We start from the raw sequence: 144,179 nt of genomic DNA on the forward strand, positions 1-144,179 counted from the left end.
GTCTGTGGACAGGAGTCTTTTATACAGGTGACCATGTAAGACAGCTGTCTTTAATGCAGGTACCAAGTTGATTTGGAGCGTGTAACTGGTCTGGAGGAGGCTGAACTCTTAATGGTTGGTAGGGGATCAAATACTTATTTCTCTGTGCACAATGCAAATAAATATATATAATTTTGACTATGTGATTTTTGTAATTTTTTTTTTATATAATCTATCTCTCACTGGTAAAATTAACCTAGCCTAAAAATTCTAGACTGTTCATGTCTTTGACAGTGGGCAAACTTACAAAATCAGCAAGGGATCAAATACTTATTTCCTCCACTGTATATTAAAAAAGTTTGTTAGTGAGCGACAGGGATAGTAAATTAGTTAGGGATAGTATCAGACTAGCTTGTTAGAGTGTACGTGGTGTAAGGTTAGGTACTGTCAGGGTTAGTTAAAAATAATTTAGCATTAGGGTATTAGGTAGGGCTAATTAGGGTTAGAGGTTCAGGGAGTTAAAAACTATTACAATGACAAAGCGAGTGTTCACTGCTGAAGAGGCGTACGCCTTATTCTGTGCAGAGTCAGAGTCTGACAGTGGAGATCAGGTGACATTTTTGATGTAGTCATCCTCAAGTGACACATCTAGTGATGAATCCCCCCGTAGACGTTCTAGGGCTAGTGTGCAAGCACAACCAAATTCAGATGCCCCTGAGTTTATTTCCCCTCATAATTATATGCCCCAGGTGCCTGAATTTACTGCCACCCCAGGCACTACTGGATTCAGAGAGATAGATTTTTTTAAATTATTTTTCTCTGATGAATTAATTTGTCTTATGGTACAGCAGACAAATATTTATGCGGCACAATTTATTGCCCGCAATCCCAACAGTTACTATGCCAGGCCCCAAAAATGGACCCCTACCAATGCAAATGAAATACTGAAATTTTGGGGCCTGCTACTTAACATGGGCATTACAAAAAAGCCCTCTATTCGCTCCAATTGGAGCACTGATATGCTACACCATTGCCCACTTTACCGCCTCACCATGCCTAGGGCTCGTTTCGAGATCCTGCTACGGTTCCTGCATTACAACAATAATGAGGAATGCCCACCCACAAATGACCCCAGTTTTGACAGACTGTTCAAAATTAGACCTGTAGTGAACCACTATTTAAAGAGATTTACACCCCACAAAAATGCATTGCAGTGGACGAATCCTTGGTGCATTTCAAGGGCAGGCTACACTTCCGCCAGTACCTGCCCAACAAAAGGTCTAGGTATGGCGTCAAGCTGTATAAAGTGTGTGAAAGTGCGTCTGGATACACTTTTAAATTCAGAATCTATGAGGGAAAAGATTCTGCAATAGAGCCCCCAGACTGTCCCCCTGTCCTAGGAATAAGTGGGAAGATAGTATGGGATTTGCTGCACCCCTTACTGGACCAGGGATACCATCTATTTATTGATAACTTTTATAATAGTGTCCCCCTTTTGAAGTGCCTTGCTGCTAGAGGAACCGCAGCATACGGCACAATTAGGAGAAACCAAAAGGGTCTCCCCAAGGACTTTGTAGATCATACAGTGCGCCAAGGGGAAAGCAAGGCTGTTTGCAGTGACAATTTGCTGCTGGTCAAATACAAGGACAAGCGTGATGTCCTTGTATTGACCACTCTCCATGCAGATCGATCCAGCCCTGTCCCAGTGCGAGGAACCACAGAGCAGACTATCAAACCTGTGTGTATCCAGGACTACAACCAGTTCAGGGGAGGGGTGGATCTTTCAGACCAGGTTCTGCAACCCTACAATGCCCTCCGAAAATACCTGACACATATGGCACTATATAATTCCTTTGTTCTGTATAAAAGTGCAGGCCATAGGGGGACTTTTCTTGATTTTCAAGAAAAAATTATTAAAACTTTGATTTTTGGAGACCAGGAAGGGGAGAGCGACAGTGGAAGCAGCAGTGCTTCTGGAATAGTGGGCTCAAGAATTGTTCATGGGCAGCATTTCCCTGCTGTACTTCCCCCCACTGAAAAGAAAAGGGGGCCCCAAAGAAGGTGTCGAGTGTGCTCGATGAGGGGCATTAGGAAAGACATCACTCACTACTGTGAGACCTGCCCCTCTAAACCGGGCCTCTGCATTCGAGAGTGCTTTCGAATATACCACACCTCTGTTGATTTTAATTAAGTCACTTTTCTTCCTGCCTTCTCCTATCGCCTGGGTATTTACTTTCTAAAATTTATTTTATTTCCCATTTTGTCCCAATTGACATTTAAAAAAACAAAACAACTACCAAATAAAACTAAAAATTCCCATTATACCCCTAGATGAATACCTTGAAAGTTTCAATTTTATTCAAGGAGGCATTTTATGAATTTTCTAAATGTTCTGGCACCCGTGTTGCATAAAATCTTACGAGTAAGAAGTGGGCCCTAAAAACCTCCTGGTACTCCTTCAATTCTGAGTTCTGATGTGCAATCCTGACATCCCAGTACAACCACTAACTAGAACTAAAAATTTCCATTATACCCCTAGATGAATATCTTGAAGCACAGGAGAAAAGGCACACTAAATATTAAGGCCTCAAATTTTGTAGGGTCTAAATACTCACTACACACCTAGATAAAAAGCATAAGGGTTATAGCTTTCAAAATGTGACCCTATGTTGTCCTGAAATGGCATATCTTTTTTTTTTTTTTTTTCAAAATGTGAGATGACCTGTAATGACTATGTCCTGGCGCACAAAGCTCAATTTGTTTTACTGTATCGTGAAATGGGCATATTTTTTTTATTTGGAGGTTCTCTAATAATCGAGCTGTTCCATATCAATACACCATGGGCTTTACTACAGTTTTATTCGGGTTTTTACTGGATCTCTTACACCCGACAATACTTCTGGCAATACTGACATTATTTTGGGGACAAGTTATCCTTTACTGTTCCTATAGATGGTTTTGGACACTGTCCCTTTATATATTCTGTAGGTGATTGGTTGTTGTACGCATAACTGTTCCTACCTTGCCGGGCAGGTGTCTGTTATGGTGTACCGCGTCGCTTGGTACGTTCGTCCTTTATATAGGGATTGATGAGGCTAAAAAGACGTTGTATGACCAGTCACTATAAAAAATAAGATGTCATCATAGCCCTACAGGTGTTTTTATCTCGTGAACAAACTCCAGTTTGCCACATAGTTGGATACGTTTTCCTCAATTTTTTTATAAATATATTGCCTTTCACTCCAGAACAGTTGATTTTTCCCACTACAATTTATTATATATCAGACTAGAATGCTGTTCACAACGGCATCAGAATGACACAAATGTGGGACAATTGCTTTCTTAGCAAGACATAGTCAAACAGTCAAATGCATATTTCAGGACATGCCTCCTTTATGAGAACATAGTGGTCAGCATGCTCACTACACTCCTGAATAGCTTAAGGTGTGTAGTTTTAAGAATGGGTCATTTCTTTGGGGTTTCTATCATTCTGTCAGTTCAAAGCCTCTCCAAATGTGCATTGGGGCCTAAAACATTTTCAAGCAAAATTGGTGCCCTGAAAGCTACCAGGTACTCTGTTCCTTTTGGGCCCTGCCGTGTGTCCAGGCAGCGCATTAGGGCCACAATGGGGGTATTTTTGAAAACAGGAGAAACAGGGTGATAGATTTTGTGGTGTGATTCTTCATTTTCATGTTCACTTTACAAAGAAATCGGTCTACAAACTGATACTTTTATGAAAAAAGTGAAATTTTATTTATTTTCACCTGCTATGCATTAAATTTAGTAAAAAACTGTGGGGTCAAAATACTTACTATACCCCTAGATAAATACCTTAGGGGGTCTAGTTTTCTAAATGGGGTCGTTTATGGGGAGTTTCTATCGTTCTGGCAGCTCAAAGCCTTTCCAAATGTACAGTGGGGCCTAAAACATTTTCAAGCAAAATATGAGTCCTGAAAGCCTCCGGGTGCTCCCTTCCTTTTGGACCCTGCCGTGTGTCCAGGCAAGGGATTAGGGCCACAATGTGGGTATTTTTGAAAACGAGAGAAACAGGGTGATAGATTTTGTGATGTGATTCTTCATTTTCATGTTCGCTTTACAAAGAAATCGGTCTTCAAACTGATACTTTTATGAAAAAAGTGACACTTTTTTTTTAGTTCACCTGTTATGTATTCAATTTAGCAAAAAACTGTGGAGTCAAAATAATTACTATACCCCTAGATTAATACCTTATGGGGTCTAGTTTTCTAAATGGGGTCATTTGTGGGGTTTTCCATCATTCTGAGACCTATGAGCCTCTGAAAACCTGGCTTGGTGCAGGAAAGCAAAATGTACTTCAAAATTTATAAAATGATTATTCAATTTGTAAGTCCTCTAAATTGCTGAAAATTTATTTTATTTTTTCAAAAGTGCTGCCAAAATAGAGTAAAGAGATGGAAATATATATTTAACAAAAAAAATTGTACAGTATGTGTGTACATATGTGACATATTGCAGTTAAAAATAGGGGAAATGTTAATTTTTACAAAATTTCTTCAATTTTTCTATTTTTTAATTAATCTCCGCAAATTGTATCAGTCTACTTTTACCACTAAAATAAAGTACAACATGTGACGAAAAAACAATGTCAGAATTACTTGGATATTCAAAACTTTCGCAGAGTTATTCTCTGATAAAGTCGGACATACCAGATTTGACAAATCAGGCTTGGTCATTAAGGTCCAAACTAGCTTTGTCATTAAGGGGTTAAGGCTGCAATAAGTCAGGAAAGAAAAATATGCAGTTGTGCAGCCCGAGGGGAACATTTCTTCTGTTTCAAGAGGCGAATTATCAAGGCACTAAAATTAGGGAACCAGGAAGGGCCAAAACATATCTGCTGGAAGCAAAGGCGCCCGTATTATACCAGGACAACACTTAACAGTAAAATTCCCCAAACTGCAAATGTGCAGAGTGTGGACCAAAAGGGGGATAAGAAAGGACATTTATCAGTGTGACACCGGCCTGTGCAGAAAGGATTGTGTCACAGCTTAACACACATCTATGGATTATTTTATAATTTTTTTACCTTATTATTATACCACCTGACTATGTCCCTGATGTACTCTGAGACTCCAAACAAAACTACTACCAAGCAAAATCCACCCTCCAAAAATCAAATGGCACTCCCTCCCTTCTGAACCCTACAGTGTGTCCAAACAGTAGTTTACTTCCACATATATGGCATCGCCATACCCAGGAGAACCCTTTTAACAATTTTTGGTGTGTGTCCCCAGTGGCACAAGCTGGGCACGACATATTTGCCACTGAAATGGCATATCTATGGAAAAATTTAAATTTTTACTTTGCACCTTCCACAGCGCAATCATTTATGGAAAAGATCTGTGGGGTGAAAATGCTCACTACACCCCTTAATAAATCCCTTGAGGTGTGCAGTTTCCAAAATGGGGTCACTTCTCAGGTGTTTCTTTTATTATTTCACATCAGAGCTCTGCAATTGTGAACCAATACTGTCTAAGTTGCCAACCTAGGCCTCAATTTTACATGGTTCTCTTTCACTCCTGAGCCTGGTCGAATGTCCAGGCAAAAGATTAGTGCCTCATGTAGGCTGATTCTAAAACCGGGAAACACAGCATAATAATTAGAGAGCTGTCTTGTTATGGTGGCACAAGCTGGGCACCACATATTGACATATCTATTGAACAAAATCCAATTTTCACTCTGCAACATCGAGGGTACACCAATTTCTGCCAAACACCTGCGGGGTTAATATGCTCACTACACACCTAGGTGAATACCTAGAGGGGTGTTGTTTCCAAAAGGGGTCACTTCTTGGGGGGATCCACTGATTTGGTCCCACAGGAACTTTGCAAATGCGACATAGCGCCCAGAAACCAAAGGCAGCAAAATCTGTACTGAAAAAGCAAATGGCGCTCCTTCCCTTCTGAGCCCTATTCTGTGACCAAACAGCAGTTTATGACCACGTGTGGGGTATTGCCGTACTCAGGAGAAATTGCTTTACAAGTGTTGGGGGTTCTTTTTTTTCTTTATTTGTTTAGAAAATTAAAAATTTTGAGCTAAATTTACGTCTTATTGAAGAAAAATGATTTTTTTTATTTTCTCTGCCCAATTCTAATAAAATCTATGAAACACCTGTGGGGTCAAAATGCTCACCACACCCCTAGATGGATTCTTCAAGGGGTGTGGTTTCCTAAATGGAGTCACTTTTTTGGCGTTTTCACTGTTTTTGTCCCTCAGGGGCTTTGCAAATGTGACATGGCCTCCGCAAACCATTCCTGCTAAATTTGAGCTTCAAAAGCCAAATGGCGCTCTTTCCCTTCTAAGCCCTGCCATGTGTCCAAACAGCCGTTTATTACCACATATGGGGTATTGTTTTACTGGGGAGAAATTGCTTTACAAATTTTGCAGTGCTTTTTCTCCTTTAATCCTTGTGGAAATTAGAAAAAATTAGCTAAACCTACATTTTCTTTGAAAGAATGTAGATTTTAATTTTCACGGCCTATTTCCAATAATTTCTGCAAAAACCCTGCGTGGTCAAAATGCTCATTTTACCCCTAGTTAATTTCCTCAAGGGCTGTAGTTTCCAAAATGTGGTCACTTTTGGGGGATTTCCACTGTTTTGGCACCGCAAGAGCACTGTTTTGAATACTTTGAGGAGTGAAGTTTTTAAAATGGGGTGACTTTTGGGGGATTTCCACTGTTTTGGCACCGCAAGAGCCCTGTTTTGAATACTTTGAGGGGTGAAGTTTTTAAAATGGGGTGACTTATTGGGGGTTTGTAATAAATAAGGGCACATTTAGACGTAGCCGAATTGCTGTTGAATTCCGCTGCGGACAGTCCGCAGTGGAATTCTGCAGCAGTCGTTTTTTACATTTCTTTCTATACATTTTTAGGAAACTTAGTTCAGACGTTGCAGAAAATAACTGTGCGGAAATTAGCCTGCGGTGCAGATTTTTCCCTCCGCAGCATGCTCATTACATTGTGGAGAAGAAGTGGAATTTCACTGCCGATTTCAGCTTTTGCAATGCAAACACTTAAATCTGTGGCAAGTCCGCTGTGATTTCTGCAACGTCTCAATTACATGTCAAATATGCAAATGTTGGTGCAGATTCGTTGCGTAATTGCCCCGAATCTGCACCAACATTTGCAGCGGGAAAATTCTGCCACGTCTGAACATGGCCTAAGGCCCTAAAATCGACTTGATTTTATCTACCAGTTTGTAATGGGTGTAGCTGAAACACCTGAACTTAACAATTAGGCCTCATTTACACGAGCGTGTGCGTTTTGCGCTCGTAAAAAACGCAGCGTTTTGCGTGCGCAAAAGGCACTTGACAGCTCCGTGTGTCATCCGTGTATGATGTGCGGCTGCGTGATTTTCGCGCAGCCGCCATCATAGAGATGAGGCTAGCCGACGTCAGTCACTGTCCATGGTGCTGAAAGAGTTAACTGATCGGCAGTAACTCTTTCAGCACCCTCGACAGTGCATTCCGATCACCATATCGAGTAACCTGTTTAAAAAAAAAGAGGTTCGTACTTACCTAGAACTTCCCGGCCGTTGCCTTGGTGACGCGTCCTTGGTGACGCGTCCTTGGGGACGCGCCTCTCTTGACATCTGGCCCCACCTCCCTGGATGACGCGGCAGTCCATGTGACCGCTGCAGCCTGTGCTTGGCTTGTGATTGGCTGCAGCTGTCACTTGGACTGAATTGTCATCCCGGGAGGTCAGACTGGAGGAAGAAGCCGGGAGTTATCGGTAAGTCAGAACTTTTTTTTTTTTTTACACGTTCACGTATATTGGAATCGGAAGTCACTGTCCAGGGTGCTGAACCAGTTTAACTCTTTCAGCACCCTGCACAGTGACTGTCTCCTGCCGGGTTCGGTCAAAACGAGTTCGGCCGAACCCGGTAAAGTTCGGTTCGGTCATCTGTAAGACACTCCGTTCGGATGTTTGTAAACAGAAAAGCACGTGGTGCTTTTCTGTTTACATTCAGTTTGACAGCTCTTGCGCGAATCACGCAGTTCGCACGGAAGTGCTTCCGTGCGACCTTCGTGGTTTTCACGCACCCATTGACTTCAATGGGTGCGTGATGCACGAAAAACGCAGATTTATAGAACATGTCGTGAGTTTTTTTCAGCGCACTCACGCTGAGCAAAACTCACGGACTGTCTGCATGCCCCCATAGAGTAATATAGGTGCGTCGCACACGCGTATATTACGCTAGTGTAAATGAAGCCTTAGGCTGCTTTACGGTGTATCATAATAGAATAAAATAATGCTTGTGTTAGTGGTATGTCTGCATCTTGGGTATATTTGAAAAGATATTAAGAGGGATTTAAGATGGATTCATGTTATATGTTAAAGCATACCTAAATTTTCAGGTGACTTCTTTATAGAATAAGTGTGTACATGCGCAGTAACACTATTTCTTTTCCAATATATGACTTATATTCTACATTTGTTAGCTGTTTTCTCCTCTGCAAGCTCAATCTCTAATTCTCAGTTGTCTCTGAGCTAGTGGGCGGAGCCTAATGGCTATCATGTCTTCTATACACTGCACACATAGAGATAAGAGCAGAATTCTCCTATTCTATCTATCACATATTCAGAAGCTGCAGCAGCATGGAGATTATATAGCTGTAATGAGCAGTGTAGATTAGAATCCAGCACTGGGGTGACATAAAAATCTTACCAGCAGCCTGTATCTTTCTCACTCTGCTCTTGCTTGCTCCCCTGCTCCCCCTCCCCTTTCTATAGACATTTATGCAGCGTGTCTGTTGCTGACTCACTCTCACTCTCTCTGCTCCCTCCTCTTGCTTCCTTCTCCATAGACGTGTATAGGCAGACAGTGGAGTGCCAGTGCAGACCTTCTGTTCTGCAGCCATCAATTCTGTTCTGTAAACAAGGATGGACTTTGCTTGAAAGCAGGGGGTGGACAGCCGTTTACAGGAAGGAAAAAACAACTTGTGGTAGTAACTTCACACTGAATTTGCATGGATAAAACAATTAATTTTAACAGTAAGTAAATGACAAAGTTAATATATCAGGTATACTATTAGATTAGCATAAGTTGTTTGAAAAGTTAATGTCCATTTAATAGTTTTAAGTTTGGTTGCAATGATAAGGCAAAATGTCAAATAAAATAAGTAAGACAATTTGAAGTAAACTCTGACTATGGCTTACAACCCTTTTTTTTTTTTACCTGTGTGAATAAGTGCACTGGCTTACTTATGTGCTGGGGAGCTTCTTCTGCTTATTAAAAAAATTTACAGCACAAACTCATGATCAGCATCACATGAACTATAAGATTCTGCCCATAAATAATGTAGCATGAATTATCAGACAGGTTCACAGAAGCTACATTTACTTTGTGCAGCTTCCACCTATTGTATTTTTTAGCCTGTTTCAATGGGGATGCCAAGAAACCGCTTGCATTCCTGTTTGAGTGACCGCCATTCAGTGCATTTAGCTACATGAAGTTCATTAGAAGTTCTATCACCTACACAAGACTTTTTCACTATGCTGCACAGGGTTGTTTTAGGTCTTACCCCATTTGGCAACAAGAAATATAGGAAGATTGCACAAGAAATCATACAACTTTAGTATAAAAATGAGCAAAGGCAAGCAGAAATTTGCAGGAACAAGAAGGATAGTAAGCTATTGCAATATCTGGAACCATAAGATATAGTATGTTTATGGAGAGATTTTGTAAAGGATCTGCCAGGCACAGCTTCTTTATCTACGCCCATAGGTAATCAGTCTGCACCTGCTTCTAGGTCTGTGAGACTGACTCCATCTTCCACCACTCAGGATGGCAGGCTTAGGAGTGGGAGAGCCTATCGCAGCCTGGCCAGACGGAGCTAGCTCCTGCCCTCTGTCTATTTATACCTGCCTTTCCTGTTCCTCCTTGCTTGTGAATCTTCTCTGTTGGTTTCCTGGCCCTGCTGCAGCTTCTTGTACTATTTGTCCCTGCTTCGTATTGACCCTGGCTTGTTGAGTACTCTCCTGCTCTACGTTTGGTACCTCGTGCTCTCCTGGTTTGACTCGGCTTGTTCACTACTCTCCTGCTCTGCGTTTGGCACCTCGTACTCTCCTGGTTTTACTCGGCTCGTTTACTACTCTTGTTGCTCACGGTGTTGCCGTGGGCAACTGCCCCGTTTCCCTTAGGTTCTGTGTTCCCTTGTCTGTTTGTCTGTCGTTCACTTATTGAGTGTAGGGACCGTCGCCCAATTGTACCCCGTCGCCTGGGCGGGTCGTTGCAAGTAGGCAGGGACTGAGTGGCGGGTAGATTAGGGCTCACTTGTCTGTTTCCCTACCCCCATCATTACATATTCACAAGCCTATATACCTAGTCTACCCTGGTCCCTGACACTACTATGGACCCCCTTGAGACCCTGGCTCAGCAAATGCAGGGTCTCTCCCTACAGGTCCAGGCCCTGCCTCAGAGGGTCAACCAGCCTGATGCTACCATAGTAGTGCCCCTCACCTCTTGAACCCCACCTCAAGTTGCCTGACCGGTTCTCAGGGGACCGGAAGACTTTTCTCTCCTTTCGGGAGAGTTGTAGGCTCTATTTTCGCTTAAAGCCCCACTCCTCAGGTTCTGAGAGCCAGCGGGTGGGTATAATTATGTCCCGGCTCCTGGAGGGGCCCCAAGAATGGGCCTTCTCCTTGGCTCCTGAAGCCCCTGAACTTTCCTCCATTGATCTTTTTTTTTTCTGCTCTCGGACTCATTTATGACGAGACTGACAAGACTGCCTTTGCCGAGAGTCAGCTGGTGACCTTACGTCAGGGTAAGAGACCTGTTGAGGAGTATTGTTCTGACTTTAGGAAGTGGTGCGTAGCTTCTCGGTGGAATGACCCTGCCTTAAGGTGCCAGTTTAGGTTGGGCCTGTCGAACGCCCTGAAAGACCTGCTAGTTAGCTACCCCTCTTCTGACTCCCTAGACCAGGCTATGGCTTTAGCGGTACGACTTGACCGACGTCTCAGGGAACGACGACTTGAACGTCTTGGTGTTTTCTCCTCTGACTCCCCCATGATGCCTCCCGAGGTTCCGTTGCTTCGTTCTTCCACGGAAGACTCGGAGGTACCTATGCAACTCGGGGCCTCCGTGTCCCCCCAACAACGTAGAGAGTTCCGCAGTAAGAATGGTCTCTGCTTCTACTGTGGGGATGACAAGCATCAAGTGAACAACTGTCCTGGGCGTAAGAATAAGCAGCCGGAGGAACTTCCGCGCCTAAGTGATCATCGGGGAGGTCACTTGGGCGCACAGGTATTTCCCGTAAATATGAAACGTAATAAAATCTTGCTTCCCTTTCAGGTCTCCTTTGGTGGTAGGTGCCTTCGTGGATTCAGGGTCTTCTGCTAATATCATGTCTGTGGAATTTGCTATGTCTCTAGCTATGCCTTTGATTGATTTGCCTAAACCTGTCCCGGTAGTGGGTATCGACTCCACTCCTCTTGCTAATGGTTATTTTACACAGCATACCCCTGTTTTTGAACTCCTTGTTGGCTCCATGCATTTGGAGCAGTGCTCTGTACTGGTGATGCAGGGATTATCGTCCGATTTGGTTTTAGGCCTTCCCTGGTTGCAGTTGCATAATCCCACGTTTGACTGGAATACTGGGGATCTTAACAAATGGGGTAATGAATGCTTGACGTCATGTTTTTCTGTTAATTCTATTTCTCCCCCTGAGGAGGTGAACACGCTACCTGAGTGTGTTCAGGACTTCGCTGATGTTTTCTCTAAGGAGGCCTCCGAAGTGTTACCCCCTCATAGAGAATACGATTGCGCTATCGATTTAGTACCAGGAGCTAAGCTCCCTAAGGGTAGGATATTTAATCTCTCTTGTCCCGAACGTGAAGCCATGAGAGAGTATATCCAGGAATGCCTGGCCAAGGGTTACATTCGCCCCTCTACTTCTCCGGTAGGTGCTGGCTTCTTCTTCGTTGGGAAGAAGGATGGTGGTCTTAGGCCATGCATTGACTACCGAAACTTGAATAAGGTCACTGTGAGGAACCAGTATCCCCTTCCTTTGATTCCTGATCTCTTTAATCAGGTTCAGGGGGCCCGATGTTTCTCTAAGTTTGATCTACGGGGGGCTTATAACCTTATCCGCATCAAAGAGGGGGATGAGTGGAAGACTGCGTTTAACACGCCCGAAGGTCATTTCGAATACCTCGTCATGCCCTTTGGGTTGTGTAATGCTCCCGCGGTCTTCCAGAATTTCATAAATGAGATTTTAAGAGACTACCTGGGGGTATTTCTTGTAGTGTACCTTGATGACATACTTGTGTTTTCCAAGGACTGGTCCTCCCACATTGAGCATGTCAGGAAGGTGCTCCAGGTCCTTCGGGAAAACAAACTGTTTGCGAAGACCGAAAAATGTGTGTTTGGGGTGCAGGAGATACCATTTTTGGGTCAAATCCTCACTCCTCATGAATTCCGCATGGACCCCGCCAAGGTCCAGGCTGTGGCGGAATGGGTCCAACCTGCTTCCCTGAAGGCATTACAGTGCTTCCTGGGGTTCGCTAATTATTACAGGAGATTTATTGCTAACTTCTCGGTCATCGCTAAGCCTCTTACGGATCTCACTCGCAAAGGTGCTGATCTCCTCCACTGGCCTCCTGAGGCTGTCCAGGCTTTTGAGGTCCTTAAGAAGTGCTTTATCTCGGCCCCGGTGCTGGTTCAGCCCAACCAAATGGAGCCGTTTATCGTGGAGGTTGACGCGTCCGAGGTGGGAGTTGGGGCTGTCTTGTCCCAGGGTACCAGGTCCCTCACCCATCTCCGTCCCTGTGCCTACTTCTCCAGGAAGTTTTCGCCCACTGAGAGTAACTATGATATTGGCAACCGCGAACTCTTAGCCATTAAATGGGCATTTGAAGAGTGGCGCCACTTCCTGGAGGGGGCTAGGCACCAAGTAACGGTCCTTACCGACCACAAGAATCTGGTTTTCCTAGAATCTGCCCGGAGGCTAAACCCGAGACAAGCTCGATGGGCGTTATTTTTTACCAGATTCAACTTTTTGGTTAACTATAGGGCTGGGTCTAAAAATATTAAGGCTGATGCACTGTCGCGTAGCTTCATGGCCAGCCCTCCTTTGGAGGAAGATCCTGCTTGTATTTTGCCTCCAAGTATAATCATTTCCTCTATTGATTCTGATTTAGTCTCTGAGATTGCGGCTGATCAAGGGTCAGCTCCCGGGAACCTTCCTGAGAACAAGCTGTTTGTTCCCCTGCAATTCCGGCTAAGGGTACTTAGGGAAAATCATGACTACGCACTATCTGGTCATCCAGGCATCCTGGATACCAAGCACCTCATTGCCAGAAACTATTGGTGGCCTGGGTTGCCTAAAGACGTTAAGGCCTACGTCGCCGCTTGTGAAGTTTGTGCTAGGTCCAAGACTCCCAGGTCCCGACCAGCAGGGTTACTACGTTCTTTGCCCATTCCCCAGAGACCTTGGACCCATATCTCCATTGATTTTATCACCGATTTGCCTCCATCTCAAGGCAAGTCGGTGGTGTGGGTTGTAGTAGACCGCTTCAGTAAGATGTGCCACTTTGTGCCCCTCAAGAAACTACCCAATGCTAAGACGTTAGCTACCTTGTTTGTCAAACACATCCTGCGTCTCCATGGGGTCCCTGTCAATATTGTTTCTGACAGAGGGGTACAATTTGTTTCATTGTTTTGGAGAGCCTTCTGTAAAAAGTTGGAGATTGATCTGTCCTTCTCCTCTGCCTTCCATCCTGAAACTAATGGCCAAACTGAGAGGACTAATCAGTCTCTAGAACAATATTTAAGGTGTTTTATCTCTGACTGTCAATATGATTGGGTCTTATTCATTCCCTTCGCCGAATTTTCCCATAATAACCGGGTCAGTAACTCGTCAGGGGTCTCCCTCTTTTTCTGTAATTTTGGGTTTAATCCGCGGTTTTCCTCCGTTTCACCTGGTAGTTCCAACAATCCCGAGGTAGAGGTCGTTCATCGGGAACTGTGCACAGTCTGGGCCCAGGTTCAGAAGAACCTAGAGGCGTCCCAGAGCATACAAAAAACTCAGGCAGATAGAAGACGTTCTGCTAACCCCTTGTTTATGGTCGGGGATCTGGTGTGGCTATCGGCAAAAAATTTGCGCCTGAAAGTCCCGTCCAAGAAGTTTGCTCCCCGGTTTATAGGGCCATACAAGGTCATTGAAGTCCTCAATCCTGTCTCCTTCCGATTGGAGTTGCCCCCATCTTTTCGAGTACACGACGTGTTTCATGCCTCCCTCCTTAAACGCTGCTCCCTGTCCTTGGCTCCCTCTAGGAAATTTCCGGTCCCTGTTCTCACCCCTGAGGGGGTAGAATTCGAGGTGGCAAAGATTGTGGACAGCAGGATGGTCCAAGGCTCCCTCCAGTACCTGGTCCATTGGAGAGGATACGGGCCTGAGGAGAGTACGTGGGTACCCGCCCGGGATGTTCACGCTGGGATATTGGTCAGGAGTAGAGATGAGCGAACTTATCAAAAGTTCGGTTCGGCTAGTTCGCCGAATTTCACAAAAAAGTTCGGTTCGGACCGAACTAGTTCTGACCGAACCTGTCACTTACGTGCGCCGAGCATGCTACTGTCCAGGGTGCTGATAGAGTTAATGGGCTGCACTAACTCTTTCAGCAACCTTCACAGTACATGCTCGGCGCGCGGAAAATACCATTTAAATGTAATAAAAAAATAAAAATTATACGTTCGTACTTACTTTCCTCCTGTCCGGCCTCCAGCGATGACGTTTCATCCCTTTCGCCGCTGCAGCCAATCACAGGCTGTAGTGGCGGTCACGTACGTCAGGATGACGCTTCATCCCACGTGACCGCCTCTGCAGCCAATCACAGGCTGCAGCGGCGACATGAATGAAACGTCATCGCTGGAGGCCGGACAGGAGGAAAGTAAGTATGAACGTATTATTATTATTTTTTGGCATGTATGTATGTTGGCATGTATGTATGTATGTATATCTGTGCATGTATGTTTGCATGTATGTTGGCATGTATGTATATATGTGCATGGTTGTATGTATATTTGCATGTATGTATGTATGTATGTATGTATGTATGTTTGCATGTATGTATTTTTGCATGTATGTTGTCATGTATGTATGTATGTATGTTGTCATGTATGTATATATGTGCATGTGTGTATGTATATTTGTATGTATGTATGTTTGCATGTATGTTTGCATGAATGTATGTTTGCATGTATGTATGCATGTTTGTATGTATATTTGCATGTGTGTATATATATATATGTATGTATGTATGTTGTCATGTATGTATGTATGTATATATGTGCATGTATGTTGGCATGTATGTGCATGTGTGTATGTATGTATGTATATTTGCATGTATGTATGTTGTCATGTATGTATGTATATATGTGCATGTATGTTTGCATGTATGTTGGCATGTATGTATACATGTGCATGTTTGTATGTATATTTGCATGTATATATGTTTGCATGTGTGTATGTATGTTTGCATGTATGTATGTTTGCATGTATGTATGTTGTCATGTATGTTTGTATGTATGTTGTCATGTATGTATGTATATATGTGCATGTATGTATGTTTGCATGTTTTTATTTTTGCATGTATGTTTGCATGTATGTTTATATATATATATGTGCATGTATTTATGTTTGCATGTATATTTGTGCATGCTTGTATATATGTATTATGTATCTTTGCATGTTTGTTTGTATGTATGTTTTCATGTGTGTGTGTGTATGCATGTATGTATGATAGTTTGCATGTATATATGTGTGTATGTTTGCATGTATGTATATTTGCATGTATATATGTGCATGCTTGTATATATGTATGTATGTATGTTTGTATATATGTATGTATATTTGTATATATGTATGTATGTATGGCCATGTATGATACTGTCTGCTGGCGCCCTGTATCTAAGTCAACTTCACGGCAGGCTTCTATACATGGTATAACAGTCAGTATCACACATTAAACTGAATCTAAGCCTACGACATGTTTTATTTCATTATTTTATTTTTTTACAGGTTTGGTGTTTGGACTACGTCGGTTTCGAGGACTACTTCGATGACGTTTTTTTTTCTACAATAAAATGGTTAATGAGGGTTGTGTTGGGGGTGCTTTATTTCAATAAAATATTTTATCTATATCTTTGTCTTTTTCTTTTCAAATTTTATTATTACCACTTTAGTAATGGCCGCTGTCTGAGTGACAACATCCATTACTAATGCGAGGCTTAGTGTTAGCCGGTGCAGAGGCTAACACTAACCACCATTATTACCCCGGTACCCAAAACCACCAGGGGTGCCGGGAAGAGCCAGGTACGATCCAGTACCCGACCATCTGTTGTGATGGTCGGGCTCTGGGGCGGCCGCAGGCTGGTATTATGAGGCTGGGAAGGGCCAAAAACAGTGGACCTTCCCACCCTTGTAATGCTAGGCTGCTGCTGCTGTGTTGTATCTGGCTGGTTATAAAAGTGGGGGGGACCCCACGTCATTTTTTTAAATTATTTATTTATTTACATTTTTTTTTTTTAAAAAGACATGGGGTTCCACCCAATTTATCATAACCAGCCACATACAACACAGTGTTATTAGCCTGGGAATGGACAAAACCAGTGGCCCTTCCCACCCATGTAATGCCAGACTGCTGCGGCCTTGTATATGGCTGGTTATTAAAAATGTGGGGGACCCGTCTATTGCTAAATTTGTTAAATTCCAAAAAAAAAACGACGTGGGGGTCCCCCCCATTTTTATAACCAGCCCGATACAACACAGCAGCAGCAGCCTAGCATTACAAGGGTGGGAAGGTCCACTGATTTTGGCCCTTCCCAGCCTCATAATACCAGCCTACGGCCGCCCCAGTACCCGACCATCACAACAGATGGTCGGGTACTGGATCGTACCAAGCTCTTCCCGGCACCCCTGGTGGTGGTGGGTACCGGGGTAATAATGGGTGGTTAGTGCTAGCCTCTGCACCGGCTAACACTAAGTACCGCCTTAATAATGGACGCTGTCAATCAGCCAACTGCCATTATCTAGGCACTAATAAAGTTTGAAAAAAAAACACAAAGACAATTCTTTTTTATTGAAATAAGAAATCCCCAACAAAACCCTCGTTAACCATTTTATTAAAATTTGAAAAAACGCAGATCTACGCAGTAGTCCAACGAATCGTAGATGTAGTCCAATCGGTACATCAAAATCTGCAACAACATAAAAAAACAGTTATCAATGTGAACAATACCAATACTTCTACTCTCCTACACACACATATATACACGCACACACACACAAACAACCATACACAGACACACATATATACACAAACACAACAAGATATACACACACACATAAACAGACAAACACATATACACGAACTCACACATATCCAAACACACACACACACACACACACACAGTTATACACACATACACGAACACATATACACAAACACATATACAAACAAAAACACACATACCCAAACACACATATACACAAACACATATACACAAACACACCCATATATACACACAAACACACACCCATATACACACATATACACATATACAAAAACACACACAAACATCTACACACAAACATATACACAAATACACCCATATATACACAAACATATACACAAAACACATATACACAAACACACCCATATATACACACACACATATAAAAACAAAAACAGACAAAGTCACATACCCAAACACACATATATACACAAACACACATACACAAACACAGTTTCTTTTAAATGCTGCTGGGGAACCCGCTCGATCCACTATATAAGGCTGCGCTACAGTGCAGCATTTAAAAGAAACAGGATCCTGACCTGTCCATAGAGTTTAAGGCAGCACAGAGTATTTCAGGAGATGAGCGTGCAGATTCAGTGCTGCTGCGAACTCTGCTCTTACCATTACGTAGCTCTCAGTCTGTTACCTCTCCTCCACTCCTGTCCTCCAGAACACCTTCACATGATTGGCAAGTCACCACGTAATGGTAAGAGCAGAGTTCACAGCAGCACAGAGTATTTCAGGAGATGAGCGTGCGGATCTTGTGCGGGGTGGTGACTTGCCAATCATGTGAAGGTGTTATTGAGGACAGGAGTGGAGGAGAGGTAACAGACTGAGCTACGTAATGGTAAGAGCAGAGTTCACAGCAGCACTGAATCTGCACGCTCCTCTCCTGAAATACTCTGTGCTGCTGTGAACTCTGTTCTTACCATTACGTAGCTCAGTCTGTTACATCTCCTCCACTCCTGTCCTCTATAACACGTTCACATGATTGGCAAGTCACCACCACGCACAAGATCCGCACGCTCATCTCCTGAAATACTCTGTGCTGCTGTGAACTCTGCTCTTACCATTACGTGGTGACTTGGCAATCATGTGAAGGTGTTCTTGAGGACAGGAGTGGAGGAGAGATAACAGACTGAGAGCTACGTAATGGTAAGAGCAGAGTTCACAACAGCACTGAATCTGCACGCTCATCTCCTGAAATACTCTGTGCTGCCTTAAACTCTGTGGACAGGTCAGGATCCTGTTTCTTTTAAATGCTGCACTGTAGCGTAGCCTTATATAGTGGATCGAGCGGGTTCCCTAGCAGCATTTAAAAGAAACAGGATCCTGACCTGTCCACAGAGTTTAAGGCAGCACAGAGTATTTCAGGAGATGAGCACGGGCAGCCGTTCGTTTTTCCGAGCCGTGCTCCCATCATGCACACGACCGTAAAAACACCCGTTATTGCGGGTCGTAATTACGACCCGCAATAACGGGCTCATAGACTTCTGTTACCCACGGGTACCTTTCCGTATTCTCACGGGAAGGTGCCCGTGCCGTTAAAAAAATAGAACATGTTCTATTTTTCTATTTTACGGGCCGTGCTGCTATAATTATAATGACAGCACGGTTCGCAAAAGCGGCCGGCTGCCCGTGGCCGGCCGGCCGTGCTCGTAGTTACGAGTCGTAATTACGAGCACGGCCCGTAAAATAAAAAAATAGAACATGTTCTATCTTTTTAACGGCACGGGCACCTTCCCGTGAGAAAACGGGAAGGTACCCGTGGCTAACAGAAGTCTATGGGCCCGCTATTTCGGGTCGTAATTACGACCCGTGATAACGGGTGTTTTTATGGTCGACTCGTGTGCATGAGGCCCCGTAATGACGGGTGGCTACATGTGTGCACCCATCATTACGGCAGCGTTGCTAGGTGACGTCAGTAAGGGTATGTGCACACACACTAATTACGTCCGTAATTGACGGACGTATTTCGGCCGCAAGTACCGGACCGAACACCCTGCAGGGAGCCGGGCTCCTAGCATCATATTTATGTACGATGCTAGGAGTCCCTGCCTCTCCGTGGAACTACTGTCCCGTACTGAAAACATGATTACAGTACGGGACAGTTGTCCTGCAGAGAGGCAGGGACTCCTAGCATCGTACATAAGTATGATGCTAGGAGCCCGGCTCCCTGCACTGTGTTCGGTCCGGTACTTGCGGCCGAAATACGTCCGTCATTTACGGACGTAATTAGTGTGTGTGCACATACACTAAATAGTCACTGTTCAGGGTGCTGAAAGAGTTAACTGATCGGCAGTAACTGTTTCAGTACCCTGGACAGTGACTACCGATCACAGTACCTGTAAAAAAAAAGACGTTCATACTTACCGAGAACTTTCTGCTTCCTCCAGTCCGGTCTCCTGGCCGTTGCCTTGGTGACGCGTCCCTCTCGACATCCGGCCCGACATTCCTTGATGACGATGCAGCCTTGTGAGCGCTGCAGCCAATCACAGGCTGCCGCGGCCTCTGCAGCCAATCACAGGCTGCAGAGGCCTCTGCAGCCAATCACAGGCTGCCGCGTCAGAAAAGGTCGGACTGGAGGAAGAAGAGGGACTCGTTAACAAGACAACGACCGGGTACGTATGAAATGCTTTTTATTTTATTTTTAATCAGCAGCCTCTTTTCTCTATCAGTGATTGATAGAGATAAGTGGCTGCCGATTTGTATAATGTTTTTGACCGGGTTCGGTCAAAACGGGTTCGGCCGAACCCGGTGAAGTTCGGATTCGCTGCGAACCGAACTTTACCGGAAGTTCGGACCGAAACCGGGTTCGGTTGTCCCGGTTCGCTCATCTCTAGTCAGGAGGTTCCACCTTCGTTTCCCCAATAAACCAGGTCCACTTAGAAAGGGTCCGGTGGCCCCTCATAAAAGGGGGGGTACTGTAAAGGATCTGCCAGGCACAGCTTCTTTATCTACGCCCATAGGTAATCAGTCTGCACCTGCTTCTAGGTCTGTGAGACTGACTCCATCTTCCACCACTCAGGATGGCAGGCTTAGGAGTGGGAGAGCCTATCGCAGCCTGGCCAGACGGAGCTAGCTCCCGCCCTCTGTCTATTTATACCTGCCTTTCCTGTTCCTCCTTGCTTGTGAATCTTCTCTGTTGGTTTCCTGGCCCTGCTGCAGCTTCTTGTACTATTTGTCCCTGCTTCGTATTGACCCTGGCTTGTTGACCACTCTCCTGCTCTGCGTTTGGTACCTCGTGCTCTCCTGGTTTGACTCGGCTTGTTTACTACTCTCCTGCTCTGCGTTTGGCACCTCGTACTCTCCTGGTTTTACTCGGCTCGTTTACTACTCTTGTTGCTCACGGTGTTGCCGTGGGCAACTGCCCCATTTCCCTTAGGTTCAGTGTTCCCTTGTCTGTTTGTCTGTCGTTCACTTATTGAGTGTATGGACCGTCGCCCAGTTGTACCCCGTCGCCTGGGCGGCTCGTTGCAAGTAGGCAGGGACTGAGTGGCGGGTAGATTAGGGCTCACTTGTCTGTTTCCCTACCCCCATCATTACAGATGTTTCATACTTTATTCTTGTTATTACTCCACCACTATGTGCATTTCCATTTATGTAAATTATGATTCATGGAAAGGCAAGGACAATTCAGTCGCATTTACTGATCCTGCTTTTACCCCTGTCAATATTCAAACAATCAGTTCTTTAGTATCTTGGGTATTGGCATCCTGTAGAGCAGAATTCTATTCTTGAGGTGTTTGCTGTAAATCAACCTAGTCCTGTTAATTTTTTTTATGTACATGTTTATGAGGGATATGATGAATTGATTCATTATCTCACAATACATCTGAACAGCCGTGTTGCCTTTTTAGACCCCCACAGAGCTCAGAGCATTTTAATGCAATGCATCTGTTACATTTGTTCCAGAGAAGAAATACATTAAAAATGTTCTTCTCTTTTGCAAAACAACCATCATTTTGTCATCAAGTTTGGTGTGATCACTTGGTAAAAGAAGCAGAACACCTACAGTCAAGGGAACACATTTTTTTGTCTGTCTTTTAATATAAATTTCTTTATATCTAATATAGACAGGGCTGGATTCAGGCTTAGTATTGCCATGGGCCTGGAGAGTGGCTATAACTATACTGTATGAATAATAACATCATTATTGGAATCTACATTGTAGGATGTTCTTTTTAGTTATTTTCCAAGGACCAGCTCAGTGGCAAACACAGAAGACATGGGGTCCCATAGCAAAGATTAAACTGGGCCGCTAATTATGGTTGGAGGTTTTGAAACCTAGGACAAAATGGCCTCTTTTTGGATAACCCTTTTCTAAATTCCCCACTCTCTTGTTTGCTGTCAATGTAGTTCCTCTTGAGAACGAAGTCCTATATAGGTTCTCATAACCTAATAACAAAGGGGACAAGACTATTCGGGACTGGCCCCTTAGCAGCTTCCTGGGTTGCGTCTATAGGATGTACACTCTGGGACCAGCCCTAGTAGCCATAACTGTTTTGTAGCAATCATATGGCCTAAGGGTGAAGTCAAACAGTGAAAATTGTATTAATAGAAAGAGTATAGGCACAGGTAATCTTTTTGGTGGCTGACCACATTGCACAGCAAATAGCCACAAGTTGATAAAGAATAATAAAAGAGTAACAAAATTGCCTTTTGTTACTGTCATCTATTCACAGACACATATTATTTATTGGGCCTGAATATCTATCTGCTCAGATGATACCACTGCCAAAACAAAGGCTGCTTTTACTATCTCAAATATCCTTCTCATCTGCCTATATTATCATATAATATCAAATGTCTTTATAATTGTAGAGAGTTTGTAAAGAACAAGCCTGCACTTAATTGGTAAATAGTAAAGATAATATTGGGAGCATTTTACTAGTCCCATGTAAAACTTACTGTATACATAGTTGGCCTAATGGATAGTACAGTAGTATGGATCATTTTATGGAACCACATATCTATGAGTCTTGGTTAGAATATTTGAGTGTTTGTATGTTCGTGGCCTTCCCCCCAGTGGACTCCAAATTCTAATTAATCACCTTCAGTTCATATATAAATGTGCTTTGTGACCATCAAATTTTATTGCTCACGTAGGGAGGTACAATAGAAGTTCACCTGTCGGGTTTAAAAAATTTATACTGGCAGCTTAACTCTGAAGGTCAATGCAAGATGGAAAATATTGAGAGCAGCCAGACAGGGACATCAAGTCCTTCTCCTCTGCATTACATGTACTGAATGCCAAGTGTTATTCATTGTGTCAGTGATCTCTATTAATTATTGGCATGTAATACAGAGTCCATGTTCTCTTTACATTAACAAGGAAAAGCAGTTGTGATTTTACTATTTTACCAATACATATTTGGAATATTTTAATCAAAAGTACGAGTTGAAAAGTAATGTCTTCAATTCTATTGAATTTTGCAGTTATGTGGATCATCACTATATTTTCTTTGCACTATATTTTACTTTGTCATTCCTCTTAATTGAAATGAACCTGCCATACAAATTTGAGAATCTAATTAGTTTCCTGGTATCGTAAGTAATTCCAGATGCAATAATTGACTGTGCAAAAAAAATCTGATTATTTTTACATTCCAACCTTAGCTCAGTACAGTCAGTAATGCTGGTTATCACATGTATTTATTATTATGTCCTGTTGCTTATATGGCATTAACATATTCTGCAGTGCTGTACAGAGATTCCCATTATTCACATCAGTCCCTGTCCCCTATCTAGGGCCAATTTCCTAGGAAGCCAAATAACCTAATAGTATGATTTTGGAGTGTGAGAGGAATCTGGAGGAAACCCACGCATACACATGGAGAAGATACACGCTCCATTGCAATATTGCTCTTGATCAGACTCGAACCTAGGATACTAGTGCTACAAGGAAACACCACTGGCTACCACTGAACCAACAGAAAAAAACTATTTTTTTCAGGATATACAGGACCCACGAATGAAAATCCTGCAAATATTCGGTCACTCTCTTTTTATGCAGCATATACATTTATTTTTCAGCTATGCTATTAAATAAGTTATATACTTTAAACTACTTAAACAGGGGCGTAACTAGGAAAGACTGGGCCCCATAGCACACTTTTGACTGGGGCCCCCCCTCCCCCGGGTGTCACACAACCCCCCCCCCCTTGAAGATAGCGCCTTTTTTACAAACCCCCCCCTTTTGATAACGCCATACAGCCCCCCTGTAGATAACGCCATACAGCCCCCTTTGTAGATATCTACAGAGGGGGCTGTATGGCGCTATCTACAGAGGGGGCTGTATGGCGTTATCTACGGGGGGGCTGTATGGCGTTATCTACGGGGGGGCTGTATGGCGTTATCTACAGGGGGACTGTATGGCGTTCCCTACAGGGGGGGTGTATGGCGTTCCCTACAGGGGGGGTGTATGGCGTTCCCTACAGGGGGGGCTGTATGGCACTATCTACAGGGGGGGGCTGTATGGCGCTTTCTACAGGGGGGCTGTATGGCGCTATCTACAGGGGGGCTGTGTGGCGCTATCTAAAGGGGGGCTGTATGGCGCTATGTACAGGGGGACTGTATGGCGCTATCTACAGAGGGGGCTGTATGGCGTTATCTACTGGGGAGGGCTGTATGGCGTTCCCTACAGAGGGGGCTGTCTGGCGTTATCTACAGGGGGGGCTGTCTGGCGTTATCTACAGGGGGGACTGTATGGCGTTACCTACAGGGAGTCTGTATGGTGTTCCCTACAGGGGGGGTCTGTAGGGAACGCCATACAGCCCCCCCCTGTAGGGAACGCCATACAGCCCCCCCTGCCCTGTAGGGAACGCAATACAGCGTCCCCCCCCTGTAGGGAATGCCATACAGCGTCCCCCCCATAGGGAACGCCATACAGCATTCCCCCCCCCCCGTAGGGAATGCCATAAAGCCCCCCCCCACCCTGTAGGGAACGCCATACAGCCCCCCTGTAGGGAAAGCCATACAGCCCCCCCCCTGTAGGGAACGCCATAAAGCCCCCTCCCTGTAGGGAACGCCATACAGCCCCCCCCCTGTAGGGAACGCCATACAGCGTCCCCCCTCCCAAAAAATGTGACCCACAGTGTGTCCTAATAAAAGACATGTATCCCCTATCCACAGGAGAGGGGATACATGTGTGATCGCTGGCAGCGATAAGGAGAGCGGGGGACTGAAAGTCCCCTGAAGTTCTCCATGACTAACCTCTGACTTCCGGCGTCTGCGCAGCTCACTAAAAATGAAAGGAGCGCTGGTCACGCATGCGCACAAGCGGGACCGGCGCTCCATTAATTTCTCCGGAGCTGCCGACACAGACCCCGGAAGTCCGAGGTTTGTGATGGAGAACTTCAGGGGACTTTCAGTCCCCCGTTCTCCTTATCTCTGCCAGCGATCACACATGTATCCCCTCTCCTGTGGAGAGGGGATACATGTCTTTTGTTTACTGGCAGAGCGGGGAGATACCTCCCTGCTCTGACGTACTGTTCAGTGGCGTCCCGCTGTAGCAGCCATAGCGGCAGCTAGCGGAGCCTCCGGCCATGGTGGGGGCCCGTGCCAGCGGGTGAAACGGGCACCTCATGCCGCGGGCCCCGTAGCAGCCGCTACTGCTGCTACGGCGGTAGTTACGCCACTGTACTTAAAGATTTGTTAAACATTCAAGGAGAAATTAACACAAAACTTGTGTTATCATTCTTGTTGCTAGGTCTAGGGTACCCAAGGTAATACACAACCAGGAAGGGCAGCAGCTTAGGAGTCTTCTGCCTACCACAGATAAGTGGTCTAGCTGGAGCATTCTCGTATGCTGTTTGCTCCTGTCCAATCTCTATGATGACATCTTCAGCTCCCTGTCAGAATAGGAGGGAACAAAACTATTGAACAATTTTCTAAGACCATCTCTATAACAATAACGGAGCTTGGCTATAGGTGAAGTACCTACGCATCATCAGGGAAGGCCACTAAACTACAGGTCACCAGGAAATGTCATTAAATCACTGGGTCACCAAGGAATGCCAACAGTATGCAATGGGAATATCTCCTGGTGTTTTGGGATATCACAGAAAGGTTGAAGGGAACACAGTGGGCATTTTACTGGCAGTATAGTGTATACCTATTGGTGATCTTACCACCTGTGATACACATGCAAGCACACATCGATCAGTGATTTGTCAGTTTATTTTGAAGGCTATGAAAACCTTTGGTGACATTTTTTAATGTAATGTATGTGTTTTCTATACTAATAATTTTTCTAATATAGTTGTATTAATAATATTGCTTTGTTTTAGTACTGCAGCTTCTATGTATCCACTATACATAGAAGCTGCAGAACGCCGCTGTAAGACTAATCTGTTAGTCAACTGGACTGTTGGCTCGTCTAACAGCGGCTCCCGTGTGCCTCTGACACAAAATATAACCTTAATACTGATTCTAAGTTACCTAAGATTTGATAAGTGTTAGGGCTAGATTGTGTGTCAGAGGCACACAGGAGCTGCTGTTAGCCGAGCTGTCAGTCCAGCTGACTGATGGACTCGGCTAAAGCACTAAAACGAAACAACATTTTTAATAAAACTATATTCAATAAAATAATAATTATGCAAAAACACATACATTAGAAAAGAAAAAAAAACATCAAAGGTTTTCATAGTCTTTAAAGTGATTTCATTCAAAATAACAACCTTCACAGACCAGAAAACGGCCATCTGAAATGGCTAAGGTATGGCCAGCTAACGTCTTGTGTGTACTTAACAGGTTAAACGTTTTTATCACACCATATTTTCCTTTCAATCCTGCTCTCCTTGAAATCCAGATATTTCTGGCATAAATCCACACTCATTTTTTAAGCTGTCTTTTTCCATTTGCTTCACAGAAAAGCCTCTGCGTCAGAATTATGGCAGGATCAATCGTGATTGTATTATCCTAAAGGCCTGGTTTTCATGGGCATGTTGGCTTATTGGCAATCAGAAACTAATTTTCTCTGACACATCACGTTGCGTTTAATGCAAGAGAGACCTATTTATGGCATCTGATTGCCATAATATAAATTGCAATATGTAATAATACAAAGCATTGACTGAAAGAACAACAATAATGTTTCAGACAGCTTTATCACCCCTCACATGAGTCTCTTTCCTTTCTAGTGCTTGTTTTATACAATAGGAGACTGGGATTGTGGATTTCATGTTCACACCCTATGTATGTACTCGTGAAACTAAATATAAATTATTTCAAGTATATGTTTGAATGACTAATATTTCATATATGTACTAATTATTAACAATAGCTGAATCTTGTACATATTAAAAATGTGTCATAACATAATCAATTGATTTAAAAAGATTTTCTGAGCGATAACAATGATGGCCTAGCCTCAGGAGAGATCATCAATGTGTGAGCAGTGGGGGACAAAAATCATCAAAAAGAAGAAATCGTAGAATGGGCTAGCTTCAAAATACTTAGATAGGTCAGGTAAAACCAATGTTAGTCTTTCCATCATACCTCTACTCAAATCAAACTTTTTGTTAATTTAATGGGGTTGTCTCATGAAGACAACCCCTTTTTAGATGGAAGCCTGTGAGATCAACAACTGATCGCTAAGTTGCCAGATTTTCTAACCCCTTGGAAATCTGCTGTTATTGCCAGGGGAAGAGGTATCTGGCAATACATCTGTAGCGTTACATTCCGGCTATTCAGATGGCCGACCATAGGATGCATGGATGAGCTGGGACTGTTAGAGCAGGAGCTGCTCTTACAAAGCGTCTCTCTATTCTAGCTCATACAGGGAGGATCTGAGCAGGAACCCCTCTATGACATATGGACCTATGGACAGGGGATGTCTTTTTTAAAATATGGTTTGGATTGGAATAAACCTCCCCCTATGACTATGGCCTTATTTCCCTTGTTAAATGGTATGTACACTGTCACGGGGCACGTGGGAAATGAAACTGTCACGGGGCCTGCAGAGGATGGTGTGAACCTACTGTGTCACCAAAGGATTTCACTTGGGGCTAAACCAGGGAGAGTAGTCTAAGGGAACCCCAAGTATTCACCCTTTAAGCCCTATATAGGGATCTGGACTTCACTGCTGGGGAATCCCAGTTTGCTACCCCAGAGTAGTCTTTTTTTTAAACAGCCAATGCAAACAGGCGCAGTACAAAAATATGAGACAGAATGCAAGGTGAGTTATAGCAAAAGTCAGGGCAGGCGCAGACGGCACTCACGATGGTAGAGCAAAAGGTCAGGGCACACAGTTGCGGTTCGTCATGGGTTGCAAGCAAGAGGTCAGGGGAGGCGGCAGGCAAGGATAGTCAAAGGTACAGGCAGAGGTCAATCACAGAAAATCCAACAAAATATAACATAGGGAAACACTGGATTAGCTAGGATGAACCTAAATGCTACGGTAAGGTGTAACAGAAAAGGAGGTCCCTTTATACCAAAGAAAGCTGGGTAGCAAATAGGGCATAGGCTGGGCCTTTAAGACTGCAAGGGTCAGCGCGCACTAAGAAGAGCAGACGGAGAGCGGCGATGATAGAGGCCACAAGCAGACCTGACATAGGGAGATACGCAGCACCGAACAGAAACCAGGAAACTCCATGAAGTGGCATACGGCGGCGAGGAGCGGTAGCAGCGGCCATTTATTACACTTTTGCTAAATTTTATTGCTCCAATAAAATAAAAATACATTTTAAAAATGAAGCAACTTTCGCAAATAGACGTGATTAAAAATAACAATAATAATAATTATAAAAATAAAATTAATAATACCAAATGGCGCCTTTCGTAATAGATCATTATAATACTCTTTAGTTTTGCATAGCATACATGACCATTTATACCTTACATGCAAATACAGAACTAAATATTAAGAAATTCAGGCTTGAGTGATCATATAATTTATCAGACACTGTTTAGAACTGCAAAATATCATTACATACTATAATGCCTTGCAGATAGTGCGACAGATGTGTATTAAACAGAAGGAGGTGTTAATTAGACCATATAATTTCTAAATACTATGACATGGGTTTATTTTCCCCCTGTCAGTTTCTTGACAATCTATTGATGATTCCACCCAGTCTGGCTGAAATAGAAATGGGGGAAGGGAAAAAAGCATATGGCATATCATGAATGCTTCTATAGGTAAGCAGTATCCAGCTGAGGATATTAATCAGGGAGATGAATTCATCTTATAAGAATGGAGGGAAACACAGCAGGTAAGAAAAAACATTAAACCAATTGGATCTATGCTGCTAATATCAGCAATAGAAAGTACACAAAATATGAGTTTGCACTTGTTGAATGTATGGTTGTTCCCCTTAAACAGATGTCTGAACAAACATAGCAATATTGTTCCTTGGCAGTCATTTATTGGCCAAAACCAGCCACTGGGATTTTGTCAAATCATATTGAAAATCTATTCTTTAGGGATTCTAACAATATAATTGGGGTCTTAGTTTGGGATCCATGGGCAATACATTCTCTTTTGGTGCCCAAGGCATGGGTTTCAGAATGTGCCCCCACCCTCGGCACCTGGCTTTATGTATGATAGCTGTTGGATGAACAAATGTTCAGACCATAGCTATCAGCCCTTATTCATTCAGTAATATGCACGTTTGGCTCTGCTGAATATGCATGTTATGTTGTAAGGCTAAGTTCACACTACAGCTGGGTTCACACACCCTATATACGGACGTAATTCGGGCGTTTTAACCTTGAATTTCGTCCGAAAATACGGCTACAAAGTGCTGGCAAACATCTGCCCATTCATTTGAATGGGTTTTATGATGTACTGTGCCGATGGTCATTTTTTTTACGCGCCGCTGTCAAAAGACGGCGCGTAAAAAAGACGCCCGCGTCAAAGAAGTGCATGTCACTTCTTGGGGCGTAATTGGAGCTGTTTTCCATTGACTCCATCGAAAAACAGCTCCAATTACGTCCGTAATGGACGCTGCGAAAAACGCCTGCACATGCCATTACGTCTGAAATTCAGGAGCTGTTTTCTCCTGAAAACAGCTCCGTAATTTCAGCCGTAACGACCGTGCACGTGTGAACCCAGCCTACCTCTGTCTACACAATATTAGGCGGGTGGCTTTCATTCTATGGCTGATCGGTGTATGTATGTATGGCTGTTTCATACAGCATTATAAGTCGCTTAGACACATCCAATTGTCTGTAGAAAGAAATTTAAATGCAACGCTCTTTTTGTTTTGTTTCGTTTTTGCTCCTTTCCTTCAATGGTGCCTCAGGGGGCCGTCTATTCCACCTACCCCACATGACAATTTCTATACCTTATATACAATTACAGCCCTACAGAATCCATTAAGAGATCCAGACTTGAGTGATCATATACTGTTTAGATGTATAAATATCATTGCATACTATAATGCATTGCGGATGTGTAGCAACTATCTATTCTTTATGAAAGGAAATTTCACGTAGAATTCTCTGAAGTGTTTGGTTCAGCTTCAAAATATGCCCAATGGAATAAATATTGACAAAGCAATGTACATATAATTTGATAAAACACAAACATTCTTATTCAGAGAAATCATTATGCTTATTTTGTAAAGCAGACAGTAGTCAAAGAATCAATACCGCCCATGTACAGTGAATACTCCATTGATGCTGTCAGCTGACTGCACAGTCAATTCTGCTGGGAATATGCATCAAAACGCTGCCATCCTCCTCAGGACAAATGGCAAACATTTACATCTATGTCAAATGACATCAGCAGCGGGGGTATAAATCATGTTCGTCTTGCTCTTTTATTCAGAGTAAGTGTTTTGTGAAGGTTTCTAGATCATTGGTGTGACACATTGGCAACTCGACACAGCAAAAATCCGGTAAAGTAACTCTTTGGTTTCATAGTTAATGTAACATAAATCCTGAAAACCGCATTTTCAAGCAGTCCAAACACATTTTCTCTTAAATCTCCCCACAAACATGATGTCCTCCAGAAATGTACTTGATGCTACGTTTTAATAGTTTGCTGTGTTTTCTCTCTCCATGGAAAGTGTAATCAATACAGGCAATAAATTAGCTCCTGGAGCTGCATCATAAACTCAGGATATGAAAAATCCAGCCATGTCATTTCTGGGACCATTTATGAATATTTATGTGTATTGCAGTGATACAATGAGTTATTGGGTTGTGTCTTAACCCACAGTATCTAAATAGAGCAATAAATAATTCTGATTATTTCATGTCCAATGAATCAGAATAAATTGGGCAGGGAATTATTTGTGTATAAAACAATACTATGTGCTGGAAACCACAACTACATAAAATGCCAAGGACCAAGATGAAACTCTGTACCGCTAATAGGTCACTGTTCATTGTGCATATCATAGTGAGACATTTCTGCAGCTAAATGTGAAAGAAATATGTGTACAATACAACTGGTTAATTCTGTGGAATAAAGGGGTTGTCCCAATTATACAACTTGTTTTCATATCACCTAGTAGGGAATGAAGTTGTCATAGAGGAGGGGTGCTCGCTTAGGTTAGACAGTGGTGCAAAATGCAATGCTGCTCTGTAGGACTCAATATGACCATGCAAATGTGAGGGTATGTTCACACAGATTATTTTCGGCCATTTTTCGGGCTGTAAACGGCCAATAAATCTGAAGAAGAATGCCTCCAAACATATTGATTTCAATAGGAAAAACGGCGTTCCGTTCCAACAGGGCGTTTTTTTACTAGGCCATTTTGAAAAACGGCCGTATTAAAAAGCGCCCGCAAAATAGAAGTGCATGTCACTTCTTGAGCCGTTTTTGGAGCCGTTTTTCATTGACTATAGAAAAACAGCTCCAAAACGCTGCGAAAAACGCGAGTTTGAATAAAAAACTTCTGAAAATCAGGAGCTGTTTTCTTTTGAAAACAGCTCCATATTTTCATATGTTTTTTAATTTTGCGTGTGCATATACCCTTATACTACAGCCATCTGTTTGTCTTCCCCCAACAATAATAGTGGATAACCAGGGCGGGAGTTTTCAGAAAGGGGGTTGTCCAGAAGGACCACCCCCTTAATATGTAATAAGGATTATTATTGAATTCATACGGATGCTATATATGTATTATGATTTGGACATGAAGAAAGATAAGATGGTTAATTCCCTTCTCTTATCTTGTATAGATTATGCAAATCAGTCTGGTTATCTGCAAGTATCAAACCTGAAAAATTCAACGGGCAAGGGTTTCCAAAAACTGGCGCTTCTTTTACAGTAATCAAGAGTATCATAAAAGTAGCCTCAGGCTCTTGTACGGATGTGTAATACTGCAAGTATGGACTGCTGTGAAGTCAACACTGTATATCCACAAAGACATCATATAGTGGCAGACTGAATGCACGTGGGTCCTTAATACGTAACCAAAGCCACTCCATGTGCTGCCATACAGAGTCTGTGGACACAGCATTGGACCTGAGCTCAGTCATCTTAGTCATCTCTTAGGTCATCATGTGCTCTTGGCTCTGAGATTATGCATTCTAGACTTTATTGCCAGTGCCACCTGTTATTATACTAGATGAAAAAGGGTGTCTAGAGAGAGAGAGAAAGTGTTAAGATCAACTGAGGACAAATAATGTTATCTTCACTACTAGAGAAAACTTGAGTTTACTGTCTATGCTAACATCATATACAGAATTGTACTGTGTATGTTTAGCCATAAGTGCTTATTAAACTTTTTTATACAATACTACAGTATACATCTACATGACATGCAAGAAACTAAGAGTTTCAAACTAGGTGTGTTATAGCACAGTTAGGGGTTCATTCGTATATTTTCACAGATCGTAAGGGAAAGATATTTGTTAGCTCTAAAACTAATTGTGCATATGCTTATGGGTGAGGTACCATGGTGACACCTGGTGTTGAATAAGGCATAATACATAATGCACAATTTTTCTAAAAAGAAAAAAGAGAATTTTAAAAAAAATATGAAAATTGATAATACAACATGTGGGTAGAAAGCATTTCTTGTGTGAATAGAATATAAAACATTCATAAATTTTATCAAATAATAATGTTAAATGAACATCACATATGAGACGATTTACATATAAGGCTGTGTTCACATCAGCGTTACCCTTTCGTTGAGGGGTTCCGTCTGAGGTTTACATCGGGGGAACACCTCAACAGAAAGGCAAATTAAAACCTTAGCGTCCATTTGCATCACCATTTATCTCCAGGTGATCGTAAAAGTTGCTAAAGGTTTCCGTTTGTCACCGTTGGGACAGGGTTCCGTTGTTTTGATGGAATCAGTAGTGCAGTAGACTCCAGTCGAATCCATAGTTGAAAGCCCTGACATCACTGTCCATATATGGACAGTGACATCAAGGGCTGCACTGGGCTCAGCACTTAAAGTAGCGCTGTGTCGTCCGGGGATTCCTCTTGTGAGGGCCAGGATCAGTTTTTAACGGCCGTCACATGGATTGATTCCTAAAAAACTGATACATTCAGTTCTGTGGGGGTCGTCGGGCGGTGACATGTCATATTTTTTTACGGCCAGTATTCACGGGCCATTGAAAAACCGACCGTGTGAATACAGAATAGAACTGCATTGTTCTGAAAATGGCCATGTGACAGCCGTAAAAAAAAAAAAGGCCATCACACGGCTGTCGTGTGAATGTAGCCTAAGGGTCAAAACTGTAGGATTTTGTCAAGAGGACAAGCCCACAAAATGAATTACAGTGATTTTTAAGGAAAAGTGCTGTACCTACTGCACAAAGTGCAGATTTACAGTGACAAAGTAGTCGATTACAAAGAATAGACATCACAGTAACACAATGGCGGTCAAATGTGCAGGGTGCCCAGAGACAAGAAGGCTTATATTTGCAGGGTGCACATTGTGAGGGACATTTTTACAGGCTGCACACAGTGAAGAGTAACATTTATAGACTCACAGTGGAAGGGTAGTCAAGGTTGTATCGTGTTGACAGTATGACACATAGTTGGGTTTTATATCTGCAGGGAGCACATAGAGTTTTGTCACATTTTTAATTTTCACACTTTGGAGTGTAACATTTGCAAGGCTCCCAGTTAGGCACTTCATACACAACAATGACATTGTGGAAGTTATATTTGCAGAGAGACATGATGTTTAGTTAGATATAACTAAACACATTCTGTATTGTACTGTACTATACATTTTGTTGTACATTGATCTCTCTGCTCCTGCGTGTGTATGCACATTGTGTGAAAATCTAGTCAGCAATTTCCGGTCCCTGTGATAGTAGACTGGGCTGTAATAATAACAACCAGTGGAGCAGCGGTAACACAATCTGGGATCCATGTTGAAGGGTAAGAACAGGGCAGTTTCTAGGAAATGTGGCCAACAGGGCGAACATCAAAAAGGAGCCCCCTCCTCAAAAATAAAATAATGCCTACAACATTAATAATAAGGGCAGAGCAAGCACCTATGTATAAAATAGAGAATGAAATCACATACATAATTATAGGCATGAGTGGTGCTTTTTTCTAATCCTAAACAATCATTTTAATTTTTTTTATTAAAGAAGTAGATGGAACTAGGAAATACTTATTCTTACTGTGCAATTGTAGACCAGTTTAGTAGTAAGCTGAGGCTGCAGTGTAGACAGATCCGGCATGAGTAGGAGGCGGGAGTCCTCTCCTCACTGTCTCCTCTCCAGCCGTTGATTCCGCCTCCACCTCTAGTCTAAAAGGCAGAGAGGAGAAAGGGGACAGAACAGGACAAAGGCAACGTTACCACAGCGGGTCACTGACAGTTGCATTGTATAGCTAAACACTGCGCGACGCCATCTCTGTTAGTGACTCCAGGGGTGCACCTAGTCTTTCTGCCACTGAGGCGAACAGTGAAGCAGCACCCCCACACGCCCTATAGGATGGATAGCAAAGAAAAAACAACATAATTTTTATGTTCACATGTTATGGAAATCTGTTTAATATATAGGATTTATAAAAATCGTGATTACATGCTGCATAAAATCTGCAGTGTATACATCCATGTAAATGACATACCTATCTACCTGCACTAACTATATTACACTTATTAATTGTAGACCTATTTGTTCACATTCAGAATCTTAGGCATGAATATTCACTCTGTGCACTGGAAAAAGCACAGTAATAAATATGGTTCCAGAACCAAGCTCAGTACATAAATACAGTACCAGAACCAAGCTCAGTACATAAATACAGTATCATAACTAAGCACAGTACATAAATACAGCACCAGAACAAAGCTCAGCAAATAAATACAGCACCCGAACCAAGCTCAGTACATAAAGACACCACCAGAACAAAGCTCAGTAAATATATATAGTACCAGAACCAAGCTAGGTACATAAATACAGTACCCGAACAAAGCTCAGTACATAAACACAGCACCAGAACTAAGCTCAGTACGTACATACAACACCAGAAACAAGCTCAGTACATAAAGACAGCACCAGAACAAAGCTCAGTAAATATATATAGTACCAGAACCAAGCTAGGTACATAAATACAGCACCAGAACAAAACTCAGTAAATAAATACAGCACCAGAACCAAGCTCAGTAGATAAATACAGCACCAGAACAAAGTTCAGTGTAGCATCCATGGCCGCGGGCCGTTGGGTTTACTCACCCCCCGACGCCCGCAGCCATGGATCCGTGAGCGCTGGCCCCCATCTCCTTCCTAGGAGACGCCAGTGCTCACTTCCGCTCCGTTCTGCTGTGTCCCGTAGGGTGCGCGCGCACGCTCGTGCCCGGCCTTAAAGGGCCAGCGCACGCACATAGGAAATCGTCATCATCATCAACTGCCTTGATTTCCTGGTCTATAAGAAGGCCCCAAGCCTTCTGATCCTTGCCTGAGCGTTGTTAGTTTTCCCAGTCTGTCTTGCAAATGGTCCCTTAGTGTTTCCCATTCCAGTTGTTACCCGTGCCTTGTTCCCTGTTCCTGTTTCCCGTGCTGCGCCTTTAATATCAAGTCGTGCCACGTCCTGTGTCATCCGCCACGTCCGTAGGAATCCGCCACGTCCTGTGTCATCTGCCACGTCCGGAGGAATCCGCCATGTCTGGTGCAACCTGCGGCACCTGTGTCATCCGCCACGTTTGGCGTTATCTGCTGCAACCATCTACATCAGTGCCAGAGCTGCGGCCACCGTCTGGACTATCCAGATACCCTTGTGCGGGACATTGTATTTCTGGGGTCCCTGTTGTTTGGCCAGCTGCCTCCCCGCTACAGCAGTACGGCCTAGTGGGTTGACTAACCCGCTTCATGACACTCAGTACATAAATACAGCACCGGAATAAAGCTCAGTACATATTTATAGCACCAGAACAAAGCTCAGTACATATTTACAGCACCAGCACAAATACAGCTACCTACAGGGATCATTTGCAAATTCAATTTAACCCCTGTCATATAGGTTTATACGGTGTAAAACTACAGCTTCAAATATGGGCATAACAATGGTAATGATATGCTGGTAGTTGCTGTTTCACAAAAAAGAATGATACCACCCATAATCTCGCTGCAGATCATACAGTGAATACATTACTGATCAGTCAGAGGGAGAATAAAAATTTACATTTAGTGACTTACAGGTTACATCTTCACAGATTCCCTTCATTCTTTTTGTCTTTTCTTCTCCATCTGGTTCAGACTTCCATGATGACTTCTTCCAGACACGACCCATTTCTTCAGAGTTTGCTGCTCAGATGTATTTTGCTCCTCACTTTTCAAACATTTCTGCACCTATGAACAAAGATAAAATTCTCATGGTGCCACACGCGCCACCTGCATCATTAAAAGGTGCTGAATGGCAGGGCAAGGAACTGATGTTTCCTACCCTGCCAGCTCTAGCTAATCATTCAATTGTATCTGCATTCTATAGACCCAGATACAATTGTAGTTCTGAAGGGGATGGCAGCTGTTCTAGACCCCCCCCCCCAAGCTTTTCCAACCATCAGTGCTCCGGCTGTGGTTAAGATGGTGGGTTTCATCCCATAACCTCCAACCAACATAAAAAGTATGTGTCTGATGTGTCTAAAACGCAGCGAAAACCGCGAGTGGCTTAAAAAATGTCTGAAAATCAGGAGCTGTTTTCCCTTGAAAACAGCTCCGTATTTTCAGATGTTTTTGAGTTTGCATGTGAACATACCCTCAGCCTTCAGAGTCAGGGTATGTTCACACGCTTAACAAAAAACGTCTGAAAATACGGAGCTGATTTCAGAGAAAACAGCCTCTGATTTTCAGGCGTTTTTGAAGCTGAAAATGAAACTTCTTTTAATTTGGAGCTTCTTTTGAGGCTTCTTTCCGCGTCAAAAAATGTGTAAAAATAAAACTCTGTGTGAACTGGCCCTTAAACGTCATATGAAATGAATGGACCCTGTTTGAATGTGCTTCCTTATTTATTTTACATGCCTTGAAACTGCTTGGGTCTAAATTAGCTCATAATACGTGGTTAATCTGTTTATTCTCCTCGACCTTCATCTCTCGAGCCTCTGACAGAGCAAAGTACTGTCTATACTGCCCTCATGGCAGCCCTGAAAATGCCATTTCTTTCTTGTCCAACGGAAGGTGACATGGGAATACTCACGAGATTATTAGTACCGATAGGCAGGGGTGGGAACCGGCCGGTTTGCCCCGGTTCTCCCGAACTGGTTGTTAAAATGACAGCTGGTTCGCAGAAGCGGGTGAAGCGGGAAGCTGGAACTGGTCCGATCCCCTGCACTTAATTGTATCCACGTCCTTAGTGTGTGGATACAATTGAGTTGACTAGCGCTGCCCTGGCGAGGCACATGACGCCTCGCCATTCGGCGCTATAGTGATGATGCAGTCCGCGCGATGGTGATGACGTCATCGCACTGCTGCATCGTTCCGATGGAAGAGGACTGACGTCACTGGAGGATGGCGCGGCAACGGGATAGGTAAGAAAATTAGTTTTTTTTCCTTCTACTGTGGGCACTACATAGGGGACTATACAGGGAACGAGAACTACAGAAGACTATATAGGGAACTAACTACAGGGGACTATATAGGGGCCCTTATCTACAGGTAATGCCTCAGGGGGCCCTATCTACAGGGTAATGTCACATAGGGCCCCTGTGGCGTTTCCTGTAGATAGAGCCCCTTGTGGCATTTCCTGTAGATAGAGGCCCCTGTGGCATTCCCTGTAGATAGAGCGCTCTGTGCCCCTGTAGCAGTCCCTGTAGATAGGGCCCCATGTGGCGTTTCCTGTAGATAGGGCCCTATCTGGCATTCCCTGTAGATAGGGCCCCATTTACAGGAAACGCCACATGGGCTCTATCTACAGGGACCGCGACAGTGGCACAGGGGTCTCTATCTACAGGGAACGCCACAGCGGTCTCTATCTACAGGGAACGCCACATGGGTCTCTTTCTACAGGGAACGCCACAGGGGTCTCCATCTAAAGGGAACCCCACAGGTGTCTCTATCTACAGAGAACACCACAGGGGGCTCTATCTACAGGGAATACCACAGGGGGCTCTATCTACAGGGAACACCACAGGTGGCTCTATCTACAGAGAACGCCACAGGTGGCTCTATCTACAGGGAACGCCACAGGGGGCACTGTACAGTGTTTGACACAATTTTATTCAGAGGCACAGTGTATGTTACTACTAGATTCAGGGGCACAGTGTGTAGCGCTATTATATTCGGTGACACAGTGTATGATACTATTATATTTTGGGGCATAGCGTGTGGTACCATAAGAATTTGCTCTTTGTTTATAGGTGCAGAAATGTTGAAAATATGAGCTTCCGAAGACATCTGAGCAGAAAATTTACCCATTTCCGCAGAAATGGGTCATGGCCAGGAGGCATTATAAAGTTCTGGACCAGATGGAAATGTAAAGAGAACGATTAGAATCTGAGAAGTCATCACCGGTGAGTCACTAAATGTAAATGTTTATTCTCCCTGTGACTGCTCAGTACTGTAGTCACTGTGTGATCTGCAGCGAGATCATGTGTGTATCGTTCTTTTTTGTGAAACAGCAACTCCCAGCATATCTTTACCATCGTTCTGGCTATACTGGGTGCTGTAGTTTTATGGCGTACAAATTTATATGGCAGGGGTTAAACAAAATTTGCAAATTATACAGTACATATATACAGCACCACAACAAAGCTTAGTACATATATACAGCGCCAGAACAATGCTCAGTACATATATACAACACCAGAACAAAGCTCAGAATATATATACAACTCCAGAACTAAGCTCTGCATATAAATACAGCACCAGAACAAAGCTTAGTACATATATATAACACCACAACAAAGCTTAGTACATATATACAGCACCAGAACAAAGCATAGTACATAAATACAGCCCCAGAACCAAGCTCAGTACATATATACAGCACCAGAACAAAGCTCAGTACATATATACAGCCTCAGAACATAGCTCAGTACATATATATCAGAACAAACCAAGCTCAAAGCATATATATATATATATATATGTATATATATATATATATATATAACACATGTACAGAGCTTTGTTCTGGTGCTGTATATATGTACTGAGCTTGGTTCTGGTGTTGTATATATGTATTGAGCTTCGTTCTGGTGCTGTATATATGTACTAAGCTTGGTTCTGGTGCTGAATATTTGTACTGAGATTTGTTCTGGTGCTGTATATTTGTACTGAGCTTTGTTCTGGTGCTGTATATATGTGCTGAGCTTTGTTCTGGTGCTGTATATATGTACTGAGCTTCGTTCTGGTGCTGTATATATGTACTAAGCTTGGTTCTGGTGCAGTATACATGTACTGAGCTTGCTCCTGGCACCGTAATTGTGCATTAGCCGGGAGAGTTTTCGCAGCTTACTACGCACGACACACTGTCCTCCACCCTTCTCATGTGCACAGCCTAACTAAATGGGCTGAGCACGCTTAGAATATTGAATGTGCGCATATAGGCCTATACGTAATGGATGAGTTTAATATAATGTGTGGGTAGGTCTGTACGCTTATGTAATTATATAAATATCATTTAGTGAGAAACTAGACATGGACCGCACATCCACTATATACTTTGATCTATCGCGGCTAGGCAAAATTTATAAACATGAACATGAGAATCTTTGTTAACATTTTGATCAAATTGTATACAAGCCCACTTGCCACTTCACGGCGACCTCTTTAAAGTGGATCCCTACTCTATCGGTTGCAGCACCGCATCGCGGTCACCGTCACTGCAGCGACGCTCCTGCAGAGGGAGCAATGTAATATAATACAGAGAATATAAGCAAATGGACTATCATCACATAACTTTAAAAATGTATACGTCGTTGTATACCCCAAACGTGTGCGCAAAACAAGATGTAAACTTAGCCTAAGAGCTCATTCATACTTTTGTATTTCTCTATTTGTCGCAGATATGGTAAAAAAAAATGCAAGACAAAATAGCGCAGCATGCTGAGCTACCTTATACAGTAAAACAACGTTCACCATGAAGGAAACCCATCGGAACCCATTAAAACCAGTGGGTTCTGTTGGGCGCCGTTCCTGTCTGTCATGAGACGGATCTAGCGTTACTGATATTTTCGTTATTTTGCTAATATGACAGAGCAAAACAATGGTAAGACCGAATGAACAAAATACAAAAGTTATGACCATGGCAGGACCTGAAACAAGCAGTCATGTAAGAAAACTTACCAATGCAGACGAGGAGTAACCTATTTAGGATTGTGTGGTGCAAATGTACGTCATTTAGTCCTGGTCTTTAAGGCGGGATTCACACGACCGGGTCGTTCCCGAGCCCGAGTGTCGGCCGGTAAAATCGGCCATTTTGCCCGGCCGGTTTGCATAAAGTTATGCATCCGTGCCGGGCCGGGCAGATCCGGACAGTGACATCAGCGGCAGCTCCTGAAGGGGAATCCCCATGTGTTCGGGGATTCCGCTTCAGGAGTTTCCCCTGATGTCACTGCCCAGATATGGACAGAGACATCAAGCGCTCTGTCCAGGAGCGGAATCCCCGAAAACACGGGGATTCCGCTCCTTCAAGGAGCTAAAGTGCGGCTAGCACATAGCAGAGCGGGGAGATACCTCCCCGCTCTGCTATAGTGGCGTCGCTACAGTAGTAGCAGCCGCAGCAGCAGCAGCTGCTGCTGCTACTACTACTAGCGGCGCCATGGAAGGTGTCGCCGAGCCAGGGTGCTTTTAACAAGCAGGGGAAGGGAGCCAGCGCAGCGCTCCCTTCCACCTGCTGTACACCCCGGCCCTGCAACACAGTGTACAGCGATGCCATTCGTCAGAATGGCATCAACTCCTCCTCCTCACATGCACTCTGCGCTGTGAGGAGGAGGAGATAGAGCGCAAGCGCCGGGAAACCCGGCCATCACTCGGAACACATTCCGGTGATGGCCGTGTAATACCCGGCCCCATAGACTTGTATGGGAGCCGGGCGGCCGGGTGCCCGGGCAAAGATAGAGCATGTCCTATTTTTTGACGGCCGGATTTTCCGGCCGTCAAAAAATCGGTCGTGTGAATAGCCCCATTAGGGGTCTATCATTCCTAATGCAGCCGGGTGCCGGCCGATTTATGAACGGCCGGCACCCGGCCGGGAAACCCTGCCGTGTGAATGAGGCCTAAGCCTGTACCACAGTATATGTACAGATGATACATACAGATAAATAGAGATCTCAGTATTGTATGATCTGTCATACGGATGTAAAATAAAGATCCTTTTAAGGAATTCTACAGATGTTATATGACATCCCATGCATGACATTCATGGGGGCCGGTTTTTCATCAACCTCTGGTGTCAAGCTGGGATTAATGACATTCCCAAGTAAATGCTGCCAGCCAGACAAGAAATCTGTCTTTTGTTAATGCTGCATGAAATTGGAGTGAATGTGATCCATTCCACTTTTAGCTAAAGATGGGGCTCACAATACAACAGAAGTTAGGGCTTATTTAGACGAATGTGATATACGTCCGTGCAACGCGCATGATTTTCACGCGCCTTGCACGGACCTGTTAGTTAATGGGGCCGTTCAGACAGTCCGTGATTTTTACGCAGCGTCTGTCCGCTGCGTATAACTCACGACATGTCCTATATTTGCCCGTTTTTGGCACATTACGCACCCATTGAAGTCAATGGGTGCGTAAAAATCACGCGCAGCACACGGAAGCACTTCCGCGTGACGCGCGTGATTCGCGCAACAGCAGTAAAAAGTATGAATCAAAACAGAAAAGCACCACGTGCTTTTCTGTTTACAAACATACAAACAGAGTGTCATAATGATGGCGGCTGCACGAAAATCACGCAGCCACGCATCATATGGTGATGACACACGGAGCTGTTAAGTACCTTTTGCGCACGCAAAACGCTGTGTTTTTTGCGCGCGCAAGATGCACACGCTCGTGTAAATCCGGCCTTATATGAACTTTCTATGCGTTGTCTGAATAGCTGGCTGTGGGCTCCATCCTGCTCTGGGTTCTCAGACCTTGACTCAGCGTTTAAGTGGTCAGTCCTCCCCTGAAGAAAATCTGTGTATGAGAGGTTTTCCCATTGAATTATTAGCTAAAAGAAGAGAATCCTAAATAGCGGACACTGCTCACAACATAACATAAACACTGTCAAAAGTTGGTCTACCACAGTAGCTCTAAAAATCCATAAGCGATCCTCAGCAATGCTTTTATCAACATAATCCTAATACTTCAAGTTATATAATTAATATTTTTTTTTTACAGGCTTAAATATTCAAGTTCAATGACTTTTTATTCCATTCTTTGCATTTCCCTCATTAGTCAAGAAGAAAATTGTCGAAGGCATCACAATGCTCTGAAAGTAAAAGCTCAGGCTCTGTGTCCTGGGCCATGGTTCTCCTAAATCTCCAATGTTTTTATTCCTGCTCGCATCATTCAGAGCACGGCAGTTTGAAGCTATGGATAATATACTGCCTAATTACCCATCCATTTCTTCCTGTGGTGCAGGGGCGTAGCTAGGGGGGGGCAAGCGGGGCATGTGCCCCGGGCGCAGTTCGGAGGGGGGCGCCAGCGCCCCCTCCTCCTGCACTATAATTGTACCTGTGTCGCAAGGACACAGGTACAATTAGAAGCAATGAATGACCGGGCAAGTTCCGTGCCCGGCCATTCAGCGCCTCTCCGCGAATGAAGCGACTGGTACCTTTTGTACCAGTGACGCTTCCGTCGATGAAAGGCGCTGACTGACTGGCAGGGAAAGTCATCCTGCCCAGCCAATCAGCGCCTTTCATAGACGCCGCGTTCAACCCCCTGGAGACCTGCGCAGAAGAGAGCAGGTCTCCATGGCTGCCGGACGGCGTGGGAGCGGGAATAAGGTGAGTTTGAAATGTTTTTGTTTTTTTTTAATTGTAATAGAAGTGTGCGGCTGTATCTGCGGAGGGTGTCTATCTACAGGGGGACGCTATATACAGGGCTGGGCTATATACAGGGCTGGGCTATATACAGGGCGACTATATCTACAGGGCTGGGCTATATACAGGGCGACTATATCTACAGGGCTGGGCTATATACAGGGGGACTATATCTACAGGGGGGCTATATACAGGGGGACTATATCTGCTGGGCTATATACAGGGGGACTATATCCACAGGGGGGCTATATACAGGGGGACTATATCTACAGGGGAGCTATATACTGGAGTGGGCTGTCTATAGAGCACCATATACAGGGGTGGGCTATATAGTATATAGCCCCCTGTAGATATAGCCCACCCCTGTATATGGTGCTCCATAGATAGCCCACCCCAGTATATAGCCCCCCTGTAGATATAGTCGCCCTGTAGATATAGCCCCCTGTAGATATAGCCCCCTGTAGATATATTCCCCCTGTATATAGCCCACCCCTGTATATAGCCCCCCTATGTATAGCCCACCCCTGTAGATATAGCCCCCCTGTGTATAGCCCCCCTCTGTAGATATAGCCCCCCTGTGTATAGCCCACCCCTGTATATAGCCCCCCTCTGTAGATATAACCCCCCTGTGTATAGCCCACCCCTGTAGATATAGTCCCCCTGTAGATATAGTCCCCCTGTAGATATAGTCCCCCTGTAGATATAGCCCACCCCTGTATATAGTCCCCCTGTAGATATAGCCCACCCCTGTATATAGTATCCCACAAATAGCTCCCCCTATAGTGCTCCACAGAAAGCCCACCCCTGTATATAGCCCCCTTGTACATATAGTCCACCCCTGTATATAGTGCTCCACAGATAGCCCACCCTTGTATATATTATATACAGGGGTGGGCTATCTGTGGAGCACTATATACAGGGGTGGACTATCTAGTGGAGCACTATATACAGGGGTGGACTATATGTACAAGGGGGGGCTATATACAGGGGTGGGCTATCTGTGAAACACTATACAGGGGTGGACTATATGTGGAGCACTATATACAGGGGTGGGCAATATCTACAGGGGGGCTACATACATGGTTGGGCTATCTGTAGAGCTCTATATACAGGGGTGGGCAATATCTACAGGGGGCTATATACAGGGGTGGGCTATCTGTAGAGCACTATAGGGGGAGTTATTTGTGGGACACTATATACAGGGGTGGTCTATATGGGGGCACTATCTACAGGGGCTCTATGGCAGGCACTATCTACAGGGGACACAGTGTGTATGTGTGGGACACGGTGTATGGTGCTATTATAATTAGAGGTGCAGTGTATAGCGCTATTATATTTAGGGGCGTAGTGTGCGGTATAATGATAACTTTATATTTATTTATAGGTGCAGAAATGTTGGAAAAGTGAGAAGCTGAAGACATGTGAGCGGCAAACTGCAGAAATGGTCTGTGACCGGGAGAATTCATCATAGAGGTCTGGACCAAATGGAGAAAAAGAACTAGAATCTGAGACGTCACCGGTGAGTCACTTAATGTAAATGTTTATTCTGCCTCTAATCAGCACTGTAGTCACTGTATGATCTGCAGCGAGATGATGGGTGATATGATTATGATAGGATTTATTTTTTGTGAAACGGCATCTCCCAGCATATCCTTACCATTGTTCGGGCTATGCTGGGAGCTGTAGTTTTACGCCGTACAAACCTATACGGCAGGGGTTGCACAGCTGTATTTGTTCTGGGGCTGTATATATGTACCGTGCTTGGTTCTGGTGTTGTGTATAGAACCATATTGCTTGTGAAATGTACAAATAATTTTATGCTCGCGTTACATAAAAAGAAATGACACGTCGATTGGTAGAGAAAACAAACACGGCGAGGGGGAAGGAGATGTCGGGAAAGAGGTTGGGGGGGAGGGCGCCAAACTGAATCTTTGCCCCGGGTGCTGGAGAACCTAGCTACGCCTCTGCTGTGGTGACTACTGGTGACTGACACCAAGATTAGAAGACATAGCAGGAGATGTACAGGAGAGGATGTGTAGTCCATATGTAAAGTGCTTAATTATAAAACTTCAATAATGTACATGTCACCAATATATAACCTATTCATCGCTTCCTGGGCTCTTATTTTCGGCTTTGCGTACTTGCATTGCTCATGACAGTTATTTACAGCACAGTTGACATCACAAGTGTATGTGCAGACATGGAGCATTTGTATTCTGCACCGAAAAATTTGGCACAAATGACATTTCAATAAATATGAATGGGATTTCACATGTAGTGTATAAAATCGGCATTAACTTCAGGGCATGATGCAGATTTCACCCTATGCAATGGAATGCATGCTGATTTTGGCTGCAGATTTACTGTGGATTTTCTCTGGATTCATGTTGAAAATACGCATCTGCACCAGAGAAACTGTGCTACGTGTGAGCATACAACATTCTTTGTTTTTCAACTTGTTCATTAAAAAAATAAATACTAGTTACCTTATAGGCTGCAAATTAAAGTAAAGGTTGTGGATTGTCTGACACAGTCATATTGGTTACTGATACCACTGATACCAGAGCTTGTATTATGCTTTTTTTTGTTGTCATAGATTCTGAGACTTGCCCACTTCTCCTCCTTCACTGCCCTCTAATAGACCAGCGCTGTTGACGTCAGAGCTGGTCCATTGTTACTGACACTTCAGAGGGCAGTGAAGGAGAAGGGGTTAGTCTCAAACATGCATCCATGATGGATGGAAGCAAACGGGGACCAAGAACGATCTCATTCTACTATCGTTCGTATATTTTTTTTAGTGGGGACTGGCGTGGTACACTTTAAGGTGGGAGCCTGCACCACAAATGACTGAGCTTACAAGAGAAATACTGCACACAGTTACTACTCATAAGGAAGAGTAGAACATTCAATATATGATTCATTACTATAGACAGCAGCATAAGTAAAAAAACAAAAAAAAACAATGGTTGATTAATCTTTAACATTGTATATCTTTGAATATAAAGTGATCTGTTGTTTTATAGTTTGATATGTATAATTTATATTTTCATATATCTACTATTAGTATTATACATAGCACAAAAATACAGTATGTTAGATGTGTCCAAAGTTACAGAATGTACAAAAATGTACAAAGGCTACTACAAACTCTCAGTGTGAAAAACTCATAATAACCTTTTAAACCTTTTAAACCTTTGTATACTCAAGAGACTACGCTTCTATTGTATAATCGCTACTTTGATGTAACACCAAGAAATTGCCATGACAACATAGAATGCATTACATACTGTAAAGCTATCAATATATATGTGTGAAATGTATCTTCTCTGATATAACTTCATATCTGCAAGGATATCTAGAAGAACGTTTTATATAACACCTTCATTTGTGCCTTATATTGTCTGAGGTTGGTATAAACAGACATGCAAGTAATGGAATTTCCACCTATTAAATGTGTATATGACTAAAAAAAAAAAATAGGGCTACTCCTGTTTCCAGCATGGAAGTGAAAGAGAATCTGTACCCAGGATAGACCCCAGGAATAACTTTAGGCTGTAAGAAAAACAAAAACTGACCCAGATGCCATATTAACATAAAGAAATGGAATGTAAATTTGGGAAGGAAGATGATGCTAATTTACAAGATAGAGAAAAAAAAGCATATAACTATACTCTGCCCAACCTTATACCCTCCACTCGCCTCAATATACACCGATAAGTCATTAAATTAAAACCACCTTCCTAATATTGTGTAGATCCCCCTCATGCTGCCAAAACAGCTCCGACATATCGAGGCATGGACTCCACAGGACCTCTAAAGATGTCCTGTGGTATCTGGCACCAAGATGTTAGTATCCGATTCTTTAAGTTCTGTAAGTTACATAGTTACATCGTTAGTACGGTTTAAACAAGACACATGTCCATCAAGTTCAACCACGGGATAGGAAAAGGGATGGGAGAAATTTCTACACATTGACATATGAGCTGATATTTTTTAATTCTAGGAAATTATCTAAGCCTTTTTTAAAGCCATCTACTGTCCCTGCTGTGACCAGCTCCTGCGGTAGACTATTCCATAGATTCACAGTTCTCACAGTAAAGAAGGCTTGTCACCTCTGCAGATTGAACCTTTTTTTCTCCAGACGGAGGGAGTGCCCCCTTGTTTTTTGAGGGGGTTTTACATGGAACAGGATTTCACCATATTTTTTGTATGTGCCATTAATATATTTATATAAGCTAATCATGTCCCCCCTTAGCCGTCTCTTTTCAAAACTAAATAGGTTTAATTATTTTAATCTTTCCTCATAACTTAGATTCTACATGCCCTTTATTAGTTTTGATGCTCTTCTTTGTATTTTTTCCAACTCCAGGGCATACTTTCTATGAACTGGAGCCCAAAACTGAACTGGATATTCTAGATGAGACCACACTAATGCTTTTTAAAGTGGTAATATTGTCAGGGTTCCTTTCCCAGTTATTTCACACAGAATAACCATCTCTGTAAATTAGAAACTGAGGGCATGCGTGGAAGAAATATACCAGACAGGAAGTAAAACTAAACTTTATTGAACAAAGAGTTAGAAATCTTCTCTGTAGGAAGGTGGGACGTGCTTAAGCCCCATTGGCTCTATTCAGCTGTGAGTTCATCTGTACACTCCTCTTGCATTCCAGGGGCGGTGTCTTCCATAAGCGTGTTCCTTATGCAGACTCCATCTTGTTACATACATTCATGTTCTTTGTGGAATATACTAATATATATATATTATGTAAGGATAATATTTTTGCAAACAATATACATGCTAATGATCCCTGACAATCCCCCCTAAAAATATTATTACTCTATCGCTCTATTCCTGAGTCTTGCCTAGCAACCTACTACTGACCACTCGAACCAGGCGGGTAGGGGTTTTGGATTTCTTCACCAGCTTGAGACGAGCTACTCCTTATGAGCAACCCCCCTTTGTACCTGGACTTCCAAGGTTTCAGAATGTTTTATTGGATTGTACTTTTGAACTTTGACCTGCTGCTGCGTTTTCGCGGTTTTTTGTGTAATTATCCAGTCTGAACTGGCGCTATATAAACTTGTCTCTTTTCTCCTGTAAACTCATGCCTGATGAAAGCGCCGGTTCGGTGCTGAAACGCGTTGCAATTAAAACAGTTTTTTACAAAACTATTCACCCGATCTCAGGAATCTTATCTGTCCACAACAACTAGCAGCGCCGTATAGATCCTTATTTTTATCTGCAATCCTCGTACCCAAGCGGTCTCCTTTGGCGACCGGCCCGGATCTGGCAGCAGCTACCCCGTGGACCCCAGTGCTCAACTCTTCTAACCCACACGGTGAGCATTTATATTTCTTCACCTTCTTACCTCATCTTCCTTGATCCATACCAAGTGGCGCCGTGGCTTTTTCTCTCCTCATTCTGATCTAGTTCGGATTGCATCTGCCCTGCAAAGCTGATACTCCGACATCAGGAGCACCGCACCTATCACCACCGGGGTTTTTTCCGGTTTTGTGACCGGTGACAAGCCGGCTCCTGCACTGGCAGCCTGACCTTGGATCTACTACCTTGGAACTACCTCCCTAATTACAACGACCCTCTAGGAACGGACCTGATCCACCACTCCTACGTCGTTTGGCGACATTGTGTTCACATCTACAACCACCCTCCACGATGTTGGATTTCACCAACGAAAGGAACCGACTGCGGGAACGCCTCATCCTCGAGTCCATTGGGACTGATACCTTGCAAGGACATTCTCACATAGTGAGTAACACCTCATCCATTGAGGAAACCCTAAAAATGACGGACCTATACCTTTCTCTTGAGGACCTCCTTAAGAAAGAGGCTTTACAGAATATTGACTGTCAGTTTTTATTGTTATATATCTCTGCCAATATCACCCCCAGAGGGTTAAGGTTATCCATCACTAACCCCTACCCTGCTGACACAACTTTCAGCAACGATTGGAAGTCTCACATAGATGCATGCCATTTAGGCTTTCTTGAAAGACTGCTCATTAAACGTACATCGCTTAGCAATGCTTTACTGTCAGACATCTCTATCACTAAAGAACAATTACTACACTACAGCGATCATTGTGATTTCCTCAAACTAGAGGAATCCACTAGCAGAAGACTTATCTCTTATGAAAAAGACCTCATTCTGAGAAAAGTTAAAAAATTTAAAAGGGACCAACTAGATTATGCCATTGACCCTGCTGGTGATTGGAAAACGAACACCATTCCTTCCCTAGACACCAAAAAAACCATCATATCTGAGCATGACACTGCTTCAAATAGAAACATGTCGATCAAACCCATTCACATTACCCCACGGGATAGGGTCATGAATTACAGCAGATCTTTCAGGAATAGTACCAAATCTAGACCTAACAGAACCAATGAAATCACAAGAATTGGGGAATCAATTATGAATACCGCATCTTTGGTCACTGAAAATGTGTGTCTTAATACAGCCGCAATACCCACTTTAAATCAGTCCCCCCAACCTAACATACCTTCTCGGGTTAGCCAATACAGCCCCAGAATACCGATGAATGCTTTCAAATCCTCTGATCTAGCAATCCATCTATCCCGGTTACCCCTTGTATCCGAACCAATGGAGGTACCCCCAACTATTGACCCTTTACACGCATCATTGATCAATGAGTCTATAGACGAGGAGGATGGTAACCCTTTTCCATCCCTTCTTGAGCTTTCGATCCATGACACCCCATATTTCTCTAATCCAACCTCCCCTGTTGACCATTTCTTCAGTCATAACACCACCCAGGGACTCATCAATCCTAACACTGATTTAGCCACGTCAGTTCTGGATATTACATATGCAGCGACGTCTTTTTTAGGCCTCCCTTCCCAGCTAGTCAGACCTCCATTAACTCCCACTGTTGTGAGCAAGGACGTATTAATTCCATACATCATGAGCCCCAAAGCTCAAACCATCACCAGTTTCTTTCCCAAAATCCAAAAAATTTCCACCAAAAGGAAACTAGGTACAGACCCAGAGGACGAAGAGGAGGTAAAAAACGCCACAAAACACCATCAATCTCTCACCAAAAAGAGGAACCTGGTCCAGCAACAATAAAAATATTTAATTTGTCGCTACACTCTCTAAACACACATGAACGCAGCCTTTTGAATAAAGGTCTTTCATTTTGTCCCACATCCTCAGCTAACAATTTTGAGCTTTTTATGGACCTCAACAGGTTCACAAGGAAGCTCACCCTCACCAGACATTTTGCCATGACCAAATCCACTACCATACCCAGCACTGACACAGAACCATCTGATAACCCTGCTACACCTAGGGCCATCCCAGTAGAAGTTCGACCAAAATCTAATTTTTATCCAACCCACCACCAAGGCCCCATGATCGAAACCTTTTCGTCCCTGGTAAGCAATGAGTTCAGAACTCTTGATTTACCATCCATTTACTCTGACAATTTAACTATACATGAAAGGAAGGCCATGAAGAGTCTCCAAAAAAACAATGATATCGTAATCCGCCCAGCTGATAAGGGAGGGGGAATAGTCATCCTAGACAGAGAAAAGTACTTAAGAGAAACTATCAGGATTCTGAGTGACACCACGTTTTATAATAAATTGTCCACAAACCCGCTACCTTTGTACATACTTAAGTATCAAAACCTAATTGAAACAGCAGCCTCATCAGGTTTAATCAATAAAAAAGAAAAAAGGTTCCTCTCTGTCACTTTTCCGAACATGCCTTTCATTTACCATTTACCCAAAATTCACAAGTCACTAACAGATCCCCCAGGACGTCCCATTATTTCGGGAATAGACTCACTCACTAGCAATCTCTCACATTTCATAGATCTTCATCTCCAACCACTCGTTCTCACCCTACCCTCCCACCTTAAGGACTCCACACAATTAATCAGAGACTTAAACGATCTAAAACTTGACCCTTCAATAGCCCCAGTCTGTTTTCTGACAGCAGACGTAACCACACTTTATAGCAACATCCCTCATGATAAAGGCATAAAAGTAGCCCATGCATTTCTATCCCAAATTAACAACATGTCCAAACCGCAGGTCGATTTTTTAGCGAATTGCATCGACTTTATTCTTAAACATAACATCTTTAGTTTTGACAGCAACTTCTACCACCAAATAAAGGGATGTGCAATGGGCAGCCGTTTTGCACCTTCCTACGCAAATCTGTATATGGGGTCATTCGAAAAAACATATATCTATGGCGAACACCCCTATAGAAACAATATTCTACTTTACAAAAGATACATCGATGATCTGCTTCTAGTGTGGAAGGGCACTGAGGAGGAAGCTGTGCGTTTCATCGATATTCTCAATAAAAACGATTATGACCTAGCATTCACATATACCTTTTCCCCAACATCCATAGACTACTTAGACTTGACTATTAATTACGACATTGTCAGCAAAGAATTTATAACTAAAACACACTTTAAACTAGTCGATGTCAATAGCTATATTGACTTCAGAAGCGCCCATCACCGTCCCTGGCTGAAAAACGTACCTTTTGGGCAATTCCGTAGGATTAGAAAAAACTGCAGTACTGACAATGACTTTGACAAAGAATGCGCGGTCCTTGAAAAAAGGTTCAAAGATAAAGGTTTCCCAAAAAATCTCATAAAAGGTGCACGATTAAAAGCTTCTAAGCTTACTCATATATCTTGCCTCAATCCCTCAAGTAAGATCCCAAAATTGGGTACAATTAGTCCCAATCTCAATTTCATTACCACCTACAACAGGGGCAACAAAACAATCAGGAACATACTTTCGAAACATTGGCACATTCTCAGAACTGATCCGTATTTAAAGGACGCATTACTATGTAAACCTAATATTACTTTCCGACGGTCCCTATCCCTTAAAAACATATTGGCCCCCAGTAGAATAAATAAACATCCTATAACCAACACAGACTTTCTTTCTAGTATAAAAGGGTCATATAAATGCGGACACTCACGTTGCTTTTGCTGCAAGTCCAATAGCCACAGAAAATTGGATTACACATCCACAGTCACCAATGAAACCTTCAGCATACAGTCTCTCCTGAATTGTGGCAGTTCTTATGTCATCTATTTATTAGAATGTCCGTGTCATTTGCAATATATTGGTAGAACCACTCAGTGTCTGAGAACCAGAATTAATAACCATCGGTTCAATATAAACAACGGATACCTTAAACATAGTGTTTCTAGACATTTTTTCCATATGCATAACTGCGAATTCAATAAAATCACTATCACTCCAATAGAGCACATCAGCAGTGACGTCCCAAATAGATTCAACAAATTGAAACAGAGAGAAAACTATTGGATTTTTAAAATGAACACCCTTCACCCTTTGGGTCTAAATGATATCACAGAATCATCTTTAGATTAATCAATCCGACTATCCTTCAGACCTCCCCAATATTGCAGTATCCAGACACTTCCAAATCCCAATTGGTCCACTACTACACCTATCCGAGGGCATTTCACGTGTCGTTTGCTACATTAACTAATGTTCCAGTTCTCCTGCTATATATAACACATGATGTCAAACATACGAACGCTGCTACTCTCACCTGCTATTGTTGATGTATGGCCCTTTTCAAATACCCACAAGTGATAGACCTGTCTATTAATCTAAGTTTCTGTCACACATCTATATCTGACAATCATCTTTTACTCACCCTCCGTCCGATGCTCATATTCCGTCCCGGCCCGTCAGCCTCCGCCGGTCCTGCCTGAGCATCCCATCCTTCTCTCGCGTATTGCGTTCCACTTTGCGTTCCACTTCTTTTTGGAGCGCGTCGGCTTCCGTTACCCTTCTGGTTCCCGTGGCGACATGTAAACAAAACATAACATACAGTACTACTTCCCAACAATACACACAACCCTTAGTCAAACAACGTTTACCCACCCCATTTTCCCGATGTCACCATTCACAATTTTCCTGTCAATAAAATTAATAAAACTATGATATTAATTCACACATTTTACGTTTTAAACTTGCTACGCTCCAAAAAACAAAAAACAAAAAACATTCTTTTGTAGAGTACACAGCCTTTTTATTATCTATATCTTTTATTTGTCCTCCATGTATTTATATTATGATATGTTTTATTGGATTGTACTTTTGAACTTTGACCTGCTGCTGCGTTTTCGCGGTTTTTTGTGTAATTATCCAGTCTGAACTGGCGCTATATAAACTTGTCTCTTTTCTCCTGTAAACTCATGCCTGATGAAAGCGCCGGTTCGGTGCTGAAACGCGTTGCAATTAAAACAGTTTTTTACAAAACTATTCACCCGATCTCAGGAATCTTATCTGTCCACAACAACTAGCAGCGCCGTATAGATCCTTATTTTTATCTGCAATCCTCAAACTTTATTGAACAAAGAGTTAGAAATCTTCTCTGTAGGAAGGTGGGACGTGCTTAAGCCCCATTGGCTCTATTCAGCTGTGAGTTCATCTGTACACTCCTCTTGCATTCCAGGGGCGGTGTCTTCCATAAGCGTGTTCCTTATGCAGACTCCATCTTGTTACATACATTCATGTTCTTTGTGGAATATACTAATATATATATATTATGTAAGGATAATATTTTTGCAAACAATATACATGCTAATGATCCCTGACAATCCCCCCTAAAAATATTATTACTCTATCGCTCTATTCCTGAGTCTTGCCTAGCAACCTACTACTGACCACTCGAACCAGGCGGGTAGGGGTTTTGGATTTCTTCACCAGCTTGAGACGAGCTACTCCTTATGAGTAACCCCCCTTTGTACCTGGACTTCCAAGGTTTCAGAATGGTCCTAACTTTCCCTATTCTCCTCAGGATACAGGATGGTTGTCTTTAAAGGGACTGTCGGTGTCACCTCGTCTATTTGTGTAAACATAGTGGGCACAGTTTAGGTGGGCCCTAGTTGGTCGGCTAACCCTTGTAAAGCATCTTGGGTATAATTTACAAACTGCTGCTGGTTGTAATATATATATAATTAATCCAGTCTACATTTTTATCAACAGTAATAATTGGGATAAGAGACTCAAATTCAAACTGGTATGTAGCTACATGTGTATTAGAAGAATTATACCAAAAGGTGGTCACCCCATCAGCCTGGGTGATTGCTACATGTCCCCCCTCAGCACTCGGTGCAATAACACGAAAAAGGATAAGGATGTATATGGTGATAGTCATTCTTTGGAATAGACCCTCTTGCAGTGCGAGGCGTGGAACCATATCCATGTCGGCCTTCCTTCCAGCTTAACTGCAGTGGGCGAGATCAGGAGGACCTGGTATGGACCCTCAAATCTGGCTTCTAAGCCCCTTGCATTCTTTACTGTTAAACCTACTAATATTGGCAATAATCCAAACTTCTCCTCCACGGCACTTGTATTGGTCATAATTGTCGCACTGTCACTTACTGTTCTAATGGGACTTTTACCCCTGCAGACATAACAGGTTATGGGCAGCATCTTCCTCAAACCTAAAGACACCCAGGTAACATAACCAACGGGCTCTCATTGCTGCCATGTACTTCTTACATATGAGCGACAACAACCAGTGACCTTTACCTCACACCTCCACATAAAACTCCTCAGATTGTAATTTGCAGCACTGTGGCTTATTTACACACATTATTATTATAAACCTCGAACAATATAAACAATAGGGCCTCAATTAATAATATAATGCTATCACCAATCTCATGCTATCACCCCTCAGGTTTTGGGTCTCATCAGTTCATTGCAAGTCCTGTACAGCATCCTCATCTTCTTCTTCTGTCTTCTGCTCTTCACTGACTGTCGCCCTCAGGGTAACCTACACAATTGTGGAGTCAGACTGCACAGTGGTGTCCAATGGGGGATTTATTATTACCCTCCTCCTGGTCACTTACTTATTAAAACACTTGATACTGCTGACGGATTCACTCAGGTCTTTGGTCTTTACTTTACTTTGCTGATGTCATCAGGACTTGGTATGGTCCTTCTCATCTGTCAGACACCGTTTCTTTTAGTATACGTCACCGGGCTGTACATAGCACCTCATGCTGTGAGCCTGGGGTGAGTTCCCACGTAGACGGTGTAGTGGAGTTTTATTGTGACTACCACAAACCCTCCGCATCTGTCCTCTTCCTCCGGCATGTTACTTGTCTGCACAGCTGCTTAGAATTGTGACACTGCCGTCAGTTCATGACAAACGCGTTGTACTGGCTCAGGCTGCGCCTGCCGCATCTCAGTGATGGAGTTCATCATGTTAAAAGTCTTCTAGTTCATGTTTAATGGCACTTGCCGGGGACCCCCAACCCTTGTCAATTGTTAAAATAAATGCTAATCTGGTGATAACACCATCCGCATACACTATAAAAGTTGTTCTAAGTACATGCAATAATAATGTCAGGCCCTTAAACTACATCAAACACCTTTATGTAAGAAAAACTAATCTGTTCCACTGGACAGGGCACCTAGAATATGTGCAGTTACTGGGTACATTGTATTTGCTCTTGGTGTTACACTTTTTAGCAGGATTTATATCTTATTATGAGCTGATTACCTGGAACAGCTCCTACTCACAGAAATATTCATACAGATACCATACGTTTTATCTGACAAGTGTCTCAAACCAATTTTTTCCTACTCTGGTTTGTTCTACCTGGGAAGGCCTCTCAAGGTCTGTTCTCTTTGTGTGAGGCGGGTATGATAAGGTTGGCACCGGTCTGCCGGGACTGTTCTGTAGGCAAATGAAACAGCTCTAACAGAATTTACCAGCATCAGCTGTAAAGCCTGGGACATACCAATTAGATCTTACCACATCCATCCTTGCAGTCTTGGGGCATATGTGAGGTCATACACCATCAATACAAGTGCCATCAAGAGTGCCTTGGGTCCTACCGGTTTACCTTCCTTTATCCATCCACATTCTGTTAGAATCTGGTTCTCACGCCTTCCGCTCCCAGTTGGATACTTCCTGTGGAGAACAAGCTTTTCATCGCAAGATCAGTAACTGATCTTAATCAGATAATTGAGTTGAAGAAAAACATTAACAATGACAGATTTATGTTAAACGTTCACACTGGGCAGTAACTAAAACTGATACATACAAACTGATTCTTCTTCTCTTTATATATATCTATACATACACATATACACTTCACAGAATTCTCTGCTCTAAAATTTTCCTTTCACAACAAAAATATTTTCAAAAGGGAATCTACTTGCACTGAGAAGTTATCATTTACACAAACATTATACTGACGCATGCCTCCAATAGTCCAATGCTTAGGCTGGTCCAGAACTTTACATAAAACTTAACCTCAGTATTCAATATTCCCACAACACTTTTTGAATATCATTATTAAACAAACTAACTTTGGAATAACATCTGGAGAACTGCTGATATCTTATCATTGTACAAACACTAGTTCAATATTTGGAATAAGCACTGTTCCCCTGTCACTACACACAACGTCTGCAGTGGGGAAGATACCGGCCGGGCTTCAGGCTTCCCTAGAACAGGTATACACATACGAGCACCTTTTCATACACTTCTGGCTGCACATACCCGTGTTGTCAGTTCTGTCTTCTCTTGCTCTCTCAATTGGCTTACCCGATGATCCAATAAAGTTCCTACTACCAATGGGCCCATAATTGTGGGCGATGCCAAAAGCGTACCTAGAGTCAGTGTAAATGTCGGTCGTCTTGCCTTCTGCCAGGTTACAGCCTCAGCGAGCACCTCCAGCTCTGCTCCTTGACATAAACAAGAAGGTGAGAGTGGTTTCTGGATGATTTACCTTGTGCCTCGTATCCTGTCTTGTACATACTGTATGAAGTATTAATGAGGTTTTAATGAGTTATTTACAAGTTTCTGACCACTTATAAAATGTGTTCAAAGTGCTGTCCATTGTGTTGGATTGTCAATGCAACCCTCTTCTCCCACTCTTCACACACTGATAGCAACACCGCAGAAGAAATGCTAGCACAGGCTTCCAGTATTCGTAGTTTCAGTTGCTGCACATCTCGTATCTTCACAGCATAGACAATTGCCTTCAGATGACCCCAAAGATAAAAGTCTAAGGGGGTCCGATCGGGAGGCATTTCTTCTGCGGTGTTGCTATCAGTGTGTGAAGAATGGGAGAAGAGGGTTGCATTGACAATCCAACACAATGGGCAGCACTTTGAACACATTTTATAAGTGGTCAGAAACTTGTAAATAACTCATGAAAGAATAAAGTAACATTAAAACCAAGCACCCCATTGTTTTTCTTGTGAAATTCTCGATAAGTTTGATGTGTCACATGACCCTCTTCCCATTGAAAAAACTAAAGTTGGATACAAAATGTCCGACTTCAAAATGGCCGCCATGGTCAACACCCAGCTTGAAAAGTTTTCTCCCTCCCATATACTAATGTGCCACAAACAGGAAGTTAATATCACCAACCATTCACATTTTATTTAGGTGTATCCATATAAATGACCCACCCTGTATATTAGTCATCACATTCTACAGGAGGGGGTCACACACTCACTCCTCACAGCTTCTGTTCTCACAATCTTAACAATTTCAATGCCGGCAAAAATTCTCCCATACAATTAACCTCCAAGAGTCACACATCTATACAACAACTCAAGATAACGTACGTCTCTGCAATCATTCATCACACTATTGTATAGGAATTATCTACGTTCAAAACATCAAACACATAATTTGTAACAGTGTCCAATCTGTCGGCCACTATTTCTATATTATGATGACGTGACTTTTCACCAGTATACAGCCTCCTAGTTGTAGCTTGTGGACCCCTGGGACGGAATCTGAGTCTGGAATAGAAGAAAACACTGCACCATGTGTTACTGTCAACTCTTTATTGAGGGAAATGACAAAATTAACAAGGCTATCATTTCATACTGATTTGGTTGGGCCGGGCGTAACCTCATCGGGGGGGTGGGGGCGGCCTTTCCCACAGGAAACACATTGCTCAGCTGTGAGGGGGTTTTGCTGCCCACAATGAGGACACACCCAACATGAGGGACCATCGCCACTATAGGGTGGTGGCTGGTCCTGTGGTTTATAATACATATAACATAATACAATGCCTTTCTTATTCCTAACTTCCCTTTGTTCTCTCGAATACCTTTTGCCCAGTCTCCGGCTTGTAGCCACCCTCCCCTATGCATCCCGCACACTTCCATCAATTTCCTCATTTTACTCACATACTGTTTCCCTTCCCTTCACTTCACCAAATCATACGAATAGGATCGTCCGGGTACGGGTGATCCTGATGATTTGACTATGGACCGTAAACCATCCATTCTAACCTTCTATATCCTTCACGTAATTTATGTAACACCTTCTGGTCTGCAATCCTCTAGTGACCGATTCACCGTGGTCTGGCCAGAATATAACAACTTTTGGTCTGCAACCCTCTGGTCTGGCCAAAATATAACAACTTTTGGTTTGCAACCCTCTGGTCTGGCTAAAATATAACAACTTTTGGTCTGCAACCCTTTGGTCTGGCCAAAATATTACCCACGACTTATCACACATCTTATCGTGCCCGCGTGCCCCTGTATAAGACAGGTTATATTTTCTATCTAGTCCCTAATTACCCAGAGGATGGTTAGTCGGCACGACTAATTTCTTACGGGTTTGTGACCACACAGCGGGGATGTCTCTCCTGTCGCCTGAGCTAATCCAGCCAACCGACTAGGGTTCTACAGATTCCCACAAGACCGTCCACTAACACAGATGTGTCTAAAATTTTAAAAATCAACTGACTTACCGTGTTACTGTGGAGGTGATCAGGCTCCTTCAGTGGGCAGTCCCGGGTCATCTGCTTCACCCTGTGATTGTCGGTTGTCCGGATTCCGAGATCCCCTCGAGTGTAGCCTCACGCTGGACGCCAATTGTCAGTGTTCCTTTCCCTGTTATTTCACACCGAATAACCATCTCTGTAAATTGGAAACTGAGGGCATGAAAGGAAGAAATACACCAGACAGAGTAGTGTTGGTACAGATCCTCCCTCAGTGAAGTAGGAAGTACAACTAAACTTTTAAGATTTCCCATTTATTATTTGTATGATTATTTGACATTAGTTGTTCCCAGTGTATGTCCTTAATTGCAGCCCTCATCCTGGGGAAATCGGCCTTCTTAAAATGAAGTGTTTTTGCCTTCTAAGCCTGTGTTTGTTTTTTACAGTATAGGTAAAATGTAACTATATTGTGATCACTGTTACCGAGGTTTTCACGAATATTGACATTCCCAACAAGCTCTGCATTATTACAAATTACCAAGTTGCTGGGTAGGGCATCCATGGATCAGACTTGTTTTTGCAGCACAGCCCACAAATGCTCGATCAGAGTGAGATCTGGGGAATTTGGAGGCAACGTCAACACGTTGAACTCTTAGTTGTTCCTCAAACAATTACTAAACAATTTTTGCAGTGTGGCAGGACATTATCCTGATAAAAGAGACTTCTGCCATTATACAATATCTTTGACATGAAGGGGGTGTACTTGGCTGCAACAATGTTTAGGTAGGTTGTAGGTGTCAATGTAATGAACACATGAATGCCAGGACCCAAGGTTTCCCAGCAGAACATTGCCCAGAGCATTACACATACACTACGTGATTCATCGGATCAAGCTACTTTCTTCCATTGCTCCATCGTTCTGTTCTGGAGGGAGCTTACATGCTTATTGTAGGTGCTTTTAGTAGTGGACAGGGCTCAGCATAGGCACACTGACTGGTCTGCGGCTACGCATCACCAAACACAGCAAGCTGTGATGTACTGTGTGTGCTGGCACCTTTCTATCATAGCCAGCAATAACTTTCTCAGCAACTTCTACTACTGTAGCTCTTCTGTGAGATTGGAGTAGAATATACCTTGGGCACCCATGACCTTGTCGCCGGATCAGCGGTTGTCTTTCCTTGGACCACTTCTGGTAGGTACTCACTAATACATAACGGGAACACCCCACAAGACCTGCATTTTGGAGATGCTCAGAACCAGCCATCTGGCATAACAATTTGGCCCTTGTCAAAGTGTGGATTGATGGGACCCATGGCAAATTGTGGATAGGAGGAGCTATCTTCATGTAAATCCCGTCATTGCCTCTTTAATTTACCGGTTTACAGTCATCCCCCTGTTGCCACCATCAAATATTGAATTTGCTGTAAAATTTAATTTTAAATGAAACTGAAGTGGATAGATGGATGGATGGATAGATAGATAGATAGATAGATAGATAGATAGATAGATAGATAGATAGATAGATAGATAGATAGATAGATAGATAGATAGATAGATAGATAGATAGATAAATGATTATTTGTTAAACTGTTATATTTCTCACACAGACTCTTTTCCTAAGTGGAAGAAGCTTGCTTTTTTTCTGATAGAAAGATGTAATTTTCTGCATCTCAAAAGTACAGACAAGTTGAAAATAAAATGTTTTTTTCCCCATGCATAGCAGACATGGAGTGTATACTGCCAGCGGTGACTGAAAAATATAAAAATAATAATTGAAATGTAATATGGTCCAGCTTTCAATCTGTGTAGTTCTGAGAACAATATCAGCTAATGCTAATGGAAGAAGAAAACATAACAACTTAGAACTGTGCATAAACCGAACTTATTGGCCTATTAGTACTAGCCAGAACCTCCCAGCTTGTATTATGCAAATCTTTTCTTATAATAATGTAATCTTTACATAAGTATGTATAATGCTCATACAGTGAAACCTCTTTCAGCCGACCACCCAAAATTGTATGGAAAAATTGTCTTCTTGGAGGGTGGTCCTGTAACGCACCTGCAGGTACAGCTGTGGATCCACCAGGTTGCAATGGATTGGTTCAGGCTAAAGCTAGGAACAGAGTCTAAGGAACTTCCCAGTCTTCACCCTTAAAACCATGTACAGGGATCTGGACTTTGCTGCGGGTAACTTCCCAGGTTGCTACCCCAGGGTAGTCTCCATTTGCAATGCCTGATGATGAGAAGATGACCCAAGAATGAAGGACTGAATTAGAAGGCAAAATCGTAGTCAGACAGGCAGAGGTCAGGGTAGGCGGAAAACAAAGGACAGGGTCAAATAAAATGCAAAGTCAAAAAGCATACTACTATGGGGAAGATGTCTAAAAACTTCCTAATGGAGCTTTTTCTCAGAACCAGAGTGATGGCGGAGGAACCCTTAATTATCCGAGGAAAGCTGGGTAAAATGGTGGGAGCGTACAGAGCAACGGAGCCTGACAGGTCCTTTCAAAGAAGATATACAATATAGATAGAAATGGTGGAACTGAACATCTGTCACAGAAAATCTATCCTAAATAAAGGGGTGGACATAATAATATTGAAAAAGCTTTGGGGTATTAGGGGTGTTGCTTTCCTCTCTAACGCCTGATATGGTAATTCTATCTAGACCAGGGGTCTCAAACTCGGCCGGGTAAGCGGGCCACATATAGAAAAAATGGGAAGTTGACGGGCCGCATTACTTTCAAATTTGATACAATACAAAATTATTCTTAATCAATTAGTTATTTGATCTACTATAACACTATATTACTATAATAATAATAATAATAATAATAATAATACATTACTATAATAATACCGCTATGTTTAAAATTTTAGATATTTCTCCACGTTTTTATTTCAACAATCCAGTTTTCCAGTTTAAGTGTCGCTAAATGCAGTCTGGCCGCTCAGTTGGCAGTGTTTGGTAGACACACATGTCATGATTAGGCAGCCCCTTTCAGATAGTGCCACAGAGCTCTTTGTAGATAATGCCACAGTGCCCTCTGTAGATAATGCCACAATGCCCTCTGTAGATACTGCCACAGTGCCCTCTGTGGATGTTGCCACAGTGCCCTCTGTAGATGCTGCCACAGTGCCCTCTGTAGATGCTGCCACAGAGTGCTCTGTAGATGCTGCCACAGTGCCCTCTGCAGATGCTGCCACAGTGCCCTCTGCAGATGCTGCCACAGTGTCCTCTGTAGATGCTGCCACAGTGCCCTCCGTAGATGCTGCCACAGTGAACTCCGTAGATGCTGCCACAGTGCCCTCCGTAGATGCTGCCACTGTGCCCTCCACAGATGCTGCCACAGTGCTATCCGCAGATGCTGCCAAAGTGCCCTCCGCAGATGCTGCCACAGTGCCCTCTGCAGATAATGCCACACACACCCCAAGTAGATAGCTCCATTGGGGCTCCCTCTAGGAGTGGAATCCCCAGCCAGAGCATTGCCGACGCTTTGGCTGGGGATTCCTCTACTGTTGGAGCCTCTGACGTGACTGTCCATACACAGTGACATCAGGGGATCCTCCTGGACCTGAATGTAATATCAGGGGCAACCCAGAGCTGGAGTCCCGGAGCAGAGCACTAGTATAGGCTCTGAAACTCTGGGGAAGCCATTAACATCAGTGTCCATATATGAACTGTGAAGTCAGGGGCTTGCCCAGAGCTGGAGTCTCGGAGCAGAGCAGCTTCTAGCACTCTGACTGGGATTCCAGCTCTGCTCCTGACATCACTGTCCATATATGGACATGGATGTCAGGGGCAACCCCAGAGCTGGAGTCCCGGGCAGAGCGCTAGTAGGCTCTTCCTGGGACTCCAGCTGTGCTCCTGACATCACTGGGACTCCTGCTCTGGGGAAGCCCCTGACATTTCTGTCGATGTATGGACAGCGATGTCAGAGGCTTCCCCAGTGTCACAGAGCAGAGCCTATAGTAGCGCTCTGTCCAGGACTCCAGCTCTGGGGAAGCCCCAGACATTGCTGTCCATATGTGAACAGCGATGTCAGAAGATTCCACAGAGTCCCGGAGCAGAGCCCCAGACATTGTGAATCCACACATAGACACCGATGTCAGGGAATTCCACAGAGTCCCGGAGCAGAGCCGATACTAGCGCTCTGCCCGGGACTACGCTCTGTGGAAGACCCTGACACACTGTCCATATATGGACAGTGATGTCAGTGAATTCCACAGAGTCTCGGAGCAGAGCCTATACTAGCGCTCTGCCTGGGACTCCGCTCTGTGGAAGACCCTGACACACTGTCCATATATGGACAGTGATGTCAGTGAATTCCACAGAGTCCCGGAGCAGAGCCTATACTAGCGCTCTGCACCAGGACTCCGCTCTGGGGAAGACCCTGACACACTGTCCATATATGGACAGCGATGTCAGGGAATTCCACAGAGTCCCGGAGCAGAGCCTATACTAGCGCTCTGCACAGGACTCCAGCTCCGGAGAAGCCCCTGACACACTGTCCATATGTGGACAGCGATGTCAGGGAATTCCAGACTTCCGGAGCAGAGTCTGTACTAGCGGCTCTGTGTCCCGGGGGCCGCAGATGACAGCCCCAGGGGCCGCATGCGGCCCGCGGGCCGCGTGCTTGCGACCCCTGATCTAGACCGTCTGCATCGTACTCCACGTCTAAAAATAATTTAGTGTCCCATTTACCTGCAGCAGCTAAAATGTTAATCCCACTTCATTGGCTTCAAAAAGAACCACCAACTTTTCAAGAATGGCTTAACAAAGCCCAAGAAACTTGCAGATTGGAAGAGCTTTCCCATTGGGAATCTCATTCTCACCCCACCTTTTTACAAATCTGGAAACCCTGGACACAGTGGTGGAGTGCTCAGACCGCGATTGCCTAGCAATTTTCTCATCTTTTTTAGAATTTGTGGAATATAATTGTACATTTTGTTTATTATATACTGATAATGTATGAAACTGTAATGACTTTCATATTTTTGCTCCTTTTTATTCCTTTTTGTGAAATATTTGTTACAAATCTCATGGCTAATAATATTTGGCATCCTGTACTTCACCACCTTTCTCCCCCCCCCCCCGTACTCCCCCCCCCCCCCGCCGTACTTCCCTTTCTCCAGTTACCTCATCTCTCATGTTTAAAACATACTGTATGCTGACACATTCATAATACCGTCTTTCTCTTACATCAGGGAAGGGAAGAGAAGAAAAGAGAGAGATCCTTCAAAAATAATCCCATTTCGATGGTATATCATAATTCATTGTTAGCCTAGTAGACAGTAGAAGCACTATTTTCCCTTTTTAAGGTGTCTGTATGCCCCTTTACATATAGGGCCCCTATGCAGCTTCACAAGTTTCAGTTCTGGTATGAATGCCTTTTCCTTCAGCATTTTTCAAAAACATGCTGTATGTGTTTCTGTATACTTGAAATAGGCAGAATCGTCATAATTTGTATCTCTCATAGCATCCCCTTTATTTTCAACAAATTTTATTGAGATTTTACAACAAAATAGAGAAATGTAAATCATGAACACAAAAGAAAAGTATGCATCATACAGTGACTAATATATCAATGAGCCAGAATATATATCAAACATTCATGGCATAAGTGATAAGAGCAAACAAAAATCAAATAGCATCCCCTTTCAACTGCCTTTATACAGGACAAAGTCATGTGTACTACAATATTTCTTTAAAAAGATATGTGACCATCTTCTGCACTCCAGAACATTCCATAATAATTAAAACAATTTAATGTGCAATGGATATGGGGTAGTATTATTTTGGATTATTTGATCAAATTGTAGGAACACTTTTACCACAATACAATCTATCTATCCCCATAAAATAGTCTCAGATTCTCAGACTATTCTCAACTATAACAAGAAATCATTGAAACTCACCAATGGTGTAACTTGAACCCCCTGAGTCCCAATACCTCATCAGTAGCATGGCCTCCTAACTCCCGCATACGATTTATAGTATTGTTGCATTTCTATCTGACAGAGGGGATTCTGGGTCTTTCAGGAACCAGGGCACGGATGTGACTGCAAACTCGACATCTCCTATAGTTACGCCTCTGAAACACATGAAGTGGTTGCTTATACTAATATAGATCAACATACATGTTTAACAGGTTGCAGTAGAAAGAAGCAACGTGGGTTAAATGGACCTTTGTTTATTCTGAATGTATGGACTATATTAGGTATTTCGACTCCTTTCGGATCCTTGTTTTCTTCCCCTGCACCTGTATAGGCTTTGGGTAGCTCTGTCATTGACTGTAGCTAGTCAAGATAATACTGTGCCGTATTTGCTACACATTTTTTTCCTGTAAAAATTTTTTGTTATTTATACTGGTTTTTTTGTCTTTACTTTATGGTCAATGCATCAGTAATGTAATTCCATTAGGATAAAATATCATGTACTATTTCAGTGCTAGTCTGAACAGAGCATAATTTGGATGATGGAAAATGATCATTTGTGGCCGATGCAAATTGATTCTATCTGTTGTTTTTATCTGCCATATTTTTTATCTCTAATTATGGTGAACAAAAATAGGCATATGCATGAGGTTTGCATCTGGGTGCACACAGATAGCAGAGGTCCCCTGTAAAAGTCTGTGGACCCCTAGTCCTACAACAGCTGATCATACAGCACCTATCTCAAGTCTTTCTAGTAGCTTAGTCCCATACTAAAAATAATGAAAATAAAGAAATAAAATAAATGTGCTTCTTGCTGTCTATAAGGCTGGATTCACACGAACATGTTCGGTCCGTAAAGGACGGTACGTATTTCGGCCGCAAGTCCCGGACCGAACACACTGCAGGGAGCCGGGCTCCTAGCATCATAGTACGACGCTAGGAGTCCCTGCCTCTCCGTGGAACTACTGTCCCGTACTGAAAACATGATTACAGCACGGGACAGTTGTCCCGCAGCGAGGCAGGGACTCCTAGCGTCGTACATAACTATGATGCTAGGAGCCCGGCTCCCTGCACTGTGTTCGGTCCGGGACTTGCGGCCGAAATACGTTCCTTCCTTTACGGACCAAACATGTGAATCCAGCCTTAGATTTATGCAAAAAGCACATTTGTTTTCTTTTTTTTCTGTGTCTGTGGGCCCCCTTATCTACATCTATCTATATCTTCCTCTTCATCCAACATTTTAAAAACATATGAAAGTACATGGAGGAGATTTGTTAAAACTGGTGAAAAGAAGCCAATATGATTCTTTGTTTCATTATTAAAAGTGCCTCTGAAAAATGAGAGCTGAAATTTGACTTCTATGGACAACTAATCCCCTTTTCCTTTACACCAGTTCTAATCAATTTACCCTTGTGTGTCTGCATGCCCCTTCTGTATGGCGCCATTTTCACCAAGGCACTGGAGGTTTAGTGTCTAGGGGGGTGCTCTGTGGGAAAAGTGGTGGGGGCATGGGCGCTTGTAAAAAAAAAAAACAGTAGAAAACATTTTGCAATTTTATTTTGAGGGCTACTTTAGGTATGGCATTATTTTTTAAGACACCTTTGGTGGCACTGTGTGTGACAGTATTTTGGGGGGCGCTGTGCATTGTAGTATTTTTAGCAGTATGGAACTTTGTTCTCGGGTCAAATATCCAGGGAGTGAACTCTGCCAGCAGAAGACGTCATGGTTGTCTGGGCCGGATGGAACAGCAAGCAACTACAATCAAAGAAGACGTCACCTGTGACTCATTGAATGTCATTGTAACACTGCATACGACTGCATCAGACCAGTAATGTGTACACTTATATAGTCTGTACCTGTTACAATATGGTGGTCATATTCAGTTTTAGCATGGTGGTGCTATTGGTCATTGTTTTTTTTGTTTTTTTTTATTAAGTCACGGTATGATGGTATTATTCTGTCACTAAATGGTGGTAATATTTGGTCATTAAATGGTGGCCTTAATCAGTCACTGTATGGCGGTGTTATTTAGTCACTGCATGGTAGTGTTATTGGCCATGATATGGTGGTATTTTTCATTTGTCACTGTATGGAAGTATTAATCAGTCAGTATGTGATGGTAATATGTTTTTCTTGTATAGTGGTATAATACAGTCACTGTATGAATTTTTAATTAGTGTTATACTTTTATATGTAAATTACTGTTTGTGAAGGAACAATTATTTGGTGTTGGGGCTAATACAGGACAAACATCTATAGACACAGATTCCGGTACAGCATTGTGCGAACTGTATTCCCCAACACAGGACATGACTTATCAGGCATACAGCCACTCTACTGAACACCAAAACTCATCTGGCCTTGTTCAACGCCACCGTTCTAGGATAAAAAGTGGAGGAGAATGTTTAGTAAATCGGCTTTCAACAGGAAGGCGATTCCCTCAAACGATTACGTTTGTGTCAGCAAAATTGTCAAATATGATATCTTTTAATGTAGTAATTGCAAGACCTCTATTGTCTAAATTTGGGTGAATTTATTGTCTAGGGCAGCATGAGCTATAAACATGGCCCTGTCCCACTGACACATTAGAAGACACCAGTATTATAAATGGTAGGTGGGGGCCAGTGTTACAGGATTTTTCATTGGGGTCCCAGGGGCTATAAGTTACGGCCCTGAAAGGGATATTAGATTGTGGGTTCCAATAAGCAGAAGTATTACTGTAAGTGCATTCATCTTGCCAATTCTGGGAACACTATATACACAATAGATAATAATATTCATACAGTGATACCGACTGCATCTCTAAATAAATAAATATGTTTTAGCTGGAAATATCCATAAACTGCATTGGTTATCACAGGCTACAAGAACTGGTAACAAAGTGTTAAAATAAGACCACAAAAAAGCATTACTTACATTCTCATTGATTCTGCTGATTTTTACTTAGACTTGTAATACTTTGTTTCGTGAAGTGCCTTCCTATCACAGCAAGGCTAAATAGGAAGATTTATCTTTCAGACACTTCATAAATACCATCCGCACAGTCAAATAAGAGGAGGAAATACAATGGACTAGCATCACAGCTAAGGTAATAGGTTAATAGATATAAACAAACTAAGGTATCATTCATCACAATAGTGCGGCTACATTCTCCCTAACAGATTCCTGACTGCAAAATTAATCAAAGTAACCATTTTGTATTAGCGTTATTATTATTCATTATTTATAAATGACACAGTTTTTCACATCCTTGTACAAAGCACAGCACAATTTATACATGGCTAAAGAGAAGTACAATGGTGATTCATATATGAACTTACAAATAGCAATACATGTGTGATAAATATCATTAGCACTAAAAAGATTATACTGCAAAAAAATCAAATAATGCTGTGATATAATGCTGTTATATCAGAACTACTTACTTAGCACACTTTAAAGAATTAATTAAAAAGAATTGAAATTAACTGAGTGACCATAATACACTGTTGGATGGTGCCCTGTGTGGCACCTTCTGTTGGCAATTCTCTAATGGTGTACTCTCACATAGCAAACAAACCATACAGACAGGTGGCATCCTTCAATAGAGAGATTGATACATTCCCAAGACCGGACTAGTTGAAGCAGACTTGCCATCTGACTGTTGACACTTGGTCATGGCAGGCTTCAAAGTAGGAAAAAATGCTTATTTTTTTCCACAACATACAATACTAAGAAACTGACTGATCTAGTTTTCCCACCATTAGTGTTCTTGGAGAATAAGGTAAGGTGACCCTGATTCTCTTTAATAAGCAAAAACGGATTAAATTGAGCTGAATTTAGGCTACAATTTAGTAGCTAGTACCTATTACAACTTTTTCACTTCTTAGTAACTACTCCAGTTGTCATACATAAACCCTTGGCGATAGACAAAGAATCGTCTTCCTGCACTGATCCCTGTTGCAGTGGAATTTCTAGGTCTTCCTTCCACTGGGTCAAAGATCCTAGCACTATATCTAAATACCCTGGCCATCGCAGAAGGGCATGCTGGTGCCTCCCCTCGGCCTCCACATACACCGGGCCCTGTCTGATGAGAAAGATTAAAGCTATGAAAGAAATGATCTGTGCAGGATAATGCTCACATTCCGCTAACTGGCAGTGGAGAGAAGCAGTGTAGGAGCGTGGAGCAAGTGTTCTTTACACATAATGGATAATGTATTATGTTATACTCATTAAACCTTGTACCATTATATGCTGTACAATGGTTGATTCTATATGTAATGTATGGTACTATTAAACATAACAGTGCCAGCCAATCCCATGGGCATCAGTCCCTATGCCCACAGTAACAGAAAACACCGTCACAGCATGGTCTTCAGGTTGCACAAGTGCTACTGATTTATAAAATATTCTTGACCATCTCTAATTCTTAGGAAGGTGCTGATCAGTACTGGCGATCCCAGGTGCTGTTTAGCAGTGAGGGTAACATTTGCCAACTTGCATATGCAGTACTGACAAATACAACCCTCACCATGCTGCTCCCTAGACTAGCACACAGCTCGGTAAACCAGTCTTCATACATGATCCTTAATATGGTATTATAATATAATATACTGTATATGACTGTGTGTATTAAAACTTTTTGTCATGTGACCATCAAACTTTTAATAAACAAAAATATAAGTGAAAAAGCATGAAGCCGTCAGACGCTTCTTCAGTATATAGTAAGCTCAATTACGCACAGATAATTAAAAAAGAATTTTGCGGGTAAAACTGCTTACTGTTAAATGATGTTTGTTAAATATGTAGGTGTTACTCCATAAAGAGAATGAACACAGACATAAACAAGACAGACCAATTATCAGAAGCGTTCATGCAATACCTACAGACAAATATCTTTCGCACATAACTCCATTTTCTTTTATATGCTCTGCTGAACATGTTATTTCATTACAGGTGCCATTCATTCTTTCCACACCAGCAGCCATAAGTACTCAGCACTGTTACTCATCACTTGTCTTTCCTGGGTAATATTGGTTGTTTAATAACTGCTGAAATTCTGATTTGTTTTTTATTTATTTAAAAAAAATTTTTTTTTTTTTGGGGGGGGGGCACCTCCAGAATATGTTAGCTGGTGTATATAGATGTCTCTTATTGCCTAATACCTCTGCAGCCCAAATGTCAAGTGGCTCCCTGTTCTGTTGTAAAGCTTGTGAGGTCACTGATGAGATTCTACCTAACCTTTCCCTTTAAGTTCTCAGTATCAAAGTGATTAAATGAATACTTAGGCCCTGTTCACAGGGGGTGTAGTTGACGTGTATTTTGGAGAGTTTTATGTGCCGAAATAGACATCAAAAACGCTTCATTAAGCTTCCCATTGAAATCAATGGGAAAGCGCACAGTTAGTACATCAGCACATTATTTTTTACACAAGCCTATTTAAAAAAACGCGTTGTGTAAAAAGAAGCATCAGGTCAATTCTTTGATGTGTAAAATGCACTAAAAATGCCTGTACTTTAAAAAGCACGTTACAAGAAACATATTTGACACGTTTACATGTCAGGTTTTTTTAGCGCCGTGTGAACATGTCCTTATAATACAATTCTTCCGTTACCACATTTTACAATTCCCTTGTGCATGGGCACTGTATTATCAGTGATATCTATGTAAGAATCTGTGCCTTTAAGACCCTATATGCATCGGCATTAGCTGATACCATTTTTTTTTTCCAATTAAAAAAATGAAATACCATTTGAAATAGGGACAAAATGCAAATTTAAACAAACATTTTAATCACACAACTATTACCTTAATTCCGTTCTATCCACTACTTGTATACTTTTCTTCAATTTTTTCACAAGTCAGCATCTCACATTCAGTCAAGCCCCTAATCTGCACTTGTGCTACGCTGTTTCCATAACTGCCATTCACTTCTATGCTACGCTGTTTTTTACTTACAGGGTCAGAAATTACAAGTGGCAGCGGGAACAAAGAAAGGCAGAATGGGGTTTAGGGGCCCCATTCTAGAGATAGGGGCGGGTCTCAGAGGTGGGACCCGCATCTATCTAACATTTATAGCATATCCTGTGGATATGCCATAAATGTCTCTGATGGGAAAACCCCTTTAACACCGATATTTTGCACCAATAAAGTAGCACACGGCGTTAATAATAGTGGCAACGTTTACGTCTGCTCTTAGTCACACAGATCTTTCTAGACACTTCTAGACACCAAAGCTGTCGAAAAAGGCATATAAAGTGTCTAAAACATAAATTTGCTGCATGCCATGTACAACACTTATTTTGGTGCAGTTTGTGCCAGAATTCTGACACATTTTGTTGAGGAAATCGATACAAAATCTAACAGGAAAGAGATTTCTTTTATGTAAAGAGATCTTTTTAATATTCAATCACATGTTAAGCGATGGGATAAAATCTGAAAAAAATCTAAACAATCTATTTCAACTAAAAGATTTATGCCATAAAATAGGCTAGAGCAGGGGTCTCATGCACGCGGCCCGCGGGCCGCATGCGGCCCCTGAGGTGGTCATCTGCGGCCCGCGGGACACAGAGCCGCTAGTATCAGCTCTGCTCCTGTACTCTGTGAAATCCCTGTCCATGAATGGACACGCGATGTCAGGGTCTTCCCCAGAGCGGAGTCCCAAACAGAGCGCTAGCATAGGCTCTGCTCCGACTGTGGAATTTCCTGACATCGCTGTCCATATATGGACAGTTTTGTCAGGGTCTTCCCCAGAGCGGAGTCCCGGGCAAAGCGCTAGTATCGGCTTTGCTCCGGGACTCTGTGGAATACCCTGACATCGCTGTCCATGAATGGACACGCGATGTTTGGGGCTTCCCCATCACCTGAGTCCCGGGCAGAGCGCTAGTATAGGCTCTGCTCCGGTACTCTGTGGAATACCCTGACATCGCTGTCCATGAATGGACATGTGATGTCTGGGGCTTCCCCAGAGCCTGAGTCCCGGGCAGAGCGCTAGTATCAGCTCTGCTCCAGGACTCTGTAGAATACCCTGACATCGCTGTCCATGAATGGACACACGATGTCAGGGTCATCCCCAGAGCTGAGTCTCGGGCAGAGCGCTAGCATAGGCTCTGCTCCGGGACTCCTGATGTAAAGGATCTGCCAGACACAGCTTCTGTGTCGACGCCCGTGGTTAGTCAGTCTGCACCTGCTCCTAAGTCTGATCGAGTGACCCCTCCTTCTACCAATCAGGCTGGGAGGCTAAAAGGTCATTAAAGTCCTTAACCCTGTCTCCTTCCGACTGGAGTTACCCCCGTCTTTTCAAATACACAACGTGTTTCATCCCTCCCTCCTGAAATGCTGCTCCCCGTCCTTGGCTCCCTCGAGGAAACCTCCGGTCCCTGTTCTCACCCCTGAAGGGGTAGAATTCGAGGTGGCCAAGATTGTGGACAGCAGGATGGTCCAAGGCTCTCTCCAGTACCTGGTCCATTGGAGAGGATACGGGCCTGAGGAAAGGACTTGGGTACCCGCCCGGGATGTTCACGCTGCAGTATTGCTCAGGAGGTTCCATCTTCGGTTCCCCAATAAGCCAGGTCCACCTAGAAAGGGTCCAGTGGCCCTTCATAAAAGGGGGGGTACTGTAAAGGATCTGCCAGACAGAGCTTCTGTGTTGACACCCGTGGTTAGTCAGTCTGCACCTGCTCCTAAGTCTGATCGAGTGACCCCTCCTTCTACCAATCAGGCTGGGAGGCTGAGGAGTGGGAGAGCCTATCACAGCCTGGCCAGACGGAGCTAGCTCCCGCCCTCTGTCTATTTATACCTTCACTTCCTGCTCCTCCTTTGCCTGTGATTCTCCTGTTTCCTGGCTCTGCTGCTTTAACTATTTGTCCCTGCTTCATATTGACCCTGGCTTACTGACTACTCTCCTGCTCTGCGTTTGGTACCTCGTACACTCCTGGTTTGACTCGGCTCGTTCACTACTCTCCTGCTCTGCGTTTGGTACCTCGTACACTCCTGGTTTGACTCGGCTCATTCACTACTCTTGTTGCTCACGGTGTTGCCGTGGGCAACTGCCCCATTTCCTTTAGCTTCTGTGTACCCTTGTCTGTTTGTCTGTTTTGCACTCATTGAGCGTAGGGACCGTCGCCCAGTTCTACGCCCCGTCGCCTAGGACGGGCCGTTGCAAGTCGGCAGGGACTGAGTGGTGGGTAGATTAGGGCTCACCTGTCTGTCTCCCTTCCCCGTCATTACACCTGAATACCCTGACATCGCTGCCCACATATGGACAGCGATGTCTAGGGCTTCCCCAGAACTGGACAGTGATGTCAAGAGCACAGCTGGAGTCCCAGTAGGAGTGCTAGTAGTGCTCTGCCCAGGACTCCAGCTCTGGGGTTGCCCCTGACATCTCTGTCCTTATATAAATAGTGATGTCAGGAGCAGAGCTGGAATCCCAGGTGGGGTGCTAAAGCGGCTCTGCTCCGGGACTCCAGCTCTGGGCAAGCCCCTGACATCACTGTCCATATATGGACACTGATGTCAGTTGCTTTCCCAGAGTTCCAGGGCAGAGCCTATACTAGTGCTCCGTTCAGGGACACCGGCTCTGGGGTTGCCCCTGACATCACATTCCGGTCCAGGAGGATCCCCTGACGTCACTGTGTATGAACAGTGACATCAGGGGCTCCTCCAGGAGAGGAATCCCTGGCCAAAGCGTCGGCAACTGGGGATTCCACTCCTAGAGGGAGCCCCAATGGAGCTATCTACTGGGGCTGTCTGTGGCACTAGCTACAAGGGGTGTGTATGGCATTATCTACAGTGAGCACTGTGAAATTATCTACAGAGGGCACTGTGGCAGCAACTACAGAGGGCACTGTGGCATTATCTACAGAGGGCACTGTGGCAGTATCTACAGAGGGCACTGTGGCAGCAACTACAGAGGGCACTGTGGCATTATCTACAGAGGGCACTGTGGCAGTATCTCCAGAAGGCACTGTGGCAGTATCTATAGAGTGCACTGTGGCAGTATCTATAGAGGGCTCTGTGGCACGATCTATAAAAGCGCTGCCTAATTTTGGCATTTGTGTGTCTGCCAAACGCTGCCAACTGAGCTGCCGGACTGCATTTAGCGACACTTAAACTGTGAAAGTGGATTGTTGAAATAAGCACGTGGAGAAATTTCGCAAATTTCCGGTAAGTTTAAACCTAGCGCTATTATTATAGTAATGTAGTATTGTTATAGTAATGTAGTATTATAGTAATATAGTGTTATAGTAGTTCAAATAACTAATTAATTAACAATAATTTTGTAATGTATCAAATTTGAAAGTAATGCGGCCCGTCAACTTCACACTTTTTCTATATGTGACCCACTCACCTGGCCGAGTTTGAGACCCCTGGGCTAGAGCAATATCTATACACAATAATATTATTATCGAAGAAACCACGGCACTCAGTATAGAAGGGTGTTCAGGTAGGGTTCTATTTTTTTCATGCAGCAGAAAAAGTATTTTCTGTTAAAGTGTACAACTTTTTCCAATGAATGTTGCTCATATTCGTTTCCTATGTATAATAAGAGTCGTTTTGTTTAATTTTTTGATCATATATAATGCAGTATGTAGAACATTTGTTTATATTGATATGATGATTTTCATATTAGCTAAAATTTCAATTTTTGATGGTGATGACATGAATATTGTTATTGGTTGTTAATAGAAAAAACGTCTTTATTAATTTTACAGAATGTTTGAAAAAGGTCTGGTTATTTTGACCGAAACGTCACATTGTCTAAGTCTGTGGATTGCAAATAAAATTATTTTTCAAAAACAAAGAATTTTTGGAGTGCCAGGTTTTCTTGCTATACACAATAATATGCTAGGAGTAAGGGTATGTTCACACGATAGCAGGCATTTACGGCTGAAATGACAGCCTGTTTTCAGAAGAAAACAGCTGCGTCGTTTCAGCAGTAAATTCGTTCCTCCTCTGTGACGCTCATATATCTTGAGCTGCTCTTCATTGAGTTCAATGAAGAACGGCTCAAATTACGTTGCAAAGAAGTGCCCTGCACTTCTTTGCCGAGGCAGTCAATTTACGCGTCGTCGTTTGACAGCTGTCAAACGACGACGCGTAAATTACAGGTCGTCTGCACAGTACGTCGGCAAACCCATTCAAATGAATGGGCAGATGTTTGCCGACGTACTGTAGCCCTATTTTCAGGCGGAAAACGAGGCATAATACGCCTCGTTTACGTCTGAAAATAGGTCGTGTGAACCCAGCCCAAGAGGCACCTGATTTAATAAGAGGCATCGATTTATTAAATTAGGCGCATCTCTTGCTGTTCATGCGCTCGAAAATCAAATCTATGCCAGTTTCTTGCAAATATTACAGTGAATTTGTCAGCCTGTGGGTTCCCCTGCCCCTTCTGCCAACCCCCGCCTACTTTGAATTTTAAAAAGGCAAAGGCGGCGTACAAATCAAAACGTCACAATGTTTTTGCACAAATTGTGACTTTTCTATCTGCCAAGAATGTTTAAGAAATTCCCTCCAGTGTATGTAGCACATTGAGTTAATGTGCATAATCCAACTGCAGAAATGTTTAACCCCTTAACGACCACCATTACGCCTTTTCATGGTGACCGTTAAGGGTACTTATGCCAATGGCAATCGCTTCTATGGCAGCCGGGGACTAACAAAGGCCCCCAGGTCTGCCTGTAGTGGATGCCTGCTAGGCCATGCCTGAGGCATGACCTAGCAGGTGCCTGTCAGTTTTACACTGACAGGCAATAATACGCTGCAATACAGAATACTTTTTCCCTTATAAAATACTTTAACCCCTTCCCGCCACAGCCATTTTTCAGATTTTCATTTCCGTTTTTTCCTCCCCACATTCCAAAAGCCATAACTTTTTTATTTTTCTGCCGATATAGTCCTATTGCTTGATTTTTGCGGGAGAAGTTGTAGTTTTTCGTAGCATGATTAATTGTGCCATATATGCACTATATACTCCGGGTGCTGCTGTCTCTCTTTGCTGGTATATATATATATATATATACTAATGTATTACAGGATATCGTGATTCTGACAGGCCTCTATTAAGCCCTGCCGGAGGCAGGGCTTAAAAGGAGCACAAGGATGGTGGACCTGGGGGCCTTCATTAGGCCCCCAGGCAGCCATAGCAACCATCGCCACCCAGCGATTGCATTGCAGGGGGCGCGATGAGCTGTTAGAGGGGGTCACCCCCCTCTTTGTAACGATTTGAACGCCGCGGTCGCTATTGACCGCGGCATTTAAAGAGTTAAATGAGAGGTATTGCGCTCGTTACTCTGAAGTGTCGGCTGTAACATACGGCCAACACCCGCATCGTATGGAGCGGGTTCACTCCGTGAGCCCGTTCCATACTTCTCCTACCTGACTTTGGCATATGGATATGTCAAATGTCGGGAAGGGGTTAATATGAAAAAACAAACAAAAACAAAAACATTACACATATTTGGTATCGCCGCATCCGTAACAACCTCACCTATAAAGCTATTATGTTATTTAACCCGCACGGTGAACACCGTAAAAAAATAAATAAAAATCAATTTCAGAATTGCTGTTTTCTGTTCATCCTGCATTCAAAAAAATTTGATAGAAAGTGATCAAAAAGTCGGATGTACTTCAAAATGGTACCAATAAAAACTAGAAGTTGTATCGCAAAAAAACAAGCCCTAGTACAGCTGCATCGGCGTAAAAATAAAAAACTTATGGCTCTTAAAACATGGCAACACAAAAACAAATAATTTTGAAAAAAATGTGTTTTTACTGTGTAAAAGTAGTAAAACATACAAAATCTATATAAATTTGGTATCGTCACAATTGTAATGACCCACTAAATAAAGTTATTATGTTATTTATACCACACAGTAAACGGCGTAAATCTAAGACGCAAAAAAGAGTGGCAAAATTGATGAAACCCCCCAAAAAGTTAATAAAAGTTAATCAATAAATAATACGTACCCGAAAATGGTGCTAATAAAAAATACAACTTGTCCCGCAAAACCAAAACCTTTTTAAATTAGGAACGAAAAGTTCTGGTTAGGGACTCGCAAGGCACTGGGGACCCTTGACGTTGGGTTGCGAGCTTTGCGTATTTTGGCCAAAATAACAACTAATACCCCATGTTTCATGGATATTTCTTACTACGTATACTACACTTTTTTCAGGACGCAGCCGGGTCTTCTATGCTGGGAGGGCATGATGTGCTGGCGTTTGGTTTGGAATGCAGAGCAGCCCGCTTTAGCTAACACTAGCGGCGTTACAAATAGGCTGTTATTCGGCAAGATACGCCATGCCTGACGACCAGCACATTATCCCTCCACGTATTACACATAGTACTGACACCCCATGTACTATTCACAGCACTGACCCCTATTCATCACATTTATTTATTTATTTATTTTTATTACATTATTACACAGTTCTGACACTTTCATGCATACATATTTATTTTATTTTTTACCATCCATTCACACCCTAGCACTACACTGACACTCATTTATCACACACCTTTGAGCACTTAGTTCGCCACTCCCCTCAAGACTAGTGGGAGGGGCTATCACTATTTAATGCACACTCCTTCTGCAGCATTCTTTGACCCGTCTGCGTCCTGATGGGAACGGGTTTTCACCCACCCACCTACCTAGTAAGTATGGCCTTTTTTGTGGTTTTGATTAGATCTATGTCCCATTTTTTCTGTTTGTGTTTTTAAAACCAAAACCTTATACAGCTATGTCGATGCAAAAATAAAAAAGTTATAGCTCTTCGGAATAGCTTGGTCATTAAGGTATAAAAGGGGCCAGCATTTAAGGGGTTAAACAACCAAATTAGCATACTCAATCCAAATAAAAGTTGTTCCCCTGGCACAAGGTTGTACATCTGGTGAAATTGTCACAAGATAGCTAAATTTGGGGAAGAAAAGTTCATATTAATTTCAAGACTAGTTTTAAGACCAGTTACTCTTTTCATGATAGTAGACACCTGCCACAAATTGAAAATGTCAGCTAACACTTTACACTCATGTGCACCCTCATGCAATATTGCATCAAAGCGTAAAGTTGTGTTAACAAATTAATAAAAATTAATGTTGTGGCTAAAGGTCTGACTCGCCTCCTGAAAATTAATGTTAAATATGTGCAGAGTTCATACATGCCTCTTATTCCTATGTTCACATGCACATACAGTATCATCACAATATCAAAAACTGAAGAGACCAAAAATTTCCACTATCCAGGGGACAGTAAAAATTTTAGTCATGGAGTTGATAAATGCCCTAATTAGGCGTGAAACTGCTAATCTTCTCTCTTCCTTAGTAGAAAAAAAAACACCCCAGACAGTAAGAGGCTGTGATCTCTCTTCCTGCTCTTACTTGCAGCTCCCCCTCCTCTTACTTGCAGCTCCCCCTCCTCTACACAGACACAGAACTAGAAAGTAAAACCTTTCAAACAAATGCTGCTCCCTGATTAATGCAGCTAGAGATTTGAGCCTGGTATCGTTTAAAAGCTTAGATTCTGGGTTTTCATAAATGATGTATTACATACGTCCTTGGTAATGAAAGGGTTGAGTACTGCAAATCATAATATAAGCGTAATTTAAGGAGATTGTGTCATGTCCGGCTTCAGAAATACCCAGGGATCAGGGGAAATGTAGTACTAAATCATGACCATTCAAAAGAATTTCCAAAAAGGGGATTCCGTACCTTTCTGGAGACTTTTTCCTCAATGTCAAATTCTTCCATCTCAATGATCTCTACATCTCTACAAATCAATGCACTATAATAAAACACTAAACAGATCAGAGGAAATTGAGGTGTGTGACATGCCTGCACCAATTCATTAAATGGACTAGACCTACGTGTATTGAAAGAAAAAAGATGACACAGGGCTTCAGTAGTAATGTTCTTCATCGGCTTTCAACAACCAAATGGATGTAAGTATTTTATTCTATCAATATAGATTGGCAGGTAGTTTAGCCCCCTCACAGTGTCTGGCCTGTTCCACTTGTATGGCACTGGTGATATTCATCAAACACATAACAGAAATGCCCTCATGGTCACTGAGCCTTAGCATCATTCTTCTGAATAATTGGAAGCTGCTGTTTTTCTCCAAATACTGAATTCTTTAGGTTTATTCATGAGCGTTGCTGAATGTTAAGTGCACATGATTAAAATGGTACATTAGTATGACAATTTAATGAAATAACCACCATGAAGCCCAACAAATCTGATTGTCAGAAAATCAATCTAACTATTTTCCAAGGTTTAAAAGTGTTTTCCAGTGATTGCCTTACCACTCATATTCCCCTTTCCGGTATAGAAAATTATAATACATAGGATTGCAAATGTTTATTTTAGAATAATGGTCCTGCAATGAATTCTGTCACTAAACACTGTGTGCTGATCTCATGTCCAACCTGTGGCTGCCATAGCTGAGAGATTTCATATTATTAGTGCTATTAAAATACAGGCGATTATAATCATTTATATGGAGTATTTTGCAGGCAGAAAAATCTGCCTCAAAATGCCTTCTGGAATTTTGAGGCAGATTTTGACCTGCCTACACTTTCATTGCCACGATTTTCGCAGCGCTTTTCACAGCATTTTTTGGCCGCGGAAATTGAGCGCCGTGGGCAAAACATGCGGTGAAAGCTCTTTCTCTGACTCCAATTGATTTCAACGGGAGGTCAGAGACGGAAACGCGGGACTAAAGAGCATGTCGCTTTTTTTTCCGTGAGCGTTTTTTCACGTGAGCGTTTTTTTTCCACTCGTGGGAAAAAAATGCTTCCACCTCCCATTGAAATCAATGGGAGGCATTTCGGACATTTTTTGGGTGCGGTTTCCGTATCAAAAACAGCGCCAAAAAACTCTATGTGAACTAGGCCTTAGAGGCAGCAGAGGAGAAGGCATAATGTAAATGTGTCAGAAGTTGTATGAACTGGAACCAGGCAGAAGCATAGTGTTCAAAGTTAGAAATTCAGACCCCATATTGGAATGAGCGGGCAGTGAAAAAATTACAAAAAGAGGAGCTTGTTTGCAGAACTTGAGCTTATATTGGTTATATGAACTAAATACATTTCATAAAAATAAAAAAAAGCATTTGTCAATGTCTAGAATTGTTTACAAGGATTTTTAACATCACTACAAAATGGTCCCAAAATTTAGGTGGCGATTCTACACTTTAGACACAACAAGCTGATGTATTCTGGTGACAATGCAATTCTGGTGACAGATTTATTAAGTTACTCTGCCACTGTCCTGCTAAGAAAAGAGATGGAAAACACTGAGTCTGGGTTCACACGACCTATTTTCAGGCGTAAGCGAGGCGTATTATGCCTCGATTTACGCCTGAAAATAGGGCTACAATACGTCGGCAAACATCTGCCCATTCATTTGAATGGATTTGCCGACGTATTGTGCAGACGACCTGTAATTTACGCGTCGTCATTTGACAGCTGTCAAACGACGACGCGTAAATTGACTGCCTCGGCAAAGAAGTGCAGGGCACTTCTTTGCAACGTAATTTGAGCCGTTCTTCATTGAACTCAATGAAGAGCAGCTCAAGATTTATGAGCGTCACAGACGCCTCGCATAATACGAGGAGGAGCTTTTACGGCTAAAACGAGGCAGCTGTTTTCTCCTGAAAACAGTTTGTCATTTCAGCCGTAAAAGCCTCTCATCGTGTGCACATGCCCTAAGACTCTATATTGCTCAACAAGGCGCCCACCAATGTAAGTAATATGGTGTATTAGACTAGTGTAATAGACTGGTGCACTGCTCAGACTAAGCGCCAGTAATAACAAATTAGAGCTTAGCTCTCAGCTTTCAGTAAGGGTTTTATAATGACAGCGAAACTGTGAGGCCGTCCTGATACATGAAGTCCATGGCTACAAAAAAAAAAGGGCCAAATTTTAAGGAATCTAACAAATCTGAACCTATTGCTGTCAGTAAAAATGTTTATTAAAAAAGTGAGTGTTTGCTATACTAAGTCTTGTCATTATCCCAATGACTACCTGTCTGCCTATAAGTACTATAAGTATATTATACAGGCTGCTTTTGCCCCTTACATGTATTTTACTTGATTCTGAGTTCATGGCCAAACTTTGTAAAGCTAAATAGGGGTAGCAGTGGGGAAAACCTAAATTAGGCTTCGTTCACATCTGCGTCAAAGTTCCATTCATGGGTTCCGCCAGAACTTTCCGTTAGCGGAAGCCTCATTACACTATTGATTCCACCCAACAAACGGAAACCTTACGGAACTGTGACAAACTGATGCCATTAGCAACGGAAGCATTACCATTGAAATCAATGGTAATGCAAACAGAAAGCTATGGTTTCAGTTTGGATTCCATTCATGGGTTCCCCTGACGGAAAGGTCTGACCAAACCCATGACTGGAACCCTGTCGCAGATGTGAACAAAGCCTAAACAGTGTAAATAACACCACAAGCACGCACACTCAGCTCAGGGAAAGGGGAATAAGCTACTTCTGGACATCTATGGCTGCATGCATATCTCCCAAGGCAACAGAGGATGAGAGAAGTTGAAATGCAATATGCCCAATCCTTCTTTCCCCCAACATCTGCCATGGGGGTAAGGTCTGGCGGCCCCATACACATTACATCGCCAGCAGATCCTGCCAAAATCGATGGGTCTGGACAACTTTATCTAATGTGTATGGCTAGTTCTCGGAATATATATGCTATTAATTTGATATTGCTGAATTATAATCCTTTTAAACATGACTATTTCATTCACTATACCAGTCTGGTCAAATCGTTTTTACTACGTATCAAAAGATTAAAGAGCTAGCATTGGCTGCACATCTCTGCCTTGCCTGAATGTTTTTCACATATCCAGTGTATGCTGATGAAGCTGGGAGCATGGCGGAATGAATAGACTCTAGAGAAGGAGATTTTCCCTGGAGGTCTTTTAAGAATGCTATAAAAAATATCCCCATTTATTCCTGGACTTCTAAGAAGCAAAAATACAGCTATTGGCGTAGACAGTGCAGGCAAGAAGTGTTTCTTCAGCCTGCCTGCGGGTACTCCAAGTTACTACATCTCTGTGCACCCATCCAGTGAACAATAAAATTATTCGCCTTGACAATTCCATCTGCTAGCTATTGGGGCAATGTCCTTTTAATAATATACACGTAAATTTTCAGCTCCACTGGGCTGGAGTCTGATAACATGAGATGGTCAGGACCCAACCATAAAAACTGAGCATTAAATATTTTTATAAAGCTAAAATTTCTCCAGTGTTACGCTGGCTGAAATAATTTCTCAAAATGACATATTTCAGGTTTGCAGAAAAAAAACAGCTATGTTTCTAGACAACTTCTGACATTCACCAGTGGTTCTATTTTATGTACATGCCCTAATATACAATTATGAGGAAGACAACCAAACTATTTTTATTATACTTCTCTTATATCTAATGTATTACTACTTATTAATCTATAAGGCCCCATGCACACAACCGCAGATTTCATCCGTAATTACGGACCGTAATTACAGACCCATTCATTTCTATATATCTATAGCTATATATATATATATATATATATATATATATATACTACCGTTCAAAAGTTTAGGGTCACTTAGAAATTTCCTTATTTTTGCAAGAAAAGCACAGTTTTTTTCAATGAAGATAACATTAAATTAATCAGAAATACACTCTATAAATTGTTAATGTGCTAAATGACTATTCTAGCTGCAAACGTCTGTTTTTTATGCAATATCTACATAGGTGTATAGAGGCCCATTTCCAGCAACCATCACTCCAGTGTTCTAATGGTACATTGTGTTTGCTAACTGTGTTAGAAGGCTAATGGATGATTAGAAAACACTTGAAAACCCTTGTGCAATTATATTAGCACCGCTGTAAACAGTTTTGCTGTTTAGAGGAGCTATAAAACTGACCTTCCTTTGAGCTAGTTGAGAATCTGGAGCATTACATTTGTGGGTTCGATTAAACTCTCAAAATGGCTAGAAAAAGAGTGTTTTCATGTGAAACTCGACAGTCTATTCTTGTTCTTAGAAATGAAGGCTATTCCATGCGAGAAATTGCCAAGAAACTGAAGATTTCCTACAACGGTATGTACTACTCCCTTCAGAGGACAGCACAAACAGGCTCTAACCAGAGTAGAAAGAGAAGTGGGAGGCCCCGCTGCACAACTGAGCAACAAGACAAGTACATTAGAGTCTCTAGTTTGAGAAATAGACGCCTCACAGGTCCTCAACTGGCAGCTTCATTAAATAGTACCCGCAAAACGCCAGTGTCAACATCTAGAGTGAAGAGGCGACTCCGGGATGCTGGCCTTCAGGGCAGAGTGGCAAAGAAAAAGCCATATCTGAGACTGGCTAATAAAAGGAAAAGATTAATATGGGCAAAAGCACACAGACATTGGACAGAGGAAGATTGGAAAAAAGTGTTTTGGACAGACGAATCGAAGTTTGAGGTGTTTGGATCACACAGAACATTTGTGAGACGCAGAACAACTGAAAAGATGCTGGAAGAGTGCCTGACGCCATCTGTCAAGCATGGTGGAGGTAATGTGATGGTCTGGGGTTGCTTTGGTGCTGGTAAAGTGGGAGATTTGTACAAGGTAAAAGGGATTTTGAATAAGGAAGGCTATCACTCCATTTTGCAACACCATGCCATACCCTGTGGACAGCGCTTGATTGGAGCCAATTTCATCCTACATCAGGACAATGACCCAAAGCACACCTCCAAATTATGCAAGAACTATTTAGGGAAGAAGCAGGCAGCTGGTATTCTATCTGTAATGGAGTGGCCAGCGCAGTCACCAGATCTCAACCCCATAGAGCTGTTGTGGGAGCAGCTTGACCGTATGGTACGCAAGAAGTGCCCATCAAGCCAATCCAACTTGTGGGAGGGCCTTCTGGAAGCATGGGGTGAAATTTCTCCCGATTACCTCAGCAAATTAACAGCTAGAATGCCAAAGGTCTGCAATGCTGTAATTGCTGCAAATGGAGCATTCTTTGACAAAAGCAAAGTTTGAAGGAGAAAATTACTATTTGAAATAAAAATCGTTATTTCTAACCTTGTCAATGTCTTGACTATATTTTCTAGTCATTTTGCAACTCATTTGATAAATATAAGTGTGAGTTGTCATGGAAAACACAAAATTGTGGTAATGACGAATGTGCATCTGTATAATTACGGAAGCGTTGCTATGCGACTTCAGGGGATTCCCCAGGTTGCAGACCAGAGCCAGAAGTGTGACTTTGAAAAACGCCGCTGGAAAAATTTCTCTGACCAAATTACAAGTGGAGAGACAAAAATAGAGAGAGAGACCTCCAGCTCACCTTATATGTATACAGTGGAGGAAATAAGTATTTGATCCCTTGCTGATTTTGTAAGTTTGCCCACTGTCAAAGACATGAACAGTCTAGAATTTTTAGGCTAGGTTAATTTTACCAGTGAGAGATAGATTATATAAAAAAAAAAAAAAGAAAATCACATTGTCAAAATTATATATATTTATTTGCATTGTGCACAGAGAAATAAGTATTTGATCCCCTACCAACCATTAAGATTTCAGCCTCCTCCAAACCAGTTACACGCTCCAAATCAACTTGGTGCCTGCATTAAAGACAGCTGTCTTACATGGTCACCTGTATAAAAGACTCCTGTCCACAGACTCAATGAATCAGTCTGACTCTAACCTCTACAACATGGGCAAGACCAAAGAGCTTTCTAAGGATGTCAGGGACAACATCATAGACCTGCACAAGGCTGGAATGGTCTACAAAACCATAAGTAAGACGCTGGGTGAGAAGGAGACAACTGTTGGTGCAATAGTAAGAAAATGGAAGACATACAAAATGACTGTCAATCGACATCGATCTGGGGCTCCATGCAAAATCTCACCTCGTGGGGTATCCTTGATCCTGAGGAAGGTGAGAGCTCAGCCGAAAACTACACAGGGGGAACTTGTTAATGATCTCAAGGCAGCTGGGACCACAGTCACCAAGAAAACCATTGGTAACACATTACGCCGTAATGGATTAAAATCCTGCAGTGCCCGCAAGGTCCCCCTGCTCAAGAAGGCACATGTACAGGCCGTCTGAAGTTTGCAAATGAACATCTGGATGATTCTGAGAGTGATTGGGAGAAGGTGCTGTGGTCAGATGAGACTAAAATAGAGCTCTTTGGCATTAACTCAACTCGCCGTGTTTGGAGGAAGAGAAATGCTGCCTATGACCCAAAGAACACCGTCCCCACTGTCAAGCATGGAGGTGGAAACATTAGGTTTTGGGGGTGTTTCTCTGCTAAGGGCACAGGACTACTTCACCGCATCAATGGGAGAATGGATGGAGCCATGTACCGTCAAATCCTGAGTGACAACCTCCTTCCCTCCACCAGGAGATTAAAAATGGCTCGTGGCTGGGTCTTCCAGCACGACAATTACCCAAAACATACAGCCAAGGCAACAAAGGAGTGGCTCAAAAAGAAGCACATTAAGGTCATGGCGTGGCCTAGCCAGTCTCTAGACCTTAATCCCATCGAAAACTTATGGAGGGAGCGGAAGATCCAAGTTGCCAAGCGACAGCCTCGAAATCTTAATGATTTACAGATGATCTGCAAAGAGGAGTGGGCCAAAATTCCATCTAACATGTGTGCAAACCTCATCATCAACTAAAAAAAAACGTCTGACTGCTGTGCTTGCCAACAAGGGTTTTGCCACCAAGTATTAAGTCTTGTTTGCCAAAGGGATCAAATACTTATTTCTCTGTGCACAATGCAAATAAATATATATAATTTTGACAATGTGTTTTTTGTTTTTTTTTTTATATAATCTATCTCTCACTGGTAAAATTAACCTAGCCTAAAAATTCTAGACTGTTCATGTCTTTGACAGTGGGCAAACTTACAAAATCAGCAAGGGATCAAATACTTATTTCCTTCACTGTATATGACTCAGGTCATCCTGCACGGATCCTCGTGTCGGCACACGATAAATGGACAACAATGAAGGAAAGGAGGGTTGGATCCAGAGTGGATTGTAGAATAAAATGGAACAAAGTTCCAAGTTTAATGGACAAAGAATTTTTGATTAAAAATCAGGACTTAGGTAGAAAGTGTGAAATCCTGGTAGTGTGAGGAAAAATATCGGTGAAGTAGAAAGCCTACGCGTTTCAGACGCTGCAAGCGTCCATAGTCATGCCTACTTGCAACGACCCGCCCTAGGCGACGGGGTAAAACTGGGCGGCGGTCCCTACACTCAGTAAGTGCACGACAGACAACCAGACAAGGAAACACAGAACAAGGGAAACGGGGCAGTTGCCCACGGCAACACCGTGAGCAACAAGAGTAGTAAACGAGCCGAGTCAAACCAGGAGAGTACGAGGTGCCAAACGCAGAGCAGGAGAGTAGTGAACAAGCCAGGGTCAATACGAAGCAGGGACAAGTAGTTCAAGAAGCTGCAGCAGGGCCAGGAAACCAACAGAGAAGAATCACAAGCAAGGAGGAACAGGAAAGGCAGGTATAAATAGACAGAGGGCGGGAGCTAGCTCCGTCTGGCCAGGCTGTGATAGGCTCTCCCACTCCTAAGCCTGCCATCCTGAGTGGTGGAAGATGGAGTCAGTCTCACAGACATAGAAGCAGGTGTAGACTGATTACCTATGGGCGTGGATACAGAAGCTGTGCCTGGCAGATCCTTAACAGTACCCCCCTTTTATGAGGGGCCACCGGACCCTTTCTAGATGGACCTGGTTTATTGGGGAAACGAAAGTGGAACCTCCTGACCAATATCCCAGCGTGAACATCCCGGGCGGGCACCCAAGTCCTCTCCTCAGGCCCGTATCCTCTCCAATGGACCAGGTACTGGAGGGAGCCTTGGACCATCTTGCTGTCCACAATCTTGGCCACCTCGAATTCTACCCCATCAGGGGTGAGAACGAGGACAGGAGATTTCCTTGAGGGAGCCAAGGACGGGGAGCAGCGTTTAAGGAGGGAGGCATGAAACACGTCGTGTACTCGAAAAGATGGGGGCAACTCCAGTCGGAAGGAGACAGGATTGAGGACTTCAATGACCTTGTACGGCCCTATAAACCGGGGAGAAAACTTCTTGGATGGGACTTTAAGGCGCAAGTTCTTTGACGATAGCCACACCAGATCCCCGACCATAAATAAGGGGTTAGCAGAACGTCTTCTATCTGCCTGAGTTTTTTGTATGCTCTGGGACGCCTCTAGGTTCTTCTGAACCTGGACCCAGACTGTGCACAGTTCCCGATGAATGACCTCTACCTCGGGATTGTTGGAACTACCAGGTGAAACGGAGGAGAACCGTGGATTAAACCCAAAATTACAGAAAAAGGGAGAGACCCCTGACGAGTTACTGACCCGGTTATTAAGGGAAAATTCGGCGAGGGGAATGAATGAGACCCAATCATATTGACAGTCAGAGATAAAACACCTTAAATATTGTTCTAGAGACTGATTAGTCCTCTCAGTTTGGCCATTAGTTTCAGGATGGAAGGCAGAGGAGAAGGACAGATCAATCTCCAACTTTTTACAGAAGGCTCTCTAAAACAAAGAAACAAATTGTACCCCTCTGTCAGAAACAATATTGACAGGGACCCCATGGAGACGCAGGATGTGTTTGACAAACAAGGTAGCTAACGTCTTAGCATTGGGTCGTTTTTTGAGGGGCACAAAGTGGCACATCTTACTGAAGCGGTCTACTACAACCCACACCACCGACTTGCCTTGAGATGGAGGCAAATCGGTGATAAAATCCATGGAGATATGGGTCCAAGGTCTCTGGGGAATGGGCAAAGAACGTAGTAAGCCCGCTGGTCGGGACCTGGGAGTCTTGGACCTAGCACAAACCTCACAAGCGGCGACGTAGGCCTTAACGTCTTTAGGCAACCCAGGCCACCAATAGTTTCTGGCAATGAGGTGCTTGGTACCCAGGATGCCTGGATGACCAGATAGTGCAGAGTCATGATTTTCCCTAAGTACCCTTAGCCGGAATTGCAGGTGAACAAACAGCTTGTTCTCAGGAAGGTTCCCGGAGCTGAACCTTGATCAGCAGCAATTTCAGAGACTAAATCAGAATCAATAGAGGAAATGATTATACCTGGAGGCAAAATACAAGTAGGATCTTCCTCCGAAGGACGGCTGGCCATGAAGCTACGCGACAGTGCAATAGCCTTAATATTTTTAGACCCAGCCCTATAGGTAACCAAAAAATTGAATCTGGTAAGAAATAACGCCCATCGAGCTTGTCTCGGGTTTAGCCTCCGGGCCGATTCTAGGAAAACCAGATTCTTGTGGTCGGTAAGGACCGTTACCTGGTGCCTAGCCCCCTCCAGGAAGTGGTGCCACTCTTCAAATGCCCATTTAATGGCTAAGAGTTCACGGTTGCCAATATCATAGTTACTCTCAGTGGGCGAAAACTTCATGGAGAAGTAGGCACAGGGACGGAGATGGGTGAGGGACCTGGTACCCTGGGACAAGACAGCCCCCACTCCCACCTCGGACGCGTCAACCTCCACGATAAATGGCTCCATTTGGTTGGGCTGAACCAACACCGGGGCCGAGATAAAGCACTTCTTAAGGGCCTCAAAAGCCTGGACAGCCTCAGGAGGCCAGTGGAGGAGATCAGCACCCTTGCGAGTGAGGTCCGTAAGAGGCTTAGCGATGACCGAGAAGTTAGCAATAAATCTCCTGTAATAATTAGCAAACCCCAAGAAGCACTGTAACGCCTTCAGGGAGGCAGGTTGGACCCATTCCGCCACAGCCTGGACCTTGGCGGGGTCCATGCGGAATTCATGAGGAGTGAGGATTTGACCCAAAAATGGTATCTCCTGCACCCCAAACACACATTTTTCGGTCTTCGCAAACAGTTTGTTTTCCCAAAGGACCAGGAGCACCTTCCTGACATGCTCAATGTGGGAGGACCAGTCCTTGGAAAACACAAGTATGTCATCAAGGTACACTACAAGAAATACCCCCAGGTAATCTCTTATAATCTCATTTATGAAATTCTGGAAGACCGCGGGAGCATTACACAACCCAAAGGGCATGACGAGGTATTCAAAATTACCTTTGGGCGTGTTAAACGCAGTCTTCCACTCATCCCCCTCTTTGATGCGGATAAGGTTATATGCCCCCCGTAGATCAAACGTAGAGAACCATTGGGCCCCCTGAACCTGATTAAAGAGATCAGGAATCAAAGGTAGGGGATACTGGTTCCTTACAGTGACCTTATTCAAGTTACGGTAGTCAATGCATGGCCTAAGACCACCATCCTTCTTCCCTACGAAGAAGAAGCCAGCACCTACCGGAGAAGTAGAGGGGCGAATGTAACCCTTGGCCAGGCATTCCTGGATATACTCTCTCATGGCTTCACGTTCGGGACAAGAGAGATTAAATATCCTACCCTTAGGGAGCTTAGCTCCTGGTACCAAATCGATAGCGCAATCGTATTCTCTATGAGGGGGTAACACTTCGGAGGCCTCCTTAGAGAAAATATCAGCGAAGTCCTGAACAAACTCAGGTAGCGTGTTCACCTCCTCAGGGGGAGAAATAGAATTAACAGAAAAACATGATGTCAAGCATTCATTACCCCTTTTGGTAAGATCCCCAGTATTCCAGTCAAACGTGGGATTATGCAACTGCAACCAGGGAAGGCCTAAAACCAAATCGGACGATAATCCCTGCATCAACAGTACAGAGCACCGCTCCAAATTCATGGAGCCAACAAGGAGTTAAAAAACAGGGGTATGCTGTGTAAAATAATCATTAGCAAGAGGAGTGGAGTCGATACCCACTACCGGGACAGGTTTAGGCAAATCAATCAAAGGCATAGCTAGAGACAAAGCAAAATCCACAGACATGATATTAGCAGATGACCCTGAATCCATGAAGGCACTGCCGGTAGCAGACCTACCACCAAAAGAGACCTGAAAGGGAAGCAAGATTTTATTACATTTCATATTTACGGGAAATACCTGTGCGCCCAAGTGACCTCCCCGATGATCACTTAGGCGCGGAAGTTTTCCGGCTGCTTATTCTTACGCCTAGGACAGGTGTTCACTTGATGCTTGTCATCCCCACAATAGAAGCAGAGACCATTCTTCCTGCGGAACTCTCTACGTTGTTGGGGGGACACGGAGGCCCCGAGTTGCATAGGTACCTCTGAGTCTTCCGTGGAAGAACGAAGCAACGGAGCCTCGGGAGGCATCATGGGGGAGTCAGAGGAGAAAACACATAAACGTTCACGTTGTCGTTCCCTGAGACGTCGGTCAAGTCGTACCGCTAAAGCCATAACCTGGTCTAGGGAGTCAGAAGAGGGATAGCTAACTAGCAGGTCTTTCAGGGCGTTCGACAGACCCAACCTAAACTGGCACCTTAAGGCAGGGTCATTCCACGAGAAGCTACGCACCACTTCCTAAAGTCAGAGCAATTCTCTTACCCTGACGTAAGGTCACCAGCTGACTCTCGGCAAAGGCAGTCCTGTCAGTCTCGTCATAAATGATTCCGATAGCAGAAAAGAAAAGATCAACGGAGGAAAGTTCAGGGGCGTCAGGAGCCAAGGAGAAGGCCCATTCTTGGGGCCCTTCCTGGAGCCGGGACATAATTATACCCACCCGCTGGCTCTCAGAACCTGAAGAGTGGGGCTTTAAATGAAAATAGAGCCTACAACTCTCCCGAAAGGAGAGAAAAGTCTTCCGGTCCCCTGAGAACCAGTCAGGCAACTTGAGGTGGGGTTCAAGAGGTGAGGTGAGGGGCACTACCATGGTAGCATCAGGCTGGTTGACCCTCTGAGCCAGGGCCTGGACCTGTAGGGAGAGACCCTGCATTTGCTGAACCAGGGTCTCAAGGGGGTCCATAGTGGTGTGAGGGACCAGGGTAGTGTAGGTATATGGGCTTTTGATTATGTAATGACAGGGATAGGGAAACAGACAAGTGAGCCCTAATCTACCCGCCACTCAGTCCCTGCCTACTTGCAACGACCCGCCCTAGGCGACGGGGTACAACTGGGCGACGGTCCCTACACTCAGTCAGTGCACGACAGACAACCAGACAAGGAAATACAGAACAAGGGAAACGGGGCAGTTGCCCACGGCAACACCGTGAGCAACAAGAGTAGTAAACGAGCCGAGTCAAACCAGGAGAGTACGAGGTGCCAAACGCAGAGCAGGAGAGTAGTGAACAAGCCGAGTCAAACCAGGAGTGTACGAGGTACCAAACGCAGAGCAGAAGAGTAGTCAGTAAGCCAGGGTCAATACGAAGCAGGGACAAGTAGTTCAAGAAGCTGCAGCAGGGCCAGGAAACCAACAGAGAAGAATCACATGCAAGGAGGAACAGGAAAGGCAGGTATAAATAGACAGAGGGCGGGAGCTAGCTCCGTCTGGCCAGGCTGTGATAGGCTCTCCCACTCCTAAGCCTGCCATCCTGAGTGGTGGAAGATGGAGTCAGTCTCACAGACATAGAAGCAGGTGCAGACTGATTACCTATGGGCGTGGATACAGAAGCTGTGCCTGGCAGATCCTTAACATCCGGTTCTTAACTTATGTGATGGAGATTGGGTCGTAAGTATATCATGTTGTCAATTTTAAAACATTTTTAAAGCGTTTGCTATGTCCTCCAGATACCTGTGTAACATAGCATACCTCCATTCGTCACCAAATGTGATGTTGCTAGGTGTGCTGCTAGTGTTTATTTTTATTGTTTTGTTTTTATTAAAAAAAAAATTATGTTTGCAATCATAGAGCAAAAGATAATCTGCAGGATGAAGACTCCAATATCACTGTAATTGAGTCTCTATCTGCGGGAACATCAGATACAGCCCCACAGCCTGAAGGAGTAGAGCCAGCACAGCAAGAAGAACCTGTTGGGATGGCAACGGCCGGAATACGAGGCCGGAAAAAATAGGACATGTCCTATTTTTTTATTTATGCAGCGTGTGGATGAGATTTGTTCACATCTCATCCACTTTGCTGATAATGTATTAGGCCCCATGCTCATGGACCGTGACTACGGGCACGGTCATGTGCATGGGGCCCTAATACATTATCAGCAAAGTGGATGAGATGTGAACAAATCTCATCCACACGCTGCATAAATACTGCGGAAAAAAACACACAAATTGTCACACAGTCATCCATTGTGGCATTTTATTCCGCAGCATTTCAATTGTATTTGCGTAAATGCTGCTTATTTGTTGCAGATTTCCCCATTGAATTCACTGGGGATGAAAAACCCACAACAAATAGCAGTTGTTGCGTTGTCTGCGGTGTAATCACAACAATTTCACAGCAAAAAGTGCATCTCTGAAAAAAAACATAATTACACTAAGATGTCTCTGTTTCTTCCTCCAGGCCAGCCTCCTGGGATGACTTTTTATCCCATGTGACTGCTGCAGCCAATCACAGGCTGTAGCGGCGGTCACATGCGAGTAAACGTCATCCCAGGAGGCGAGCCTGCTAGCAGTGCTGCAGTTTTCCGCAGCGGACATTCCAGCCAAAAAACTGCACCACAGCTTGGTGCGGTCTTTTGCCTGGTAGTCCCTGCGGCATACAGGCCGTATACAATGCATGCTTCTACACAGCGTATCCGCCCTGTGTGAGCCCTATTGTGTTCCCAATTTTATTTAAACAAAAGTCATATCAGATATTTAATGAGGTATTGGTATGTATTTCTACATTCCATTTAAAAAAATTCTAATAATATTTTGGCAGAAATACATAAGCTTGTAACCCACGTCAAGGGTCATCATTGTCTTGCGAGTCCCTAACTAATAACTTAAACGAGGAACAACTAAATAGAGAAACAAAAGAAACAGTCCAGAACCAACAAAGGAATGACAACTGTCCATATCCCACACTGTGGATTGCATCCATCTGCCAAGGAACCGCCCCAGCAGAGGACACAATGTAGTCCGCATAGAATTCCTGGGTCAACAGTCCAGGTGCTCCAGGTCTTCCATACAGGGTGTTGTTTACAGAGATGGTCGAAGTTGGAGGAAACTGCTCCAGGTCAATGTCAAGAGCAGACTCATAAATCCTGCAGAAATTGTGTAGAATGACACTGGCTTGGATAACCAGCATCACGTTCTGTGGATCCATTTAAAGCTCAGAATCCCGAAGGAACACATACCGTCTCGCACGGGTGAGCCGGTAATTAAAAAATGCCTGCTTTCATCCAAACCAGTCCAAAACCTTCATCTGCCACAATGACGAATGGGGCAGGAGAAGCAGTCGATCAAGGCAGTTGTCTCGGTTCTAGAAGAGCGTGCTGGTTTGACTGAAGCCGTTCACCCATTCTGGAAGCCCTGAAGATGCCAGCATTCGAAGCGCTCCCATAGGCCCCCATATCAACAATAACAAACCGGTAGTCGCTGTCAGCCAAGGCCAACAGCACCACTGAGAAAAACTGCTTGTAACTGAAATATAGGGACCCTGAGTGAGTTGGTTTCTCAGATGCTCCCAGATGGCTTTGCAGGTTAGGCGGATTATCTGAGAAATGGTGGAGGAACCAAGCAAAAACTAAAAATGCAGGGATGCAAATGAGTTCCCTGTTGCCAGGAATCTGTTAAAAAAAATATAGCAAATAAATTAGTGCTAGAAGTACCAGGGTGACATTGCGGCAATGGGCACAGGGAACAACTACGGTTATACTACCTGTAGCAGGGTGACATGGCAGCAATGGGCACAGGGGACAACTATGGTTATACTACATGTAGCAGGGTGAAATGGCAGCAACGGGCACAGGGGACAAGTACGGTTATACTAGATGTAGCAGGGTGACATGATAGGAATGGGTACAGGGAACAGGTGTTCTTACCTGAGGGTGACGATGAGCCGTTCCTCCGGAGAGATGCACCGTCACATGTTGGTGTCCTGGAAGGTGATTCCCGGACGTAGCTTCAACAGCAGACAGTCAAAGCTGGAAATTGACATGTGGCAGAAGTTGTAAAACTTCTCTGGGTGCTCCTGCAGGTCAGCGTACGGGGTGTGGAAATGCCCCTTCCTGGGCCTTTGGGAGACAATGGGGTGAACCCAGTACCTCCTCCTCTTCCTCAATGGTTCTTCTCACAAAGCACAAATACCAGAGAAAATGTCGCCAGAGCGATCAAGTTACCTTTTTAAGGGTGAGCCGGTAATTAAAAAATGCCTCCTTTCATCCAAACCACTCCAAAACCTTTGAGACTTGCGTGAGAGCCTGACTCCTAGACAAAAAAATTGGAGTATTTCTTTAACAACTTAGCTGCCCTAAACCACCACAGATAATACTCTGCTGGCACTATAGTTTATAGGGGCTCTCTAGTGGCTATGATAGGGCTATTAATGGGGGAACTCTGGCTGACATTATATAGGATTGTTTAGTTCCATTATTTCTTTTTCTAGTATGGCTATAGTAGTGATATTATTTATTCATTTTATAATAGGACCACTGAATGTATCTACCAAATGTGTGTGCCTCTATTTCTACATATGTGCTGCATATGCATAACCATGTGTCACAAAATCTATGCATATACCCATGGCTGTGTACAGTATATTTCCAAGCGGAACATAACAAAACAAAATCCCATTACATTTTTCATGATATGATTTCTCTGAATTATATGTCAGGCCAGATCTGTGAAACTCATTATGTCTTCTTTCTCTCAGACCCTTGAGGATGAGGACTGAAAACGACTTGATAAATCACTAGTTTACTTGATACACCAATGATTATACTCAAAAGTAAAGGAATATGTTCCATCTTATCTCATGACTTCCAGTGCAGCTGACAGAATGAGTCAGATTAGAGGAAAGAGGAGGAGTAAAACGTATTGTTACAGAACTGGATCTCAATGGGACTCATAGGATTCTACTTAAATTATTGTGACAAATCACCTTGCTCTTCAGGTATAAAAGCTGCCCATTTGTCTCCGGCTAACAGTAACAGGTTCAGCCCAGCAGGAGAAGAACGGCTTTAAATACCATCTTATTTATGCTCTAATCATGGCGTGAAATAACATAAACAGGAGTTCACACACCATGCTTCCCTTCAGGTGAGCAGTCTGCTCCTTGAATTATTAATACCACTCCGGGGTGTCTACCCAACCTGCAGGATGCGGCTGATCTGTACAGATTAGATTTATGCAGATTTCACAGTGGAAACGATATCCTCGTATATCCTGCGGCCCAGGGAGAATCATCCGGCAGAGCAGGTTTATGTCTGTGATTCCTTTTTAATTCTTTCCTTGCTCCACACTGTATTGATGGCCTTGCTATCGTTCAGGGAAATGAGGAGAGATCTTTCTATCATGGCTGAATAAGAAATTAATTGAGTCATGGAACATGAAAAATGTTCAGCGAATTCTACATTTTGGTTTTACAAATACCAAAGACAAATATTACGATTTCTCAGACAGTGCTAGTTATTAGTTATATAAATGGTCAGATATGACCCCACCCAGAATGATAAATTTACTATAATTCATGTCAGAAACTGGTATAAATGCTAGAGTAAATCTATACCCACTCATAGTTGGCATAGATTTGACTTTCTGGCACACGGCCGGCCAGAGATGAATGTACGTTTTTAAAGTTGTGCGCCCCTTAATAAATTATCTTACTCCAGCCTGTTATAAAATAAAACTGGCGTATGAAATGCCAGTCTTAATAAATTTCACCCATTTTGTTACAAAAAGGAACGATATTTTGAATTTACCATAGTCATTACTGGGCCATCATAACTTAAAGATGCTCTGTCTGTTTTTTATTTAGAAAAAAAGATCATTTTTGACGGAGTTACGACCTATTTTAGCTTTATGCTAATTCAATTCTTAATGCCCAAGTGGGCGTTGTGGAGAGAAGTGTATGACGCTGACCAATCAGCGACCAATCAGCGTCATACACTTCTCCCCATTCATTTACACAGCACATAGTGTTCTTACTAGATCACTATGTGCAGCCACATACACACACATTAACGTTACTCAAGTGTCCTGAGAGTTAATAGACATCACTACCAACCAGGACGTGATGTCTATTCAGAATCCTGACACTTCGCTAACGTTTGTGTGAGATTTACAGCACAGCACATCGAGATCACGCTGGGCTGTCATTTACAGTGTAACCTCGCAAGATTACGCTTGCCTTGCTACATCTACTGTGTTGATTTTAGCCTGTACTACATCTACTGTACTGCTCTTAAACTGCACTACATCTACTGTACTGCTCTCTACCCGTACCTGTACTACATACACTATACTGCCATCTACCTGTACTCCAAATACTGTACTGCTCTCTACCTGTTCTAAATTTATTGTACTGTTCTCTACCTGTACTACATGAAATGTGCTGCTCTCCAACGATACTACATGTACTGTACTGCTCTCTGCCTGTACTATACTGTTCTATATCTGTACTACATGTACCTTACTGCTATCTACCTGTCCTACATGTACTGTACTGCTCTGTACCTGTACATTTACTGTACTGCCCTCTATCTGTACTACATGTACCTTACTGCTATCTACCTGTCCTACATGTACTGTACTGTTCTGTATCTCTATCTGTACTACATGTATTGTACTGCTCTCTACATGTTCTGTACTGTTCTCTACCTGTACTACATGTTCTTTACTGCTCTGTACCTATGCTACATTTAGTATACTGCTTTCTACCTGTACTACATGTACTGTACTGCTATCTGCATGTACTACATGTACTGTACTGCTCTCTACCTGGACTACATGTACTGTACTGCACTCTACCGGTACTACATATATTCTACTGCTCTCTTTCTGTGCTGCGTGTAATGTACTGTTATCTACCTGTACTACATGTACAGTACTGCTCTCTACATGTACTACATGTATTATACTGTTCTCTACCTGTACTACATGTATTGTATTGCTCTATACCTGTAATACATGTACAGTACCGCTTTCTACCTGTATTACATGTACAGTACTGCTCTCTACCTGTACTACATGTACTGTACTGCTATCTGCATGTACTACATGTACTGTACTGCTCTCTACCTGGACTACATGTACTGTACTGCACTCTACCGGTACTACATATATTCTACTGCTCTCTTTCTGTGCTGCGTGTAATGTACTGTTATCTACCTGTACAACATGTACAGTACTGCTCTCTACATGTACTACATGTATTATACTGTTCTCTACCTGTACTACATGTATTGCATTGCTCTATACCTGTAATTGTACTGCTCTCTACATGTTCTGTACTGTTCTCTACCTGTACTACATGTTCTTTACTGCTCTGTACCTATGCTACATTTAGTATACTGCTTTCTACCTGTACTACATGTACAGTACTGCTTTCTACCTGTACTATATGTACAGTACTGCTCTCTACCTGTACTACAGGTACTGTGCTGCTCTCTTCCTGTACTACATGTACTGTGCTGCTCTCTACCTGTACTACATGTTCTGTACTGCTCTCTGCCTTTACTCCATGTACTGTACTGTTCTCTACCTCTGCTACATTTATTGTACAGCTCTCTATCTGTGCTGCATGTAATGTATTGCTCTCTACCTGTACTACATATACTTTACATATACATATACATTTACATATACATAATACATATACTTTAATGCTATCTACCTGTACTGCTCTCTACCTGTACTACATGTACTGTGCTGCTCTCTACCTGTACATGTACTGTATGCTCCCTACCTGTACTACATGTATTGTACCGCTCTTAACCAGTGCTACATCTACTGTACTGCTCTTAACCAGTGCTACATGTACTGTGCTCCTGTTCCTGTACTACATGTACTGTACTGCTCTACTTGTACTGTATTGTAGTGCTCTCTACCTGTACTACATGCACTGTACTGACATCTACCTGTACTACATGTACTATACTGCTCTCTACCTGTGCTACATCTACTATATTGCTCAAAGGCCTGTACTGCATCTACTGTACTCCTCTTAAACTGAACTACATCTACTGTACTGCTCTCTACCTGTACTACATGTACTGTTCTGATATCTACCTGTACTGTACTCTACCTCTACTACGAGTACTGTTCTGCTCTCTACCTGTATACGTTGTTGTTTTCCAAGACTTCTTTTATTTTTAAGACAAATTTCAAATACAGAAAACAAACAACTGTACATATTGCATATACCCTGTATACAACAATGAATATTAGCAACATGATCCAAAACGAACAACCTACGTTCATTGTGCTAATTTCTATAAACTAGGATCATAGAAACAAATGGCCCATATATAATAGTTCCACTTTCTTACCACGACCCTACTGAATACATATACTCTATAACTCCTATAAAATACTAAGCATATCACTAGAAAGTTTTAACTCTGCACAAAAAAGTATGAACCAACAATGTACAGCTGCTTAGTTTCTTCACAGAACATCATAACAATTAAACCCCCATCCCCCCAAAAAAACAACAATAAACCAAAAAAAATCTCTCCAAACCACCTCCAATACTTCCCTTTCCAGTGCCTTAAACCAACACTGAGTCCAAGGGGCACAACCAGAGAAGAAAAGAGAGATCTTCCCCCTCTTTCTAAAATTGTTCTTTTCCAACATTAGAATTCTATTGGTATATTTAACCCATTTATCTACCGATGGAGGGCTTTTACTCTTCCAATTCTATAAAATATACTTCCTAGCTTAACCCCTTCACGACCAGCCCACGTAGATGAACGGGCTGCCGTCCTGGGCTTTTCTCCTGCAGCCCGTTAATTCACGTGGTGCCAGAACAGAGTGCACAGCGCTCTCCCTGTGCTCTGAATCTCTCAGCACACGCTGCTACTAACAGCCTAAGTGCTGAGAGAAGACATCAGGACCGGATTGGTGTCGGTCCTGATGACGTGATCACCATGATAAAGCTATCATGGTGTTCACAGCAAAGTTTGTTGCAGCAGCAAAGTTTGTTGCAGCAACAAACTTTCGTGCTGTTTGTTACACTGTTTCTCCTCCCTCCCTGTCAGAGCGTTCTGAGACAGTGGGGGAGAAGAAGCTGTGCCGAGCAGCTGCTGTGTGTCTCATATAAAGACACACCGACTGTGAAAAACACACACAAATAACACCTCCACATAGTTTAGTGTAGGCAGCTAGTTATAGTTTAGGTAGATAGTACTCAGACTAGGACAATTAATTAGTTAATCAATAATCAATTAGGGCTTATAATATGTGTGTGTGTGTATATATATATATATATATATATATATATATACACACACACATTATATAAATATATATATATCTCTGTCTCTATATATTTACATCTATAAAATTATATAGATATATATTTATATACTGTGTATGTGTGTGTGTATATATATATATATATATATATATATATATATATACACACACACGTAATATATATTATATATAGACATATATTTTAAATTTGTTAACACTAAAATTTAATAATTAGGGATGTTATATATCTATATCATCATATAGATATATACGTACATGTAATATATACGTATAGACACATATACTTATATAAATCTCTTCATATATTTTACACGTCTGTAAATTCTAAATACATTGATTCATTGTTAGGCTGTGTTCACACGGAATTTTTTGCAGGAGGAAAATTCCTCCTGCAAAAACTGCTCCGGACGTTTTTTGCACAGTGGTTTGCCAAAAACTCGTCAAAACACTCGTCGAGGTGTTTTTTTTACCCTTCTGACTGATTGAAATGGGGTTTTGGAGGCGGAAACCGCCTCAAGATAGGTCATGTCGCTTCTTTTTACCGCAATGCGTTTTTTTTGCTCACGGTAAAAAAGCTCGTCCAACTCCCATTGAAATCAATGGGAGACATTTTTGGGCGGTTTTTGACGAGTTTTGCGGAGCGGTTTCCGCGCCAAAAAACTTGTAAAAAAACCTCTGTGTGAACAGGGCCTTAGGGTTGTTCATAAATTTATTGATCAATGGATTAGTGGACTTTTTCTTTGTTACTTTTATTAAAACGGTTACAAAAAATAAGTTAAAAAAAAAATACGTAAAAAATGGCACGCAAGTTATATACCACTTAAGAGGCATTTGCTCTCTTGGATCCTGATAGTGAATGGGGTCACTTTTGGGGGGTTTCTGCTGTTTTCGTCCCTCCAGGGCGTTGCAAATGGGACATGGTACCGAAAACCATTATAGTAAAATTTGAGCTCCAAAACCCAAATGGCGCTCCTTCCCTTCTGAGGGCTGTAATGTGTTCAAATATAAGTTTATGACCACATATGGGGTATTGCCGTAATCAGGATAAATTTCTTTACAAATGTTGGGGTGCTTTTTCTCCTTTATTCCTTGCAAAAATTAAAAAATTTCTATGTTTCTTCAGAAGAAATGTAGATTTTAATTTTCACAGACTAACGCCAATAAATTCAGCAAAAAACCTGTAGGGTTAAAATGCTCACTATACAACTAGATAAATTCCTTGAGGGGTCTAGTTTCCAAAATGGGGTCACTTTTTGGGGGTTTCCACTGTTTAGGCACCACAAGACCTCTTCAAACCAGACATGGAGCCTAAAATATATTGTAATAAAAAGGAGGCCTCAAAATCCACTAGGTGCTCCTTTGCTTCTGAGGCCGGTATTTCAGTCCATTATGACACTAGGGCCACATGTGGGATATTTCTAAAAAATGCAGAATCTGGGCAATAAGTATTAAGTTGCGTTTCTCTGGTAAAACCTTCTGTGTTACAGAATTTTTTCTATTACAAATGAATTTCTGCAAAAAAAATTACATTTGTAAATTTCACCTCTACTTTGCTTTAGTTCCTGTGTAATGTCTAAAGGGTTAAGAAACTTCCTGAATGCTGTTTTGAATACTTTGAGGGGTGAAGTTTTTAAAATGGGGTGAATTATGGGGAGTTTCTACTATATAAGGCCCTCAAAGTCACTTCAGAAGTGAACTGGTCCCTAAAAAAATAGGTTTTGGAAATTTCTTGAAAATGTGAGAAATTGCTGCTAAAGTTCTAAGCCGTGTAACGTCCTAGAAAAATAAAAGGATGTTCAAAAAACGATGCAAACATAAATTAGACATATGGGAAATGTTAACTCGTAAATATTGTGTGTGGTATTAATATCTGTTTTGCAAGCAGATACATTACAATTTAGAAAAATGCAATTTTTTGCAAATTTTCTATAAATTTTGGTGTTTTTCACAAATAAATATTGAATTTATCTACCAAATTTTTTTACAGACGTAAAGTACAATATGTCACGAGAAAACAATCTCAGAATCGCTTGGATAAGTAAAAGCATTCCGGAGTTATTACCACATAAAGTGACACATGTCAGATTTGAAAAAATCGCCTGCGTCCACAAGGCCAAAAGAGGCTGTGTCCTGAAGGGGTTAATAAAGTAATTTTCCCACTGCCATAGTTCTCCCCGTAGACCCCTCTTCCAGCTCCAGAGCTCCCAATATACAAATCCAAGGGTCTAGAGATATTCTTATTTGAAAAATCCCCAAAATATCATTACAGATCTCTTCCCAGAACGTATTTATTTTTGGGCACAGTCATAATAGATGTAGGTTGTCAGCTTCTAGACTATGACATTTAGGGCACCTGGCTTCCTGATGCCCATAGAATTTGGCTATCTTGGCCGGGGAGAGATGTAGATTGTGAACAATAAAAAATTGTGATATCCTATGGGCCGAGCTAGTTGACACTTTTTTGAGACCCCTTAATACCAGAGGCCATTCTCTACCATCCTAGAATCTCCTCCCAGTACTTCCTGGATTTACCAGGATTCCTTACCAGCCTCATATAGGATTTATATAATTTAGACGACAGCCCCTTATTAGAAAGTGAATTCATCATTGATTTAATAAACTCTGGAACCTACACAATCCTCATTACACAATCCTCATTGCTCCATAGTTCGTCTGACATAAAGGCTTCATACAGCTGCCTGAAATAGAACCAACCTCCTTTACCCAATCCAAATTTCGAATCAAGAGTCTCAAAGTCCAACAGGACTCCATTCTCCACTAATTGCTCAAGAAACAAAATGCCTCTTCTTTCCCAGTATTTAATATTCAAGATTTTATTGAATTCTAGGAGATAGATATTCCCCCATATTGGGCTAAAACCATATCTTCCCTTTGCTTTCCATTTAATTTTAATTTCCCACCATAACTTCTCCAACATTACTGTAGTCGGGCAGTTCCTAAAGGGGTCTATCGAAACATTCCCATCTCCAGCATTTGAAAAAGATTAAACCCGGAGCCCACCTTAACCTCTCCCCCTAGTTTCTCCCTATTTCCCATATCCCTGTTCATCTCAACAAGCTGTTTCATTTGAGAGGGCAAATAATATCCATGGATATCCGGAACAGCCAATCCTCCATATGAGATAGGATAGTGCAAATATTAAAAAAAAATTATTGGTTGTCTTCCCCTCCAAACTAGCTCTCTCAATACGCCCTCAAATTTAAAAAAAAATCTTTTCTGGTATGTTTATAGGAGAATTTCCAAAAATAAACAATATTTGGGGAAGAAGAATCATCTTAATCAGGGCAATTCTACCGGGAATAGAAAAATACATTTTCTTCCACACCTGCATCCGTCCCTTGATTTTATCAAATAGAGGTTCAATATTTAATTTAATAAAATCCATTACGTTTTTATTGAACTAAATCCCCAAATATTTTATATGTTGGTCATCTTGAACCACAGACATTTGCCCAAGAGAAGAATTATCCATTTTGTTGATCATGAAGCAGCAGATTTGTCCCAATTAATTTTTAACCCTGAAAATGGTCCATACCATTCAAATATCTCAATAACTATTTATAGAGTTGGAAGAACCCATATATAACAAAACATCGTCCGCGTAGAGAGATATTTTTTTTCGATAACAACTCCATAATCAAAGCCAACTATACTCCTATCTTCACGTATGATTACTGCCAGGGGTTCCATAATCAAAGAGAAGAGGACAACCCTGTCTTGTACCTCGTTCAATCTTAAAATCTCTGGAGACGGGGCGTGGCCTGAACATGGCGCTGGTAAGACGTGTGGTGTGAGAGCTCCGGCGTCCCAACTGACTTCCAGCCCGATTAATAGCGTCTGACAGCACTTTACATCGCACTAATGCGAAGGGGAACACGCGGTAAAGCTAGCACACCGGCAAGAAGAGATCAAGGGAGAACGAGAAGCGGCATTCCTCACTACTTTACAGACCCTGGGTCGCCTGCTTCCTCGCCTCAGCAAACCAACATGGCGGGTCGGGGTGAGGCCGCATCTGCAGCGCCTTCAGGAGCGAGGTCGTCCTCGGAGCTGACACAGGACTTTCCAGCTCTCCTGGTCCGGGGTGAGTCTTCCACGGTCCCATCACAGGGCACTGAGCGGGGTCCCGATATGCAGGCACTCACGTCACAGATGGCGGCCATTCCCACTAAAACAGACATGGAGGGATATATCTCCCGCCTTGAAGCGGTGTGTAAAACAGAGATACGTTCTCTGAAAGAGGACATTCACCATATTAATACTGCTGTGGCGGCCATTGAAGTAACCACGCAGACACTCCAACAGCAACAGGTTTCCCAACAAAGTTTATTAGATCAGCATTCTGCCCACATTCAATTATTATTTGATATGGCTGATGACGCTGAAAATCGCAATAGAAGGTATAACATCAGAGTTAGAGGTATCCCTGAAGCTACAGGACCCCAAGATCTCATTCCTACACTGATTGGGATTTTTAACACGCTATTGGAAAAACCGGTTGACTCCCGGTTGGAAATAGATAGAGCGCATCGTACCCTGGGTCCGAAAAGCACAGATCTGGCGAGACCACGTGATGTAGTGTGCAGGATACATTTCTTCCAAATTAAAGAGTCCATTATGCGTCAAGCGCGTAACAAAGGTGTTTTGGACTTTGACGGTGCTCCGGTGCAATTGCTGGCAGATCTTTCCCGCTCTACGCTGGCAAAGCGGAGAGCCTTGAGGCCGCTACTAATGGTACTTCGGGAGAAAGATATTCCGTATTCGTGGGGATACCCGTTTCAATTGCAAGTTCGACGAGGTTCGGCTACCTACTCGGTGTACTCCCCAGATGACATCCCCGAGTTCACAGCAGCCCTGGACTTGCCGGCTATTGTTATTTCTGATTGGCCGCTCTTCCCGCCATTACCACAGCGCCCGCCATGGCGTAACTCCAGGGTGGAAAATTACTTAGCTCCGGCCCGCCGTAGACGACTTCAGGCGCCGATGGTCCCGGAATCAAATCGGTTGGAACCATGATGCGACATTAGCTTCTCCCATAGCCTCGCAGGACTTCCTTGAACGTGATGTTGTTTTTTGAGGCTAGGGGTAATGTGCGGACATGGTCCTGTCCTAAACATGGGATTTATTATGTTGCTGCTTTCCTACTTTTCCCCAGATTTTGAGTTACAAAATGTTACTTGTCATGTTACAGCATGGTTTTACAGGCCCTGAGAGGGAGCAGGAAGGTATAGCTGGGGCGCGAGCTTAACTTGCTCTTATTGGTAGCCAGGCCCTAAGATGTAACAGTAAGTGGGAGTAGCCCGGGTTGCAATGGCTCATAGCCTCGAATTTCTTAATCCCTCTGATGCTTTCTGGGGAATGTCTATTTATAGCTGTTCCCTCCACCTTTCTAGCGGGGCCCGATATATTATATTATAGTATATATTATATTGCTTTATGTTCTGGTTCCTTCCCTTGAACGTGATGATGTCATGCATTTGTGTGGTTCTTTTACAGGTGCCCTTTAAGGGCTAAACATATCGTTGTCCCGCCGCAGTTTCTCTGTTTTCTTTTAATATGGCGGTTGTTTATATCAATGATATCGGGTTAACGGAAGTTGGTTGGGATCATCCTTCTTCCATAGTTCAGTCAACTCCGTACGTAGGTGGTGTTCTGCTATGCAGTGAACACTTTACATATACCTCTTTCCCCTCAACTTAGTGGTTTTGGGGCTGGAACACCGTCTGTGGTGTTTTCCATAGTGTCTTAATTGTTTTCTGTCTCTCTTTGTTAATTGTTTCTTCTTTTCTTTTCTCCCTCTCCGTCCCATTCCCTTCCCCACTTGTCGCCGTCCTCATTCCTGATGGAGTCTCTCAATTGCTGCTCGCTAATTGTGCGTGGATTTAACACGCCGCAGAAACGCTCTCAGATTTTGTATAATATGCACAAACATCGTGTCCAGATTTTGTTTCTACAGGAGACGCATTTTAGGAGTGAACATGTGCCTACTTTGACTCATAGGTACTATACACAGTGGTTCCATAGTACCAACCCGGAAGCTAAGTCAAGAGGAGTGAGTATTGCGATACATAGATCTCTGCCGGTGTCTATTGTAGAAACCCGATCTGATGCCCATGGGCGCTTTTTGTTGGTGAAACTTCAGGTCTGTGGGAAAATGTTCACAGTGGCTAATCTCTACCTCCCTAATCATGATCAGGTGCGCACTTGCAGGAGCTACTTGACAGAACTTGCCAACTTCACAGAGGGCCTCTTGATCACTGCTGGTGACTTTAACTTTGTCTTAGACCGAGTTATGGATTCGTCTTCGGGCAGGTCCTCGGTAGCAGCAACACAGCTATCTGCTCTTAAGGCAAAACTTTTTGCAATGCAGCTGGTGGATGTTTGGAGGATACTTAACCCTCAAACAAGGGATTATACCTTCTATTCTGCGGTCCATAACATGTACAGCAGGATAGACATGTTCTTTGTGAGTCATCACTTATTGTCCTGGGCCCCGGCATCTCGGATTGGTTCGATGATCTGGACAGGTCATGCGCCAGTTTTCCTCTCACTACGGTTCCCTGGGGGGGAGGCGAGGGAATGGCATTGGAAGCTAAATCCTCTTCTTTTGAGGGATTCGGTGTGTCGAGCGGCTGTCACCCGTTCGATCTCCGAGTTCTTAGATCATCACAACCTAGATCCCACCCCCCTACCGATACAGTGGGAAGCGCTGAAAAGTGTAGTGAGAGGTATCTTTATCCAACAGGGCTCCAGGCTTAAAAAAGAGAGAGCTTTTAAAATGAAGAAGTTACTGTCTTGTATTCAGTCCCTAGAGTCTGCACATAAACAGTCGAGACAGCCTCAAACATTAGCGGAACTATCAGAGGCCAGGAATTCCTTGAGAGAGTTGCTGGATCAGGCTCAGGCCTCTTTCAGAGATCGTGCTAGGGGTTTCTTTTACTAACACTCTAATAAGTGTGGCAGAGCATTAGCCAGAGCACTCAAGCCACGGGTCCCCACCTCTTATATTCCAACGATTAAGTCATGCTCGGGTGATATTAAACATAAGCCAGAAGAGATAGTGCAAACCTTTCGGGAGTATTACCACTCCTTGTATAATCTCAGGGGACCTTTACAAGATATGTCCTCTGCTGCTCTGCAAAAGAAAATTGACCAGTATGTGGCTAAAACAGCACTGCCAGAGCTGGAAAGGGCTGAGACCGAGGAGCTGAGCGCGGATTTTTCTGATGAAGAAATCCAGGGCGTTATCAAGTCCGCTCCGTCGGGTAAAAGTCCGGGGCCGGATGGTTTCCCGACGTCCTTCTACAAGGCTTTTCTTCCGCAGCTCCTTCCCTTTATGACTAAGGTATTCAATTCGGTCACATCGTCAATGCCCTTCACGCCGCAAACGTTAGAAGCTACCATTACGGTTATTCCTAAACCAGGGAAAGACCATTCTATCTGTGCCAATTACCGCCCGATTTCGCTAATAAATGTGGATGTTAAGCATTATTCCAAGGCAATTGCAAATAGATTGGCATCTCTGCTCCCGAGAATCATCCATACTGATCAAGCGGGGTTTGTCCTCCGGAGAGAAGCGAGGGACAATACCAATAAAACTCTTCTCCTGATGTCCCACGCGAAGAAAAAGTCCATACCCACTTGTCTGATCTCAGTTGATGCAGAGAAAGCTTTCGACCGAGTCCACTGGGTTTTCTTGAGATCGGCCTTACAACAAATGGGAATTGGCCCGGTAATGATAGAAAGGATCTTTGCTCTATATCAGAAACCCACGGCTAGAGTTAGGGCCAATGGCATTTACTCCGCAGCTCTACAGATTGCTAACGGAACCAGACAGGGGTGCCCGCTGTCCCCATTGCTATATGTGATCACAATGGAACATCTGGCAGTGGCGATCCGTACATCTCCAGATATTTCTGGGATTCGGGTAGGTGGTGAATACCATAAGCTGGCGTTATATGCAGACGACCTCTTATTATTCATTACTAATCCTGTTATTTCCTTCCCGGTGCTTATTCGAGAATTTGAAGAGTTCGGAAGGGTCAGTAATTTCAAGGTCAATTACACAAAGACGGAAGCGCTAAATGTATCGCTTCCACAAGAGTCGGTTGATCTTCTAAGATCATCCTTCTCTTTCAAATGGCAAGCGACATCTATCAAATACCTGGGGGTTCAGAATTCTGGCACTTTAACGGATCTGTACTCCCTTGATTATCCTCACTTAATGCAACGTACGCTGAAAGATCTCCAATCCTATGACAGAGCACAATTGTCATGGTTTGGACGTATTAATGCCATCAAAATGGATATCCTCCCTAGGTTCTTGTATCTATTTCAGGCCATCTCTGTTCTGGTTCCTAGGGCGTATTTTAAGACATTGGAGGCAGCGTTTCGTAAGTTCGTCTGGGGCACTCTGAGGCCTCGCATCAGTATGAGCTCATTGTCTCGCCCTAAACTGAAAGGGGGAGCGGGACTCCCAGATTTGGGGTTGTACCACCAAGCTGTAGTGCTTTCCAGAGTGATAGATTGGTTTCATAATGACACCAATAAACAATGGGTGGGGATTGAGAGGTCCATGGTGGCGCTCTCTCTGAGATCGCTGCCGTGGATTCTGCCGGATCATCGACCAGCCCTCTCGACCCTTCCTATGCTTACCCACCATTTTCTCACTCTCTGGGACAGATTGATGGTTCGAAAGGGGCTTTCCCATAGACCAGGACTTCTTAGCCCTCTGTTTGATAACTCTGAGTTTCCACCGGCTGTTCACAAAGCTACCTTTTTGAGTTGGATCGCTTCAGAAGATACTAGGCTGTGTCAGGTGATGTCGGATGGGGGTCGCCTCCCTCCGTTACATATGTTGAGAGAGACCTGCCCGGAGAGGACTCTTTCATAGTTGGACTATGCACAATTGTCTACCTTTTTACACTCGGCCCTGCCGGATGGCATTTGCATCTCAGTGACCACGTCCTTTGAATTGTTGTTGCTTTTACAAGAGCCACCTACTCGTGTGATCTCCAAGATGTATGCCATCCTATTGGAGACTTCTGTCAATCAGCCCCCTGCATATGTTAGCGCATGGGAAGAGGACCTAGGTGTCTCCATATCTCTGCTTGATTGGGACAGGGTTTTCCTCCTGACCCATAAAATGCCAATGGCTTGCCACGCTCAGGAATTTTTTTTTAAAATACTGACCAGATGGTACCGTTGCCCACAGATTCTACATAAAATGTACCCAGAAGTATCAGATATCTGTTGGCGGTGTAGCAACGAGACTGGCACGATGTTGCACATTTGGTGGTCATGCCCAGTGTTGCAGACTTTTTGGAAAGCGGTGTTCGACATCTATGCATTGATGGAGTGTGCTCCTATCATACCCACTCCTCAGATGGCTCTGTTATCTTTGATTCCGGGTCCTCTGTCAGGCATAAAAAAGGGCCTACTCAGACATTTCCTGACAGCAGCACGGACAGTAATTCCTAGACACTGGAAGACTTCTGCGGTGCCTACGATTGGTGAATGGGTTGTGGAAATGGACCTACTGTGTAGAATGGAGTCTCTTCCTGCAGAAGACAGAGGCAGCTATGACGCGGTTCTTTATCTGTGGAACGCATGGTCATCCTTCAAATCTGGTCCTCATTTCGCAGACTGGTTGAGCTAGAGCATTCCATATGGTGGTCTATATAGCTAGGTCCTGATTGGGCTTCATCAGAAATGGAGGCGGTACAATATTCCTCTTGTGGTAATTTCTCTGCTCCCAGCACTCATTAAGATTCCTCATTTTCTTTCCCTTGCTCTTCTTTTGTCCGTCTTCTCTTCCCTTTCTTTTTGTCTTCTTTTGGTTTGTCTCAATCTTTTCTCTTCTTACCTGTTCGGGGGGGTGGGGTCACTTTTCATAATGTGTGTCAAGTCAGGGAATATGTGCCTTGCAAATATAGAGAGGCATTCTCTACCTCATGTGCCAAGTGCCCGACTGTATATTTTTCTAAATGCAGGTGACAACTGCCCCGGAGTAACGAGGATATTGATGTACATAAGCGTTTGCTTCTGTCTATATGATAGGATTTGTTTTGATTTGATGTGTTTTGTTCTGATCGATTACGAATGTATTCACGCACTTTATTCTTGTTCTCGTGTGTTTTGTAAACTTTACAATAAAAATCTAAATTATGAAAAAAAAAAAATCTCTGGAGACTACCCCATTGACTGTTACTCAAGCTTTCGGGTTTGCATACAAAAGTTTAATCCACAAAATGAATCTAGAGCCAAAACCCATCCTCTCGAGGACTGCCCATATAAAATTTCACTCTACAGTGTCAAATGCCTTACAAGCATCAAGGGACAAAATCGACCTTTCCCCTGGGTTAGATGGTTGCACCTGGAGATTCACGCACAGCCTCCTAATATTTTCTGACGTAGACTTGTTTGGCATAAAGCCACATTGGTCCTTATGAATCAAAAAAGAGCTAACCCTCGCCAACCTATCTTCCAAGATTTTAGCCAGAAATTAAACATCCATATTAATCAAAGAGATTGGTCTATAAGACTCAATTTTAATAGGCAAAGCAGAAAATTACCACAGCACTGGACCACAAGTGGGTGCACGCCTCAATAGGACCGGATCCACAGTCCCCAATATCAGATAGATAAAATAGACGAGGAGACAGGACTTCCAACGTATGTCAGCTTTTTAATCACCCGTGCGACGTTTCAGTCCAACAGGATGCTTGAGAAAGGTCCTGTTGGACTGAAACGTCGCACGGCTGATTAAAAAGCTGACATATGTTGGAAGTGCTGTCTCCTCGTCTATTTTGTCTATCATTCAATTTTAATAGGGTCTTTCCCTGACTTTAAAATACGTGTGATCAACACCTCCCTCATAGAACCAGACATTTCCCCTTCCCCTAGTAAGTTATTCCATAGATCCATAAGTCTAGCCCCTAGTGCCTCAATATATTGTTCGTAAACATCAAAGGGCAACCCATCCAACCAAGGGGACTTACCTCCAGGAGCATTCATAATAACCACCTCCAGTTCCATCACTGTGATTGGGACATCTAACATATCCATTTGTTCTTGTTTAAGTCTTGACAATGTAATAGTCTCCAGAAACCCCATCTCCCACAGTTTTCTTGTTTTATAGATTTTGGCATAATAACAAGCAAATTCCTCAACTATCAATTTTGGGACCTTAACCAAACCCCGCACCTGGATTTTTCAATTACCCCCACACTTTTTTGACTATATTGAGCATGGACCATTAATGCCAAGAGCTTACCTGGTAGATCGGATTCCGAGAAATATTTTTGATCTTGTTGCAACATATATCTATTTGCCTTGGCATTCAAGATATCTTTATACAAAGTCTGGACTTTTCCCCAACTTTGTCTATTTACCGTATATTTCGGACTATAAGACGCACCTGACTATAAGACGCACCCAGGTTTTAGACAACAGAAAATAGGAAAAAAATTCATATTTTACTTATTTTACAAAGAAAAAACTATTGGTTAAAAAAAATTAGAGACAGAAAATATAAAACAACTGATAAAATATAAATGAAAATCAATATAATGGATATGGGATGATGTGTGGAATCTAACCAACTATAAAGGTGGCAAATAGGCTGGTTCATAATATATGATATTTTTTTACTTTTTAAAGAGATTTGGCATTTATATATAAAAAGAATAATATTTAAAAGTGTATATATATGTATACAATTATGATGGTAAGATCAGATTATCTCTATATATTGCAGAGATCATTGTGGGTGTATATGTATTTTTAACCATTTTTTATGTATGTAAATTTATATAAATGTAAATGTTATGTGGCTATATAAACCTGTTAATTAGACACGTCACACATGCCCCAGAGGAAGCCCGAAGGGCGAAACCCAGGGTCGGGCGAGAGTGTTTGGCGTGCCACCTAGAAATTTTAAAGATTTTTACTTACCTTGATGCTTTTATTTCTTGTTACTTCTGTGAATATGGATTAAAATTGGCGTGGAGAAATCTTTTTGCAGAGGGTGTTGCACTATGTGTCTTCCTTTTTCCATCTATTAGAGACATAAGATCATTTTCCTACCAGGAGTTCTTTGAATGTGGAGAGAGACGATAAGGAGCTTGGTGGAACTACAAGGATAAGAATTTCCATCCACACCCTCATTGGATTGTGGATTGTCCACTGCATTTTTCTGGGAGAGAGTGTCCATACTGAATGATATTGGACTGTTACCAGAACCGTCTGAGCGGTAAACTTAACTGTACTTTATAAAAACAATAATATGTTCAGTTTCACCACATTCTGAAAGCCATAAATTATATTTTTCCATCGTTTCGGTGGTGTGAGGGCTTATTTTTTGCAGGACGAGCTGTAGTTTTTATTAGCACAATTTTTTGGTACATACGATATTTTTATCACTTTTTATTTAATTCTTTTTAGCGCTATGGTGACGATTCTGGGGTTTTAACTTGTTGGTTATATTGTAATAGTTTCGGACTTTTACAGATGCAGCGATACCAATTTTTTATTATTTTTTTATTTTTACATTGTGCTTGGGGAAAAATGGGAAATGTTTTACACACCTGAAAATTAATTTCACTTTTTTTTTACACACATTTTATTAGTTCCCCTAGGGGACTTGAACCTCGCTGGTACAATACACTGCAATACATGGATCAGTTACAGAAACAGCGTAACTCGCTGAGCTACTCTATTTCCGTAACTCCCATAGTAGTGAATGGCAGTTACAGAAGCAGCGTAGCATGCTACTCGGTTTCTGTAACTACTATTCAGTTCTATGGGAGTTACGGAAATAGCATAGCTCAGCGAGTTACGCTGTTTGCGTAACTCGACCATGTAACCAGGAAGTGAAGTGGCCGGAAGACAGCGGAGCCGGGTAAGATAGAACGGGGCTTAGGGGGCCCGTTCTAGAGATGGATGCGGGTCCCAGAGGTGAGACCCACATCTATCTGACATTTATGACATATCCTGTGGATATGTCATAAATGTCCTTCATAGGAAAACCAATATAAATGCCGCGGTCGCTATTGATCGCGGCATTTAACTAGTTAAACGGCAAGGAACAGCGTCATCACTGTTCCTAGCCGTTAGTGCAGCGTGACAGAAGCTGACACCTGCAGTGTATGGAGCGGGCTCAGCGCGTGAGCCCGCTCCATACATCATCCCCCCCCCCCCACTCAATGATGTGCCGGCACATCACGGGTCGGGAAGGGGTTAAGTAAGGAGCGGTTAGGGGGCCCGGCACTGCTGAGTCCCCTGACTGCCGACTATAAGACGCAGGAACTTTTTAGCAAGATTTATTCTTGCTAAAGACTGTGTCTTATAGTCCGAAAAATACGGTACCTCAGACCGATCCAGCAGAAAAGCTCTTTCTTCCACTATTACCCTCTCTGCAGCATCCCTCTACACCTAATTTTCTTTTAATCCCAGAAATCCCTTTCAAAATTAACCCTCGCATCACTGCCTTTGCAGTATCCCAAACCATCCCAGGAGATGCCGAACCTTCATTTTCCTTAACCCCTTCAGGACTGAGCCTGTTTTGGCCTTCAGGACGAAGCCGATTTTTAAAATCTGACATGTGTCACTTTATGTGGTAATAACTCCGGAATGCTTTTACCTATCCAAGCGATTCTGAGATTGTTTTCTCGTGACACATTGGACTTTATGTTACTGGCAAAATTTGCCCGATAGATTCAGTATTTAATTGTGAAAAACACCAAAATTTAGCGAAAAATTGCAAAAATTAGCATTTTTCTAAATTTAAATGTATCTGCTTGTAAAACCGATAGTAATACCACACAAAATAGTTACTAGTTACCATCCCCCACATGTCTACTTTAGTTTGGCATCGTTTTTTGAACATTATTTTATTTTTCTAGGACGTTACAAGGCTTAGAACTTTAGCAGCGATTTCTCACATTTTCAAGAAAATTTCAAAAGGCGATTTTTACAAGGACAAGTTCAGTTCTGAAGTGGCTTTGAGAGTCTTATATATTAGAAAGTCCCCATAAATCACCCCATTTTGAAAACTGCACCCCTCAAAGTATTCAAAACAGCATTCAGAAAGTGTATTAACCCTTTAGACGTTTCACAGGAATTAAAGCAAAGTAGAGGTGAAAGTTACAAATTTCATTTTTTTTATACAAAATTCATTTGTAATAAAAAAAATTCTATACCACAGAAGGTTTTTCCCAAAAAATGTAACTTATTATTTATTGCCCAGATTCTGCAGTTTTTAGAAATACCCCACATGTGGCCCTAGTTCGGTCATGGACTGAAACACAGGCCTCAGAAGCAAAGGAGCACCTAGTGGATTTTGGGGCCTTTTTTTTAGCATATATTTTAGGTACCATGTCAGGTTTGAAGAGGTCTTGTGGGGCCAAAACAATAAAGACCCCCAAAAGTGACCTCATTTTGGAAACTACACCCCTCAGGGAATTTATCTAGGGGTATAGTTAGCATTTTGAACCCACAGTTTTTTTGCTAAATTTATTTGAATTAGTTTGTGAAGATGAAAATCTACTTTTTTCTGAAAAAACGTAGAAATTTTTAATTTTTTCAAGGTATAAAAGAGAAAAAACACCCCAACATATGTAAAGCAATTTCTCCTGATTATAGCAATACCCCATATGTGGTAATAAACTGCTGTTTGAACCCACAGCAGGACTCAGAAGGAAAGGAGCACCATTTGGATTTTGAAATTCTGATTTTGCTGGAATGGTTTTCAGTGCCGTGTCACGTTTGAAATGCACTGGAGGGAACAAAATAGTGGAAACCGCCGGAAAGTGACCCCATTTTGGAAACTACACCCCTCAAGGAATTTTTCTAGGGGTAAAGTTAGCATTTTGACCCCACGGTTGTTTTGCTGAATTCATTGGAATTATTCTGTAAAGGTAAAAATCGACTTTTTTTCTGAAAAAAGGTAGCCATTTTTAATTTTTACAAGGAATAAAGGAGAAAAAGCACCCCAACATTTGTAAAACAATTTCTCCCGATTACGGAAATATGCCATATGTAGTAATAAACTGCTGTTTGGACCCACAGCAAGGCTTAGAAGGGAAGGAGCGCTATTTGGCTTTTGGAGCTCAAATTTAGCTGAAATGGTTTTTTGGGTGCCATGTCGCATTTGCAAAGCCCCTGAGAGGCCAAAACAGGGGAAACCCCACAAAAGTGGAAATTACACCACTTAAAGAATCTATCTAGGGATATAGTGGGCATTTAGACCCCACAAGTCTTTTGCAGGATTTATTAGAATTAGGCCGTGAAAATTAATATCGACATTTCTTCCACTAAAATGTTGCATTTTTTTCAATTTCACAAAGGATAAAGGGGGTAAAAGCTGCCCAACATTTGTAAAGCAATTTCTCCCGAGTACGGCAATACCCCACGTGTGGTCATAAATGGTTTTTCATTAGAAAGTAATTAACCCTTTCTGGAGTGATCCATTTTTTTCTTTTCCTTCTTAGTTTTTTCCTCCCCGCGTTCCAAGAGCCACAACTTTTTTATTTTTCAGTCAATAGAGCGGTATTTATTGGTGCAACTTTTTGGTACATACAACTTTTTGAGCACTTTTTATTACATTTTTAGGTAGAGCCAAGGTGACCAAAAAAACAGCGATTTTGCCGTTCTAAATTCTTTCTTTTTTACGTGAGACGCTCCATACATCACCCCCCACACTACGACATGCTATGTCATGGTGCGCGCAGGGGTTAATGCGCAGCGCATGGTGCGGAGTGAAAATTACAATTTTCCACTCATATGCCATTTTAGTGCACTATATGTTATGCCCAGTTTGTGCCACTGAAGACAAATAACTCAAAATAATAACCGGGTTCTCCCGGGTATGGCGATGCCATATCTGTGGACGTAAATTGGTGTTTAGGCACGCTGCAGGGCTCAGAAGGGAGGGACGCCATTTGGCTTTTGGGGCACAGAGTTTGCTTGGTAATAGTTCTGTTTGGGGTTTTACTGGTGTTTCAGTTTATAATGTGGGGGCATATGTAAGCTGTGCGGGGTACATCAGGGTACATGTTATCTGTGCGGGGTACATCAGGGTATAATAAGAGGGTATAATAATGCAGTAAATAAATAATAATCCGCAGATATGTGGCCGGTGTCGCACTTATAAATGGTGCCCGATCTTATCCGCTTTTGGAACACTCTGCACATTTTGCATCGCCATATTCTGAGAGCCAGAACTGTTTTATTTTTTCTCCACCGGAGCCGTGTGAGGGTTTATTCTTTGCGGGACAATCTGTAGGTTTTCATTGGTACCATTTTGGGGTACCAGAAATTTTTTTGATCACGTTTTATTCCATTTTTTGGCAAGCAAGGTGACCAAAAACCATCAATTCTGACAATGTTTTTTATTTGTTTTTTTTATGGCCTTCACCCTGGGCTATAAATGACCATTTTACTTTATTCTGCGGGTCGATACGATTACGGCGATACCATATGTATATAATTTTTTTATGTTTTGCAGCGTTTGTGCAATAAAATCACTTATTTATAAAATAAATTATTTTTTGTGTCACCATATTCTTAGAGCCGTAACGTTTTTATTTTTCAGTCAAAAAAGCGGTGTAAGGGCTTGTTTTTTGCGGGACGGGATGTAGTTTGTATTGGTACCATTTTGGCGTACATGCGACTTTTTGATCACTTTTTATTGTATATTTTGGGAGGGTTGGTAACCAAAAAAATTGTGATTCGGGCACTGTTTTTCGTTTATTTTTTTCGCGGTGTTCACCGTGCGGGAAAAATAATATTACAGTTTTATAGTTGGGGTCGTTACGAACGCGGCGATACCAAATATGTGTACTTTTTTTAACGTGTTAATTTTTTTCCTATAATAAAAGTCTTATTATAGGAAAAAAAGCATTCTTTGTTTATGTCACTTATAACTTTGATTTTTACACTTTTTCAAAACATTTTTATTATCTTTTTTTTAACTTTTGTTACTTGTCCCACTAGGGGACACTTAGACTTGCAGCTCTGATCGCTGCTGGAACACATTACACTACACACGTAGTGTAATGTGTTCTAACTGTCATTGTGACGTAACTGTCACACTGACAGGAAGCAGAGGAGGAACGGCCGGAGGCTGATCCTCCGAGGCTTCCGTACATGGCAACCCGGAGGTCATTGTCTGGCCTCTGGTTGCCATGATAAGGATCGCCAGCCCCCGCAAATACATGTGGGGGGCTGCCGATCCGCTGTAAACCTCTTCGATGTGGTGATCGCAATCGACCACCGCATCGAAGGGGTTAATTGCCGATTTCAGCGGCGACAGGCCGCTGATCGGCAACGGGGAGAGCAGGGCTGACACCCTGCACAGTTAGCCGCCGCTGCGGTGTAGCGCCGCGCGGCGGTTAACTTTTAAAGCGCGGACGTAACTGTACGCCCAGGTGCGCGAAGTTACTGCTTATCTGGACGTACAGTTACGCCAAGGTGCGGGAAGGGGTTAAAGAACCAGATAAGTTCATCTTTAATTTTACAATGATCCACCATAACAAACCAATTATTGTTTACGCTAAATCTCCTACCCCCATAATTATCCCCTTTTCTCAATACCACTGTCAGAGGTGAATGGTCCAAAACTACCTGTATACATTTACTGTACTACATGTACTGTGCTGCTTTCTACTTGTACTACATGTACTGTGCTGCTCTACCTGTACTGTACTGCTCTCTACCTGAACTACATGTACTGTACTGCCTGTAATCTCTACTACATGTATTATACTGCTCTGTACCTATACTAGATGTACTTTTCTGCTCTCTACCTGTACTACATGTACTGTACCGCTTTCTACCTGTACTACATGCACTGTACTGCTATCTACCTGTGCTACATGTACTGTACTGTACTGCTCTCTACCTATACTACGTGGACGGTACTGTTCTCTATCCGTACTACATTATTTGTACTGCTCTCTATCTGTGCTGCATTTAAAGTACTGCTCTCTACCTATACTACATGTAAAGTACTGCTCTCTACCTGTACTACATGTACAGTACTGCTCTCTACCTGTACTACATGCACTCAGTGCCACACCTGCCATGAGGCTCAGATCCCCCTAACCTTGCAGTATAATATAGTAACTAGTAAGGGCTCTATGGGGGGATAATTCCCCCCTATAGAGCCCTCTGCTGTCAGTAAAACGCCAAGACCCCCCCCCCCTTGCAGTATAGTCCTGGCCCCCCAGCGTTGGCCGACCCCTTTTAAATTAGTGGGGACAGGAAGCTGAGTGCAGTATAGCTCCCCCACAGCAGTCAGAGTCAGTACCCTCCTTGCAGTATAATCCCCCCATAACACAAGGGGGGGTTCAGTGTGATTTGGTGCTACTTTCTAATTACTTTTTATTAAAAAATATTGTTACTTTTGAAATACAGCTGCTTTGTATCCTGTATACAGAGCAGCTGTATATAGCGCTGAATCTTGTATCCGTCAGGGGGACTGATTCATTGTCAGCAGGTCCGATGTGATCGATAATAGGCGACCTAATGGATTCAGGTCTCAGCGCGCTATATACAGCTGCTCTATAAACAGGATACAAAGCAACTATATCTCAAAAAGTAACAATCATTTTCAATAAAAGGTAATTAAAACTTGCACCAATCAATTGATAGATATCATATACATATATATATATATATATATATATATATATATATATATATATATATATATATATATATAAGTTTTTAAATGTGTACATAGCCTTTAAACTGTAACTAACCTTTTATGATGTCATACTGACATGTCAGAAGTTTTAATCAGTGGGGGACCGAGCACTGAGATCCCCACCAATCGCTAAATGGAAGTAGCAGAAGTACTCGGGTGAGCGCTGTGCCGCTTCATTTATGATCGACTTTCAGCGGAGTGAGCAGTGTACGGACTCATAGACTTTCTATTGAGCCTGTACACTGCTCCAAGGAAAGCCAAACAGAATCGAAACAGCACATCGCTCACCCGAACACTTCTGCTGCTTCGTTTTAGTGACTAGTGGGGGGGGTCTCAGTGCTCGGACCCCACTGATCAAAACTTCTGACATGTCAAAAGTTTTTTAAAAATTCGTTACACTTTACACCCTGTTCCAAATTATTATGCAAATGTTATTTTTCGCTGATTTTCCTAAACAGTCGATGCAAATGACAGTCAGTATAATCTTCAAGCCATCAACCGTTGGAGTATAATGCAAATTTTATTGAACAAATCTCCTAATGATAACAGATTTTTTTTTAGAAGTAAAAAACTCAAAATGCACTGTTTCAAATTATTATGCACAACAGAGATCAAAACATTTTAAAGATTGTAAAGAGAACTAAAATGGTAATTTGTTGAATTTGCCGCATCAGGAGGTCATATTTACAGAAATCAAAAGCTCTTTCAATCAAAAAAAACTTAGCAGGCCAAGTTACATGTTAACATAGGACCCCTTCTTTGATATCACCTTCACAATTCTTGCATCCATTGAATTTGTGAGTATTTGGACAGTTTCTGCTTGAATATCTTTGCAGGATGTCAGAATAGCCTCCCAGAGCTTCTGTTTTGATGTGAACTGCCTCCCACCCTCATAGATATTTTGCTTGAGGATGCTCCAAAGGTTCTCAATAGGGTTGAGGTCAGGGGAACATGGGGGCCAAACCATGAGTTTCTCTCCTTTTATGCCCATAGCAGCCAATGACACAGAGGTATTCTTTGCAGCATGAGATGGTGCATTGTCATGCATGAAGATAATTTTGCTACGGAAGGCACGGTTCTTCTTTTTGTACCACGGAAGAAAGTGGTTAGTCATAAACTCTACGTACTTTGCAGAGGTCATTTTCACATTGCCAGGGACCCAAAAGGGGCCTACTAGCTCTCTCCCCATGATTCCAGCCCAAAACCTGACTCCGCCACCTCCTTGCTGATGTCGCAGCCTTGTTGGGACATGGTGGCCATTCACCAACCATCCACTACTCCATCCATCTGGACCATCCAGGGTTGCACGGCACTCATCAGTAAACAACACGGTTTGAAAATTAGTATTCATGTATTTCTGAGCCCACTGCAACCGTTTCTGCTTGTGAGCATTGTTTAGGGGTGGCCGAATAATAGCTTTATGCACACTTGCAAACCTCTGGAGGATCCTACACCTTGAGGTTCGCGGGACTCCAGAGGCACCAGCGGCTTCAAATACCTGTTTGCTGCTTTGCAATGGCATTTTAGCAGCTGCTCTCCTAATCCTATTAATTTGTCTGGCAGAAACCTTCCTCATTATGCCTTTATCTGAACGAACCCGTCTGTGCTCTGAATTAGCCACAAATCTTTTCACAGTACGATGGTCACGCTTAAGTTTTCTTGAAATATCCAATGTTTTCATACCTTGTATTGCACTATTTTACGCTTTTCGGCAGCAGAGGGATCCTTTTTCTTTCCCATATTGCTTGAAACCTGTGGCCTGCTTAATAATGTGGAACGTCCTTCTTAAGTAGTTTTCCTTTGATTGGGCACACTTGGCAAACTAATTATCACAGGTGTCTGAGATTGATTACAATGATCCAAAGAGCCCTAAGACACAATACCATCCATGAGTTTAATTGAAAAACTAATAATTAAATGTTTATGACACTTAAATCCAATGTGCATAATAATTTGGAACACGGTGTAAAGAGAACCTTTCACCTCCCCATATATGTGCAGCTGAGTGCAGCATGTAATAGGGACGGCTGCACAAACTCTGGGACACTTTACATTTTTTTTCCTACCCTCCTTCCTTATTTATATATCGGTGCCGTAAAATTTCGGGCCCGATATTATGAAATTATTTTTTTTTTTTAAATGATGTGGGGTTCCCCCTATTTTTCATACAATAAAGCAGCAGCAGCCTAGCATTACCAGGGTAGGAAGGGCAATGGTTTTGTTCCCTCCCAGCCTGATAAAACCAGCCTGTGGCCGCCCTGCTGCCTTGCCGTTGTTTCAGATGGTCGAGTACTGGATCGTACTCCCCTCGTGGCAATGAGATCTGGGGTAATAATAGGGGGTTAGTGATAGCGTTTTTACTGGCTAACACTAAGCCCCTTCTTGGTAGTGGACGCTCTCAATCAGACAGCAGCCATTACTAAGTCCATAATAAAGTATTAAAAAAAACACATAAGAATTATTATTTTTTTCATTGAAATCTATACTCCCCCACCAACAGTCTCACCATTTTTATTTTATTTTTAAAAGTAGATCATCGCAGTAGTCTAATGAATCTACAACGTACTCCAAACGGTCCAGCAGAACCTACCAAAAAAAAGTTAGCAGTACAGAAATTTTAAAAACCTAAATTTGCCACAATAGAAACTATAGGTCAAGGAAAAATGATTCCCCTTCATGTAACTCTGCTACCTATCAACTGAAAAGTAATCCGCCAGAGGGAAAAATGTTTCCCCATGGCGGAGTACAAGAAAGTCTAATTCCCAGGTGAGGCTTTCTTGTACTGGTCATCAAGAAACGTTTTTCCTCCTGGCGGATGATTTTTCCGTTGACAGGTAGCAGAGTTCTTCCGCAACGTTGTTAGGGGGGCAAACTCGCCAATTGCCCAGTGCCCCCAGAATGGGCCGCTACTCTTGGGCCAGTGCTGTGTGCTTGCCCCGCAGCCTAAAATTTGCCAGCCAACCCCTGGCCATTGGCTCCCTGCTCCGCCGTTTGCTCTTGTAGGCCACAGCCTGGTTTAGACCTGAGGTCTACAAGAGATCGGGAGCACGCTGATGACATCAACTGCCCGGCATGATGACGTCACTGTATCATGCCGTCCACGCCGGGCCACTGAATTCAGTTAAAATTAATAAGTCTATTAGGTAATAACAACAGGGCATAAAAAAGTGGCATACAAAAGGGGGCATCCTTATTATGGGGGCATAACGCAGGCATTTTTACAGAGTGGGGGTATAAAGAGGCAAAATTACTGTGGGGGCATTATTACTGAGTGCGGCAGAAAAAGTGGCATTACTACTGAGTGGAGACATTATTTCTATGGGGACATAAAGGGGGTATTAGTACTGAGTGGGAATTGTATAACTGGGTGAGGGTCCTAAAAGTGGCTCTATCACTGAGTAAGATATAAAGGGGACACTAACACTGTGTAGGGGAACAAAAGTAACACTTACTGTGTGGGGCCTTTGCGGGAACAAAAGGGTGTGTGTACTATTACTGTGTAGGGCACCTAGTATAGTATGTAAAGGGAGTTTGTGTAGAGGTAGGGAATAGTTAAGCAGTGCGCTAGAAATCAAGGAGCCAAAGATATCTGTCATATTCTGCAGGGCTTAGGAAATCGTGTCCGGGAGAAGTTGTCATTGGGGTCTTGGCTGGATGAAGAAGAAAAGGTAAAGGTGAGCGACTTCAATCTGAGAAGACGTCACCTGTGAGTCACTCAATATAACTATACTGTAATCACTTATATGGTCTGCAGATATCTTGTGTATAACTGGCATCTACCTCTATAAGGTCAGTGTATGGTGGTAATATTGGTCTATGTATAGTGTGTTTTATTCACTAACAGTATGGTGGGTTTTTTCTGACACTATGTTGTAGTAATATGTGATCTTGGTTTGGTAGTTTTATTCAGTAATAGTATGGAGGTATTATTCTGTAACAATATAAAGGTATTATTCAGTAACAGTATGGAGGTATTATACAGTAACAGTATGGGGATATTATTCAGTAACAATATGGAGGTATTATTCAGTAACAGTATGGAGGTATTATTCAGTAACAGTATGGCGGTATTATTCAGTAACAGTATAAAGGTATTATTCAGTAACAGTATGGCGGTATTATTCAGTAACAGTATGGAGGTATTATTCAGTAACAGTATGGGGGTATTACTCTTTAACAGTATGGAGGTATTATTCAGTAACAGTATGGAGGTATTATTCAGTAACAGTATGGAGGTATTATTCAGTAACAGTATGTCGATATTATTCAGTAACAGTATGGAGGTATTATTCAGTAACAGTATGGAGGTATTATTCAGTAACAGTATGGCGGTATTATTTGTAATGTTGGTCTTACAATAGATGTAAATTACCGTGGTGGGGGCTGTGGGGAATTGTGAGTGTGGCAGTAGATGATCAGGCTAAGAGACAGTCTGCAGAGTGGCATGTGATGATGTACTCTGACATGTAGGTGAGACTTACATGTGGAATGTGGGCCCATAACTTGTGTACAGCCCAGGGCCTAAGATCATATTAATCCACCACTGGCATCAAGCCAGCACAAGCAGACCACTACAATACAGCAGGTAGAGCAAAGAAACCAGCCCAGGCTGGCCGCTTCAAAACAGGCCTTGAAGTTTCACCTTGCAAGATGTGTTAAACCATTTTCAGTGATAATGCTGCATTGTTGATCTATGATACTAAAGTAATACAGTAAGTAGAATTCTTTAAATCATTTCTATACTTCAAACAGCACTTTAGCAAATAAACAACAAATGTTTTCCTATTTAATTTTTTTTTATATATTGCGTGTTTGTTGTGTAAAGCTAGTAATGACAAAAAATCGGATAGATTTGGGGGGGCATCTTTTTATCATTCGCCTCAGGCAGCCGAGAGGCTAGATTCACCCCTGCATGCACTCTACTGCTTTCTACCTGTACGACATATACTGTTCTGCTCTCTACCTGTATTACATGTACTGTACAGCTTTCTACCTCTGCTACATCTGCTGTACTTCTCTTAACCTGTGCTACATGTATTGTGCTGCTGTACCTGTACTACATTTACTGTACTGCTTTCTACCTGTACTGTACTGTACTGCTCACTACTTGTACTACATCTACTGTATTGCTCTTAAACTGCACTACATCTACTGTATTGCTCTCTTCCCGTACTGTACTGCTCTCTACCTGTACTACATGTACTATACTGCCATCTACATGTACTGTACTGCTCTCTACTGTACTACATGTACTGTACTGCTCTCTACCTGTACTACATGTACTGTACTGCTCTACCTGTACTACATGTACTGTACTGTACTGCTATCTACATGTACTACATGTACTGTACTGTTATCTACATGTACTACATGTACTGTACTGCTCTCTACGTGTACGGTACTGCTCTCTATCTGTGCTGCATTTAATGTACTGCTCTCTACCTGTACTACATGTACAGTACTTCTCTCTACCTGTACTACATGTACAGTACTTCTCTCTACCTGTACTACATGCAAATTACTGATTACTATCTGTACTACATGTACAGTACTGCTCTCTACCTGTACTTCATGCACTCTACTGCTCTCTACCTGTACCACATGTACTGAACAGCTTTCTACCTGCACTACATCTGCTGTACTGCTCTTAACCTGTGCTACATGTACTGTGCTTCTCAAAGCTGACCGCAGCATTCAAGGGGAAAGTAAGAGGGGGGATGTCCCTTGGATCGCATCACAGGAGATACCGCATATGGGCAGACAGCTCAGCGTCCTTTGAAGGACCCCAGGGCTGTCTGACTATATTTCCTGTTGTTAGGGCATACTTAGGTATGTCCTAACAAATGCCTCTGTATTATTAGTACACAGGCTAATTTACTGGCATATAGATATTTGTCAGCACATTAAAGTTTAAAAATAAAAAAAGTTATAAAATACACCCATTTTATACAATAAACATTAAAATAACAGTCTCAATACATAAAATATACACATATTAGATATTGTCGCGACTGTAATAACCTGCACAACAAATTTATAGCGTCATTTATGATGTGTACACTGTAAAAAACAAACAAATTAAAACTGCTTTCTTTCACTTATTAATGTGAGGCACGAGGTGTTATGAATATAGTACCTACATGTTCCTCACATTAATAGTATTTAACCCCATCATGTATCTCACCCATTAACCCAATGTTGTCCATTAAGTCTGTGAGAAACATGATGGGGTTAATTGCTATTAATGTGAGGCACATGAAGGTTCAGAATTCATTACACTACATGCCTCACATCAGAAAATGGAAGAACTTTTTTTTATTATTATTATTATTAGCAAAGTATCGCTTTGGTATCGAGAATCGCAATACTACACAAAGTATCAGTATTGAAGTCCAAATTCTGGTATCATGACAATCCTACTATCTACCTGTACTGCACTGTACTGCTCTCTACCTGTTTTACATGTGTTGTACTACTCCCTACCTGTACTCCATGTACTCTAATACATTCCACCTGTACTACGTGAACTGTCCTGCTCTCTACCTGTACTACATGCACTGTGCTGCTCCTTACCTGTACTACATGTACTATATTGTCCTCTACCGGTACTATGTGTACTGTACTGCTCTCTACCTGTACTACATGTACTGTACTGTACTGTTCTCTACCTGTACTACATGTACTGTACTGCTGTATACCTGTACTACATGTACTGTACTGCTCTCTACCTGTGCTACATGTACTGTACTTCTATCTACATGTACTACATGTACTGTGCTGCTCTCTACCTGCACTACGTGTACGGTACTGTTCTATACCCATACTACATTTGTACTGCTCTCTATCTGTGCTGCATTTAATGTACTGCTCTCTACCTGTACTACATGTACAGTACTGCTCTCTACCTTTACTACATGTACAGTACTGATCTTTATCTGTACTACATGTACAGTACTGCTCTTTACCTGTACTTCATGCACTCTACTGCTTTCTACCTGTACTACATGTACTGAACAGCTTTCTACCTGTACCACATCTGCTGTACTGCTCTTAACCTGTGCTGCTGTACCTGTACTACATGTACTGTACTGCTCTTTACCTGTGCTACATCTACTTTACTGCTCTTAACCTGCACTACATCTACTGTACTGCTCTTAAACTGCACTACATCTACTGTATTGCTCTTTCCCGTACTGTACTTCTCTCTACCTGTACTACAAGTACTATACTGCCATATACCTGTACTCAATGTAATGTACTGATATCTACCTGTTCTACATTTACTGTACTGTTCTCTACCTGTACTACGTGTACAGTGCTGCTCTCTACCTAAACTACATGTACTGTACTGCTCACTACCTCGTCTTTACTGTTCTCTACCTGTACTACATGTAATGTACTGCTATCTACCTATACTACATGTACTTTACTGCTCAATATTGCAGTGCTGGCCACATCACCACATGCTAATCGCGCTCGCACTTGTTGTCAGGAGCTGGGCAATGTCTGTATTACACAGCCTCATCTCCGCTGCTATTCCATTGAATGCTGCGATCAAAGCTGAAAATGAGAGGGGGGATATCCCTTGGATCGGGTTAATTGCTATTAATGTGAGGCACATGAAGATTCAGAATTCATTACACCACGTACCTCACATCAGAAAATGAAAGAACTTTTTTTTTATTATTATTATTATTATTATTAGCAAAGTATCGTTTTGGTATCGAGAATCACCAAAAGTCCAAAATCTGGTATCATGACAACCCTACTATCTACCTGTACTGTTCTCTACCTGTACTGCACTGTACTGCTCTCTACCTGTATTACATGTGTTGTACTACCCCCTACCTGTAATACATGTACTGTACTGATATCTACCTGTAATACATGTACTGTACTGCTCCTTACCTGTACTCCATGTACTGTACTGATATCTACCTGTACTGCATATACTGTACTGCTCTAACTGCACTACATGTACCATACTGCTCTCTACCTGTACTACATGTACTGTACTGCTCTCTACCTGTACCACATGTGCTGTACTGCTAACTAAGTTTTATGTACTGTACTGCTATCTACCTGTGCTATATGTAAGAAAAAAAGGAGGAAAGTCCAGCGCTGTGTCAAAATTTAAAAAGGAAGTATATTCCCAATTATATTGGAGATGCGATTAAAAGACAAATAGGAGACGCAGTCTCAAGGTGTATGCAGTAGCGGGCTATTTAGCCTGAGCCTACGCGTTTCAAGCACACACGGTGCTCTTAGTCATGGCAGAAAAACATTTGTCTCCTATTTGTCTTTTAATCGCATCTCCAATAAAATTGGGAATATACTTCCTTTTTAAATTTTGACACAGCACTGGACTTTCCTCCTTTTTTCTTGCTGATTCTACCGCTGGCCGTCGCGGGGTTCCATGCGAAGTGTCTGGAGACGCAACTACCGGTGAGCTGGAGGTTTCCTCCTTATCTTTTCTACATGTGCTATATGTACTTTACTGCTCTCTACCTGTACTCCATGTACTGTACTGATATCTTCCTGCACTACATGTACTACTCTCTACCTGTACTGTTCTGCTCTCTACCTGTACTACATGTATTGTACTGATAGCTACCTGTACTACATGTACTGTACTGCTCTCCACCTGTACTACATGTACTGTACTGATTTATACCTGTACTACATGCACTGTACTGCTTTCTACCTGTACTTCATGTACTGTACTGATATCTACTTGCAATTTATGTACTGTACTGCTGTCTACCTGTACTACATGTACTGTACTGTATTGCTCTCTATCTCTACTACATGTGCAGTACTGTTCTCTACCTGTATTACATGTATTGTACTACTCTCAAACTGTACTACATGTACTGTACTGCTCTCTACCTGAATTACATTTATTGTACTACATGTGTATTACATGTACTGTACTACTCCCTACCTATACTTGTTCTAAGTGTAATGTCCTGCTCTCTACCTCTACTACATGTATTGCACTACTTTTTACCTGTACTACATGTACTGTACTGTCAAAACCACAAAAAAGGCCATACTTACTAGGTAGGTGGTTTTCACCCACCCACCTACCTAGTAAGTATGGCCTTTTTTGTGGTTTTGATGATATCTATGTCCCATTTTTTCTGTATGTACTGTACTGTAATGCTATCTACATGTACTACATATATTGTACTGCTTTCTAACTTACTACGTGTACTGTTCTGCTCTCTACTTGCACATATGTACTGTTCTCTACCTTTACTTGATGTGCTGTACTGCTCTCTACCTGTACTACATGTACTACATGTACTATACTGTTTTCTTCCTGCACTAGATGTGCTGTACTGCTCTCTTCCTGCGCTACATGTACTGTACGGCTATCTACATGTACTACATGTACTGTACTCTACCGGCACTACATGTACTGTACTGCTCTCTATTTGTACTACATGTACCGTGCTGCTATCCACCTGTACTACAGGTACTGTTCTCTGGCTGTACTATATATGCTGTGATGCTGTCTATCTGTGCTACCTGTACTGTACTGCTCTTTACCTATACTACATGGACTGTTCTGCTCTCTACCTGTATTACATGTACTGTACTGTTCTCTACCTGTACTACATGTACAGTACTATTCTCTACCTGTACTAAATGTGCTGTGCTGCTCTCTACCTGTACTACATGTACTATACTGCTCTCTACCTGTACTACATGTACTGTACCGCTCTATACCTACACTACATGTAATGTACTAGTCTATATCTGTATTCATGTACTGTACTGCTCTCTACCTGTATTACATCTAATGTACTAGTCCCTACATGTATTCATGTACAGTTCTGCTCTCTACCTGTATCACATGTAATGTACTAGTCTCTACCTGTATTCATGTACTGTACTGCTCTCTACCTGTATTCCATCTAATGTATTAGTCCCTACCTGTATTCGTGTACTATACTGCTCTCTACCTGTACTACATGTACTGTTCTGCTCTGTACCTTTACTACATGTAATATACGGCTATCTACCTGTACTACATGTACTGTACTGCACTGCTATTTATCTGTGCTACATGCACTGTTCTGCTCTCTACTTGTACTAGATGTAGTGTCCTGCTCTCTACTTATACATGTATTGCACTACTTTTTACCTGTACTACATGTACTACATGTACTGTACTGCTCTCTACCTGTACTAAATGTACTATACTGCTCTCTACCTGTACTACATGTACTACACTGTTCTCTCTACTTGCACATATGTACTGTACTAAACTAAAGGCAAACAGAGGAAAAGTATGGCCTTATGCACCCATATGAGTGCCTTATTACGGTTTCGTACAAAACAGAGCTATAATATGGTCATGTTCATTGTGATTTATATATATATATATATATATATATATACACTAGCAGTTACCCAGCTTTGCATGGGTCTATTTTTTTTGTTGTTTGTGTGTGGTTAAAGCCTTCGTTTCTTACTGATATGATATGCCAACATATCCAATAAAGGAGAGAGAGAGAGAGAGAGAGAAAGAGAGAAAGAGAGAGAGAGAGAGAGACTCAGAATGAAACCATGCATGATAAATAAATATACACTACCGTTCAAAAGTTTAGGGTCACTTAGAAACTTCCTTATTTTTTAAATAAAAGCACAGTTTTTTTTCAATGAAGATAACATTAAATTAATCAGAAATACAGTCTATACATTGTTAATGTGCTAAATGACTATTCTAGCTGCAAACGTCTGGTTTTTAATGCAATATCTACATAGGTGTATAGAGGCCCATTTCCAGCAACCATCACTCCAGTGTTCTAATGGTACATTGTGTTTGCTAACTGTGTTAGAAGGCTAATGGATGATTAGAAAACACTTGAAAACCCTTGTGCAATTATGTTAGCACCGCTGTAAACAGTTTTGCTGTTTAGAGGAGCTATAAAACTGACCGTCCTTTGAGCTAGTTGAGAATCTGGAGCATTACATTTGTGGGTTCGATTAAACTCTCAAAATAACTAGCAAAAGAGAGCTTTCATGTGAAACTCGACAGTCTATTCTTGTTCATAGAAATGAAGGCTATTCCATGCGAGAAATTGTCAAGAAACTGAAGATTTCCTACAACGGTGTGTACTACTCCCTTCAGAGGACAGCACACACAGGTTCTAACCAGAGTAGAAAGAGAAGTGGAAGGCCCCGCTGCACAACTGAGCAACAAGACAAGTACATTAGAGTCTCTAGTTTGAGAAATAGACGCCTCACAGGTCCTCAACTGGCAGCTTCATTAAATAGTACCCGCAAAACGCCAGTGTCAACGTCTACAGTGAAGAGGCGACTCCGGGATGCTGGCCTTCAGGGCAGAGTGGCAAAGAAAAAGCCATATCTGAGACTGGCTAATAAAAGGAAAATATTAATATGGGCAAAAGCACACTGACATTGGACAGAGGAAGATTGGAAAAAAGTGTTATGGACAGACGAATCGAAGTTTGAGATGTTTGGATCACACAGAAGAACATTTGTGAGACGCAGAACAACTGAAAAGATGCTGGAAGAGTGCCTGACGCCATCTGTCAAGCATGGTGGAGGTAATGTGATGGTCTGGGGTTCCTTTGGTGCTGGAAGTGGGAGATTTGTACAAGGTAAAAGGGATTTTGAATAAGGAAGGCTATCACTCCATTTTACAACGCCATGCCGTACCCTGTGGACAGTGCTTGATTGGAGCCAATTTCATCCTACAACAGGACAATGACCCAAAGCACACCTCCAAATTATGCAAGAACTATTTAGGGAAGAAGCAGGCAGCTGGTATTCTATCTGTAATGGAGTGGCCAGCGCAGTCACCAGATCTCAACCCCATAGAGCTGTTGTGGGAGCAGCTTGACCGTATGGTACGCAAGAAGTGCCCATAAAGCCAATCCAACTTGTGGGAGGGGCTTCTGGAAGCATGGGGTGAAATTTCTCCCGATTACCTCAGCAAATTAACAGCTAGAATGCCAAAGGTCTGCAATGCTGTAATTGCTGCAAATGGAGCATTCTTTGACGAAAGCAAAGTTTGAAGGAGAAAATTATTATTTCAAATAAAAATCATTATTTCTAACCTTGTCAATGTCTTGACTATATTTTCTAGTCATTTTGCAACTCATTTGATAAATATAAGTGTGAGTTTTCATGGAAAACACAAAATTGTCTGGGTGACCCCAAACTTTTGAACGGTAGTGTATGTGTATATATGTGTGTGTATATATATATATATATATATATATATATATATATATATATATATATACACATATATACACATACACTACACTACTGTTCAAAACAGAGTATACATATATACATACATACATACATACATACATACATACATACATACATACATACACGCATACACACACACACACACACACACACACACTCTATTTGGACAAAAGTATTGGGATACATACACATTACAAGAGCAGGAGTTTTTATGACATCCCATTCTAACTCCATAATCATTAATATGGAGTTAGTCCTCCTTTTTCTGCTAAAACAGTTTTCACTCTTCTGGGAAGACTTTCTACAAGATTGTGTGTCTGTGGGAATTTTGCTAAATTTGCTAAAAATGTGCTAAGCAGACACTCATAAGACTTCATGATGTGCTTTACATTACAACATCGACAGTGTCCTATGAGACATTCATCTGGGAATGTTTTTCTTTTCTATTATTTCCTTTCTATCCTTCTGCAGTTTAGCTTTCAGTGGCCTAGCACATTTCCCCTGACGTTTTGTTCATCGTCTGAAATGGCTGTAGCAATAATTGTAAAATAAAGTTCCCCACAGGCTTTTTTCCAGAGGCTCCCATGTTGTGATCAGCTGAGATACTTGCTTACATCCACAATATAAAATGACTTTGCATGCATGTGCCGTGCTTTCTCATAACACAGCGCCTTCTGATACACTGCGTGTCAGTGAATTTACTCCCTCAACCAATAATAATAGAGAAGCCCCGCTAGCAGCAGGTCACTCTAGATTCATTATTAAAGCCATTTTCCTCTGAAGTGGAAAACTCTCCATTACAAAATACGCGTGTCATTTTAAAGCATGGCCAAAATTGTTTCTAAATGATGGTAATTTCACTTTCTGCACTGTGGGAAATAATGTCAGTTTCAGAAATCTACACAAAAGAAATTCAGATAAATTCAGCTTTTCACACAAGTTGCTTTTATATATATATTTAACAACATTTACTTCAATATATATGCCGCTTATCATCCCACAGAAACAAAAATCTTGAACAGATGCCTGTATACACGAAGAGGCAAATGAGAATTTTTGAGCCATCATAAAAGATTAGATTAACAAAAAGTAAGCAATTTCTCGCTAATCAGGCCATTGTTGAACATGTTTACACTAGCCAATGATTGTGAACTTTTCTCAATCTTACAATATTTTACACGATTTACTATTGCTTTGTGTAAGAGGCCGTTTTCAACTGTTTCCAGTTTAATCCAGCTCTGAAAGTAGCTCTGGATACAGACTGTAATTCAGGATCAGTACAAGAATAGTAATGCAATGTATTTACAAAGTTACTGAAATTTACATGTAGAACAATTCTATATACAAACTGGGGTTGAAAATATGAAATAACCTTGATGGAAACAGTGTCTGAATGCAGTTTTTACCAGTGGCACAAAATCCAAATCCGGTTGCCATTTTCTAGCTGACTTTTTTTCCTATCTTTATTGTCTGTCAGCCCAGTTTATGCAATAACCTGCTCTGTATCATGAGCCAGTCCATTAAGCTGCATAGGATAACTACTAGTGACATCAGTATACACAGCATTGTCACAGATATTCACAAATATAAACAGGTAATAAACAATATAGGTGTTTATGAGTGAAATATCTGCTAGGTATGAAATCATACAGGGTCAGCCTTAGGGGTGTGCGACCTGCGCTGGCTCCCTTCCCCTGCTTGTTTCAGAAGCGCCCAGGCCGGGTTCTTCACTCAGTGGCGTAGCTATGGCTGTAGCAGCTGTAGCGGTTGCTGTCGGCAACACCGGGCATGAGGGCGCTGTGTCGCCCTTCGGGACGGGCCCCCCATGGCCGGCGGTGCCGCTAGGAACCGCTGCGGCTGCTACAGCGGCAGCGACACCACCGTAGCAAAGCAGGGATGTATCTTCCTGCTCTGCTATCTACTAGCGCCATTGTAGCTCTCTGAAGGAGCGGAATCCTCGTGTGGCTGGGGATTCCGCTCCCGGACGGATCGCTTGATATCTCTGTCCATATATGGAGAGTGACATCAGGGGCAACTCCCGAAGCGGAATCCCGGTCCACAGCATTGCCGACTCTGTGACTGAGGATTCCATTTCAGGAGAAGCCAATGACGTCACTGTCCATAAATGGACAGAGACATCAGGGGCTTCTCCTGGAGTGGAATCCCCGATGCTGTGACCGGGGATTCCACTCCAGGAGAAGCCAGTGATGTCACTGTCCATAAATGGACACAGACGACAGGGGCTTCTCCTGGAGTGGTAACCCTTGTCACAGTGTCGGCAACACTGTAGACCGGGATTCTGCTTCAGGTGAATCCATATTTGGACAAAGACATCAAGCACTCCGTCCATGAGCGGAATCCCTGGCCACACGGGGATTCCGCTCCTTCAGGGAGCTACAGTGGCGCTATCTACAGGAAGGGGGGTGAAATCTACAATCTACAAGGGTGCTGTGGACTTTGTAGCACTACCTACAAGGGGGCTGTGTGGCACTACCTACAGGGGGCTGTGTGGCACTACCTACAGGGGGCTGTGTGGCACTACCTACAGGGGGCTGTGTGGCACTAACTACAGGGGACTGTGTGGCACTACCTACAAGGGCCTGTGTGGCACTACCTACAAGGGGCTGTGTGGCGCTACCTACAGGGGGCTGTGTGGCACTACCTACAAGGGGCTGTGTGGCACAATTTACAAGGGGCTGTGTGGCACAATTTACAAGGGGCTGTGTGGCACTACCTACAAGAAGGCTGTGTGGCACTATCTGCAGGGGGCTGTGTGGCACTATCTACAGCGGGCTGTGTGGCACTACCTACAAGGGAGCTGTGTGGCACTATCTACAGGGGGCTGTGTGACACTATCTACAGGGGGAATCTGTGAGTGGCGGGCTGATGGTCATTTTACTGTGAGTGGGGAGCTGATGGTCATTTTACTGTGAGTGGGGGGCTGATGGTCATTTTACTGTGAGTGCTGGGCTGATGGTCATTTTACCGTGAGTGGGGGGCTGATGGTCATTTTACCATGAGTGTCGGGCTGATGGTCATTTTACTGTGAGTGGGGGGCTGATGGTCATTTTACTGTGAGTGGTGGGCTGATGGTCATTTTACTGTGAGTGGGGGGCTGATGGTAGTTTTACTGTGAGTGGGGGGCTGATGGTAGTTTTACTGTGAGTGGGGGGCTGATGGTCATTTTACTGTGAGTGCTGGGCTGATGGTCATTTTACCGTGAGTGGGGGGCTGATGGTCATTTTACCATGAGTGTCGGGCTGATGGTCATTTTACTGTGAGTGGGGGGCTGATGGTCATTTTACTGTGAGTGGTGGGCTGATGGTCATTTTACTGTGAGTGGGCGGCTGATGGTCATTTTACCATGAGTGTCGGGCTGATGGTCATTTTACTGTGAGTGGGGGGCTGATGGTCATTTTACTGTGAGTGGTGGGCTGATGGTCATTTTACTGTGAGTGGCGGGCTGATGGTCATTTTACCGTGAGTGGTGGCTGATGCTTATTTTACTGTGAGTGGCGGGCTGATGGTCATTTCACGGTGAGTGGGGGGCTGATGGTCATTTTACTGTGAGTGGTGGGCTGATGGTCATTTTACCGTGTGTGGGGGTCTGATGGTCATTTTACTGTGAGTGGTGGCTGATGTTTATTTTACTGTGAGTGGCGGACTGATGGTCATTTTACGGTGAGTGGGGGGCTGATGGTCATTTTACTGTGATTGGGGGCGGATGGTCATTTTACTGTGTGTGGGGAGCTGATGGTCATTTTACTATGAGTGGGGGCTGATGGTCATTTTACTTTCAGTGAGGGGCTGATGGTCATTTTACTGTGAGTGGTGGGCTGATTGTCTTCAAGTGGTTTCCACCTCTAAGCTCCAATTTAAATTAATAGGAGGCAGAAAATACCTGTGTCGCCCATCTGGAGCGCTTTTTTGCCTGCGTCTTTTGCATTAGCTTCAATGGCTTAAAAAAAAGGTCAAACAACGCTGTCAATTCGGATTTTTTTGCCTTACAAAAGACGCTGTGTGAACATACCCTAAGAGTGTAGTGCTTGTTTTTATCCGTTTTCTGTTTTTCTCGAAACAATTTTTGACAGGGGTGCCCTGCGGAAATGTTATTTTTCCAGTGCTGCCTCGAGTCCGAAAAGGTCGGGAAACTGTGTACTAGGCTACAGGATCACGCCGGCCTATGCAAGGATCCAGTGCTAATGGAGCAGCTCAGTTCGTCATGGGAACAGGGGCCTAAGTGAGTAAAAAAAATTTTTTTCGTTTAGGGACACTGTCTACAAGGGGGAGGTGGGGGGCTGTATGGCACTGTCTACAAGGAGGAGGTGGGGGATTATGGCACTGTCTACAGGGAGGCTGTATGACACAATCTACAGGAGGGCACTATCTACAAGTGTCGAGGGCTGGGTGTGGCAGCCAGGGGAGGGGGGCATTATACTGTGTGGGGGCCACTAAGCGGGCATTATACTGTCTAGGGGTACTACAGGGGGCATAATACTGTGTGGACACCATTAAAGGTCAAAATACTGTGTCCTTGAAGGGGTTATAATATATTATATTATTAAATATTATTATTATACTGTATGGGGGCAGTAAAGGGGCAATATACTTTGTGGGGGCACTATATAGGGCATTATACTGTGGGGGCATTATACTTTTTTTTATGGCGCATTTTTTTATGATGGGGTGGGGCGTCGAAAGATAATTTTGCACGGTGCGCCATCTTTTCTAAGGACGGCCCTGAATACATATTGGACTTACGTGGACATATGTCTAAATGAATAGCCTTCTGGAAAAGAGCTCCCTGATGGCAAGCCTTAAGTTTTCTTGGGGTGCCCTAAAACTTGCTGCAGATCTCCATACACCGTATTTTGACTGGTATATATAAGCCATGACTCCTCTTTATTATGAGGCTTGGTAGTCTAGTAGTACAGTTTTTATAGCCACCAATTCAGTGTTGTAACAAAGCTTTAATGCCATAACCCAGTATATAAGTATCCCTAGTAGTCGATAAATAGAGTAACCCGCGCTGGAAGTGTTCTTTTTATTTGTAGTAATAAAATCTCTGGGTTGGCAGCAGGTCTTGACAATGCGGTCTGGTTGGAACTTGTCTTGGTATATAGAGGAATACAAAAAAGGGGGGAAAGACCCGTGCCTGATAGTGTAGTAGTTTATGCAATTAGCCAGATAAAGAGTCAGTACTTAGTACTTACACAATCCCATTGTAATGAATCGGGGTAGGAAGACGGACAGGTGAGCCCTAATCTACCCGCAACTCAGACCCTGCCTACTTGCACGGCCCGTCCTAATTGACGGCATACAACTGGGCAACGGTCCCTACGCTCAGTAAGTGCAAGACAGACAACACAAGACAAGGGCACACAGAAGCAAAGGGAAGTAGGGGCAGTTACCCACGGAGACACCGTGAGCAACAGGCAGTGGTGAACGAGCCGAATCAAACCAGGGGAGTACGTAGTAGCAAAATCAGAGCAGGAGAATAGTCAGGCAAGTCAGGGTCAATAAGTAACAGCGGTCAATCGGATGAATAGCAGGAATCGCAGAGCCAGGAAACCAGACAATCACAGGCAAGGAGCATGCTGCAAGTGAGGGTATAAATAGACCAAGGGCAGGAGCTAGAAAAGTCAGGCCAGGCTGTGATAGGTTCTCCCTGCAAGCCTGAGTGGTAACAGATCGCGTCACTCTAGCAGACCTTGGAGCTGATGAGGGCTGATTAACCCCGGGCGTTGACACAGAACCTGTGTCTGGCAAACCCTTTACACCCATATGGGAAAAACAGCTTGTCTGGTACTCCTGGACCTCGCTGGTTCACCTTCTCCTTTAGGTGTGGTGGCGATTACCAGAAAGAAATCCCAAGTTTCTCCATAGTAAATGAAAACATTTTTATTTAAATTTTTTAGAGGTATTTAAAAAAATATAAAGGAGCTTGACGTTTCACAATACACTGATTGCTTCTGACCACAAGTTGAAATAGTGGTCTCTTAAATAGTACAAGGGAAAAGAGGGAGGGGTTAACATAACACCACCTTCTTTTTGCATATAAACCTTATAAAACACTATAAAGAACAATAAAAATTATAAAACTATCATAGGATTAGAGATATAGGTAAAGTCCCCTCCATGTAATGAAAATCTACATAACATACAAATCGCATACTGAAATGTAAAGTCTTTCATGTATTGGTGTCTCTATGTGCATACGGTGCAAACACCAAATTCATTGGACATCTCCTTATGGTCCACATAACTTGTATTTCCTCCGATCTCTGTAATATGCTGGATATTTTGTATTTTTTTGGCGATTGCTGGGGTTTGTGGTTCTAATACATTCTCATAGACTAGGGTTTGACCCAGATTGAATATAGGATCGTATAGTTACATAATCCCTGATATCACCACTCACCCGTGTTGCCGGCATGAGTAGTACTGCGTATGGATACTGGGATTATGTTTAGTGTGTACAGTGTTTTTTTTATGTGAAGTGTTCTTTCCTCCACCCCTTAGCCCTCAATGGGGACGATAATTTAAAATAAGATTGTAAAGGGAAGTGTCCCCTTTAAATGGAGATGGGGGGGTATGTGTAGTGTATGTATGTTTGTATGTATGTGTGTGTATATATATATATATATATATATATATATATATATATATATATATATATATATATATAAAATATGTATATATTGATATCCCAGGAGCCAGGTCTGTAGAATTACAGACTTGGTCGTATTAACAGAGAGTGAGTTGCAAAAGAAGCCTGTCTGCTTACTCTACAGGGGGGCCAGAGAGGTAATTGGGGATGTATCTAGTGATACACTCATGTACCACAGAACATCCCCACTGATTAACTTACCTCCCTTCTGGGAGATTCTGGGGAGGAAGCAGGAAATTCCAACTGCTTCCATCCCCCCTCACCAGGTAATAAGATTCCATGAGGTAGCCATAAGCCCATGCCCTCCCCCCCCCCCCCCCTTGCACGTGATGTCACACAGATGTGCACGGGAGGGTTTAAAAGGACAAACGGTCCCACAGTTCTCTCTTTTCCTGCTCCCCGGCTCCCAACGGAAGCCCTTCCCTCCTGGTCTGCTCTTGCCTCGTGGCCCTTCCTGAGAGACCACACCAACTTTTGGCCACATGAACCGCTAAGTACCTTCTCCCCTATACACCCTAAGTAACCCTTTCTCTCTAGCTCCTCACCAGCACATTCCCATACCCTGTTAACCCTTGTAGCCCTGAGTTCCCTAAGTAGCCCTTGCAGTCCTGAGTTCCCCTACTACCCCTTGCAGCCTTGAGTAACCCCTGCAGTAACCATAGTTATCCCTAAGTAACCTCTGCAGTAACTTGCTAGCCCTGCAGTACCTGCTATCCCCTAGTATACAGCAACCCATTCCCCTTGTTATCCCTTTCTCTTCCTGAGTTCCTAAGTTTACCCTTGCTGTCCCTGTTACCTGATTAACCCTTAGTGTACAGGGATAGTTATTGCTAGGTGGGAGTGGGACAGAAACAGTGAGCATGTGCATGTGTATTGTGTTGTAATGGAACTGTATTCATATGTATGTTTAGATAAGTGGGTGGCGGTATAATTAGGATTGTGATACCGTGTTTATACTGTACTACGTATAGTGTGAGTATACTCAGTATATATTAATGTGTTATATGTATTGGGGTATACGGATACTATACTGCGATCAGTTACTGTGTTTGGTGTGTTTTATATGTAAGTGTGATTCTTGTTAGTAATAAATATTACCCTTTATTTACTACACAATTGTATTTACTGAGTCGTATACACTTACATAGCAGCAAAGCAAGTAGATTAACGTTCGTATAAGGAAAGGGTAGGGGAACTAGGCATAACCCTAGTGACCCTGATTATAAAGGAGGTAGTATTGGTGGGTGACACAAGCAAGTGAAATCCACCATTACACCAGCCCTTTTACAAAGATTATCCATTTACCTATTCATTTCACTGGGCGCCCAGTTTTAGTGTCAATGAGTTATCCTTCTAGATGTTTTGATCGATATTACGGGTGTTTTATAGGTTCATTTCGACACTATGGGATCTTGCATTTGAGACAGTGGTGGTTATAGATAACATAAAATTTGTCAAAAAAAGGACCTGGTGGTTACGGTGACAAGTTTACAAGGCAGGAGCGTAACTAGGAAAGACTGGGCCCCATGGCAAAGTTTTGACTGCGCCCCCCTTATAGATAGTGCCCCCTGTAGACAGTGTCACACCCCACTTGTAGATATTACCATACAGCCCCCCTTAGTAGATAGTTCCACACACCCCTGTAGATAGCGCCACAGCCCACCCCCTTTGTAAACAAAGCAATACAGCCCCCCCCTTAGTAGTGCCACACAGCCCCCCTTGTATATAGTGCCACCCTGCTCCCCCCCTTGTATATAGTGCCACACAGCCCCCGCCTCCCCCCCCCCCAAATATATATATTGTACTTACCTTGCCTCATTCCCGTGACGGACGGAGCGCTGCACAGGCTCCAGTCGGTACACATGCGCAAACCAGTGTGATGGAGTGACGTCATCACACCGGTCTGTGCAGGAAGTCTTTCCAGCGCCTTATAGGTTGCAGCCTATAATATTCATTTGTATCTACATCCCGGGGACGCAGCTACAAGTGAATGTGGCTGTTGTTAGCGCTGGGTTAGCGACGCCACCTGGAATGAGGGGGCCCAGCCTGTATATGTTAGGGGCCGGGTGGCGTGGGCCCCGTAGTGGCGTCGCTACCACTGGAGCAGCCATAACGGCTGTTAGCGGCACCACCGGGCATGGGGGTTGTGTTGGCTGTAGACTCAGGCGCCCTCATGCCACAGGCCCCGTAGCAACCGCTACAGCGGTAGTTACACCACTGTTACTAGGCTAATCATTGACTACAGCAGTCACATGCATGAACAGCATGACATTGCTGCAGGAAAGTCTAACATGATGGGGGATTAAACTGGTGAGTATTGTCTTTTTATTTAATCCACTTTCTTGTTCTTAACACATTCTTTTTTTAAATACCGGACAAACCCTTTAAACAAAAACGACATCCTTTGCAAGAAAAGTAAACAATGTAACTGAAGCATATTTCTATCAATCACGGCCTCATGCACACGTCCGTAGTGTTGTGCACGGGCCATGATTTGCAGCTCGGATGGCCGCAGAGTGTCTCCCAAGCAATGCACAGACCGCGGAAACAACAGTCGTGTGCATGGGCCCATTGGAATTAAAAGGGCCGCAATTCCCACGCAGATTTGCGGGTGAATTGCGGCCGCGAGAAATACGTTCGTGTGTATGGGGCCTAAGTGTCTTGGGAGAATTATGGTGCAGTTATTTGTTATATTAGATGCATTCTAATTGTCAGGTTAACTTTAATAGTTTAAGTCTGTTCACCTGATGGGCTTCTAAAGAAGGAACTGATTTTCCCTGTATAACCTTGATGTAAAATTTGAAATTACTTTCTTCTGAATTAACTAGTTTGCTCCACTGGGACTTTCTAAAGATATCATTTATTATACAGCCTTGGCTGACCGCCAATGAAGGTTAGCCTCATTAATAGCGTCTTCTCTTAAATGATTAATATACTTAAGCTTTGCAAAGTTGGTGATCATGAATAGAACTTTACACAACTGTTAAAAAATGTCCTGGTTTTGTATCTAAATTATAAATTATTGCATAGGTCAACATAGGTTCAGCAGTTTGTATTAGTTGGTAAATCATGATGCGGTTGAAGATATGAATACGACATCTTCATGTGGCGCTCCATGACCTTCTCATTTGCTTCACTGTGTCTGGTCTTGCTAGGATGCGGCACATTTGAAATATCATTATGCTCGGATTGAGGCGGTTTAAAATGTTCTATTGCCTTCATCTAGACAGGGATGTGTTCATCAGAGATGGCATACTTTCAGCTGATACCATTAATTTCGACAGGGTACTATAGTGTGCACAGTGTAGTTCGGTCATAAAGGAGCAAGATATTGTACATTCTTGTTCAGGCAAACACTGTGAAAGAAATACTGTAATTCTACACACGTGGTCTACTTTATTTAAACCAACAATTAAAAATAGTATATGGGCAATCTACTAATCAAATAAACTCTTAGGTGTTGGAGTCTGTGCCAATATCTTCATGGTGGCGGTGGTCCTGTGCCTTGCTTACTGTATTTCATTATTCTGGACAGAACAGTATTTAAGTCTAATTACATGAACAAATTCCTGTCATAAAGAGAATCTTTATCATTACATATAGTGTTAAGCTGATACATTAGAATCGTCTCCATACAGAGTATCACAAATCTTCTTGGAAATAATATAGCCCCATAACATACACTATACAGTTAAAGGCTATGTACACCTGAAATCGTGGGGTTTTTAATTTAATAAAAATGTGTATCAGTGTGTTGGGTAACATTTTCTAAATACTTTTTATTAAAAAACTATTTTAAAAAGTAAAAATTATTTTTAATAATTATTTAAAAAGTTGCACAAAACACACTGATAGTTTTTAGTGTTTTTGTTTTTTTTATAAATAATGTCTATTTCAAAGTGTGTACATAGCCTTTAAGATTGTGTTTGCTATCATATATTATTTCTTCATTCTTATGGATTTTTTTTGCAATTTGCAATTGTTTTGTTACGTTTAGCATGATTCAGAATATAATATATATATATATATGATAATTATGACTTGTTGCAAACATGGTATGACTGAAGATTGCACATATGATAAGCTTGCATAACAATGCAGCGCCTGTGTTCTGTGATGTCATCTTATGTCTTGTTCTTACAGTTTTCTCAACATTGTCCTGGTTTCCTAGTTACCTAACTTGAAGCAGATTATACAACCCAAACCCCTTATTTAACCTGTTATTATTTATCTGTAATATGCTGTTTTAGCATTCTTTTTCTATAAAACTGGCCCTGAAATACTTTGTATATAAGCTAGATTTCAACATGACCTAGTGCAGTATACATGCAGTACAGTTGATTACATTACTAACGACTTTCTTTAACAAGCATCTCCGCTGTGAAACGTCAATGTGTCCTTGTATCTAATTATTTGCTCAGGGCTTCAATGGCACCTCCTTTTACTTGAATTCAGAGCGGAAATCTGATAAAATGAAATAAAACAGAGTGATTTATGCTGCTGTTAGCACTAGCCTTTCCATCCGAACCTCCTCGTTAATATGCTACATTATTAAAGCATCAATTATCTGTGGAGGCGTCAGACACCGCAAAAAGCGAGCTGCTGGCTTTGATAAGGGGACAGGCTGTGTGTTCATAAAAAGGTCTCCATTGATCCTGCTAACCAGCATCCAGAGTCCCTATAAGGATCACAAAAAGGGGTTAATTAAGAGGCTAAGTAGAAGTAATATTTTAAAATAGACTGTAAAACACTCAGCAAGTTATCATTATATTCTTCCATATTCCAAATGTAGGTTTAAGAATTAGTTTTAAGTCTTAAAAAGAAAACTTATATCCCAAAAAGTTGGTAATAAAACAAAATAATTTAAGGAAAAATTGCTTGTTCCTGTCAGAATATATGAATCTAGAACGGTGCTTTTACTGTGAGATCCCATTACAGACATCAGGCGAACCTATTCTTAGTATACATGGTGTACCATAAAGACAGTAGGGATAGACTAGGGTTGATTCTGGCAAACTGAGTGGCAATAGAGTCCCAAAAGGGTTCCGTACCCACAAACAAGAGAACTGTCATGTATGCCTTAAAGGGATTGTCTGGGACCTTTAAGTGATAGGATAGCCTTGGGATAGCCATAATTATTGTAAGGCCCGCGGTCGCTGACCGCCGGCATTCCCCACTTACCAGGGCGCGCACAAGGAATATCACCAGAGACCAATACCAGCACAGCTGGGCCTTTAAAAGGAACTCTGCCCACTTCATCATTGCCTGAGCATTGTTGTGTTGGTCTGCAAAGGTTCCCAAGCGTTATCCTGTGTGCCGTATCCTGTTTCCCGTAACATGTATCCTATATCCAGTGTGTGTTGAGTTTCAAGTCCAGTGTCCGTGACGGCTTCAGTATCCGTGTCCGTGCCAAGTCCTATGTCTGTGATGACTTCAGTATCCGTGTCTGGTGTCCGTGCTAAGTCCAGTGTCTGAGACTACTACAGTATTCGTGTCATGTATCCAGACAAATCCTGTTGTACAGCACAAGCCAGCTTCTGATAGTCCGGCACAAGCCAGCTTCTGATAGTCTGGCATAAGCCTCCTCCCCTAAATGTGACAATCAGACGATACATATCCTTGCTAATTGGTAAGAGGAGTGATGATATGAAAAAAAGAGGGTTTTCTCCCCTGAGCAAAAACGGATGAGGCATGTTAAAATCCAAGTGCCTGATCCTTCTCTTATCCAACATCTCCCAGCGGAGGAGAGTCATGTCATCAGGCCACATAACACATAAGATGGTCGCCAATCCTGCCCAAATGTAATGTGCATGGCCACCTTTAGACTCCTGAATATTAATTACCGTATTTTTCGGACTATAAGACGCAGTTTTTAGCAACAATAAATCTTGCTAAAGAGTCCCTGCGTATTATAGTCGGCAGTCAAGGGTCCCGGCAGCGCCGGGCACCTTGATGGCTTTCTTACTTAACCCCTTTGTGACCCATGATGTGCCGGCACTTCCTGGAGGAGGGAGGGGATGCGGTTTGGAGCAGAGCGGGCACATGCACGGAGCCGCTCCATACACTGCAGGTATCAGCTGTGTTTTACAGCTTAGTCCTAAAAAAAAAAAAAATGAAATAAATAAAAGTGATAAAGAAATCGTATGTAACAAAAAATGGAGCTAATAAAAGCTTGTCCCGCAAAAAATAAGCCCTCAAACTGCTAAAATTATTAAAAAATATAAAAAATTATGGCTCTCAGAAGGTGGTGAAACAGAACTAATTTTTTTTGGGGACAAATAGTTTTTTCTTTGTAAAAGTAGTAAAATATGTTTGTTTTTTTTTCCCTATTTTCTGTTGTCTAAAAGCTGGGTGCGTCTCCTAGTCCGAAAAATACGGTAAGTAGAATGCAGGCATAATACCAATGTCTAGCAAATGGTCTCCATACTTCTTCAGCCATAAAAACGGCAACTATAAAAACTTTCATTTTAGTTTCAATGTCTCTGAACTAGTACACAAATTTGAATCACGTTTCAAGTCTTTCTTACAACATAAAACTTTCAATATGTTTCAATATTTTATTCAGAGGACACAAAACATGTCAAGCAGCAGAAGATGATCTGCTTGGCTCCCTGGCGGGAGTTAGTTTGCCTGTTCTCAGCTTTAAGAAAAAAAGTCTGATATGAAGGTTTTTGGAGTTTCTCTGCATTTGGCCGGAAATTAAATTTATGAATATAACATTTTCTAGTAAGTTTTAAATGCATTCACTTCTGCCAGGTCCCAGAACCTTACACTGCTGGAGATTTCATATATTTACCAGTAAGTAGATTTCTACAAGATGATGCTGCTGCGATTTACAGAGATAATCTGGTCAGCTTCTTTGAATATTATTAGGGATTGAAGCAAAAATGCACTATGGAATTAGCCAATAAGAAACCAAGCAGATGCATAAGAGGAGTAGCAACCCGATTAGATCCAGTTCATCCATTTCCTTTTAACATATCCAACCTCTATGTAGCAGGATACCTGGACCACAACTAGATGGTCGCTCGTTCATCTGCTGATAGTATCGTACTAAAAAAGTTAAATATTATCATCGTCGGCAGCACATTTCCCTGTGTAGTGATGCCTCGTCATTTGGCACTCTAGTAATGATGGTCAACGAGATGACGCTCTGATGGGCTATGCCTGGCAGCGCTGGAGGATGGCGAGGGAACGGGGACAAGTGAGCATACGTTTTTTTCTTTTATAGTTGGCAGTGTTGGGGGCACCATCTACAGGGGGCCGTCGACAGGGGAGGAGGCGACACAGGGGAAGGGCCCCCTATCGATTTGTACTGAGCTTTGTTCTGATACTGTATATATATGTACTGAGCTCTGTTCTGGTGTTGTACCTACTAGTCCTTCTCAAATAATTAGAATATCAAAAAGTTAATTTATTTCAGTAATTCGATTCAAAAAGTGAAACTCATATTATATAGATTCATTACACACAGAGTGATCTATGTCCAGCATTTTTTCTTTTAATGTTGAAGATTATGGCTAACAGTTAATAAAAACCCCAAATGTTGTCTCTCAGAAAATTAGATTATATAAGCCAAATTTCAAAAATGATTTTTAATAGCAAAATGTTGGCCTACTGAAAAGCATGTACAGTATATGCCCTCAGTACTTGGTCGGGGCTTCGACTCTGCATGAATTTTTGCATCAATGCGGCGGGGCATGGAGGCGATCAGCCTGTGGCACTGCTGAGGTGTTATGGAAGCCCAGGTTGCTTTGATAGCGGCCTTCAGCTCATCTGCATTGCTGGGTCTGGGGTCTCTCATCTTCCTCTTGACAATACCCCATAGATTCTCTATGGGGTTTACATCAGGCAAGTTTGCTGGCCAATCAAGCGCAGTGATACTGTGGTTATTAAACCAGGTATTGGTACTTTTGGCAGAGTGGGCAGATGCTGTGCAAGTCCCGCTGGAAAATGGAATCAGCATTT

This window comes from Rhinoderma darwinii, chromosome 1 (genome assembly GCF_050947455.1).
Source record: "Rhinoderma darwinii isolate aRhiDar2 chromosome 1, aRhiDar2.hap1, whole genome shotgun sequence".
In the NCBI taxonomy this organism is placed as follows: domain Eukaryota; kingdom Metazoa; phylum Chordata; class Amphibia; order Anura; family Rhinodermatidae; genus Rhinoderma; species Rhinoderma darwinii.